This window comes from Passer montanus, unplaced genomic scaffold, assembly GCF_014805655.1.
Source record: "Passer montanus isolate IOZ18808 unplaced genomic scaffold, ASM1480565v1 scaffold6, whole genome shotgun sequence".
Taxonomy (NCBI): Eukaryota; Metazoa; Chordata; class Aves; order Passeriformes; family Passeridae; genus Passer; species Passer montanus.
Window position 1 is genome coordinate 6,229,192 of NW_024371037.1, and position 121,896 is coordinate 6,351,087.

Consider the following 121,896-nt stretch of genomic DNA (forward strand, 5'->3'; position numbering starts at 1 on the left):
ATTCATCACATCTGGAAGACTGCTCATATCATTTATTTGCTTGCTAAAGTAGCTAAACCCCAAGTTTTTACTTGAAGGGATTATCTACAGATGTTCCCTCTGATAAAAGATGTGTATATGTTTCCCAGGAGCCTTCTTATGACTTAAATAGGGCTGTATGGAAAGCTGTGCATTGAAATCTGAGTGCTCAGCCATAGGCTGTCATGTCATTCTGGCTGGAAGAAAATGCTACCACCTGTGCTGAATAACACTGCAACTGAATACCAAGTAGTAGAAGAAAACAGGAATTGGGTTTTCCTTCTTTTTTTGTTGTTTTGGGTTTGGTATTGGAATAGATTTTTTTCTAATAGAAGTCCAGCCAAAATAAATTTCTTACATTTTCCTGTATTAAAGAGCTTTCCTTGACACTAGAACAACAAATAACTGGACTGATTCCATAATGTAGTATTTTCCTTGTGTTCCAGGAAGATACTCTATTCTGTGAAATCATGGCACAGTTCATGCAGCACATCCATCTCTCTCCATACTTCTGTGACCTAGTGGGTGCAACTGAACTGAGCACCAGCTGGCATCCTCTGACAGGGTGGGAGCCAGCAGATTAAATCAGAAAGAGAAAATTAGGGATAGGATTCTTTTGAGTAGTTCAAGTCTTGACTTTGAATATGGCTTCGTGTTAGTCTGGATGGGGGGAAGCTAAGAAGCTGTTTTCCAATCCTCCTCATGTAACTACCCAAATTCTTGTCTAGTTAATGGAGAACAAAATTAGCCCATCTACCTTATTGACATGGTGCTTAGGGACATGATTTTGTGGTGGAGCTAAGATTATTAGGTTTATGGTTGGACTTCGTTATCTTAAAAATCATTTCCAACCTAAATGATTCCGTGATTCTGTGAAAAGGATCTCTCTTCTCCAATGAGTTACACAACAGAACAGAACAAGTCCTTTTCCTTAGATGTGCGAACTACCACTCTCACTAAGAGTACAAGTATTTCAAATGGAAATACTAAACCTTCATCTGCCCAGCATCCCATTTGAAGGGCTCTGCCTTACAAAGATAACTGGAAAATATCAAAGGGGATGATGGTAGCACTTGAAAAATGCATTACTTTTAAAGTCTCCCCAAGGAAAGAATACTTTTGGTCAGGCTGAGGAGAATTGTGTCCATGTGTCTCCAGATCCACATGACCTTCACCTCTGAGGCATGGGATACTCAAGGTGAGAGCAATCATTCTCTGTATCCCTCAGGAGGCACCACTAGACAGGGGGATCCCACGCCATGACAGCAAAATTCCAGACAGAGAGGGGAGTCAAACTCAATACAAGGGAAAGTGTATATGGTTACAAAAACCTTCATATGTTTTTTAGGGAAAAAAACCCAAAAAACAAAAAACTTTTTTTTTTTTTTAAAGTAAGAATAATCTTTATAAAGGAAGGAAAATGCTCCTTTCAACTTCCCCATCCTTTTCCAAGTGAGTCTTAAACCAGAATGTTTTAACTCTTAGCTGGCCTCCTTTGCCATGCTTTTCAGTATACGTTAAAGGATTAGAAAACTATATCAAGTGTAGGAGAAAGGAACTTCAGCCTGTAAAACCTGCCTGGCAGAAACACTTAGAGACAAACTTTAGGAAGACAGAAGAGTACCTGTGGTACATCTGGGCTAGAAGAAGAAGAAGAGAAGTTGTTAATGGTTTGCTTCACGCTAGCACTGATACCTCTGGCCAAACAGAACTGCAAGTGCCTCTTCTTTAGCAGTTTACCCATTCTTTCACTTGGAGTGTGCAGCTGCATGCATGTTTGGTTATAAATGGATGGTCATGTTTTGATTCCTTTGCATTTTTCATTCTAGACCTCTTGACTAGTTATTTGAAACAAATATGTTTATGGTTGTTATAACTCCTGGAAGCAAAATGTCCTGTGACAGCTGAAACCTTTTAGAACTCACAGAGCAGGAAATGGCAGCACTTCACACTTTCTGACTAAACTACAATGAATGAAAAAGTAGTAATCTTTTAAAAAAGTGCAAAAATCAAGTGTACACAGTAGAGAAGTGAAAACTCACTCTAATACGATTTTCAATTTCCTCTCTCCTTTAGTGAGCTGAAATGATCACCCACTTAGCTTTCATGTTCAGATAAATAAAAATCCTGGTGTTCACCACACACCTTTCAATGTCAAGGGAGACCTGCAGGCCAATGAAAACTGACAAAAAGACCTCTCTTTGTAGGACAAAAAAGGGAGAAAATAGTCTAAATGACCTTCAATAGAACTAAAAAGTATTTATGAGAGAAGAAGCTTTTGAGCTGCTTACATTCAGCATGACAAGACAATTGGGAACTGTAAGTTTCAGCTGCCCTTGGATTATAGCCCTTGGCTCTGCTCTCATGTAAAATGAGGTAGTCTTATGCCAGTAGGGTTAAAAATATCAGTTCAATCACTTGTGCCTTAATGATTTCTGATATATAATCTATAGGTCTGAAATGCTCCATACTGCACATTTTGTCCCCTATCCTTTGCTTTCTCCTCAGAGGATGGGTACTTGGGGGTGGAGGGGGAGAGGGTGGAATTATACAGACAGGCTGGCAGATGAAAAGAAGAAAATTTAAGGGGAATGAAAACAAATCACAGTGGTCTTATGGAGCAATGTCAATTTTTTTCCTATGGAAATCATGAATCCTACATAAAGTGAAGCCAATTAAAATTGCACAGAATACATTAAAATTTGGGTCTGAAGACACCAAAGGTACATGTGAATACACGTTGGTTTCAGGTTAAATGGAACAAAAATCAAGGGACAAGGATCTTTAAAGAACTTCTGGGTTTTAAATGCTCATCCAAACTTCCCCAAACTCTTCAGTCTTCACATTCAGCTCTTGGGTGTTGTGAAAAAAATGTCCCTTAGATGATGTGGGTTTTTTATTGAGAAGGTTGTGAGATCTGCTTTGCCTTTCTACTACAGGAGGTGGAAATGTTGGTCATTCCTCTCCTGGCAAACCAAATCCAGCAGAATGCCATCACCCTTTCTTGCTTCTTTTATATGATGATGAAGGATCCTCATAAAGGTTTCTTCTGCCATTTAGATTATAGCTTTACTACAATAACCCAAATCCAATGATTCTGTCAATCTAATATTGTGCTTCATTCTCTTATCTGCTAATCAGAAAATGCCTTAATAAAGCCCCAGTTCTTTTAATCATGCTATTTTATTAATATCATACAGTAAGTATTCCTATGAGATTTGGGTGACTTTTCTTCACTGAATAATATGAACAGATGAGATATTTGAGTTATCAAGCAGTTTGTATCTATTGTGTTCTAGAAGATGAGCTCTTCAGTTGCTTAAAGAGTTGAATTTCAGCTTATTCATTGGAAACAAGTATTCCAACCAGTAGCTAACTAAATCTATAGCTGAGCAAAAGCTGTTTGACAGTAGCTGAATTAAATACTTCTGCTTCCTCAGTAATGATAAATCCAGCTCTGTCTCTATTGGCAATGTGAGAAGTACTTGGAAACAAAACATTGAGGGGGAGAGCTGACTGAACAGAGTATTTCATCCAGCATGAATTAGTAGATTACTGAATTTTTTTAGGTTTTTTACAAGGAAAAAAATAATTTCTGCTTTGCATTCAATTAGAATTGAATTATTCACTTTCTCTTCTCCATTAAATGGAAAAAAAATCACATGGAATACATTATTTAATGAGATTATAGCTTTAAAAAAGAGAATCTTTTTTTAAAAATTACCAAGGGATAAAAAACATTGGTCAGGCATAAGTGAAGTCCAGTACAAGCACATCAGGGGGAAGAAACATAGTGTGTGAGGATTTGAAGAAGTGAGGATTTGAAGAAGTCATATGTAGCATAAGACTGAAGTGGGGTGTTATGGGATTCCATAAATTCCTGAGCATTTTGTAAATAGTCTGAGAAAAGACAGAAATGGCATGATATCTGAAACAGTTACCAAAAGTTTTACAGATGTAAGGAAAACCAAGACAAAGACATCAGTGTTTTCAATGGGTTGATGATCTTTTTGATGATATTACAGACCCTAATTTGTGTTTTGTTAGAATAACCTGGCCACCCATCTCAATATTTTCAATGTGTGTGAAGATATAACTTTGTTACAATTTAGGTATGACAAATAGCTACTTTCCTCACATTATATGTTGCTATCTGCTACTGCAACAAAAAAGACAGGTTCTTTAATTTTTTTAAAGGCATTCCATGTAACTAATTTGTTTTATTTTTTATCACAAACTGTAAGAACCTCTTCTGCAGTACCAGTGTTTAACTGGGTTCCCCAAAAGCCACACCTGCCTATTGACTGATAGTTCTCCCATGTGAAATTTTCAGAAGGAGCAATTCCCCTGCTGAGATACTGGCATGAGACAGATGATCACACCGATGACTGGAGTTAGAAAATAATTCTAAGTTAAACTTTACCCTGAATGCAATTTCTCTAAGTCACTTCTGATTTCCTTTCATTCCCCAGCTTTACCCGACACTCAAGCAGTATGATTATCTATATTGATATACTTTTAAAGCTCAGTGAAGTCATGAGACTCTCCTCTAGCTGAAGTGAGCATTGAATCAGGATTCACATGGGTCAGCATAACATCACCAGGGTATTTTTTTTCTTATATGAAGACTTCTACCTCATGATCTGCCAAGAGAAATGAAGAATAGCACTTATGGGGTAAAATTTTCCCTGCAAAGGAGATTAATACTTCTGTAGAAAATGGTGCTAATAACACCAAGGTTGTGCATTCAGTCCCTGTGTGAGCCATTTACTTAAGAGCTGGACTTGATGATTCTTGTGGGTCCCTTCCATCTCAAAATATTTTGTGAAACTGTGAATCTGCTGAGGCTTTTTTTTTAATGGAGACAGCACATCTAATCCAGCAAAATAAGTTGGAGCAAACGTACTTACAACACTCAGTTTACAGTTTACAGTCTTCAGTTAACAGTCTTGCCCCTCTGCTGCAAAGGTTTGCTGTATGCCCCTATAGCAAAGTGGAGATGGAAAATACCCAAAGTGCTAAATGGTACTGGGAAGGCTCTGGGACTGACTGGTGGGCTGCACACAGTATCTGTGCATAAAAGAGGACAAGCCTGACAGCTAGAGGAATGACATCCAATCAGCCACAAATGCTTCCCTTATTTCTTAATTTCAAATGGTTCCTTATTCTCAAGACAGCTGTATGCTCTTGCTACTGGGAGTGCATGATGCTCTCTGTGAATTCTAAAACTGGCCCAACCTGCTGCCCCAAAAGTATGGGCAGTGCAAACAGATAAAAGGGAGGTAAAGTGCCTGGCCAGAAATCACCAGAAGGCCGGTCACAGGATTCAGGTTGTCTCAATCCTACACCACTGCCCAATACATTGCACTGTTTTGCCTTTCAATATTTATGCTCCCAAATCTTCAACCTTTAAAAAAAATACTGTTTATCTAACAAATTACCAAAGTGTAGGCTGCACGATCCTTAGTCCCTTTACGTACACTTCCCCCTAGTGTTAGAAGGCAGTTCAACATGTCCCGGGAGCTATTAGCTTGTCTGATTGTCACACTTACTGTGAACATCAAATTCCTCTCTGCAGCAAAATAACATCAAAATAAATAGCACTTTAAGTATTACAGGAAAAAAAATCCTATCACTTTCTGTCCTTCAAGAGATACTGCAAGTCATGAGAAGAATCACAAAGTCAAGGTAAAAATTCAGAGCCATAACATATTCATTAAATTCTGTCAGGTATTTGTGCTCTACAGCTGTGTATTAATATTGGACCTGACTTTCAATCATTACCTAAGACAGTATTGCTGATATTAGGAGTATTACAAAGTAGAATATGTTTTTGTCTGGGTGTGTGAAAGGACATACTGACAAGTAATGCCTTTCAGCATAACTGTGTCAAGACAAATTCAGAGGGCATGCTCTGAAAGTCTCTTATTCTAGCCATGGTCAAGGAAGTCACAGAGTTTATTAAGCCATATGTTGGCTAAAAATTTGAAATACTGTAAGAGGATAGTTATGTTAAATTATAAACATGGAGGAAAAATAAATCCTTGCTAACAGACTGCACATTTAGAGAAATTTAAATATTGTGAATGGAGCCATTAAGCTAAAGGAGAATCCACTTGAAAGCAGAAAAATCTTCTAGTAGGTTAAAAAATTTCATCCAAGAATAACAAAGTTAAACAATATATATTTAAAAAATAAGTCTTCATGCCTGAACAAGTGGGTAATCATATTTCAATTAACTAACAAGGAAAAAGTATCACCTTAGCTACTCTAAACACTATCCTGATGCAGCTTGTCCTATCTTTTTATGTGTCAATAAAGAAAAAAGTTCTAGATAAACCCTTTAAAAACTGTCCACAGGTGCCTTTATAAGCAATATGAAGGCTCCTGGAGCTTGCCACAGTAACATTAGCATGAATTTTCCAGTGTTCTCTTGCTTCTTCCTAAACAATCTTTTCAGCTCCTCTTTGGATCCCCCATCACCTTTCATCCCTGCAGACGAAGGAGTTGATGCAAATGAGTGCAAATTGTTACTCTTCTGATTAGCTAGTGCTTGCTCCAATTACTTCAGAGAGGGTAAACATCCAAAGGAGAACAAAAGCACAAGAGATTTAGCTTCCCTATTCACAGGGCTGTGCTATGTTATATTCAGGAACCTGAACACAACAGGTGACTGACACAGACACAGAAAATGCCTTCTGGGATTCATTTAATGGATAAAGCTGTGACCCTGTAATTCTCCCTTCTTGGATGTGCTTGCTGCAGCTTTAACATTTTGGTAAGTCACATGCATAACATTTATTTGGTTCACAGTTCCATCTGGGCAATGAAACACACAGGACCAGGTCCCAAGTTCAAATTATTTAACTCTTGAAAAGCTGTAATAGGTAACAACTTAATACAGATGTTCTGAAGAAAGACTGACCAACCTTTCTTGGACTGCTAAGTTTTGCAAAAAAACTACTTCAGAGAAACCGAGTCTGCTAGGATGGAATGAAGCAAATAATTTTGTTTACAAAAATGAGGGAAGAGAGTTGAAATATTCCTTTTTAAGAATTCCTGGGTTAAACATCTTGACACCAACATGTTTCATAATTGGATCCCTTAAAAAAAAATAAATAAAGACAATAGCTGAAACCTTGTTATCTCCCTGTCACTTTTCCAGATTTTTCCTTTAATCTCAGAGCCAAAATGCAATCCATTGCTTTAACTGCACAACTCCTCCTGTTTCTTGCTTTCTTCCTTTCATGTCACCCTCTCGACTTCTTTTGGTACCTCCAAACAGGTATTCTGTAGTTTTGTTTGTGTCAATTAAACAATAAAGATTTCTCTTGAATACTGCAGTTGAAGAAGGCTGCATAGAGAAAGGTGGAAGAATTAGGAGACAGTCATAATTGGATTCCTTAAAAAAAAATAAAGACAATAGCTGAAACCTTGTTATCTCCCTGTCACTTTTCCAGATTTTTCCTGTAATCTCAGAGCCAAAATGCAATCCATTGCTTTAACTGCACAACTCCTCCTGTTTCTTGCTTTCTTCCTTTCATGTCACCCTCTCGACTTCTTTTGGTACCTCCAAACAGGTATTCTGTAGTTTTGTTTGTGTCAATTAAACAATAAAGATTTCTCTTGAATACTGCAGTTGAAGAAGGCTGCATAGAGAAAGGTGGAAGAATTAGGAGACATTTTTATTTTCATATGCATATTTATATATGAAAGTGGAAAGGAACTAGTTGACTAACAGACGTGCTCAAGGAACATGAAGATGTTCCCTTCTAAGCCAGTTTTATGAATGATGTCTAAAAATGCTGCTATCACGTAGCTTTCTCTCCTTATCCAAATTGTGTGGCATTTTACTTCTTGAGCAATTATCTTCAGAGAGGTATGACTTAGAATAAAACACTCAGCAATATGACCCAAAGCAAAACTTAGTGACCCACTGCACATACACATTGACAGTCTGCCAAGAAAACTCCCACAAGTAAATCTCCTGCAGAGCTGAAGTCTCTAATTTTAAGTTTAGTAATTAATAAAAAACTATTTGTGTGGGATTCATGCATACTATCCAAAGTCCTTTAACAGTTGCGTATTGAAGCCTTGCTCCCCACCCATTGCTCTGTGTAGTAAATAGAGTGAAAGAGCTTCGGGAGATGATTCCCGTGTCCCATCTTCCTTACTTTCTAGAGGTTAATATTTCTCTATACTGAATGAAAAAATAGTTAAGAGCAAAAAAATTCAGTTTCCAGTCTAATTGTTATATGGCTACTTTAGAGCCAGTGAACCCTTTTGTTAGCTCAGACATGACAGTGGCTGTGTGAGACAGGGCAGACACTACCCAGAAAGGCAGCATCTCTGCCCTGAGATGCAGCAGTGAGTTTGCACATTGTACAAGACATTGGTCAGTCTACCTGGGGAGTTAAGTCACAACACACCTTATAAATCCCAAATACACAAATAAATAATTAACTCATAAATTCAACTGGCAAGGTGTTCTTGATGGCTAGGGTAGCTATCTGGTTAACTTGCTCTTTTTTGCATGTGGGTTTTGGGATAAGGGATCAATTATTGGTTTTTAATAATCTATAAAGGAGTTTCAATAGGAAAAAATATAGAAAGAATCTTCACAATATTCTGCTTGTGATGTGAGTAAGAAAGTTTATAATACAATTTTCTTTTCTGCTGATCTGAACTGAAGAGCTGAGAGTGTTGCCCTGTTAATATAATTACTATTCAGATCTTCTTTTCCAGTTATACATGAAAGTTTTGGCCTTTACTGTAACTGCCTCACTTTTATGTGATGTACTCTGAATGTTTAATTTGTGAACTGCTGCACATAATTGAGGTCATCAAAACTCCAATACATTTGATGCGTCTCAGAAAAGTTGGTTTTTATCTTTTTTTTTAATTGCATTCAGAAGAGGTTCAGAGAAGCTAGCTGTCAGTCTGTTTTTATCAAACTTGTTCAGATGACGTCTACAGCTGTATTTTGCTCAAGACATTAGTATGCCAAAAGTAAGGGATGCATCTGTGTAACAGGGTATAAAAGTAGGTCAATATACAAAGGCATCCTCTCAGTGACAGTTTTATGTCTTAAAGCAGTAGAGCATCCCAGGCTACTTGTGTTTTGAATTCTAATATTGAATTTTCAAGTAAAAATATGAAATTAATGTATGGTCCTTTAGTATTTGTAGTTTTATTAATTGAAACCTGTCCATGGAGATTTCAGTTCTAGGTAATATTTTTCCTAAAAGGTCAAAGTCAGCAGAGTCACTGAATTGTCTTATTCCTTTGTTCCTCTTAAGCAAAGTTCTTGCACATTGGCATTGTACTGAGTCATGCTCTGCCTACAATATCCAAGAGGTGAAAAAGGCAAGTTTAAGTATCTCTGCAAAAACTGTCAGAAGTACAATTTTTGGGCAGTTAATGAGTAGCTTAATATTCACTAATGTAAACTCATATGGATGTTTAAAAAGGAAATATAAGGTTCCCAGTCAATTAATCTGTTCCTAAGGCCTGAAATAACTTCAGCAATACAAATACTTAAAACCTGGGGCCAATGGACAACCAAATGGTTAATTCTTACTAAAGATTGATGGGTTTGATTTAACTCTTTATTTTTTTCCCCCTTAAAATTTGCAATACAATCTCTTCTCAATACCTATGGCTTATTTGGAAGCATTACTAGGGGACTAGATTTTTTATTTGTTGACTGAAATTATTCATTTTAATTATGCATTATGCTAACCAAGCCTGTTGGTATTGTTCTTGTTTTCTGCCTGTGACCAATTTTTTTCATGTTGAATAATGAATAATGAATGACAGGCACAAGTCCAAGATTTTAATCACTAGCAGAAAAATAACACTGAAATATTTGAGGGATTCTCAGCCATTTGCACACAATAGAATCTATTCACAGTGATATTTATGCATAAAAGACCACATGGACCCAACAAAAAGCCACAAACTTAGGGCAGCACCACACATTACTGGAAAACTGCAGTCTCAGCTACTTCTTAGGAAAAATATGTTTTTTGACATATTTAGGGAGTGTTAGTCTTCTTGGCCACTGCTACTTGGCCACTTTTGGATCTTTTCAGACCAGTGAATAGTATGAATGAAAATAGCAGTAATAGAATATCATTCTTCTTCCTTCAAAGCTCTCATTTAAAAGTGGTTTTCTTCCACAGTAAGAGAAAACTAAAACCTCAAGAAGAAGTTATTGTCACTTTAATGGTTATTTGTTACATTGCACGTGGGTCATGCAACTAGCATGATCTGTTCTCATTCATTATCTGTAGTACAGTAAGTTCTCAAGGCTTGGAATAGAGCATGATGCCAGGGAGCAAGGCATAGCACAGAAACAGAAGACAATGGTTCCACTGTCGAGATTACAATATAGAAAGGAATGTAATTGTAAAAAAATCCTCTACAAAGTATGATACAGTCAGGATTGGCAAAATGAAATAACAAAAATTCTTAGCAGCTCAGGCAGCATAAAGTCATGCAGACATCAAGTTTTGAGTTCTGTGTTCTACTGTACACCAATAGCTTTTGATTTACTATATATTAAAAAAAAAACACCACAAAAAATAATAAAATAAAAAACTTCAGTAGTTAGATATTCCCCTAGTGAGAATTTAAAACTCTAGTGGATAGAAATTTTACTCAAAAAACCCAAACAAACAAAGAAAAAAACAAACTCAAGAAACATTAATAATAACATAAAAAACTTCAGTAGTTAGATATTCCCTAGTGAGAATTTAAAACTCTAGTGGATAGAAATTTTACTCAAAAAACCCAAACAAACAAAGAAAAAAACAAACTCAAGAAACATTAATAAACCATACTACAGGACATAATGTGGTCTTTTTCACAAAAAGAAATGGGGACACTCCATTACTGGCACAATGATGCCACAGAAAACTGAGAGTCCAGTTATGAGTAGTCTACATGAAAAAAAAAGTCTACAAAATATTTTAGGTAAGCTGATTTGTTTAAATTTACACTGATAATAATTTGTACTGTCAAGACACAAGAAACTCCTTTGTGAATTACACACAGGCCAACATACCATGCCTTATACAGTGACCTACTCGGACTGAGAGAGTACAATGAAATAAATGCATATAAGAGAAGACCAGGAAGGCAGGAAGGCAGCAAGATTTTCTTTCCAGAAGAGAAGGAATAGGCAAACATTATGTTATTAAATCCTTGTGGCTCAGCTTGCTGAGAAATGGATGAACAGGCTCTGGAATAACCTTCCCAAGAAATGCATTGAACTCTGATATTACAAGAGGTGAAAATGGAAAAAGATTAAAAAGCAGAGGCCAACAGTAAAAAGTTTTCTTGCCTGCTGTTCAGTGATGAGAACATACTCTGGTAAATTGAAAGTCTATGAATTCCAAATATATTTTTCCTGCAGAATCATGTATGTCTTATGCTGAATGTGACAGTAATAACTGATCAACAGAATAAATGCAGCAAAGTAATTAAGGTGTTTGTAAATTTGAGTTTCTTCTGAAAATGGAAGAAGGCAGTCAATACGAGCAGAGTCTCAGCAGCCTAGAATATGGGCAGTGCATCTGAGGTTGAAGGATTTCTTACTGAATATTTTGCTGACTATGCTCTTGGGTGAAAAATTACCAAAAAATCAACACTGGAAGGGACCTTGGGTGGTCATTTAATTTTCCCTGTGTCATGCTCAATGACAGCTTTCACAGTATCTTGTTCCTCATAGACATTGGTTTAATCTGTTCTTTAAAACCCTCAACAGTGATTTCACAACCTTCTTACACATACTATTGAGTTCTTAACTCTCCTGCCTGTTAGAAGATTTCACTGAGTGTCAGTCACAAATTTTCTTTGGTCCACTTCAAGTTTCTCAGATTTTATTCTATCTGCAATATGTATGAGGACAGTTTATTTGCTTCCCTTCTGCAAAAATAATTTTTAAAATTTGAGATTATAGCTATGTCTCCTGAGTCAGTCACTGCTCCATATTAAACAAATCTACCTCCTTTATTCTTTGCCCATAAGTTTTGTCTTCCTAATTTTTCTGATGTTTGACTCTAAAATTTGATCTGCCTTGTCCATGTTTGTCTTGACATGCAACACCCTACATGGACATGATATTTCCTTAGAGGTGCTATTTACTACTGGCTATAATGAGAGAAATGCCAAATAGGAGCGACCCTGCTTCTTATTTATGCATCTTGCTAAAAATCTCTTTTTCCTAAGAAGTCTCTGATTCTTTTCCTGTCTTGATTTTATGCCATTGATTATTCCTACACACAAATAATATTTTCCACTTCTTCCTGTTTAGCAGCCTCCCACTTTTCAAGAATATATTCTGAATTTATAGATATCATGTGGAATTCTAGAGCTCTACTCAGAAGTAGAGGACCTTCCCAGCCTGAATTCATCTGCAGATTTAATAGAAAACTCCAACTCCCACTTCCAGGACTTTAATTAAAATATTGAATAGGCTCGCGACAAAGCTTCATGGAACTCTACTCAGTGTAAAACTTGCCAGTCTGGCAAACATTTGTAGCTGCTCTCTGATGACCTAAATAATTTTATTTTAGACAAATTATCGGAGTCTGACATTATAAGAAGAATTATTAAACAAATGCATTGAGGAAGATACTAGCCCAAAATTTTGAAGATATGAGAAGAAAGTTTCAGCAGGGATCATGAGATTTTACTTACAATGTTCTGTAATTCTCATTTTACCCCCCTAAGGTGTATTATTTGCATTACAGTTAATACACAGCATTTTGAAATACAATGTCTGAAATGCCATTAAGTAACCTTAATTTTTATTCATTTGTGCATGGTATATATGATAACCAGATATTTTTGACTATTGGCCTTTTCTTTGGTGGGTGCAAATTTGCTGAGAACAATGGCCAGTGGCTCTCCCGTTGCTGTCCTCTCTGTCACACGTGTCCCCTGCACCCCAGACTGCAGCCCTGACTGGTCATTTGGAAGGCTGCAATAACTTTATGCAGTAGGAATGTCATGTTTTGTAGAGAGTGATTTCTTCATAGCCACAACCCTTACCCAGCTCTCTAACTCATATGGGAATCTCTCTGCCTTGTTACAGTCTGACAAACTGAAGGATGCAAAATGGTTGGACCCAAAAATGGTGGACATAAAAAAGGATGAGTGAAAGTCTTTCAGTGTCAGCTGAGAACATTCAGCCCAGAAGTTCTTTCCGTACTTTCCACAGGTTCCAAAGTGGAGTGCTCAGTACCCCTCTCCCCCTCAGTGCAACAGCCCACTCAGAGCATCAGAACTTGGAAACTCAAAACTTCATGATCAGAAAAGGCAACACAGGGAAATGCAACTCAGACAAATGTGGCTTTTTGAAAGTGTATTATACCCCTCCTAGGTATAATACCAAAAACCAATGTGGTGTTTGTTCTTCCTAGGAGAGGGCATGGCTGAACAAAATTGATCAGGATTCAGGTTAATCTATTAAAAGTCCTACCCAACTGCTCCTTCCTTTCCTTCACATGGCTTCCTTTGCTGCAGCATCCGACAACCAGAATTCCTTTTTTACGGATATCTGTCTGACACTACTCCTCCCAGACAAGTACTGTTGCTCCCACTGACAGATGGGAACTGAGATAACTATCTGGAAATGGGCTTAGGTGTTGTAATGATGAAAGTTCCAAGGCTCTTGCAAGGTGCCTGAATCTCAGACAGGAATTTGTTGCCCAGAAATGCCTGAGCATTGTGTGGGGAAGTCAATCTCCAAATAGGATTGACAATAGCTCATTACACTGAACAGTGTATCTTAGGAGCTACCTAATACAGCTATTAGGAAATGCTAAAATGAATGGTTTAGATAAACTTCAACTCCAACTTTCTTTCTCCAGGCTCATGGTAAGGACACAAAGTCCCTCCAAAATAAAGTATCTATGTCAGAAGAGCATTTTGCATCTGGAGTTTCAAGAGAATATAATATTGCAGATAAGACAAGGGAGACATGGACTTTACATCCTCCTCAACAAAGGGACCTCAGAGGTTTGGGATGAGTGCCTGATAGAGCAGGACTGGACTGCAGTAGCTTGGGAAACTTAGCAACTGAAATCTGAACTTCTGAGGGCTTACGTAAAAGTTTTGTGGCTCACACTCTTAGAGTAATATTGAGGATAAAAGAACCTTGTGCAAGTGTCAGCAGCTCTGATGTGACTTGGTGTTTCTGGATGTGTGTGAGAGGCCCAATGCTACACAGCACAACCAGAATGGACTGAAGTGAGTGTTGTAAGGCCAGGGAGAGTCCACCACCCTGACTGAGGTCTGTTATACCAGACAGCTTTCTCTGGGCAGATTGTAAGAGCAGTGACACACCCAGCACCTGCCACGTCAGCACTGGAACAGGCAGGGTCCTGGGCTGTGTGGCACCAGAGATGGAGACAATGAGGAATTTCACAAGTCTCACTTAATAAGATTGCTCTCTGTTAATGGAGTTGGTTTGCTTCCAGATGCTTTTGAATATAAGACTAATTAACTAAATAACAAAAGGTGCATATTGTGAAACATAAAGGTGAATAATATCAGCACAGTTCATGCAGAAAAAAACCTTGTGCTCTGACACTTGCACAAGGATGTGTGGATGGATGTGTGGGAGACGCCCAATGCTACACAGCACAACCAAAATGGACTGAAGTGAGTGTTGTAAGGCCAGGGAGAGTCCACCACCCTGACTGAGGTCTGTTATACCAGACAGCTTTCTCTGGGCAGATTGTAAGAGCAGTGACACACCCAGCACCTGCCACGTCAGCACTGGAACAGGCAGGGTCCTGGGCTGTGTGGCACCAGAGATGGAGACAATGAGGAATTTCACAAGTCTCACTTAATAAGATTGCTCTCTGTTAATGGAGTTGGTTTGCTTCCAGATGCTTTTGAATATAAGACTAATTAACTAAATAACAAAAGGTGCATATTGTGAAACATAAAGGTGAATAATATCAGCACAGTTCATGCAGCACCAATTAATGTGAACACTGCATCCACAACGCATGGCTTAACACTGGCTGAAGATAGGCACACCTCTGAGAACTCATGTTGGTGATCTGTCTCCAGGTAATTCCCCTCCTTAATTATCAATATAAAGTACAGTGAGATATATGAAAGTACTTCTCATGTCCAAATAGATTCTTGGTGGCTAGATGAAGGTTAAAACTCCTGTTGGCTAATTGCCTCAATTTAATACTGTTAGCAGATGCACTTATAGTTTTTAAACCCCTTTTATTATGTCTAAGTAATTGCACCAATTTGGCAACCATCTACTTAATTTTAAACAGCTTTAACAGAATGCCTACAGTTGAAAACAATTCTTGTCAATGCTTACATAAATTGGCTCATTTTAACTGCCTTTTTCTTTGTATAAGGGGGCAATTTGAACAATTACTCTGCATGGAAAACAGCTTTTGTCACTGCTAAATTGAGCCACTTGAACTGTTATTTACATGTGTTATAAAATTTTATTTACTGCCAAACGAATTTTCCTGCAATTGAATTTTCATTGTGATTCTCAGATTTTGTTTAGACTGAAATGGTTAATTTATTGACTTCCATTATGTGCTCATAGCTAGCAAAAAAGTGATCAAAACCTGACTTATTAAAGTACAATTCGTCTCTATCCAGCATTACTCAGGTTAAAAAACAAAACAAAACAAAACAAACTTTATTCACTTCCAATATTAAAAGGACTTTTATCGAAAGATGAGAGAGTCACTGATTGAGTTTTCATCATCTTCCATCTCACTGCCCAGCTTCTCTCAGAATTTTGTGGCTGTTTCTATTACACAGCATATCCCTATATGCCAAAGTAACAGCAGATGCAGCAACTAACCCCAGAAAAGATGCAAAATATCCACTGCTGAATAGCAACTAGCTGGTCCATAAGACAGCCCCAGCACTGTTGACATCAGTTATGTCAGTGATATGTCCCAGTTTCATGAATTCAAGCAGTTGTCAGAAGTGCCATCTTGGGTGAGTTTAGGCTTATTTGACCAGATAAAGATGTGACACAAGCTGTGTTTCCTGCTCTGCCCTTTCAGCCTGCTTTATGGGTCAGTGGAGAGCTCACCTGAGATCAATGGTTTGGCCTCTGACCATTTGCAAAGTCCTCTGACAGAAGGAATCAGCTTGTGTAACTCACAGAGGGGCTGTACACATGAGCTTTCCCGCATTAGGAGTGATGAGCATTTGTCTGATGAGCAGTTATTTTTGTCTGACCTCAGGGCTGCTGGTGAATTGATAATTCACAAAGTGAAAGGTCTTAATGAAGAGAGGGACTGCAGTGGCTGTTTGACATTTTAAAATACCAACTAGTCTCCACCACAGCAGAATGATCCTACTTGGCTGAGTGGAGTTGGGATTTCCTGGGCATTTCAGCAACCTCACCCCCACTGTAACAAGGACTTCACTGCTTTTTCTGGAGGATGATGGGGCAAAAGTTTGGTGTGCCTTGGGCTAGTGGGTGAATTTAGTGGGGCATCTCTAGTTCCCCTTCAACCTGATTTTCTCTGATGGTTCTTCAGATTATTCTATCTCCATCCTCTGTGTCACACCCTGTCTCTTTCAACTTTTCCTCAGTTCTAGGAGTGCATTACCCACTTTGCCCTGGGTGGGCTGTAAGCCCACCCAGCACACACATGCTCCACCTCCTCTGCTTCTGGTTGGCAGTTCCTCTGTTTCTCACAGACCTGCAGGCTGTTTCATTGGTTTTCTGATCACACACACAATGTTTTCACTCATATTATAGGTGCAGATTGTGGAGGGTATTGTCAAGGTCTTTTGTCCTCATCTTCTGGAGGCTGCTGTCTCAGGATTCCACTGCAAATTAACTACAGATCTCTGTTTGTTTTCTTCAGTGCTATGGTATGAATGATTCTCTTGTGCTAATGGCAGAACTGCTGCAGGCAGAAGAATCTGTTGTGTTTACTCAACAGCAGTGGTAGCAAATAGCTATTATTCTGGACAATTTTACATTCCTTTAATGCCATTACTTCTTTTGCTTCCAGAATCCCAAATGGTTTTTATTTTGGTTCCAAGAACTTCTTTGACCTTCTTTTGATTTTTTTTGTTGTTGATTTTGCAACTGTGGCATCAGTAAAGTCAGATGCCATCTCTTCCTTGCAGCATAAATGGATACACCTTTTTCCCCAGCGTATGCCTATGCACACTCACAAGTAGGTATTGAGAGACAGGTGGTTATATATACAGCAATCTAATGACTTGCTCAGCACATCTGGGCATTTTCAAATGAATCAGAATTATATAAGTGGGTTGCTTTTTGTTAAGTCTCTGTTTACTAACAGATCAGGCCTCTTTAGCTGTATTACCATTAATTTTAAAAATATTCTCTTTATAGTCATAGTCTTTATAGTCCACAGAGGCCACCCTCCACCAAAGAGGGAAGCTAGTTGGAATGGTGGACCAGTGCATTAATTCTGAGTCATTAAAATATTTTTCAGACTTCTTCCTATTTTGCTTATATTCTGATGTATATTTGGTGATTCTTCCTATACATCACAAATCCGCTGTCCATCTGCAGATAATGTGCAGACTCCCAGTGCAGCATACATACAGATCCTCTAAAAATAGAACATCATCCTGTAATTCAAAGACTGAGCCATGATATCCCTGAGCAAGCAGGGGCTATATGTGTACTCTTGACATTAGCCACTTTGGAGTGCTTAGTTTTGTAGCTTAACACTGTCAGAGTATTTTTTTTTGTCTTGTATGATTAGATCTAATGTAGATAAGACTCTTGAGGTGTCTTTATTATGAGATGCTGTGGTTATTTAAAATCTTTAAATCTTTTGTGGCTTATATATTTGTAGCAGGTGCACCCTTTTCAATCTTGGCATGTAGCCCTTGTCAGAGTCATGAGGCTGCATTTCAAAAACTGCAGATAGCTCAGAGATGGGAAATGAAGGACTTTGATTATTGAATGGTTTCTCTGTAAGCATTTCACTTTGGAGCATCTATATTTGAAAGCCACTTTGGTCAAACAGGTAATCTAAGAATATATTGGAAAATTCAGATAGGCACTGAAAAGCCGAAAGTACAGGGCAAAAATGTTACAGGAATAGAAGTCATCTCTATGTTCTCTTCATAGTAGCCTTAAATGGTAAATGTTTTTACATCTGCATGAATGGATTTTAATTAAATATATTCATAAATAGAATACTGAGATGACACATTTTGTTGCAAATACAATCTGTCAGCAAACAGCATCTGGAAGAGATGGTGCTCTGTCAGCTAAAGCAGATAAAGGAAGCTGAGTCCACCTCTGTTCTCTGAAAATGGTCATCATGGACCCTTATTTCTCAGAGTTACAATGCAGGATTGATCTCTGATCATAGAGCCAGCCTCACTATTTCCAGTAACAAATTTATGACACTCACCCCATGTCAAAAACTGCTCCAAGAGACCATCCATCTATAAGCATCCAACAGCAGAGGTAGGAAGCCTATCCGTCCTTCATTGCCACTTAGAAATATCTTCATGCATCTTCATAAAAGAAGAGGAAGATCTATGCCAACAAAAAAAAAAAAACAATGCAGGCATCTGTTGTGGGCCTACTTGCATTTTAACATCATGGGCACCTGTTAAAGCATAGGATAATTTTGAATAATAAATTTGAACAAAGGCAAGGGTGGCACAAAAGAAGGGCAGGCTGTGTGCCAGTACCATCACTGACTGCCATACTGTGCACACAAAGCCACCTGCCATGTATGATGGGGTTGATTTAAGCTGTGCCAAAAGCAACTTGTTCTTAATTTATTTTTTTTTAATATTCTTTCATGCAGTAATTTTCTTTTACTGACTGCTTTAAATTATCTCCAAAATGTAGAGCCAAGCACTGAGCATTAATTCTGAAGCACAAATACTTCAGTGAGATTTTTCCTCAGTTTACATATCTGAGACAAAGTCAGTCCATATATCAGTGGCTGTAGATACATACTCATCTTGGTGCCTGGTGTCATCAAAAGGGCACCTTATCAAAACAAGTCTTGCAAACTGAGGGCTCTGAACCCTACTGCCCTGCAATAAGAGCACAACACGTATGCATGAGCATGGGAGAAGCATAAACATGGATCCAGCTGGAATCTGGTAGGGTTTTGTCACAGACACTAAGAAACCACTAGTAACATAAGGGCTTTAGGGCTTATTTTGGTAATAAAATAACTGCAGCTTTTGGTAGATGTACTTAATTAGTGCAAGATGACACAAGCAATAGGTATATATTTTCCAGGAGACATCTAGGCACACCAACTGTTTCACGTTATGCTAAATCTGAGAGGAAGTTGTCTAGACTCAGTGTTGCACTCCTGCATTAAGAAAAACATGGCCCTTTTTGGAATCTGATTACTTGTCAGCAATGCCTTTCTTCCCAAGACAGTGAGTTTACTTATTATCAGTGCTCACCTCTTCTTAAAAACAGTTACTCTCTCCTAAACCTTTCAGATTTTATGCATCTTCCCAATTTTTTGGAATTTGTTTCTTAACAAAAAAAAGCAATAACAAAAGTTAATTTTTGTAAATTCAAATACACCATACATACAGACCTTGTTTTTGAAAACATAGACTAATAAAAGCCAAAGCCAAATACACAGAGAAGGAATGGGAGATCTCACTCTGTTGTCAGTGTCAGGAGAGATGAAACATAATCCCTAAGACTGTCATGTATTTTAATGAAGAGCAGTTCTTAACACTTACAATGCTTGACTCCTAGTCCTTCATTAGTCTTTTGTTATCCACCTGGAGTGCTAATTACTTGTAACATTATTTTGTTTCTTAAATAATTTCAGCTTCTTTTCTCAGAACATATTCTTAAACAAAAAGAAGCAGAAAAAAGCAAAACTGGGGACACTGAGAACACTAGGAGCACATGAGAGTGGTTATGTGTGGTTATGTTGTCTTCATCTTTGAAGTCTGGCACAGTGCAACTTAGTGCTAGAGTAAAATGCAAGATTATGTGCTGTAACTTTGATATGCATCACTGCTTAGGCCCTGCATTGCAGAGCTACTGACCACATGAAAATGCTGAACTCAGCTATAAATCCAGTCTTTATGAAAACTCAGCTGCAGAATCCATTCTTATTCCTAGATATCTAGGCATATCCTTGGGGAAATGGTATTTTTTAATATCCTTTGTTCATCTGGTGAGCTGCCAATTAAGCTTCTGGTTCCTATTAGCAATTGCTAAGTGGCATATGTGATGTTTCTCATGGAAAAGATTGCAGCAAATACAGCCTGAACAGAGTGGTTCCTTTCCACAAATTTTACATTCCATCAGAAGCCACAGATTTGCAATCATTCCTGTTGTCTTTCATTAAAGGCACAAAAAAGATGTAGTGGAACAAAACTTTCTTTGGGCATTAACAGGAGGGTGCAGCACAGACAAGCTGAGGGGTTTGAAGGGGTTCAGTCCAATGTTGGCATCAGCATAATCAGAGGCACATCAGTTTCTTAATGCTTACAGAACTACACAACTTCCATGCAGAGAGGTGTCATTTCCATTTCAGAGATGGAGAACACCCGCACAGTGAGCCTTAGCTGGATTCCACCCTACCCTGAGTGCATGTCCAAACTAAGCTCATCTCAAAATCAGGCAACTGTCCTTTTATACGTAGTGCAAGCTGTGCAGGAAACATGCCCAACTGCTTTACTGCACAACAGACAGGACAAGACAGCTCTGAACACCTCCAGAGAGCAATTTAGAGAGCCTAAATCAGGAGTTTGCATCTCTCAACTCCTCAGACTCAAAGGGCCACTTGTCCCTGCACAGCTGAGCAGGCAGCCAGCTTGAGCTGATCAATAGCCAGCACTTAGCACAGGCTCTCAGCCCTGCTCTTGCCATCTGAAACACAGCAGTGCTGCTGCCTGTCTTCCTGCACAGCAGTCTACTCCCCAGGGACCCCTGCCAAGCAAGAGCAAGCCCTGAATCTGGGCTGTCCACAGCCTGGAATTGTTGCTGCTCTCAAACTCCCTGGTCCGAGGAGGGTGGCCGTACACCAGAAGAGAAAGGATTCGTGTGGGAACACTCCTCCATTTCCCTGCTCAGTCCAGGCCACTATAAAAGCTGGGGAATATAAGATTTGTACTGGGAGAGTGGTAGCTTGAGAAAATCTGATTTTTACCTAGAGGATTATGCTCTTATTAGAAGATGGCAAAGTCATGCAATATCTTTGGGTTATTTCTACTTTTGTCATTCAGGCATCAGACGCATAAAAAATCCTATGGGTGGATAGGACTGACTGGCAAGCATATGCATCAAAAACCCTTTCACATCCACTTGTTTCTGCCTGATAGTTTGATAATATTCCTCAAGGTGCAACATGAATTCATTAGGTGCAACATGACTTCATTAGGTGTATATTTGCAGTGTCTGGGACTCTGTGTCTAAATATGTTCTTTCTTGGTCTCTGTTGTAGTACAGCAGGACCAGTAAGGGCAAACAAGTCTAAGGACAATAGAGAAACTTGGCTTTACAACTTCTCAACAGTAGATGAGGTAAAGGCCCTCTCTTGCAGGACTCTAAATTTACTAAATCTATTATAAAACTAGTGAGTGGAGACAGGATTTTGCTATTCTGAAAAATGCAGTTCTATTACTGATGCAATTATCCCAATAAATAGGCACACACCAGGAAACCAATACTCTGCTCCTTTTCCCCAGAATTCCACAGCATTGTGTTCTTCCCTTTACCATAGAGTAGAAAGCAATTCAGCTCTTTCAGAGGCTATATTGGCTTTGTTTTCTTTTAACACATTGCCACAGAAAAAATGTCAATTTTTAGCAGAAGATGCTCTCTGTTTAACTTGCAGCTATAATGTTTCCCTGGAAATATTTCCTGAATGCAATGGAGCATTTGACTTGGTTTTTTAGAAGCTCCACTGAAGATGGAATTGAAAAGATAGTCACTTTGATTAAGCCAACAGTTACTTTCTTATGATTACTGCTGTTAAAGAGAAAAAAAATCCAGCTATGATTATCACAGAGGTGCACAGATGGATAACCAACCACTGCTTAAAAAGCAAAGATACAAAATAAAATTTTATGGGCTAATCTTCAGCATCAGGTGAAAAGTAATCTGGTTTCTTTTCACAGGAACATCAGCGTATTTTAATTTGGGGGGATTACATCTATATATATTGATCAATCAATTGATAGATATTTAGAAGTCTACAGAATGGCAAAAACTTACCAGAGGACCTGACTGACTTATCTAATTATCTAAAAATGCATTTATAACTTTAATAACTACTTTAATATTATAATAAGATTGGAGAACTTCATTTATCCTTGTAGTTCTGTAATGGTATTTGTTTACATAATTAATGGAAAACCTGTGAACTTTGGTGTACGCATTTTTGAAATCAGCTTTCTCCCTTTTTATAACATTAACTTAGTGTTGCTGACTCCTCAAAGAAGGCAGAAAAGTTACTTACAGGACTTTAAAATAGAATATCATGTCTGTTGTTACTGGCATTGCCAGTTAATCTCAGCCAAAATTGATAGTGGTATATACACTGCTGTGTTTTGGAGCTCAAGTTTTTGGAAACCTGGAAGGCTCAAGTCCAATCTTCTAACCTTAATTGTTCTATGAAATATTAGATTATATAAATTAATTGTAAAGAGCAGCTTAGCTCTATGCCTACAGACTGATGTACAGATTAAAGAAAAAAGGGGCATGGTGATACTTCAATAAAAGTCAAAATTCCAGCAGTATTTTGGACAATGGAAGACTGGCTGATTTTATATCATAGTCTGAGTACTGGATATGCCCATCAGGAGAATAGTTTTTCCTTCCTAGTTAATTAGCTGTGAAAGACAGGAAACATATTTTTATATACATGGAAGACTAACTGAGGATGTTTCCCAGATGGAAGCTTCTCAAATTCCCTGATGTCTCTTAGTTACTGGCAACTTGTCCATTTTCCATTTTAGAACAATTTCATGTCTTCCCACTCACAGCAAAGAACTGATCTCATTTTGACACAGATTATTAAAGATGTAGTGGATGAAATCCTGGCTTTATTGAAGTCAGCAGACATTTTGCCAGTGATTTAAGCAGTCAGGATATTACCTGGCTGTCTATAATGCCTGGAGCTTTACAGTAAAACTAAAGTTGTTCATTTCTCCCACTACAGATAAATCTGCTCCCCCACTCAACAGTACGTGCCTTTGAACCATACAGCAGCTTTTGAGATAAAGCCTCCCATGACAGGAGAGAGGCATATAGGTTGTTAAGGGCCCTCACAAAACACACTATTGGTTTGTGGAACTTAACCTTATCAGGCATTTTGCCGAACTTAAGGAAATTACTGAAAAATTATCAAGTTAGTTAAAGCATAATAGTTTCAGTAAAATGTGAAAAGGTAGGAAGATTCTAAGTTTTCAGGTTGTGGATTACAAAGAATATTTTCAAGTGTTATTTGATCACAGTATAATACTATGATTATGATGTGGTTCCCATTTTTATTCCTAAAAATATATTTTTGACTCCTACCCTGATAAAAGTATAAGGAGATAGGAAACCTCTTGGCCTGTAGGGGAAATCATCAAGTAGAGGCAGCTGGAGAAAGGTTGACTGAAGCAACAAAAGAAATTACTCTAAAGACAGCTGGAATCTCATCACAGTCTACAACTTCTTCTTGAGGGGAAGAGAAGGAGCAGGCACTGATCTCTTCTCTGTGGTGATCAGTGGCAGGACCTGAGGGAATGACCTGAAGTTGTGTCAGGGAGGTTTAGGTTGGATGTTAGAAAAAGGTTCTTCACCCACAGAAGGGTGGTCGGGCCCTGGAACAGGCTCCCCAGGGCAGTGGTCACAGCACCAGCCTGACAGAGCTCAAGAAATGTTTGGGCAATGCTCTGACACTGGGTGTGACTACTTGGGATGGTGCTGTGCAGAGCAGGAGTTGGACTGGATGATCCTTGAGGGGCCCTTTCAACTCAACTATTCTGCTATTTTGTGATTCTTCGGTCTCTTAATGGAGACAATGTCTGCAGCAAGATCCTTAGGAAAAACCTTGCTGAGACACTGAGACCTGTCTCCCAGGACCAGGTAACTTTCAAGACTGAATACAAGTTAGTATTTCCCTCTGTCTTGTTGATACCTGTGAACCTGGCTCAGGGTGCCTATTATGCTCAACCTCATACAGGCAGATAACAGAGTGCTGATGTCATCTTTCAGTATAAGGACAAAAGCCTGCTTGGAATGGTCACAGGACACATTAATCAGTACTGGAATGGCTGTTCAGCCCAGCTTGCATCTTACATGTTCCATGGCCATAGCAACTGTGATGTATCTCAGAAGCTGCTGCTGCTGCACATGAACACATAAATCACCCCGTTCACTCCATCTGTGCAGGCAGACAGTTGTTGCTGTGCCATATGTTCAAAGACTCTGGCTGGATTTTACTGTGCATGTCATCTAACCAGCCTGTGCTGGTACATATAGTACCTCTCTGGGATGATGGAGACTTCTCCAGAAGTATTGCTGCCATGTCCTCCAAGATCCTGAATGTCGTCTATTCAGAATTTGCAGCTCTCTGGTGTAGAAAGCTGAATTTTAAAAAAGCAATGGAATTTACCAGAAAAAGGAATCTTGTCCAGCTTCTTATGCAGTTTTATCACTATACAATAAGAAGGAAGGTTGTAGCTTGAATACATCAGTGATTGTAGTCTTCAAAATCACAATAAAGAAGGTACCCAACATTTTATTTGCATTTACCCAACATGTGGTAGAGATATGCTAAATTACAGCTTTGTCCGAAATAGCATGAGCAGAGACAGTACTGATCCATCCCAGACTTCTGGGGTCTTTCATCCTGTTGCACCTGAAGTGCCAGCAATGTCTGCCTGTCTCTTACTCTGTGAAGTCTGTCTTACAATCAGTGACACACTACACCAAACTTGTGTGTCTCTGTCACAGTGCAAACAAAGCCACTCTACTGAAAGATGTTCCCTTTCTTTAGGTACTGCATGATCCTAATTTTTGTTGCAAAGCATAACTTCATTTTATAAAGGTATTAGCTAAAAGCACCATTCTAAGATTATGTATTTTTAAAAAAATCTTCTGTTTTCAAGAAACAGTGAAAAACTAAGTCCCTTCTTTCCCTGCATTTATCCAATTCAGTTAAGATAGGAATAGGCTTTCCATGCAGTAAACAACATTCAACTATTTCTCAGTAGCTCCCAAATGGAGTGATGGTTGCTGTTCTTTTCAGTGAATAGGCAGCATTTTAGCAAACTTACTGCTCTGACCAATAACAAACATGGCATTCACTCTAACACATGGCCAGCATGTTCCAGGAAAGCCTACAGGAAAGCAAAAAAGAAATAAAGAAAGCAGCCCCAAATTTTACCAGTGATTTATGTTGGTTTAAATAGATTTATCTTGTTGCAATCCCTTGAATTCTGCTCAGGGTCTGTCACACACACAAAGACAATGGAAAATATCACTATTACTCTCAGGGGAGAATGATGAAGGTACATCAGCTGGTGGCAAGCAGAACATGTGAATGATTCTGGATAACCAATATATCTTTCTGCCACTTAACCCTCCTAGCCTGCAAATATACAGCTGTAGTATCCATCCTGAATGCTTACTCCATACATCCTCAAAAGCAAGATGAAGTTTGCTTTGAGCAACTACTGTATTCTGACACCAATATATCTAGATCTCAAAATACCTTAGTTTATCTTTCCTCTCCTCAAAGGAGAATGGGGAGCACATTACATTGCTTGCTGGTTTTGGCATAGAGCATTTCTGAGGAGAATTTCTTCAAATTAAGTTTTACATTATAATTCTTAAATATTCAGCTTGTAAAAGAGATTAGAAAATAAAAACCAGCAATAAAACTAGCAGTGTGCTTCATTTCTCTGTAACTGCAAAAGAATATACACTGAGTTTTCTTTAATTCAGTGTCTCTACATGTAACCTCAGATAGAGTAAACTAGTGCTAAAAAATATTTTTGGTACATACATATCCCCCTGTCACCCCAAAGCTACCTATTTCAGCAATACCTAGGACACCAGTTTAATAAATATAGCAAGACACAAATGTCTCCAGGTGGCAAAGAAATTTCTCCCAGAGACAGAAAGGAGTTATTGGCTATATCAACTCTAAGTCATATGTATGTTAAAAGGATCATCACTTGTTGCAAAAGAGATTGAATCAAGATTAGCAACCTGTGCAGCTAATATAAAAACCAGTCCATCACTCTTAAACCCTTCCCAACCAAGAGCAATGCTCTAGGGAGTCAAGAAGCTGTTAGGTTTCCCAATGTCCTGTTTCAAAAGATGACAATGTAAGCAGGAAAGGGATGCCTTGACATCTGAAAGTGACTTCTAAAATAGCTTTATATCATAAGATGAAATCTTTAAAAATTGCTTTATTTCATAATATGATCTCATATCTCTTAATGTGAAAGAAAAAAAAAGCTTATTTGCTAAACACGAGGCAGAAGACACATTTGCAAAATGCAAAGCCACAAATGTGCAGAAATGAAAGTAAATGAGCATTTATCTGCAATAGGTTTCCCATACTTGAGTAAGGAACTTATCTAATGCTGATGGTTTTTTACCAAAGCAGCTCTTCACATTGTGCTATGAAAAGCTTCAACTTCAGACCAAAGCTCATTAACACATTATATCATATATTTCAATAAAAAATGCATCAGCTATTATTTTATATAGGCATGTGTACACGTGTGTGTGTGTATGTGTGTACTTACACATGGATCTTGTACATATATTCTGCTACTTTCTATTGAGAGCAGATACCACAGTGAACCAACTACTTTACAACAACCTTCAGGGTGAGCTGTTCCTGGCTTTGAGGGACAAGGAGGAAGCAAAGTGGTTTTCCTCCATTCTCCTCCCTTTCCCTTCCTTTCCCTTCATTCTGTTCATATACAGACCCTGCTCAATATCAATATCTTCAGAGAAATCCACCATGCATCTCGCTTCATCAAGAAGGTCGCCTCTTGCCAACTGCCTTTCTCTCAGGAGGTAGCTGATAGTTCCACTCCCAGAAGGAAGGGAAAAGACCTAGGATTAATTACTCTCTAGCTAAGTGCAGAAAACAGATTTTCCATTACACATCATATCAGAACATTCCAAAAAGTCTAACATCTTGCACCTTAAAAGGAAAGCCAGGGACTTTGTTCTAAAAAGCCAGAATTTAATTTCAGATGCACCAGAGCAGGGACAATAGGCGGACTGTAAGAAAGAAGATGGAAGTAGAGAAAGGTAATTGCATTATTTCTCAGCTGAGTTTAGGTGCAATATGGTAGGAAAGAAATGAGAGCTTTACTCATGTTTTGCTCAAGTGGATGTCCTAACTCTGTAAAAGTCTCAGCAGAACTGAGTCTTGTGGGTAATCTAAAGCCAGTGTACTGTTTTTATTGGAAGTAGCAGGAATCTTCCTGCTGATCTGCCGCCTCAGCAGCCCAGCTCTGCCTCACTGCTTCTGTCAGGTTGCAGCTGGCAGGCAGAGGTTAACCAAGGAGGCAGTAAACCAGCTCACTCCTAGCTCAGCAGCTCACAGACTGCTAACTAACACAACACCAGGACTGTGACCTGCTGCTGCAGCTGCAGTGCAGGGCTGCAGCCCACCCCAGCACCTGCGCTGTGAGGAGATAACTCTGGCAGAGAGTGGCATGAAGAGATGGGCTAAGGAGATTCCTCAGCTGCAACAGCTCCACTGCCATCAAAAGCACCTCAGTGGCTGAGAGGCCAGGAAGATGCAGCCCCTTGTACTCCAGCAGTAATAGAGGGGCATGGGAGGAAGGGGAGGCAGCAGTAAGTGAAGCAGACAAATGAGCATCATTAGGGAGCAACACAAAAAAAGGAAGCCAGATGAGAGGGATGTGGGAAACAGTCACATAAATCTTCACTCCCTTTGTGTATCATATTAATTTGCATGGTTGTTATTTTTGTGAGGAGATACTTTTTTTCCTGAGGAGCAATCTGTCAGTTTTCATTAGCCCCTGGACCAGCAAGGCTCAGCCAGCAATGATGACCTCCAACTCTCCTCCCCAAAAGATGCCATTCCCACTCCAGGTTTCACACAGCATGTTTTCCTTTTTGCAATGTTTGATAGTGCAGATTGGCTGCAATTGATGTAAAATAAGGGACTTAATCCTCAGTATATCTGTGACTCCGCTGACTTCACTGATTTATACCAGCTCAGTATCAGGCATTAAATTTTATTGCACTGAAAACTAATGTCAAAAATTTTACAGTGCCCATTAAAATCCTCTGTTTAAGACTTAAAGTACAGCAATTAAATGCCATTAAAAATATCCACAAAATTATTAATATCTTTTGTTCTGTGCATTGAAAATATCTCTGCTGTTCCCTCATCTTTCATCTCATTTTAAAGACATTGATTTATTAGTTTACAGCTCAAGTAAATTGAGAAATTCTGATACTCGGATTTCTTACATGTGACTTTGGAGTCTCATTTCTCAAATGTATTACACAGTTATTTTGACAGTTATGCCAGATTTAATTAGCAATCAGTTTCCCAACTGTTTGACTACTGCAGCATTATTTTGTTTGTGTTTTCCTCTCTTATGCTTAGTTCAACATAGACTGAACTACAACTTTGAACTTTGTTTTGGTAAGGCAGTGCGGCAGCTTGACTTGCTTTTCAATAAAAATCAATTAATACACGCCTGTCAGAAAATTAGTGAAAAACAAAGTTCTTGTGAATATTAATCACTCCCGTCAATAAAACCTGCCTTGTTTCTCAATTCTTTTAGTTTGTTGGTGTTTGTTTATAGAAGTCTATAAACCCACTCATAAGATATTGCCAGATGATCATATAAACATAAAGGAAAAAAGGGCTTCAGTGACCTTGCTATAACATGATTTCAAATAAATACTCCAAGCAATGAAATTACAAACTTGTATGGGATTAATTGCTAATCTCTTTAGCAATATCTTTAAAATATAAGTCATAAGTGTATTCCATTCTGTTTTTGCATTCCTACATTTCCAAAGAACAGCATTTTCAGAGAGAATGGTTGATGCTAGCATGATAGGTCTTTCTGAGTAGTCTTTATTAAATATTGCTTTCTTGAAGTGCTAAAGGTATCGTTCTACCCCCACTTACAGGCCATTCAGCTCTGATTTTTGTGTAATTGATGCAAATGAAGCATGTAATAGTGTTTTGTCAAATGCATGAAAAACAGCTTTAAGACTCCCTAGTTATCAGAGAAATGAGAATGAAGAGAATTCAAGAAGTTAAAGAAGGTTAAAAACACATTAGATGATTTCATTCTTCTGATCAAAATCCCTTCCAATTCCTTTTCTGCCTCCAAGCCTGAGTGTGTCCTTCAACTGGGAAAGAATAAACCCAGATTACCAGAACTGGCTGGAGAATAACCTGCTGGAAAGCAACTCTGCAGAGAGGGGTCAGGAGGTTCTGTTGGACAACAACTGTCAATGCCACAGCAATGTGTCCTTGTAGCCAAGGTGGCCAATGGAATCCCAGGGTGCATTAGGAAGAGCATTGACAGACACCAAGGGAGGTGATCCTGCTCCTTACTCAGCCCTGATGAGGCCACAGTGTTCAAGCCTGGGCTTCTCAGGACAAGAGAAATGGAGCCCCTGGCACAGGTCCAGCAGAGAGAAGCAAAGATAATTAAGAGACTGGAGCATGTCTGTTGAGAGGACAGGCTGAGGAAGGTGGGGCTGTTCAGCCTCTAGAACAGACAGCTGAGAGGTGGCCTCATCAAATGCCTACAAATAACTGAAGGGAGGGTGCCAAGAGAATGGAGCCAGCCTCTTCTCAGTAGTGCTGAGCAACAGGACAGAGGCAACAGGCAGAAACTGATGCATAGGAAGTTCCACTTGAATATGAGGAAGAACTTTACTGTGTAGGTGACCAAACAACAAGAAAAGGTTGCCCAGAGAGGCTGTGGAGTCTCCCTCACTGGAGATATTCAAGAAGTGTGCAAACACAATCTCATGCAATGTGCACTGGGATGACCCTGCTTGAGCAGGGAGGCTGAACCAGATGATCCACTGTGGTCCCTTCCAACCTGCCCCTTCTGTGTGACATGCTAACTTGCCTTTTCACAGATAAAACACCTTTGCTTTCTAGACTATGCAGCAAACAGACCAAGGAGATTAGCAGGAATATGAATAGTATGTAGAATAAGTCATGTGCATTTGCTGATGGTCATGGGCAAAACAGAAAACACTTCTGGATGTTAGGCACTTATTAAGTTGTCACTATATTAAGTAAAATAGTATCTTCAAACAGAGGTATTTTATGTCCTATCCATTTTTTGTCACTCAGTGCATTTACAAAAGAGATAGCTGCTAATCCAAAAGGTTGAAACTCACAAGTAATAACATTTAAGAAGTTCAATACAGGTTGGGTCATAAACAGTGAAAAAATCTCAGAGTGCAGAGAAGACAGTGCAAAGCCAAAGAAATAGGGTCTGAGGTGACAAAAAGGTTAAAAGGCTCACTGCCTGGAATATCTGGCTTCCTCACAAGCAAAACTAACAAAATCAAACTCTCAAGTCCTGGAAATAGACTACAGCCCTCCTGAGAATTTTATATGAAGAGCATATATTCTCTTCCATTTCATTTCATGGGAGACTTGCTTTACAGTGACAGTAATTCATCTTTCTCAAAGATGATGCAATTTTCCAAGGCAAATGAAACTTACTTTTGACCAGCCCATTTCTCCACTCCTCAGGAGGTCCTCAAGAAAACCAGTGGAGTTTTCTGTGTAGCACAAGGGAATAAATCATCTGATAAATAGGTGCATGATAAAAATTGTTTCCTTCACTCAGCATGGAAGCTGAGGTTCTAGAAACATGAAAGTTGTCTTAATGTGGCAGTCGTCAGATTAACAGTCAGACCCAGAGTGCTCAGGGCATTTTCCAGCTGCTGCATACCAAGAAAATGGGCAGAGTGATAGTTTGGGAGCTGAACTCTGGGGTGCTGAGGAATGATCCAAGATGGCATGTACTGAAGGCTGTCAGATGTGGAGTGGTATTACAGGCTCTTAATTCATCTGATCTGAAAGCTGGATTAAGTGGCACAATGTATGATAAATACCAAAATTAATGTGGACTATCTTGATAGATTCTTTCTGGAGCACTTAAAGACCTCCATGCACCATTAATACACCAAAAATGCTCTCAGATAATTCACATTAATTTCGACAGAAGAGAGGCTGCGTAGGGCTCTTTCTTTCTTGTGACTGATGACCTCTCCTTCCAAATATATGGTTAATTTTTACCTGAATCAAGTAAGCAGGAGCCAACTGGATGTACAGCTGCATGTACAACTACATGTAAAGTACATGGATGTACACTTTTATGTTCCATCAAAGTTGTTGCATGTGTGTTTGGGGTTGCGACTGGATCAAGACCTAGGGTGTGGATTTAGATTAAAGGTTTAAAAATAAAGCTAAAGCCTAAGCCTTCAAAATACAATTTACTGCTTTCTAAGGACTGGAAAGGAATAATGACTGTTTTCCTAAAAGTCTCATTTTAGCTTTTTTTTGAAGAATACACTTACATATTATCCAAGAGATGTCAAGAAATCCTCCTTGTCTATGTCTGATATACATTCAATCACTTCATGCACTAATACATGCATATATATATATATATATATTTATATGCATTTCTATGCTGTGTTATGAACTATAGAGGTATCAGATCACCTCCTTCTTAGTCAGACTGTTGCATTTCTGGATACAGAAGCAGCAGTTTACTCTGTGAGATCTACTCATCCCTAGAGTTTCTGTGTCCCTCTGTGAGCAGAAAAGGGAAGCTGACACACCATATGTCACCACTAGACTTCAGCACACCTGCCAAAAATAAAGAAAAAAATACAGCTATTTGGGTGTTTTAAAACACTCTATTCAAGTTCTACTGCTATAAACTTTGGGAAGAAAAAAAAAAAGATGCAGGAAGGTACAAGATGCTGCATAAACGGTCTTGACTACCTTAGGATCTACTCCAATCTCTTTTTCAAAAGACTAGAGGACAACATCTCCATAGCATATAAGGAGGATAATCTTGCTTACATAATGTTATCAACATTACAAGGAACAGGCTGTTCAAAAATATGGGATATCTTTTATTCTTGGATCTTTGCAACACAGTTCTTGGTCCAATGTGGCTGTACCATGTCCAAATCAAGTGACATGCTGCAAACTTGGATTTCTTGTCCTTTAATTGGTAAATAACTTTAAATACCAGGAGTGCACATGCCTGGTTTTACATTGAGGGATGGATTAGGGAAATATATTGACTTGCTTTCCACTAGAGTGAAAATACTTTCCTTGAGATCTATAGATAACAATGAGCAAAGAGTCAGGCAATGCTGCTTAACAAATCCACTTACTTCAAGTGCACTTATCTGTAAATAACTTATCCAGACAAAGTATACTGCCTACATAGATGCATCACAGTGCTTCAGTTTTTGAAACTCAAAGGTAGACAAGCTACCCTCCTTGGGGACCATTTTGCAAAATTATATGCACTAGGTGCAATCTGGTCCAACTCAGAGAAGAAACAAAAGCATTTTCTAAATTACTACCTTTGAGTCCCAGGAACAAATTGCCTCTATTAGCAAGGATTTGGTGTTCAAAGATTACAGAGATTTCTTCAACTCAGTGGAGCTTTTACTCCATCACAGGATGTGCTGGAAACATGAAAAGCCCATGAAAAGTAGACTCATCCAGCACAGCAGCTTTCAAAGCAAAATATTAAAAGGCTGCACACCTTGTCCACATTATCATGGCCCTGGAGAAATATTGGGAAAATCTATACAGAGAAGGCTAACCCTTCTCAGTATTTTATTTCAGTGCAAATCCTAATGCTGGCTGGCTGACAGTCACCTCCAGAGGGACCAAGGCCACCAGCGCATTCCAGCAGCAGCTGGAAAAAGTCTGTTCCATGGGAGGTCACAGGACTGCCTGTCCACTCCATTAAAAGCTGTACTCCTTCAAAATTTCTTAGACACAATAAATGATCCCATCCTTCATCAGAATGAGTGCACTCCCAGGTGCCTGCAAGGAGGATTGCCTAATCATGTCACAAAGAGTCTGGCACCTGACTGATCACAGAGAAACTGTACAGCAGGGCAGTAGTCTTCCTGATACTGCTCTCTCCTTTCCAAGTGGAGAGCAGATACTCACAGATGGCTGCCTTGAGCTGCATATCTCCTGTCCTTTTTCATTTCCAAGCCATCAGGCCTGCAAGGCTCAGCAAGCACTGAGCCTTGAGGCGGGTGCTGGCCACAGGACTATGGCAGCATCAAGCATCAGCTTTCTGCCCTTCCCCTGCTCAGCAGCCACACTTGAAAGGCGAGAGAGGCAGTATTGCAAAGGCCAGAAAAATACAACCACACAGGTAGAGAAAAGGTTGGGATAAGTGAGGGGCTTGGACACTGCGTGCAGCACTCAAGGGCTGCCACTGTCTGCTGCTTGGCTCTGCCACAGCAGAACTGGGGCCTGGTGAAGGGACTATCCCTGATGGTGGCACACCACAAACTCATGTTTTCTCACACTGCCCATACAACTTGGACTGCATTTCCTCTTCAGTTTTTCTTGTTAACCCAGTTTCAGATTCCCTTTTCTTCTTGGGGTCCTGTATGTAATGCTGCAATGAAGAGAGTGTCCTCAAGAAATGGGACATGATGCATTCTTTCAAGGTGATTCTAGCACTGAGAAGACTCTGGATTACACCCATTTTGTCAGGAAGTGTAGAGAGAATGGAAATAAACAGCAGCTTCTGAAAAGGGTTAAAGCCAGGATGGACAACTCTCAGGTCACTTGTCTGAGTTGGAGAAAATGCCTGTCATGGCAGGAGCCAACTGAGAAAGGCAGAGCTCACTGCTTGTAAGGGTATCACCACTGCCAGTATGCTACAAGTAATCTGGAAAGGCTTCTGCTTAAAGCTGAAAACTCAACAGAAACCAGTCTGCAGTCTATCATGGAGTCCTTGTATCTGCTAAGGGAACAGAGTATGACTCCTCACAGATGTCCCATTTCTTCTGCAGTGGAGGAAAACGAAAGTAGTTTACCCTGTCCCATGCCCTGAGGCTTTTGGATGACCATATCTTCTGAGAGCCTGGAATACTGTGTTCTTTTAGTTTACTAGTGATGGGTAGTCTATAATGACATGAATCATTTGATTTGCATAGTGTAACACCATCTCTTGCCAGGGATAAAATTTGATCATATCACATTTGACGTCACATGATGTTTGTTCTTATTCATTGCCCCCCATATCTTAAAACCATCCTTCTCCAGAAGTAAGGAAGATGTAAGGACACCTCACACTTGCTTGATTTCAATATCTTGTCCTCCACCAACCACTCTGTGCTGTTGACCTCTAGCTCTAGACTGGATTCACAAGCACTCCCCATAAAAGAGCGTGTCTGATTCTTAGGTCCCAAGCACAAACATATAATGAAGATATACTAAGGCTCTGGTCAGTGTACCCTGGGATCTTTGAAGGGAAATGTACAAATGTGTCCTGTGCTTTGAAGGCATTTAAGTAAGACAGATCCAGAGGAACAAATGCTGCACAGTGGAACGGTATAGATGGATACTTACTGACTCCAAGACGTGAACTGGCCTGGAAACCACAATGCAGAAAACAGCCAGAAGTCAGCCCTTCTCCCAGACTCCACTCCCTTACAGGCTTCCAAGTGATGATATTGTAGTCTGAGTTAGGCAGAGTTTGCTGTGCTGGCCCTTGCAGGATCACAGGGTGTGTGACACTGACCAGGCTGGGGCACAGCCAGAGGCAGAAGAGGCATGCTGGAGACATGAGCCAAAAGTACAGTCTGTTCTGTTCTACAAACTTTAAAATTTTGAGGTTACCATACACAATTCTTGTAAATGTTCCATCACCTGCTCAAAAATCTTGTGACAGCTGCTACATACACCCTGTCCTAAAGCATAAACCAGAGGCATTCAATTTAACATGCTGCTCAGGTGATTAAAAAACACCACCTCACAAAACAGCTTATTCAGGAACAAATTATGTATGTGTCACTGCTCTCTGCAATAAATGCAGAAGTTTTATAGTGCATTTTTTTAAAAACTTGACTTTGAGGGTTTTTTGTAATATCATTTAACCAAAATTTTATGTTCATGATTGCTTCCTACAATACACAATGTAAATGGAGAAGAAATATGGGGGGAGTTACATCGCTAGCAGGAAAAAAAAAATTATAAATAAAATGTGCTGGAAGTAAAACAGATGGTTGGCACCTGGTGGTCCTTTATAATCCTGGGTGACAGAACTGATCCTACACTTGGAGAAGGAAAAAAAGGAAGTGAAACTTGTCTGTATCACTGTTACACTTGGGCTGCTTTAGGGTTCTTGACATTAAGTAAAACAGATGGTTGGCACCTGGTGGTCCAACAGGGTGACAGAACTGATCCTACACTTGGAGAAGGAAAAAAAGGAAGTGAAACTTGTCTGTATCACTGTTACACTTGGGCTGCTTTAGGGTTCTTGACATTATAGGGAGTGGGATTTCTAGCTATGCCTAAACTGAAGGTCACTCCTAGCTCCTCAGCTGTCCACATCCCCCAGTGCTGCTCTTTTCCCAGAGCCTGGAGGACGTTGTGCATGTAGATCAGACTATCAGCACTACCCATCCTGGGTGGGCACAGTAAGGTACTCACCACCTCCCAAGCAGAGCCAGAGCACAACAGCAGCCTCTGCTGCTCTGTCTTGCACCTTCTCAGAGTGCTGAAAAGCAGAAAGCTGTGTGGTCACTCCTTGTCTCTGCATGGCCTCCCTGCTTCTGAAACAGTGAGTGTGGATCCACGCAAGGCACTGCATCATAAATTGCTGCCTGAGCAAGTGGACACTCCCTGCACACAGGCTCCCTGGCTGGCATGTTTGTGACTCTCCAAACAATTTTGGTGCAATGATGTCTTGATCTGGTCTTGATCTCTGTAACTCTTCCTAGCAATATAGTCTCAGAACTAAGATGCCATAGCTGTCAGTCATCGACAATTCATCTTTCCCACAAAGCTATTGGATGTGACAGTAAACGCTCACCTTCAGCTAAGCCCATTCTGAAAAATTACTTGAAGGCAAATTGTTGAAAAACAGGCAGGCGGTTGCAAACTGGAACAGTGAGACCAGTGCCTGTGCTGATTTGCCTACGGTATGGATACAAGGTCACATAGTAGGAGAAATGAGGAAAAAATCAGCATATCATGCATAATGGGATAATTTTAATAACAAAATTGCTGATTTTCACCTCTTATTCCCAAAGATCCATTTGGCCAACCTGGAACCTGAGCTCCTCCTCCACAGGCTGTTCTTAGGTTGTGCTGGTACTTTTTGATACCACACACAGGAAGGTCACTTCATTGGTCACCTCCCAAGGAAATACTACACTGAGCAAAGCAAGGGAAGGATAGAAGCCAGCACTGCTTTTTTACCAACTGCAATAAACTTGCAAAGAATTTGTGTCCACTCCCACAAACCTTCTGCAGCAAGGGGTGAGAGAAGGGGTTCAGATTAAGGAGTGATTCAGTGAAGGGGAGCTCTTATGCCAGAAGCATGACTTTCCATGCCAGAATGATAGTTCTGAAGGACGAGGCACTACTGCCATAAAAAGCACAAGAGGGAGGATACTGAGACCACTGGTGCAGAAGTAGCTCTTCTCGTGTGTTGTACGCATAGTGAGTACAATTCCAGCGTATTCTACAATGTCTCTACTCCTACAAAAGTCCAGGAGCAACAAGAGCATTTTAAATTTGCCACATTTGCAACCGAGTGCTGTTTTTTCATCATACAAATTGTCACTAGATGGATTACATGTCAGGTTTTGGAAGGTCATACGCACCATCCCCTTTCAGAAGCACCTACCACTTATTTATGTACTGAGCACTCAGCCAAATTGTTTTCATGTTACCCCAGAATAATGAGCCCCTGTAGCCATCTACCATTTATTTATGTACTGAGCACTCAGCACTTAGCCAAATTGTTTTCATGTTACCCCAGAATAATGAGCCCCTGTAGCCACACTTCTGCAGGTGAGCACACAAATATTATCAGCAAGTGCTATAACATTTACCATGTCTGCAATAGCATTCATATAACACACAAGAAACATGTTATAAAGTCTGTGCCGGATGCTCTTAGCAGCTTATCAGAGCCACTACCCTAAAAGCATTCTCAAATAGAAGTGAAAAAAAGTTGCTATTTCTATAGTTCATGTACTTAAGTGCAAGAACTGCATACATGACTTATAGCCCTTTGAATACTATAGCAATCGATGGATTTATACCATCTTTAGAACACCATGCCTGAACTTCTCCCTCACAGATCTGCAAGTGTCCTTGAAACGCGTGGCCACTGAGTGTATCTACTGTTTCTTGACATGAACTTTCCATACGTAATAGAATTTCCATACTCACAGAAAAGTTCCCACCAGAGTGCTTTCTAAGTGAAGTACTTGGAAGAAGGTATCTGTAAGATGTCAGCGAAGCATCAAAATTTAAAAGTGAATTGCTTCTTTAATCAGTTTCCAAAGGACTAATCCTACTTCAGATACCAGCTATTTTATGTTGTATACTTGAAAATTCTAAAGGTTCAGGAATGGACAGAGTAGTCCATAAACACCATTTCATTTATAGTAACAATGCTTACGAAATCCATGAATTTTGGGAATTAATAACATCAGAGAAGATGCACATGATCTCAACTGCTCTCTGTTTCACTCTCTGTTCAAGAAGTACTCTGAATATCATCATTTTGTTCAAATATAAGAAGCTCTTAATTACAGTTTTAATTGATTAATTTATTTAATTGATTGAATGTACTTAACTACATGTGTTCAGAGGGAAAACATTCTGTGTGAATAATTATATGCTACATTAAAAAAAAAACAGTCATTTGTTTCCACTGCACAATTTATTCAGTTTCAAATTAGAAAAAAAAAGTACTATGTATTGGACAATTTGCATGCATAAACTCAAAACATTTAATCTCAAAAAATTATTGATTTCTTCCAGTCTTGTATTAAGGCGTTCAGGAATTTCACCTAGGCAGACAAATATCTGGATTCAAAAAAAAACAAAACAAACCAATCAAAACAGACAAGTTACAAGTCAGATTTACTTCTGTTAACAAATATGACCACAGTGAGTCCTGGTAGTAGACAGTTGCATTCCTTATCTTTTCATTGTGTATAGCTGATAGGAGTCAAAGTGATTGGGGAAGAGTTATCTTCAACAAAGTTTCTTCAACAGTTTCTTGATTTGGAGTGCTGAATAAGCCATTGTAATGTTATGTCTGTGGGGACAGATGAAACAAAATGAAAAACTCAACAGTCTCTTTGCAGAGCACAGAAGCACAACAAAACACCAGCAGGTTAATACACATACAAAAACCCCAACCAAACAAAACCCACAGGTTGTCATTCACACATAACTGAAGTTCACAATGTCAACCTCCAGGTGGCCTTTTATTTTTGTATGGTTTTAAATCATGTGCATTTTGTATTTTTTCAAATACAACATGAAGTTCTCGAAGCCATAGATAGATAAGGAACTGTTGAAAAAGCAAACATTTAAGATGACCATAAAACAAACTGTAAAATCCAGACTAGAATGAAATGCTGAGTGAGAACAAAGGCAAATACACAAACAGAAGGAAGGAGAAGGGCAAACATCTAACAATATATTAAGAAGCCATTTAGGTAGGTTGTAGGAGTCCAAGGTCTCTGAAAGACATGCAACATTGGACTAAAATTTGATAGCTGAAATTGGCACCCCTCCTGATGCAATCCAATGCACTGAGCTGAAAACTGCAGCAGTTCACAAACTGATTCATGAGCAGATTAGATTTTTTTGCCTCAAGGCAGTAACATCTGTCAGGAAGGCAGGAAGGATGTCAGGGGGCAGCAGCAGCTTTAGTCCTCAAATTGAAATTTGTTGCCATATTTGTCTTAAGTTCAAGACAGCACTCCATGAATATCCTTGCAGACCAGCTTAGGCTCTGAGACTGCAGAAAAGATCAACCCACTATTTATCAAAACTAATAACTACAATTATCTTCCACAGTCTCTCAGGACACAGTAACTGGCAGCCTTACACCTACACCTCCTGATGAGAACAGTTAGCTAGGCTGCAGTTCACACTGAAATACCAGTGTCATCTCATTCAACTTCACTGACATCAGTCAAAAATGCAGAGGAAGAAGTCAGCTGCCAGTCTTCTCCTTAACAGACTAATAGTTTCATCACTTTAATAAGAAAGCATAACAGTCTTTCTTTGTATATGGTACTTTCCAGCCATTTGGTCTCCCTCGCTTCTCACCCAACCTCTTTCCTCAAGGTCTTCTCAAATAACAAGCACATGGTGCTCCAACAGTCTGAAATGGTATACACAGTGGGCTCCCATTTTTTATTTTGTTTTTGGCAAATATTCAAGAACCTGACTAGTCTTTCTAGGCACAACATTACACTGGAAGATACCTGACCAAGTCTCAGTTAGGATTTGAGCCTTTTTTGTCACTACTCCCAGAACTTTCACAAGTAAGGGATCTATAATGTTCTGCATTAATGATCATTCTTTCATGCAAATTTTATCATGCTTTTTGCTGCATGCTTTTCTCCTCCAGGCATCCAAATAAATGGACTGGGATCAAAATCTATTTTCTCCATGAGTCTTTCAGAAATTAATCTGGTTTTACTAGTTTCCAGTCACAATCCCACTTTTAAGAATCTCCACTGCAGCCCTGCCAATTTGATGAGGATCAAGAACAGCATTTCAAAAACCTCAATTACATTCACTGCCCTTCAACTACTGAGATTATCCTGTGTTGTCTTCTACAGTTCTTATCTCCTGAAGTCTAATCTTCCCCAGTGCAGCAGCACCTTCTGTGCATCTCCCTCACTCAGAGGTAACAACTGCACCCCAAGCTACAGCAAACATGGGTCTGGTCTCCTTCTAACATACCCAAGTCATCTACACCACTTGCAGGAGAAGCCCTCACTGCCTAACACATCTCTGCACACAGATGAACTGTCCCCCAGCTCACTGAAGTCCAGGTGCCATGGTACAGTCTCCTCACCATCTCCACTACCTGGTTCTGTCTGTGTAGGTTGGAAATTTCCCCAGATGCTGAGAGAAAGTGGCTATCTTCCTATTCCTACTCTCACAGTCCCTACAGAGCTGCCCAGCTCTTCTATCAAGTCTGGTTTCCTCACAGAGCAGCTAGAAATATCTAGCCAAGCTAGATCCCATCCCATCCAGCACCACTTGTTTCAGCAGCATGCAGAGAAGGGTGGCACAGAGGTAGCATACCCCCAGACAATTGCTGCTGCTGCTAGCTTCATCCCTTCTCTTCCTCCTGCCCTGTGGAGGGAAGGGAGTGGGAGAAAATGACAGAGGAAAAGGACAGGAAAGTGGAAGGTAGCAGAGAGAGAAAAGGCAAAAAGCAAAGGCAAATGGAAGACAAGTTCATGGGGATAGATCTTCACTGACTACAGGATACACTCATTGCATTTCCACTTGGAAAAAACACTCATCCCTTAGTTTGAGGAACAGCCACATGCTCAGAAAACCATGTATTAAATAAATCATCAACATTTTTTAGGATCACCTAATAACTGGAAGGCCATCATCACACAGCTACTGTTTTTTCAAAAGTAACACAGGTTTCTTGTAAAGGATTCAATTACTCCAGGCTTTAAATACACTTTTCCAAGATCCCTGTCAAATTAACTTCTCATGGAAGTTAAATAAATAACTAAATATTTCTACAAGTTTTTTTCTTAATTAAACATATTTCTATGTTGAAACAAATACAGTGGCATACAATATTTGCAAAGTACCATTCAATGTAAATTTGCAAAGTATCGTTCAATGTAAATTGAGATCTATTGAGATCTTCAATAATATAGTGGAGGTAGATGTTCAAACCTGATCTGATCCAAAGTACAAACTGATGACACTAGAAGCTGCTTACCTATGTTATCCCTCTCTTTACAGGAAATAGAATAGCAACAGATTTCTCTGTCTTGAATAGCTGCAAGATTTCTAGAGAAACAAAAACAGTAAGTACTGTTATAACCCCATAAACACTCAAAACAGAAATTTCCATTAAATTATGTTTTCTGCTTTTTACTCAGTGGGTTCAATTCTATTCTCAGATGTTAAATTCTTAAAATATGCCACTGCACACAGAAAACCACACATTTCTTAAACTATAAGAATTAAAAGGTTATAAAGTCATTTCACAAAAAATTTGCATTTCTCATTAGGTCAGAGTACTAGTGAGGAAAAAAACACAGAAATCCATAAGCTAAAAATAACGTTCTGTGGTTGCAACCAAGTATTACCCATGTCTTATGATTCATCTTCTACTCTTTTCACTTAGAATTCTGAGTTTTTTTATCCAGTAAATCATAATAAAATATCAGTGCTCAAATGATCACACCATTTATCTTCAGGATGTTTACTATATCGTACTTAATATATCACATCTGACTCCTACTGAAAGGATGCCTCTATATTTAGGAAGAAACTGATTCTCAATCAACTTCTTTCTGGGAATTCTCCAACCCCCCTCAGAGCTCCTGAACACTTTGTTATTTTTCCATTTACTTATCCCCACACAACTGACACAGACATGCATAAAAAAATTTCCTGAAGCACGTGGGAAGTGAAGGCACTGAGAAGTCTGAAGCCCATACAAGAGCAGTAAAGAAAAGAACTAAACAGGGACGACCCTGGAAAAGTCCCATGTAGTTAGGTCCTGTAGCAAAGAAGGGCTAAAGAAAGCCAGTTAATATTCAAAATTCATCTCCAAATCTAAGAATAACCTATCCTAACTAGCCTGGAAAAAAAGCCAAAAGACATTAAGTAGATGAACAATAAGCTCTTGGCAAAACCCAGTAATTAAAAGGAAGCATACAGAAGGTTGAAGCAGAGACAGGTAACCTGGGAGGAATACAGAAACATTGTCCAAGAATGCAGAGACACTGGCAGGTCAGCCAAGGCCCAGCTGAAGCTGGATCTCATGAGAGATGTCAAAGAAAATGAGAAAGTGACAAATGGAAGACAGAAGAAAATGTGCACCCACTGCTCCATGAGACAGGGGACCTGGTTACCCAGGACATGAAAATGCTGCCTTAGCTAGCAAGATTAGCCTTCAGAAACCCCAGGCCCCAGAGATCATGACTAAGAGCAAAGAAGTGGTACCCTTCCTTCATGTAAGAGGATCTAATCAGGTAATAAATAAGCAGACTTGATATGGAGAAGTCCATCAGCCATGGTGGGAAGCACCTACAAGTGATAATGGAACTGGCTGATGTCATTGTGAGGCCCCTTTGAACAACCAAGTCAACTGGGAAAGGTGCCTATGAGCACAGGAAGGCAAATATCACTCTTCAGAAAAAGGAGGACCTGGGAAAGTACATGACAGTCAGCCTCACCTTGACTCCTGGGAAGGTGATGATGCAACTAATCCTAGAAACTATTCCCAGGCATGTGACAGACAAGAAGGTGACCAGGAGTAGTCAGCATGGATTCACAGAAGGGAAATAATGTTTGACTAACTCAATAACCTTCTACAAAGAAATCTACAGTTTGGTAGATGACGGGTGAGCAACAGATATTGTGCACCTTCAGTTGATTAAGGCTTTGACAGTGCCTTCCATAATATCCCCATAGACAAGGTGAGGAAGTATGGGTTGAACACACAGGTGGCAAGGTGGACTGAAGACTCGCTGAACACTGGGTGATCAGTGGCATGAAGGCAAGCTGGAACCCAGTGACTACCAGTGTACACCAGAACCAATACTGGTCCACTCCTGTTCTACATCTTCATTTGTTGCGAATGAGGAGGCAAAGCACAAATTTGCTGATGACAGAAAACTAGGAGGAGTGGTTGGTACACCAGAGGGTCTTGCTGCCATCCAGAGAGACCTCCACAAGCTGGAGAAAAGAGATGGCAGTGGACTTCATGCAGTTCAACAAAGGAAAAGGCAAAGTCCTGCACCTGGGGAGAAACAACCCCAGGCACCAGGACATGTCAGATGCCAACTGTCTGGAAAAGCAGCTTTGCAGGAAAAGGACCTGGGAGTCTTGGCAGGTCACCAGGTTGAACACAATCAAGCAGTGTGGTAAAAATGCTAATGGTATTCTGGGGTGCATTAGGAGTGCTGCCAGCAGGCTGAAGGTGATCTTTCCCTTTTACTCAGCACCAGTAAAGCTGTACCTGACCAGCTGTGGACCATCAGTACAAGAGGGATATGAATCTATGGAACAGGGTCCAATAAAGGACAACTAAAATAATGAGTAACTCACAGACTAAGAAAGGCTGAAGAGCTGGGACTGTTTAGCCTAGAGAAGAAAAGGCTTAGGGAACTTCTTATTAATGTATACAAAACTCTGAAGGGAGCCTGTAAAGAAGATGGAGCCCAGTGATAGGACAAGAGGCAATGGCCATGAACTGAAACACAGGAAACACACAGAAACACTTTTTACTTCTGCGAGTTACCAAGCACTAGCAAAGGCTGCCTAGAAAGGCTGCAAAGTCTCTATTCTCAGAGACATTCAAAAGCTGTCTGGACATGGTCCAGAGCAATCAGCTCCAAGGGGCAAAAGTGTCTGCAAAAGCAGGTAGATGACTTCAAGGTTCCTTCCAACCTCAGCCATTCTGTGAGCCCTATTTAGTAGCCCTGTCTTTGGACCACCCTTACTATAGCAGAACTTCACTTTCTACTAATTAAAATTATGTGACTTGTGAATCCTATTTTACAAAATTAGTGTTATACTGGTAATTTTTACAAAATTGTGTATTTTCTTCACACTTACATTTACTATGCATCCATCTCTTAGTTTCAGTAATCCCTAAGTTATGCTTTGGCATAAATATGGCAAAAATACCTGACTTGCATGAATTTACCAACACTAGATTGATATGGTCCTGTTCTAATGCCATTCAAGCATTAAATTGCACTGCATTGTACTGCAAGAAGTCAAAATGACCCTTTCACTACCCCTAGCAGCTCTTTCCTCAGTGATGGGAAAAGAGGATTATCTGAAATAACTCTGCACAACCAAACAACAATAAAGAGAGATTCAAATCTACAGTTATCAGCCTAGATCACTACATCAGGCGCCAGCAGAGCTTGAAGTGGAATATCTGAAAATGCAAAATAGCATCTTTTATAGTTATTGTCATAGACTACCAATAATTTGACTTACATATCAAACTTCACAGTGTCTCAGCATTTTACAAAAGCCAGCTACTTACAATTTCTCAATTAACTGCTTCTCATCCAGTGCACCTGGGAGGTCTCGTTTATTTCCAAGAACTAACACCTGAAAGAAATAATTCATATACCTATTAAATCCAGGAGAAATGAAATTTTGTCTGTAACTTTTTGATGGCATTATTCTGAATCTTGCAGCTATTTAGACTGTAACAGAGGACATATTCAAAATGACCAATGACTGTGGGAACATCACGGAAATCCTGCTCCTAGTCAGGACCAGATGCTAGATGCATATCCTCTGAAAACTGGATCAAATTATTTCTGAGTGTGTTAGTATCAAAAATCTCCTCTGGAAGTGAATCCCTCCATTCTGGGTGGCATTACAGGATGGTGTCAGATTAAATGCAAAGAAATGTGGAAGACAGCACACATCAGGTGCATTCAAGCCACCAAAGGATATTCGGTTCAGAGGACCAGACTGATGTTAATCAAAAGTAGGGCTCCAGCAGCAGAGGCTGGTCCTAAAGACCCAGACAAAATTCTCTCTATGATTTTTTGCTCCCTTGTTTCTTAACACTGATGCACTGAACAGCTCAGCCTCTGAACCAAGTACCACTTAGGCACCAGCCACCTCTCTGTCCAGTTTGAGCATCCATGGTAAAAATCTGAAAGCCAACTATTAGGAATTAAGTCCCAGAAATGCAGAAAATTTACCAAATAGATGCTGGAACTTCGGAATTCTATTTAAGGCTTCAAGTATAAATGAAGGTCAGATAAACGGGTTGAGCACACTCTAAGATGAAGTAAGCAATGGAAGGTTTTTCTAGTTATGATTGCATTATTGTTTTCCAGATGTGCTACAATTCTAAGACTGTCCCATTATATCCCATGAATCTGGAACATATTACACTCATTACTTGCAGTAATTTAGATTAATAAAGTTGCTCTAAAATCTATAGTGCCAAATCCTGAGCACAATAAATTGAAGGAAGTTCAATACTAATTACTACATATGAAATAAAAGTAAGTAAAAAATACATCACTGCACCTTGGAAATTACTGTGTGGGTCAGCCTGGGCATTATGGAGTGTGATATTATAACATATGAGAGGCAAGGAACTTAATTAAATACTAGTGAAGATATGAGAGACCAATCATTTCAGCAAGGAAAAGTGAGAAGCAAAAGAGCACGCAAAGAGAGTGCAAAGGACAGGCAATGTCACTCCCCATGAACAGCGTAACTGTTGAGTTCCGTAGGATTTGTTCAATAGATAATTAACATATAAAATCACAACAAAAATAGCAAACCTTACAAAAATGGTGAATCACTTGAAAAACTCTCCTTTGAGAATAGTGGAAGGAAAGTAGGGAGAGAAAAAGGGAGACTGACTTCATGCTGGAGGTACCATTTTTATACAGACCAAGTCCCAGGTATCCAAGGGGTGTAGATGCCATTCCCATAACTGATGGCATGTGTACAAACACTTCTTTTCCCACAGTTTGCCGTGGTGGCAACATTCAGATAGGCAGCATGTTCAGATGCTAACTAAACATTCAGCTCCATTAGGCTGGAATTAGCTTCTGCCTGCTGTGGCATCTGTGCTTATCTCAAGTTCCTGCTGTGGTGACATATCTTATGGGAAGTTTCTTCTGTGGCTTTGACAGTGTTTTGACACACTTCAAGTGCATTCTTTAAGCCCTTACACTGTCCACTCACCCTCAGGTAACTTTGATTACTTGTAGTGGCCAAGTGTCCAAATTACTGCCTACAAAAAACGGAGCCAAGGAAGAGCCATCAAGTTGTAACTTCTTCCTCATTTTTATGGATACAGGACTGTTTTCTTTCTTATAATCAAGGTATGAACTCTTGTTTGGTGACATCAACATAAAGACCAGTGACAACCTGATGGATTTTTAAATTGGCAGATTACATTTAAACAAACAACATTAGTCTCTATCTTCGCATTCCTCATTAGAATTTCAGCTGAATACACTATTCTTTGACACTTCCAACTGGAGAACAGATGCATATTTGCATTTTTTCCACACAATTTAGTTTGAAATACTAAGTCAAGAAAAAGTCAGGACAAATAAAGAAAGCTCCTACACAATGTCTGGAGGCAGAGGACACTACTTGATGTTACTGTCTGCCAACCTGCAGAAACACTCATCTCCCATAAGATAACTGGCAGAAACATACCTGGGTCATTGGCTGAAACCCAGCCAACAAGGGACTGACTGGAAGTAATTACTGTCTGATAATGCCACATGTGAAAACACAATTTTTCGAAATATTTTCTGACCTTTAGACAAGAAAATGTACAAACACAAAGCAGTGCTCCTAAGTTGCTGAGTACTATAAAAAAAAATCACAGTAATTTTTCTAAGAGTGCTCAATGTATCAAGGCTGCATCATATATAACCTAGTACTTTTAAGAGACCAGAGAAACCAACTCAGGAGGATTTAGGCCACATTGTCAACATTCAGGCAAGAACAATAATGAAAATACTTACTGGAATTCCATGCAATTGTGGCTTATCTATCAAACTATGAAGCTCATTCTTTGAAGCTTCTACTTTTTCTAAGTCTGCTGCATCCACCATGTAACTGCAACAAAGAATAGTTATTTATGGTATTGACCATTACCTGCTGAAATTTGCATTTAAAACATCTGAAATGTGACAAAATGTTGATATTGGCAAGAGCATTAGAAAATGCAAAGTTTTATAAGCCCTGCATTTATTGATATAGGAAGATACTGATGTAAGAAGATAAGAGATTTAGGCTGTTAAATACAGCCTGTGGGGAAAAAATGGTCTGGAGTATGCAATTACTTACGTGTCTGGGCTGCTGCACGTGCAAAACACACTACTTTTATTGTATTGGGTCTTCTTATGTGATGGAGGCGGGCAGAAAAAAAAAGTCTATTTTCTTCATGTATAATGTAATGCAATACCTAATTACATAATAATATATATTACAAAGTACATTTTCTATAGACATGCAAAAGAAAACTTACACAACTGCATTGACTCCTCTGCAATAACGCTCCCACATGCTTCGGAACCTTGGCTGTCCTCCAATGTCCCACACCTGAAAAGGTAAGAACACTCCAGCCTCAAAATATTTTTTAACTACATAGCCCTAACCCAACAGAATAAATTAACTCTTATATGCAGCATGCAGGCTGCATTGCAAATTCCAAAATTTTATTAAAAGATCTTCTTGGCCCCTTCTAGCTAATGGAGGAGAATATGTCAGGCCAGTGACACTAAAAGCACTAAATGCTCTTTTGCAGAATGTTACCCTTTCCCACTCACTGAAAGAAAAGTCTTACTCAGATACTGAAGTGAATTATTGCAAATGCACAGTCTCAAAACAAAAAAAAAGTATCATCATTGTACAAAACAGTTATGCAAGTTAATATTTAATGTGGCTAGGGAGACCTGAGGTAAGAAGGTTATCAGACTTTCAACAGGATAAAGACAGATAGTAAATAAACAAAGAGCGGATCAGAGACCAGACTGAATCCACATAAGGGATGATACTCCCCACTCCAAGGAGCTCCAATACCTCCACAGTTCTCCCAGTGGTTCAACAAATGTGCTTTAAAAGACACATGGATTAATTAATCAGAACCAGAAAGGAAACAGTAGTATAGGTAGGCGTGAAGTGATTAAGTAATGTTTCTTGAAGAAAGAAAGCTCAAATTCTGCTTATTGTATTACAAAAGCTCAAATCCTATAAATACTTACACATGCTATTAATGCCCAGCAACCCCATGGAATTCCTAAATTTGTTAAAACATTAACATGCTATTTTTCTGTACAGGAGTTAGATATTCTGCTTTACTTGCAAAAAAATTGGTATTTTTGGTGGATGACAGTATCTTGTTTCAAAACTGTTTCTCAGATCAAAGTACCAGGTAACATACATACATCATGCAGGTCAAGGTTACATGATAATGTATCTGTTACAGCTACATCCAAAGACAGTTGTGTTACAAGTGACACACAGATTAAGACAGTGATGAACACTGAAAAATAAAAGCAATGGATTTGTTCCTCTGCCAAGGACAAAGAGAAGTTATTATTTCTTATTTTAAGCAGATTTAGCTATCAAAACAATATATACTGTATACCAGATCTAGGAGGCATATATATTACAGAAGGAACTAAATTTGGAAGTAATATATACACAGCAACAAATTATTTTAAAAGTCGTCCTCACATTTACACTATAAATCCAAATTAAGCCATCTGTGGCAACAAAGCTTTTCACAAAAGAGCAAGACTTCACAGACCCATGGGATAAGGCCTTTTTCAATTAATGTCCACTATTTTTTAATTTCACAGCCTGCAAATCATTTTTATGTATCAATTTCTATATAATTTTCAATATCTTATATTTGTATTTTAGAAATAACTATTTCCCAATTCACCATTAAAAATCATTCCCTAATTGATATCTTAACACTCCTTCCAATATAAAATTATTGTATCACCTAAATGGAGAGTGCTTTCTGATCCCCTGAATAAGATCAAAAAATTTTACACATGAAAGAGCTTCTGACCATGAAATGGGTATCAATTAATATCTGTACTGACATTTGAAGCACTGTATCAAAGGTCTGAGTAAAATAAACCTTTATACTTTAAAAGCTTGAACGTAATGAGTATTCAGCATTATGGTTAGGTGACAAAACTTACACCAACACTAATTACTCCAATAACTCATCAAGACCTTGAAACTATCCAAAGCCATCTGGTGCACATCTGTGTGTCTTGAAAAAGAATCTGTATTATCTTCTTGGTAAACCAGAGGAAGAAAAAAAAAAAAAAAGGGAAAGATTATAGGGCAGGCTAGTAGTCAGATTAGATTTTTGGAATGCTGATAGCCATGAAAATCTACAAGATGCTGTAGCATGGACTAATCACAAAATAAATAATACAAGATAAAAAATCCTGGGTTTGTCCTTGCCTGATGATATACTACATCTTGCAGTATTAAATTGCACTGCAGAACAAGATTACTCTCATTAGGAGAAAAAGTCACCTTGAAACAATGGAAAGATAAGTCATTTCCAGTCAGTTTCCCTAATCAGGCTCACAGCTATTCATTAAAGTACAACAAGAAGGACACCATATAGACTAGGTGTTTTTAAAAGAGCTTTAGAACCAATTTTACATTGAACCATTTTACAATTTTACAATATAGTAATAATTATGTGAAATATTAAAAAAATGCATTCAATTTTAAAAAATCCTTACCTCTTTCCCTTTAAAGTCAAAATGGTTTTAACAGTAATTTTCTAATACTCTTTATTATATTGAATAGCCAATGAAAGAGTGAACTACTTAATTCAAAACACAAATTGCTGCACCAAACCATTTTCACAGTACACAACTGAACAGACAGAATTGTGAGAATACAAGAGGTACCCAGGAAGGAAAGGGGAGAGGTCTAAGTGTTAAAGAAGTTCTCTTGCATGAGCCTTGCATGTTTGGTATATCAACTATTTTTGCATCCCAGTATTTAATACACACGTAAAAAGTATATTCTAGGTATGAATGGGGTAGGCAGGAGACTAAACCTTAACAGCTGAACATACAGCTAGCTATAAAAAGAAGTTTACTTGGTCTGGTTGTTTTTAAAAAGAGGCTGGTCTTCAAATTTCTCCCATGGCTTTTACTTACCCCTCAGGAATAAAAGTTTCTTAATATTTAAAAGGTAATTTTACCCCAATTGATAAAATAGTGATTTTAAGAATCAGGAAAAGATTACAGAATGACTATACTGAGAGAAAGTTTCTTTGATACCCGGTACCATTGCCTCACAGGAGATAAAAATCTCAAGGATTTGTTGCTCGGGCTCAATCTCAAAGGCACATATCTTATTGGTACTGCATTTTAATCTGTTTTATTCATTTCTATCTAATTCTATAGTGTAGTAATTCTTATTGCTTGCAGGTCTACACTGTCATTAATTGGTGCAATATTTTAATCTGTAAACTAGATCACCAGGATGTAAACACTGTTTACCACGTACTTACCTGAGATATATCAAATTTTTCTAAAAGAGGAAATTTTGGATTTATCTCTTTCCAATTTTTTCAGGAGGATCTAAGGTTCCATCTTAAGACCATAGCTATTAGCCATGTTTAAGGAGCAGATCCTTTTATTTTGCACAGAGCTCTATCATGACAGTTGAGCAAAAATGCACATGAATAGGTTCAAAGATTTTTTAAAGCTTTCAGTTACAGGAAGGTTCATTAACACTCTAGCTGTGCTTCTTCAAATTAGCTCATATTGTGGGAAGGCTTGATAGTTCATGAGAAAGTTGCAGGAAAAGTGTTTCCTAGATGTCATGTTACATGGCTTTTTTCAGACATGCTGTGTAGGAGATTTCTGGACAGAGATCACAATGACAAATTTCTATCTTGCTGTCAGTGTGTGGGTTCAGTACCTACAATCTCACAGTAGTCAGCAAAGTCTAGACAGCCTTTCAGTTGATCAGATATAACATCTTGTTTAGGATGACAGAATTATGCTGTAGGCTTGACAGCACTGACTACAGGCTCCTCTGACTATTATTAAAAGAGCTTAAGCCTCACTGCATTCATATAGCTGTTTACATGCAGACATCTTAACCTGCAAGATGAATCCAACACTACAAATACTGGAACTCAGAAATGTATCTTTCCTCTTGGAAGCAGAAAGTATTATCCATAAAACCTAACCTAAACAAACAGTTGAGGAATTTGTTAAGCAGAGAGGAGTATTTGGACAGAATAAGGCAGCACCAGTAACATCCACCACTACAGTGTACACAGGGAAGCCTAAGATGCAACCAATGAGGTCACACACACACAGCAGTCATCACATTCACAGACAACTCAGTGTGTAATACAGAGCAACTGGAAAGCATGGGACAACTTCAATCACCTCAAATTTAGGCCTTTAATCCAGGTGACCAAAATTTCTCATTGGCTACTAAAGTGCCCAGAGGGCACCAACAGCAGGAAATTGTTCTGTTTCTTTCACCTACCTTGCCTACCTGGAGAAGCATTCTTGCAAAGCACCCACTGCTCCCCAGCAAGTTCAGACAACTGGCTCAGACTGGGTTACTCACCACATGGCTAAGCTCATGAGGGACAAATCCTAAACAATCACCTATTCTAGACTGGAATCTTCAACCAAAAATATCCATCTTTTTCGCCTAATAAACAGAAGAATAAAAAACCTAATAAACTTTTTAATAAATTGTCCTATGTATACAAATCTACACAGCCGGACCTGTAGTACCTACCAGTCTTGTAACTTACTGCTTTAGAATACTTACTACTTATTATCTTATATATTGGAAATGCCTTCATAGTTGCTCTCAGAGTCAAAAAAGAAGTGCAAGATGGTTACATTTTCTGAAGGCAATATTTCTCAGAACAGTTATGTTCTTTGAAATCAGTCTTGGCCCTTTAAAGAACTCTGTTCTCCCTCCTCACTGGTGATGAAGTCCAACTTTTAAAATAGCATTTAGGCATTTTAATCACATATGCACATTTCAATGTTCATAATTTAATCATAATATTCTCACTAAAGAACTGGAAATAGACTTGCAACACAAATGTTCACAAATTATCTTCAACTCTTGACAACAAGCACAGAAGCATTTTAATGGGAGGGAGTACTTCCAAGTGATCAGGGGCTATTTGCCATTTTATCAGAGACACAAAATACAATGCTAGAAGGATCAACAGGTGGATTTTAAACACAAAAGCAAAGTCCTTGTACTTCTTTAACTTCCAAAGGGTCCTACCAGTCCATTTCTCTAGCCTGTCAAGGTCTTTCTGGATGGCAGCAGAACCCTCTGCTGTACCAGCCACTCTCTCTAGTTTTGTACTACCAGCAAACTTGTTGAAGGTGTACCCTGTCCCACCACCCAGGTCACTAATGAACACACTAAACAATCCCTGGGATTTAGCACTAGTAACAGGGCTTCCTGCTGTGGATCACAGCCCTTCTGAACCACCAGTAGAGCTATTCCTTAGAGACAACTACCATTAAACACTGGGACATCCAGAAAAAAAAAATTTTACAGACAGCTCCTCCTTAGAGACAACTATCATTAAACACTGGGACATCCAGAAAAATATTTTTTTACAGAAATAACCACTTTGACTTGAAATCAGGTGCCAGACAGCACAGCTTCTTCAGAGTGATCCAAGTCATACAGAATAGCCAGTATGTGCTGAAACACTGCTGGAACTACACTCTGAGCACACACACAGGCTTGTATTACTGCATGACATTTGAAATAGCAATATGATAGGTAAGATAACCTGAATAGTAGGAGGAAGCACTACAAAGCAGGAGGATTCTGCTTCTATGAGGATGCACAAGAGACATAAAAACACTACTGTCCAGAGCAGGAGTGCTGCAACAAAGGAAGCTGGCAGAGGAATGCACAGAGCTGGCATCCCTCCTTCTCCTGCCTCTCTGCCACACCAGAGCAAAGTGCAAGCAGCAAGAAGCTCAGCCTTGCTCTCCCGCAGCCAGGCTGTGCAGGGTGTGGTGGAGGGACACCGGCATCTAGCGGTGACAGCCGGGGTGACCACAGCCCACCCCGCCAGCTCCAGTCCCCTGAGCACGCGCTCTCCACTCCTCCGGACAGCTATGGCAGAATCCGCCTGGCCATGCTGTTTTAAGAAAAACAAATACAAGAGCAAGGAAAATGAATCTGTGGCACTATCTGTGTGTACACGTCTGTGCTGCTCTATTTCCTTTAAACTGAGACTGTTCTAAGACCATCACTGCAAGAACCAAAGTTTGCTTAGCTGGAGGTTCTCAATCACTTTAAATAGCAGTTCACGATTCAAGTCTTCTGAGGTTCTTGAAACTTGGCTTGTTAAAGTAAATTTTATTAATTGCTGTCTAGCTTGTTGAACAGTAAATCTCACCTAAAGGAGTCCTAATACTAAGCAGATCCAAAAAATGGAAAAACCGCCAAAATCAAATCACTCACCAAACAGAAAAACTTGTTGGAATTAAAATCTCAAAGCAATTCAGTCAGATATTTTTGTCAGGGAAAAAAAAAAGATAGCCATCAGTTTTGTAATGAACTTCAATAGAATAGTTCTAGCAGAACACTGTGATACATATAATACTTTGATGCTAGAAATCATCCTGTACTTCAATACCTCAACCACAACCTCAAAATATAAAGCTCCTAGCTTAGATTTCAAACACTGTGTGGTAAAATCCTTCCTTTATTGCCTTCTCTTCTTGGAAATAACAGGTGACAGGTTACTGAACATATTGATAAGTCAAAATTTGACAATTCATGGTTGAAGCGGACAGCCTTACATTTCTAAACAGGTTTAGCTTCAATTCAAGAACATCTGAAACCAGCATCTTCCTACGAAATGTTTTGGCTTGAGTAAATAATCAGTGTTTTTCTTTCGGTGTGGTTCAGATAAATACACATACACACACGCATGCCAGTGACCACACATTTACACATTAAGATTACAGAATAAAAATGAAAATAAATCTACCAGCTTTTGGAAATGACTGCCAAAATCAGAAGAAAGGAAAGAAGACCATGGGTTTCAGCTCCTTCTGCCTTCTGGAATTGTATGAAATCTGCAGATGGAACTGAAGTAAAGAAACTGCACTAGAATAGTACTTCCTTCTTAGTGGCCTATCTCAAAATAGAGCAAACAACTAGAGATAAAGAATTAGTATCTTTACCTAAAGAATTAGTATCACCTAATTGCTGGGTTTGCAACTTACGTTTCCAAAAGTGATCAATCTTAATACTTCTACAATGCAAATTTTTCACTTGATGACTTTTTGACCCAGATGACTTCTCAGCCTCAACTTTATAGTAAGTTTAATTAATTCTGTTTTGCAGTGTCCCCTGAAACCTTCAAAAAACATCAGACACATGTCAGGTTTTTGCTTAGCATAAACATCATTCCTGTCATGTTTAAAGAACTTCACGGGTTTAGTAAAATAACACTTTATCTACTAATTTTAATAGTTGACTATCATAATATTTCTATGAGAATGGTTACCTGTTTTGTAGAGTTCATAAAAGGTTTCTAGCAAGAGGCACCGGCTCATCATTCTTGAGTCATCAACTTATTAAAAGATTATGTCATTTTTCTCAAAGTAAAATAATTTTGGAAAACTTATCTAGCAATAACCTAGATACAGAAATAATGGCATACAAGTAGTTTATCCTGACAAACTCTTAATAAGCGTCTATGCCTAAGAGTCATATTACCCCTTCCTTGCACTGAATGCTGTTATAGCAGAGAGACTGTGAGAATGAGTTATCATCCTATGCAGACTGGCTTCCAAATTAAGTATGGGTTTTGAAACTAATACACATAATTAATTATGTTAGCATTATCTCCTTACTCTTAAAAATTCTATTATAGCAACTATCTGTAAAATTACTTTTGAGCTTGAAGAGTAAAACAAGGCACAGTTCCACACTAACTTACCCACACCCTCTCTGCACAACTTAATCTTGCAACATCATTTGCCCAGACAACCCTGGTATAAACTATTAGTCAGTTCCTTCTTGAACTATCCTGGCTCAAATAAATACTTTATCTTGACGACTGCTTACTAGTAAAAGATTTTTGCCTAGTTTAATGAACCATCAACAACTTTTCTGTTTTCTTCTACATCTGACAATTCTGCAACAGCATTGGTACACCCCTTCAACTATGCCTGTGTATTCTCTCTATCAAGCATGGCCTCATTGCTTCTGTGCAAAAGAAAAAAAAAAAAAAAGGAAATTCCTATTCCTGTGGATTATTTGTCAACTATGGTTGAATGCAGTAACTTTTTTGTTGTGGCACCTCTGGAATTTCATCAGTGGTTCAGGAATCATACCAAACCAGAGGAAGAGAAACTATAGAACTGAGGGAGAAAATAAATTATATATTATGGAAAAGGAGGGAAAAGTCAAGGTAAAAACAAAAATCTAGATTCCCTTGATTTAGCTAGAAGTTGTGAATTTCATCAAGACTAATCAACCAAGCTCCCTTCATAATCAAACAACACAGTGCCTTAATGCTACCGGAGTGATTTATCTCTATTTTGATGCTTATGTGTCTCTACAGCTGATTCTGTGATAACTGAATTAAACTAGATGTTCTATTCCAGCAAAGCTAATGTGTAAGCTAAACCACACTCCCCACTGAGACTCCCAAGTCAGGAGTCAAGTCGCTCCAGATTTCACTTACAGCTGGGAGGAAGGGGGAAGGAGAAGAGAGAAGATAGATACACCCCCAGGAGTCAACTCAGCTACCTCAGAATCTCCACATTTTATGACCTTCCTAAATCAAAAAAGTGCAACAAAGCTTCTGCCTGGCATGGAATACAATGAAGTCAAACAGATTAATATAACAGAGAAATATATTACTATTGCTTTAAAAAAAAAAAGTTAGCATGGAGATAGAAAAACAGATAAAGGACCCTATAATCTTAAAAGAAATTTCCTGTCTTTCATATTTCCAGTTGAAATTACTCTATTATTTATTCATTCTGTATCAATTCAAACATGCACACCTACCTTTATGGTAACATTGCCTTTTGTTATTTTTCTCATATTGAAGCCTACTGTAGGAATCATATCTTCTGTGAACTGCCCCGACTAGAATACAAAACCAAAATTATATTTATTATAAAACAGTTGATACGTACAAGAAAGGTTCTCATTTGCAATCTAAAAAGTGTTACTTTTACAATACTGTAAATTATCACATTCATTTTCAGCAAGAGCACTGGCCAGCACTTCAATTACTGCATTGTCACATCACGGAAGACTGTTCATTTCAGTCCCTTTAAATGATCTTTTATTCTCTTCAGCAACAAAGATCACCCCAGAAACCACGAGACTTCAGACAATTCTTTATCTGATCCTTTGGCAGCAAAGCTAAAATATAGAATTGTAGATGATTTGAGTTGAAAGAAACCTTCAAAGGTCACCCAGTCCTACCCTCAATATGATAAAGTATTATAGAACTGGCTACACCATGATTTTTCCTGTAGTTTCGCTCTACTGTTACCAGTAGTTTAACTCCAAATATAAAAACAGTGAAGGACTTCCCATGCAGAGAGAACTATGTGCGGACTTGCTCCTTCTGTGCAGGTGACAGCAGAGGAATCCTGCCACAGAGTTAAGAGAATGCCATTAAGACAGGAATGTACAAGGTGCTAACTCAAGTGTACCATAAACACCAAACACAAAGCCCGAGCACAAAAGTGCTGCCTCCTCCCCCAGTTCAGAGAAATATTTTCACAATAGAGACACTTCTCATCAAAGCAATGGGAATCTTACTTCTACACACTACAGAAGACACCTTTTGAGGATAAAGACAGAACTCAGATCTGAGTAGGAAACTCATCACTCATTCTTCCCTTTGAAAATGAATCATTAACGAGCTATTGTGTCTCCTGGACACGACAGAGTAACATAGGCACTTCATTACTTACGTCCATACAGAGGCCCAGGTGCTCTCTGAAACAGACACAGCAATCCTGGTTTTCCAATCATCCAGCAAAGAAAGCAGCACCTTCCAGGCCTGCCACTGCCCTTCTGCATCTATCTGCCTATATTTACCTACCAATCCGTGTGCCCTGGGTTGTTTGGTGTTTTTTTGGAAGAAAATATGGGTATATGGACAAGGCAGGATGCAGTCATGTTCCATCAGTTCCCTCTCATCTGAGAAATCAGAGCTTGAGGGTGCACTGGAACAGCAAGGTCTCTCCATCTATCCCTCCACAGCTACTCCCGGGATCTGTACAGTTTTTGAAACTTTTCTCTTTCCTGTTTGTGGTGAAGTGAGAACACACTCTGCCTCCAGTTTGCATTTACAATTAAAGGCTAACAGTTTTTAATCGGGGGCTTCAAAAGCTGTATAACTTTTGAGTTACATGATTGTCTGACAAGATTTTGGAATTAGATCCATCAGGAAAGAAACAAGTTGAACAAGAAATCCATCAGTTGTTTGTTCAACCTTACTTATGGGAATCTTCTTGCTAAATTCTGTACTATACATATTCACCATCTTTTGTCTTTTTTTTGTCTTCCCTGCTTCAGTAACTTTTCAACAGCAATAGGGAAAAAAAGTGAAAACAAAAGGCTCTGCAGTTTCATACAGATACACATACCCAGCACTGACAGAAGTTTTTAGCTGGATGTAGTAAGACAAACCCAACCAGCAAAGACCAGTATCAGTACTGGTCTGCCCAGGAAAATGGTGGTCACCATCCCTGGAAGCATTTAAGAATGGACTGGATGTGGCACTTTGTGCTATGGCTTTGTTGACAGGATGGTGTTTGGTCAAATGTTGGACTTGATGATGTTTGAATTCTTTTCCAACCTTAATGACCCTATAATTATAGGATTTTTTATAAAATATGTAGTATCTATATTTCTGGAGGACTGTATAAACACGTGCATAAACACACATGAACATATAAACACTGAAAATGTAACATCATTACTCGAGGACAGGAATGCCTGGAAAACCAGACAGTTGACTCAAGAGGCTGTAGAAAGTCAGAACTCTACTTTTGTCAGCAAATTAGACATCACATGTAAATATGCTAAACTGGAAGACAAAAAAATAAATAAAAAAATCAAACCACCATAACTCCTCTAGTACTGCAGATAGAATGTAAAGAATTATCATCCTCTTCATTGGTCTTCAGTCTTTTCCTCTAAAAATTCCCCATTCTGGTTGAATGGAATCAGATACAAAGAAAGTATTATGTCTACAGTTTTTATTTTCCCACACAGTGAAGAAAATAACGGAATCCTGGTTGAATGGAATCAGATACAAAGAAGGTATTATGTCTACAGTTTTTTTTTTTTCCCACACAGTGAAGAAAATAACGGAATAGTTTCAATTGTTTGCTCATGTTAGTCTCAGAGCTGTTAACTGTGTTGCAATGACCTGACCACCATAAAGTAAAAAGTCTGCAGTACTGTGCTTGCTAAGGAAGTTTTACATGACCTAAAATTGCCTTTTTTTGTGAATATTTAAGAAGTGCACCAAATTTCTTGGTCATATTTCAATAAAAAACAAATTACCTCCTGATACAAATGAAAAAGAACTGATGCTAAGAGTTTGTAATGTCCTCTAAAAGTTTCTGAATATTGAACTGATAACGAACACTGTAACTACCACCTACCATATCAACAACCATGGGCCAAATTCTACTGTATTATATCAATGCACATCCGTACAAGGCAGTGACTTTATCCAAGGTTTCCATTGGTAACTAAGGATTAAATATCACTCGAACTCTGAAGAGCAGAGACTGTCTCAAAGGGTGTATATTCAGTCTTAGCACGACAGGATCTTTGAGTGCTCTTGCAAAGTGAAAAAAAATTGTAATTTCCAATGTTTTTTTCTCAATCCACTGCAGCTTGCATTTTAAGTAGCCACTATTTTGCAACAGCTATTTTCATCATCACACTCTAGCCACATATTCACAGAGTTCCCAATCCGTTTGCCCTTCACATATCAATGGTATTCAAGAGAAAACTACTATTAATATGAATATGTTTATTATAGTTACTAAATATATAGTTATTATGTATAACATTAGTTAGCCTTATCCTAATTTTTTTTCAAAATTCTCCAACCACTTTTCTTTGGTGATTATCATGGCACATCATCTCCAGACTGGAGGATCCAAAATCTACAAAACCTGCAATGTGTGACCCTCCCTAAGTCACAAAACATTAATTCCTTGTAGAATACTCTTAAGAAATAACATTTGCAGGGAAAATCAGACCTGCAGTAACAGGAGTGCTCTGGTGTTGAAGATAACATCCCAGAGACAAACACCTACAGTGCCATTCCATTGGTGGAACAGTACAAGGGAGTGGACAGTTACACACAAAGTCTGGCACCACACACTACTGAGGTCTCTGAAATCCTGTGTTTTCTTTGCTCTGTTCATGAAAACAATCCAAGAAGCAATGTAATTTGTCATGCCTTTTTCCCACTCCTCAGCAAGGCCCTCCCCTGGGACATGAACACTTCCAATGGGCGTAAAATGCACCAAGGCCTATCTTAAGAAGATTACCTGAGTGCCTGACAAACCAACCAAAATATCAGCTACAGGTGTGTTCCACTGATTGCTGATGTCACCCAAAACATACTTTCACTGGGCATTCGCCATTCTTTTTTCTCCTGCTCTCTCTCCACTTCTTCATTCACAATAATGCATAATCTCTTATTTTTCCCTTAATCCATAATCATATACAAAAGCAAGTAACAAATATCATATACTCAGGTTTTCATTGCCTCAATCTCTCTGACTTTAACCCATACACCTCCCAGTCTGGTTTTTAGCTTTCCATGATAAGGATTGAAGAACATCTAGAAATTTTCATCTCATAGCACCTGAAGCTGTGATACACCTCACAAGAGATACCACCTTGCAGAAATGCTTCACTAAGCTTCACGATCAGTAGTAAGCAAATATAACATATATACATATTTATTTCCACCCTCTGACAGAAAGCAAATCTTTGGGATGGACCCAAATGCAATTTGGAGGGCACAGCAAAGAAAGAGGAGAAATGTATTTCGGCATGGTGACAAGAGACAAAATGTCGTGGTAGGTGTCAGCGTTAGAGAGGCTGCAAGGCCATCACCAGAGGGGGAAGAGAATGCTGGAATCAGACTTGAATGCTGGGGAAGAACTATGGAGGATTTGTGGAAGGCATCAGTATTGCTGCAACTGCTGGGAGGAGAGCATTCAGTAACGGGCAACTCGAGTCCTTCAGGGATGCACAGAGCATTATTCTGGGAAACACCGAACGTGGAAAGCCAGCCTGAACCACGGCAACAGCCCATGCCCACGAATCTGCTCCAAGACGGGCACACTTCGCAGCCAGACCCAGCGTCCTCCTCCCTCTGAAAACACTCACACACACCTTAGCTTCCTGCTGTGAAATTCTCGAGGCTGCAAACGATGCAAAAGCCGCCTCATGCTCTCTCCCGCTCTCCCTCCCTCCCTCCCTCCGCATCCCTCCGCATCGCCGCGGGACCTCACGGCGGGCGGCGGCATCACCGCAGCAGCAAAGCCCGCACTTGTTGCGGGGAAAGGCGGCCCCGGGCGGGCGGGCGGCCCCTGCAGCCCCGCCGGGCGGCCGCGCCCGCCCCGCAGCCCCGCGGCCCTGCCCCGCGCTGGGCTCCGCTCCGCACCGCCCTGCCCCGGGCCGGGCCGCGTACCGCCAGCACGGTGAGCAGCGTGGTCTTGCCCGAGTACTGCAGCCCCACCAGGGTCAGCTCCATCTCCTCCTTCCAGAACAGCGAGCGCAGCCACTCCAGCAGCCGCGCCACCAGCGACAGCATCCCGCCCAGCGCCCCCGACCTGCGGCAGGCGCCCAGCCCCAGCGGCACCGCTTCGCTGCTGGGCATGGGAGCGCCGGAGGAGCCGAGGCAAGCTGAGGCGAGGCGAGGCGAGGCGAGGCGGCGGCGGGGCTCGGGCCGGGCTGGCGGCGGCGGGGCTGCGCGGGGAGCGAGCGCCAGGCAGGGCCTCACGTGACGGCGCCGCCGCCCTTCTCCCGCCGCCACCCGCTGCAGACAGGGAGGGGGCTGGGATGGGCCGGGATGGGCCGGGCCGAGCTGGGATGGGCCGGGCCGGGATGGGAGCGGCCGCAGGACCCCGCGAGCGGCCGGCGCTGTGCGGGGCCGGGCGGCCCTGAGTGCCCAGCGAGGGGATGCAGCCGCGGGAGGGGCAGGGCGGCTCCCGCACCGCCGGGATGCTGTGCGGGCACAGCTGGTCCCTGGGTGTGGAAGGATGGCACGGCCCGGCGCGGTCCTGCTGCCGTGGGCGGGCTTTGCAGCTTCCCCACCCAGCGAAGGGGGCCCAGGGCGCGCTGGCAGCGCTGCCTTGCCAGAGTCGGTGGGCTGGGGCTGCGTGACAGCATTGTATGTTCATCACATCTGGTGGTGGCAGTTCTCACACCCCTAGACTAGGACCTCTACTGTTCCCAGGAAACTCTTCTCGAATTCTTCATTGTGTAGTGACAGGCTTCCAGATCCAGGACATAGCATGGTTTTATTTGGTTTCTCCTGTGATAATTTTTGGAAAATCACCCGTAGTATGACTCCTTGCCTCAAGAGGTGCTTGTGATGGTGGTTTTGTGTTGTGGTCAATGATGAGACATGCTACTTCACCAAGAATGTTCTGCCTGCACCAAATAAACGACATTCAGCATAGTCTTGCCATAGAGCATTAGAGAAAGGCTTGTTTTACCCGTACACGTGGGGTAAAACGTCTGGATCCATCTGCCAGTCTCGGAATTTGCAACTGAAATGTGATGCTCTGGAAAGGTTGTAATGCTGGTGGTATTGGTTGAAAAGGACATTCATACAGGTGACAGGGCTAACACGTCTGGATCCATCTGCCAGTCTCGGAATTTGCAACTGAAATGTGATGCTCTGGAAAGGTTGTAATGCTGGTGGTATTGGTTGAAAAGGACATTCATACAGGTGTAAAGCACATGCACCTTTACTGTGGATACCTTTTGTATTGAAACATGACACCATCACTAAAGCATTTTGAAATTTGGTTTTCGTGGTATTTTTAGAGACATAATTCAGCAATCTAGAGGATGCAGTTTGTGACAAAACTTCACTGGTTGTGTCAATTGGACCATAAAATCTTGAAGCTCCCAAGAGCAGTTGGTTGTTGGCTAGCTGTCAAGGCGCAAAACTTCATAGTTTTTCATGCCCTGGTTTTAGATATAGTCAAAATTAGTAGTGTAATTCTTAAAGTACTGAGCTATTACTCTTTAAAATTTAGTTGCACATTTCCAGAATTAAATTGGGCACTGGAGCTGGCCCTGCCACCCAGTGGTAGTGTTGGGGAATAATTTTTCATTGCTTCTCTTAAATCTGATTGCTTTAGTACAGATTTTCTATTCAGCGGCAAGTCTCAGTCAAAAGAGGGCGCTTCTTTTTTATTATTATTTGTTTATTTTTTTCTTCCCCAGTAGCTTGAGGTTTTGTTCTGGCTACAGGTAGTCCATTTCTCCTAATGCTGTTCCCTAGCATTGGTGTTTTGGGTGGAGTCAGAATTTTGAATGCCACTCTTAAAACTGTGACACTGATCGTGTCTTTGTCAGTTTCAAAGCATGATATAGCTCTTGAAGTTGCTTGAGAATTGGTGGCAGAGTGAAAGGAACCAGGTTAGATCCTGCACAGAAGGAGAGCACAGCAGAACTCTGCAGGTTTACTTGTCTCTGAGCAGCAGCCAGATGGCTGCTCCATACATAGGTTCATCCTCACCAGCAGTCACAAATGTTTCAGCCAGTTTTCCATTTACACTACAACTGAATGGGGAAATGAGTGGAAAAGTTGGTGAAGTGATTTGTTCTGGTTGTATGTGTAAAAGGACTGGGAAATAACTCACAGGTAAATCACTAAACTTTCATTTTTCTTCTGTGTTCTTGCAATTTTTAAAAACTTGTTTTGGCCAAAGCAGTTACTGAATTTTGGGTGAATAGGTGAAATGTTTCTGGCTGCCTTAAAACTGAAAAATATAAGAATTCCCCCCATATCCCCTCATCTGGTGATGTGTAAAATAGTCAGTCCAGACTCAGATTTGTAGTTCAAAGCATTACCAAAGAGATTCAACCACATTATCTATATTTTAAGCATACATTTTAGTGACAGCTGAAGATCTTAGCATGATTATGATTGGAAAAGACATCCAAGATCATCGAGTCCAGCCATTGAGTGATCACCACCTTGTAAAATAGACCATAGCACTAAGTGCCACATTTAGTTGTTTCTTGAAAGCTTCCAGGGATGCTGATTCAGCCACCTCCTGGGCAGATCTTAATGAGAAGAAGCTTTCAGCTGAATGAAGTCTCCGGAGAAGAGAGCATGAGAAGAAGTAATGTTTCACTGGTATATTCAGGTTTATCCTGACATACCAGATGTTTGGGGGAAAAACCTGTAGAATCAGTTATTTCTGCTGGTGAGGCACTACATTAGGGAATGACTAGTCATCTGTTCTGTTTGTAGGCCAGAGTCAAGCAGCTTCATTGCTGAAGGGAACAGAAAACCGTGTTGAACTTCTTAGTGAGATACCCACCAGTGTCTGCATGTGTCATCTGTGCCCTCTGCTGGCTGCAGCTCCAGAGGCTCTAGTATGTGCCCTGAATTCTTGTCATGCTCTGGTGAGGGAAAAGGTGAAGAAGGATTTCTGTAAGGACTGTTAAAGTGGCAGATTAAGGTTTTTAACTCAGAAATGCTGTGATTTCGATGCCTAAACTTGGTATACGCAGTTCATGCTGAAATAGTACATAGGATTTACAGGCAGCCTAAATCTGTCGTTAGTCCAGCGCCCTTAATTACTGGCTGCTCCAGAAATAAGGTACTTTGTGATCTATTGTGACATTAACCATATTATTGTTGTGGGACTGCAGGGTGCCCTTAGCCTCTCTTTAAACAGGCGGTTGTTTTGCCCCTGCCTCAGGAAATCATCACTTGACACAGGCAAGCTGTCTCTTGTCTCAACCTGCTAGCAGCCTGAGGGAGCAGTGTGGTCCATGAGACTGCTAACATATGGTGTATTTCTTCTGCAGGATCCTGAAGAGTTCTGTTGAATAAATATATTTCCTGATATGAAAACAAAGACAGGTGATTGCATATTGTCTAGAGCCCACATATATATGGTGCTTAACACCACCCTCTGGAATTGTGTGCACAGAGCCAAATTGAATATATAAAGTAACAATCCACATTAAATTTCATGCTGTCTGTTTGTGTCTGATTTCTAATCAGTAAAATATCTTATCAGTTATAAACTAAGCCTTATACAAGTATATACTGAAAACTGTTGTTTAATTACTACTGACCAAGGAGAACTACAATCAATATATCAAGATGGTGGTAACACATTAGTGAACATAATTAAATCCAAATTTATTCCCTTAAGGATGTTAATATTGATAGGTGCCCTTTACATTCTTGCCCTTTACTTTCTTATATATAACAAGGGGACAGCAAATGTGGGAAGCTTTTGCAGTCCTGAGTGTCAGTGACTGTGAAGAGAGTAGCTGCAAGAGTATTGGAACAGCTTCATGAAATAACTATTCTGTAAAGACCCTGGTACTTGACTGGTATACACAAAAGCTTAGAATTTATCTTGAATACAGCATGTTTACCTCATCATCATCATCATAATGAAAAATATTCTGAAGGAGGATTAATATTCAATTAAGTACTTCCAGAAAAACAGACAGGAAGGTCTGGGATAGCCACATTTTGGGAATCATTTAGAAGTGGTAAGGGATAAAGTTAGACCAGTAGGCTTTTTGAATCTGTTTCCAGCCATCTATACAATGGCTTTCAGTAGCACAGAAGAAAAAATTACAAGAACAACAAAAAAAGTCTTTTTTTATCTAGGAAAGATGAAATCATTAAACAAAGCAGTATTTTTTAAGACACACAGTAAACGGGGGGGTTTTTGTATCAATGTTTTTTTTTAAATGAAACTCATTACTTCAACTTGAAATCTCAGGCCCTAATTTTGCTGGCTATCTGCCAGTGCAAAAGAGCTGGCACAAGCACAGTGTGAAAAAATCTTTCAAGTAAGTTTTAGGTGCATATGTTTAAATGACGGAATTTAGTTGTCATCTTAAAAAGGTCATCACTGCTAAAAACTGAATGTGTTTTAAAATTATGTAACTGTCTCTGCTGTCTTGTTGTTTGTACTGAAAAGTGATGGATAGGTACATGTAGAAATCTAATCTGTCTGGAAATTGTCTAGAACATATTGCACAGGTCTGAAATCTTCTGTACAATTCTTTGCTAGTATATATATTTACAACAGGATATTCCAGTGTGATGCAGGGAATAAAGCAAATTTTGCTGAACTCTTCAAAATTCCAGTCTCATCCTAGGCAGTCTACAAAGTGATCTTGCTGGCCTCTCAAAAGATCTCTCCATGTTGTCATTTTTACCAAAAAAACCACAAAAATACCTGTAGGGTGATGATTAGACTATCTTTTTATTCTGTTCAGATTCTTTAAGTGCCAATTGCCATCTCCCTTTGAAGTACAAATATCTTTGTATGTCCCAGAATAAGCAACACAAGAAACTAGATCTAGATTATTCAGATGGAGAAGCAGAATTTCAATTAAAAATCTAGCATAATGTCAAAACATCGAAGGAGGGTATTTAACAGCTTTCACTTAAACAAACCCTTTCATCAAACCCGCTTTGCATTTCCCTGTCCCTAAGTATTGCCAGCCTGAGATTTCTCTAGAAAGGAGAAATACAAAATAATGAATGGCAATCAAAGTGAACTGTTTCTCTAGTGTTTAATCTTTTCAAAATTACAAGAATGCAAGAAATTAAAACTATAAGGCTAATTTATGATTACAGGCAATACAGTGAATAGAAGAAAATCTCTTTGGAAAAGGGTCTACTTTAGGAGAAAATAAATTTGGCTTTGAACACATGACAGCCACCAGCAATGCAAGGCATAGTACTCCTTTCCTTCTTTTTTCCTTTTACTCTGTGGAGACTAACTCAGGGTGACTCTTTATCATAGAATATAGGTAAGACAAGTATAAGAGAAAAAGAGAAAAATAATATATTTGGAAAATACTGTAATTTAACGCATACCAGACCTAAATCCTGAAGTCTGTAGGATTTAAAGCATGAATTGCAGATACACATAGGTAACATAAATAATCCTGAATGAATGTTTGAAAGGTGGTTGGCAAAGCATTGTGGATCAGAGCACAAGGTAGGTAGCTACTTACACATGTGGCTTAGGAAGGCACAGTTCATTGCAGTAGACTGCTTTCCTCTCATCTTCCTTTTACTTTCCTGGTCCTGGCTGTTCTCAAGGAAAAAAAGGTATGGGTTTGGATGAATAGGTCTAACATGTCAGTTAGTGTGTTCTTTTATCTTTACAGTGAGCCTTGGGGGAAAGTTGTCAATATTAAGTAACAGGTAGATAAAAATGCTGAATGGGTAGAGATCTGTCCACATTCCCTGCTGCTTCACTCTTTCATTTCTGCTGTTCACTTCCACTGCATCCATTGGGAGGTCCTGGCTACACTGTTTCAACTCTTCTGTGATTTTATCCTCTCATTCCTCCTTTTTTTGGTGGTTTCCTGCTTGAATTATCACAAATGTTCTGCTTGCTATTAGGTGGCTGCTAGTCAAAAGTATTCATGGCAAGACTTGCAGACTTTTTGAACCTGCAAGCTGTCTTACCACAAAGTGCTACAGATCCAGTATCTTTCAGTTTAGCCATATCAAAGTGTTGTGAAAAAAATAGAATTTCATATAAGTCATACAAGTTTTGCTATGTGATGTTTCCAGTTTTTAGAAACCATTTGATAGTTACCACAAATACAGCGTGAAGGGAGTTCAAGTACTGGAGTTATGATACCATGCTTTTCTTTGCCCAAGATGAAATAACCAATATCAAAGCTGCACTGGAAAAAAGCATGTTTTTGCACAGGTGATCAAAACCAGATTGATTCTTTTGTGCTGAACAGTCTGCTGCATATATCTTTTTTTAATCATGATTCCACTTGGAACATTAATGGCAGAAACAGCTTTGACTCGTGGACTTATCACTGTAACTGGGATGAGAAAATTGTTAGTTCCTCTTGATAACTTGCTGTTCAAAAGCCATAAAACATTATTTCTCCATGTTAAGTCTAAAGGCTTCATCTATTTTTCTGTATCTCTGTTATGACCAGCAACCTGAAAATTCAAAAAGAAAATGGATATGATAATACGTGTTTTCTGCTAGATTAAGGAATGAACTTTTTATAAGTAAATGGCCACTATATTGAAGTGCTGGTTATTTTCATTAGTGAGACAGACTACATCTGTGAGAGGTGGTGAATTATTTATGCAGATCATGCCTGGCTCTAGGGAGATTTTTAATGTATCCATGCCAGCAGCTACTCTTCACCCATCAGAAGGCCAACTGTCTGTTAAGCATCTGACATAGTAATTTGAAAAGGTAATTTTATCAAATAAACTGCAGCTAATTGCTTCTAAATGCTTAAACTGACTATATGTTAATCATAGCTGGACTCCTGATATACTGGGAGTAGTTTGCTTCTGAGGTATCTCTGCTACTTTCACACTGCTTTTGGCAATGGAATAGTATTAAGCAAATACTTTCAGTTCTGTCAGCAAACTGAATCAGAAAGGTGGTCCTGAGATTGTCTCAGGTTCCCAGTGGCACTTATCTTTCTGCCTCCACTGCTGGGTTTTCCTAAGGAGCAAAATGGTTTTCACCAAAGAGCCTCTTCACGAATAACAAGGCATACAGTCCCATGCACAGACTTTTGTCCAAATGGCACATACAGCCCTATCCAGTTCCTAGGGATGACTGGATGGAGAAACCAGCACTGGTGACCTGTGCTGGCAGGGAATGCACAGGCAGAGCAGATGAGTTGTGAATATTGGCAAGACAAAACGGGAAACCAAGAAAGGAATATCTGAAATAAGGGGAGGGTTTATGAGAAGAAAGGATAAACTGCTACAGCTCAAATTTTAAATAATGAAGCTGTAATATTCAAAGTCAACATTGACGAAATTAGAACCTTTTGAAGAATTACAAATATATTTAATTAAAAGAAAACTACAGAATCCCTAAAGGTTTTGTGAAAAGTGGAGTAACATTACATTAATCAGATAAATTTTATGCTGCAGAGCTCCACAGATCTGAAGTTAAGCCAAATATTTTAAGAGATAATTCCATTCATATGGAATGAAATTAATTATTGCATAGAGCATCAAACCTGATGACTTATTCTATATATTATAAATTTAATGGTCTTAACTTGAAGTACACAAAAGAGCATTGTCAACCATTACTTTTTTCCAAATATAATGGTTAAAAATATAAACCCTAAAAATATTTCTTATTCTGGATTATCCTTTCATGAAGCACAGTGTGTATAGACCAATATCTCTTTGGCACAGATAGTAGTTTATAGAACTAAACTGAGGAGATACATTCAAGCTGAAGTGGTACCTATGGATTAGAAAAGGTTACCTGATGCAGATAAGACCATAAGCCTTTCAGGAATTATTTTGTTTGTTTGTTTTGTAAAAAAAAAAACCTTTAGAATTTCAAACATAGTCAAGGACAAGGATATTCGCACTTTCATGGATTATTTATATTAATGTTCTCAAAAGGAGAATTAAGTGAAACAGACTAAACATCCTTATCTTACAGGATGAAGAACAACTGAAAGTACGAGTATCGTTCTCTTCTAAATCATAACTACTGGCAGCTGTAACAGTGTTATATTCTGCAGTTGTTATATTAAGTATATTATTATTTCCAAAGGTAGATTGGAAATCTTCTACTTCAGAATGTGTAGATAATGTCGCCTTACTCTCAGAGGTAAATGAAAATGCAGTTCTGTTAGACAGGATCTTTTCTTCAGAGGCTTCTATGTTAGAAAGTGAATTTGAGGATATCTGAATGCAAATATCTTCTGAAATGCAAGCATGGAGGTAATGGATGTCATTTATATCAGCTCTAGGTTCACAGCTGTGCCCTGCATAACAATGGCAATCAAATTTTTCTATGAATGTTTGCAGATCCTGATATGATGGCTGCCCTTGTAAAGTGTATTTTCCATCCTTTGTCATTTGAATTGCAATATTCTCAGGGTTCAAGTGAAGATAGTCACTGGAATTCCATTTTTTCCGTGCACAAGCACCAGAGTCTTGGCATAGCACTTGGCTACATATTCTGGCTGCCATTGTGACGTTGATGAGGTATGGGGTCAAAGTCCTCCTAAGGTAGTTGTCCAGAGTTCTACAGGTGTTCTGTGAAAAGAGCATTATACCTCCACAGTTAAGTATGGAAACCATTACAATGCTGTCATTCTAATAACAGTACCACAGTACATATCTATAAAAGTTTCCTCTGAGGATTTGATAACAACTATAAGTTGTTGTTAGAAGCAAGTTTATCTGAGAAGCTGTTATAAAATTTGAGGATCTTAGCAAATTTGTGTTGTGTAGTTGCTGGAGATGTTACAAAAAGCAGTTAGATCAGAAATCAATTGTCTTTAAGCTTTCATTTCATCTCGATATTTCATGTAGCTTTTTGAATCAGATGTATTTAAAGAAGTTTCATGAAGACTTGAAGTTCCTTTTTAAGTCTTAAATAGTTTGAATGCATCTGGGAAAAAAACTCATGCTTCTTCAGTCTAAACAAATGCTCTTCTTATCAAGTAGTCTCTGAGACTTTTCAGCTTTCCCCTGACCTGAACAGCTTGGCTACAGGGTAGGGACCTTTCATGGCATTTTTAAATGAAAAGAATTGTGGTTGGATGGTCAAATTGAAGGTATGCTAAGACAATTGATCATTCTAACTGATCATGAAATGTTACATGGCATATGTTCTTTGCATTCTTGGCACAGTTTAATAACCAGAAGGTATGGGAACTCTCTCTTTGTTTCTGACATTATGGGCATTTGCCCAATACCACGTGTAACTACACCTAATATTTGTACCTATGGAGATCACTTTGGTGAATCTAAGATGTATGTAGGTTTTTTTTTGTTTTCTTTTAGGTATATATAAAAATTATATATACTTAATATATACAATTTCTATATTATATATAGAAATTTTGGTTGATGGAGAAATGAGGCTTACAGTAATATTTAATTGCTGAAATGCTAGTGACTGAAAGCTGTAAAAAATCAGGTGCAATTAGTGCACAAATACATAGTCTGACTGGGCTGGTGAGTTCTTTTTTTCTCACAGGAATCTCAAAATTAAGACAATAAAAGTTGCTGCTCATCTATGTTCTGATATTGAGATAATAGGCAGAAAAGTTCCAGGTGCAACTGATATCCTTTCTCAAAGGCAGGCACATACAAAAAAGTCAAGGTGGGATGCTTTGGGGAATAACAACCTTACAGAGCTGTGGAGCTGTATTTGGCCATGCTTTCTGTGACAGGAGATCTGGCAGAGATGACGCATTTGGTTCATTGCACTCAGAAGACTTCACAAGAGTCTTCCATAATAGCTTAAATCTAACTTGCCTGGTTATGAATTAACTACCTGGAAAGAATGTTGAGAACATCCTTGTAACAGTTCTCAAAGTATGTATTGCCCCTTCCTAAAACAAACTAGAGTTTTTTTCTTCTGACTCAGCTGTTTCATACAATGAAATTAATCATAGTATTTGCAATACACAGAACAGGCTAGGGCTGAACTTTTACAGGCTGACTTCTCCCATTGCTGCCAAGTTCACCACTCCAAAAAGCAGAAGGGTCTTCTAAAAATTGTTCCAAGCAAGCCCACGTAAGTTTTTCTTTACCTCATGACTAAAATGAAATGAAGATATAGGAATTCTTTTGTATACTAATTGAACAAGTGCTAACCTGACTGTGGTTGTCATAGTAACTTGTCCAGTTACCCAGAGTCACAGAACTGAGACATTGAAGGATTGAACTCTTGTTCTGTGTAGCCAGTGATGACCTTAATAAGCCTCAGATATGCTTGGGTTTTGACTACAAGAAGGTCCTGGCAATATGGAGTCATCGTTTTAAAAGTAGAAGATGTAAGTGATCATAATGTTTTACATCCTTTTCACTTTATTTCTCCTTTAAAATTTCATATAATAATTGATCAAGCATACCTTACTTTGTGTTAAATTCATATCACCCCAGATCACAATTCCAGAAGCACCCAGCGCAGCAGATTCTCCGATGGTATTTACCAGGTCATCCTGAAGGAAAATAGGCAAAGAATCATGCAAATGTAAGTAACCAATAAGGGAAAATGGAAAAATGCATCTAGTAAATGATGTATCCAAAATAATTACTTTGAAGACAGGAAGCAATGATACACCATGCAAATGTCCTGCTCTCAACTGCACAATTTTATCCTGGAATTGGATTGCACAGGTGATACCAAAAAATGTTGCCAACAATATCCAATTTATATATGTAATCTGGTCTTTAAAAAAAGGCTGTAAAACTGAGATAGCACTTAGACATATGACATATACTCCTCCAGCCATGTTATGGTTTATTTTGCTGCATTGCCTCCTGGCTGCTCAGAGTTGGTAGAAACTGGTTTCAGTAATGCTCTGGGATAAAGATACTGGAAAGCACAACTTTTATTTTTTTTAAAACTTAATTTCTTTCACCAGAAAGTGCTAAAACAGAAAAGTAGCAAGAGAAAGAGCTTTCAACAGTAGGAATCTCCCTTTTCCAGGGAATGTCTTGGTCTTTTACAGAGTTTGATTCGGGAAATTTGTTTCTGTTCAGTTCTCCTTTTAGAGTCAGTTGTTAGCCCAATCCTAGCAAAATGTTAAGGCCTATATAGGATGGGAGAGGACTGTGATAGTGAAAAAATAATAAAAAAGCAAGTTACTGTAGGGCACAACAACATACACACACACACGCACAAGAGTTAATGTAATGATTATAGGATTTCAGTTATTAATTAGGATCCCAGCAGGGCCCCTGACAGCACCCCTTGCTCCCTGAAAGTATCCACAGGGCTGGGAGAACACTTGCTAATGCTCTGTCCCGAATGTGGGAGGACACCAGATAGAATGCCATGACCAGGAGTCTGACTTTCCTTCCTCATGGGCTGGAACAACACCAAGAGATTCCCCAGAGTGGTGCTATCTCTGATAGGGTGGGTGTCTATAAAAATGGTAAGGTAAAAGTATAGCCAGAACTGCAATAAGATGACTGGATTTTAATCAGAGCCTAACCTTAACTAATCCATGGCATGCTGAAATACCATTTTAAAGGCTACTTGAGTACAACTAAGGACAGATTTTTTTCACTAGCTTCAAACACTTTTTAAGGAAATAAAGACTTCATTTACTGTATTTTTTTTCTTATAACTTAAAAAGCAGACAGTAGATGAGCCCAGTATTACTAATTCTCTTTTCAAGATTTTACTCATATTTCTTTCCTCTGACCAAGTGTGCTAAATATGTTTTCTAGTTTTGTGATATTTTGTTACATGTGAGGACAACTCAGAGAATAAAACACTATTTGACAAATATAATGAGAAAGATTTTAAAATAGACCTGTTAGTGTTTCGCTCGGTCAAATTTCTATGATGGATTAATTTAATTTTTTAGACAAAATTGCACACTTCTTTCTGATGCAAGTTAGTATATTTGCTAAATAAGTGTCACCTGGTGATTTCTTGCCATATAAATTTGAAGTATTTAAGGTCTAACTTCACTCACCTCAGAGAGATATTCCTCATAGACATCTGTGAACACTGGACGTGTGTATACAAAAACTGGAAGGGGATGACTAGAGTTAGAGACATAGGAAGTTCTAATGGCTTCTTGAACTCTGTTGCGAACAAAGAGTTGAGCATTTCTGGAAGACTTTAAGGCTGTCTCTAGATAGATAGATGGGTAAAGTGCTGTGCTTTTCTCCCACAACCAGTTAAGCTCATTATTTCTTTCTATTTCAATATCTAAACAGGCTCCTGTATAATTGTGTGGATTTTGTTTGTAATCATAGTTATAACAGTCTGGGTAAAGGTAATATCCCCACAGACGATTTGGTTTCATTTCTATGCCCAGCTTCAAAGTTTCCAACATAAATGATTTTGCTGCAAATTCAAATTCCATTTTAGCTATAGTTCTGGCTTCGGCTTCGGATAGACTGAGGTCTCTTTGCTGAACTAGCTCAATGGATTCCTGTCTATAAATATCTTTTGATCCCCAGTTCCTTATCCACACAGGTCTCCAGTTTTCCCAGTCAATGACAGCCAATCCAAGCTGTTCATCTGAAGGAATGTAGAACTGGATGTCCTCTTTGGCTTTTTTTAAATGATTCTCCAGCAGTGAGAGTTGAGGGAGTCCTCCATTGAATGCCTCTCCTGTGACTTCATTTTTGTAAGGGTAGTAGCCAAGCCTGTCTGGATAGAAGAGAGTGATGTTTTGCCCAATGGATGTCTTTAGTGTGCTTCCAATTAGAGGAAAAAAATTCATGTCCAGCTGCACTCCAGTCCTTTCAGTACAAAGTTCTGTAGGAGCATTCCAGATAGAAAGGAAAGGTGAATTAGAAACAAGTGGACGAGCTCTTATGTTCAGAGATGAGCAGCAAGAAACTAGAAGAGTGGCAAACACCACACCAGATGCTACAGGATATGTACAGGTAACACAGATGCCAAAACTTTGCATTTGTCTTAGAGTTTCCATTGTAGCATGTGCAGTTACATTAGGTGCTTCTGATCAGACAAAAATTACATGCTCTCTGGGTGTTCAGAAGGTTGGTAGTCTGTCAAAAACTTTATTGTAAAATATATTTCTTCAGATTAATACCTATTAAGCAATATTTCTTGCGTGTAAAATAGGGGTGTCTTTTTTACAAGGCTCTGTGTCATTTCAGGCTGCAGGAAACTTTTCAACAACTTCTCAGACCTAATGCAGAAAAAGAAGCAAATGTGAAGTAAGAAATTATAAATATTTAATTTATAACCTTGAAACAAGTACCATTTCTGATTTTGAATATATTGTAATGCTTGAATACATTTGCCCTTTGAAGGAAAAGACGTTTTACTACCATAGAGAAATAAACTGTACTATTCCACTGTCAGTTTTATGCCTAAAACTTAGATTTAAAAAACCTAGATTTAAAACAGGCAGTGGAACAGTATTCAGTGGCTCATAGATCAGAGTGTGCTCAGTAGTACAGACTGTGTCAGTTACTGATATCTGTAAAAATGAGCAGTTTCACAGTGACTTCTCTTAATCAACAGCAATGTATATATAATATTTCTCACCTACATAAAAATAAAATTCTGATTCTTTGTTAATTTTACAGAGTGCTTACAGGAAGATACAGGATAATATAAAACAAACATGGGCTGTTTTACACTTGTAAAAAAGCAATCAATGGATGCTCATTTAACTCAGTGCAGTATCTGAAATATTGTAGGCCCTCTATCTTCTGTCCAAGCCTCTTTTAAACAGGTTCAAACACCTTTGTATCTCTTTGGTATATGGCTGGCTATATGTTATTTCAGGCCATTTGAGATGTACAGATTAGGTGGCTCCAAATCAAAGTCTGCCCAGGGGTGCAGTTCATTAGGAAAGCTGAGGCTGTCCATACGCCCACGGTGAGCAGTCACATTTCGTGGTGATGCCTCAGTACAGGCATCAGCACTTACACAGAATCCCACTAGCTAAAGCATTCTCTGTGAAGTAACTCCTAAATATACATTCCTTCTGATTTTGAAATGGTTCAAGTCTGAATCTGTCACTTTCTGTAGAAGCCTTGTGATGAGGCAATAGAGTATGTAAGGATTATATAAGAGTGTACACAAAAGTACAGGGGGTCACCATGAAGTGGGCCATGGAGTGGCTGGCAATGTAAAATCTCTAAGGACAGATTCAAGAAAATAAAAAGGGAAATAATATTTGCATTTGTATTTATTTAATTCATCCAGGGGTGAAATCTACAAATTTTTGTATAAAATCAGCAGATGGACTGAAATTGAAACATTCGTGCAGATATTTCATCATTCCACAGCTGCTGATGTGACAACTAGAGAAACCCTGCCAAGAATCAGTTTTATAAACTAGAATTAGATCATAGATCAAATTACCAGGAAAGAAGGTGTGGCTCTGTTCATTTAAATTGCTTCAAGAGCAGTACCTCATTTGCATGACATCTGCTTGATGAAACTTGTAGAAAAGCTGTCTGCATGCATTTCCCACAGCTGCCCAGAGGTGACAGCAGGAAACAGCCATCTCACCTCTGAGCTAAACAATTTTGGCTCTCTCCTGTGTCCTCGTATGACAAATGCTATAATCCCTTATTCATCTTAATAGCAATTTCCTAGATTTGCTCCAGTATGCCCATTGCTTTATTGTACTGGGAAGCTCAGAGGTGGACACAACACTCCAGATGTGGCATCATCAGTGCTAAATAGAAGGAATAAACACATTGCTTGACCTGTTGGTGGTGTATACTTTTGTTAATGCCACCCAAAAGGCTGCTGGTCTCCATTGCTGCAAAGATTCATTACTCAATCCAGTCAACTGTGTAGAGCCTACCCTACAACAGCATTCTAGCCATTCAGCTCACAAGCCTGTACTGGTGCATGGGGTTATTCCTTTCCAGGTGTAGGGCTCGCTGTTTTCATGTTGAACTTCATGAGGTTCCTGTCAGCCTCTTTCTCCAGTCTGTGGAGGTACCTCTAAATGGCAGCATGATCCTGTGGCATATCAGCCACTCCCAAATTGGGATTATCTGTAAACTTGCCACAGGAACGCTCTTCCCCATTGCTCAGATAATTAATCAGGATGTTATATAATATTGGATCTAGTATGAAGCCTTAGAGTACATTACTAGAAACAGCCTTCCAGCTGGACTTTGATGGGCCTCCATCTGCACATCCCAGACTGATCTCAACCCTTTGAGCTTGACAGTTTGCCATTTTCAGTTTCACTGTCCAGTTATCTATCTTGTACTTAATCCGTGAGAACATTATAGGAGACTCTGTTGAAAGCCTTGCTAAAATCAAGACCAACAGTATCCAATGTCTCCCCTTGTCCACCAAGCCAGTCATCTCTTTAGAGAAGGCTGCCAGGTTGGGCAGGCATAATTTTCTCTTTATTAATCCATCACATTCTTGTTCCTAATGTAAATGTTTTCCAGGATTATTTGTTCTCTCAGCCTCCCAGGGTTTGGGATGAGGCTGGTCAGAGCAGCTTATAGTTCTTTGGATCTTCTTTTTTTAACCTTTTTAAGAAAGGAGTTATTTTTGCTTTCTTCTAGTCCTTGGAACCTCCCCTGATCACTGTGACTATTCAAAGATTATCAAGAGTGACATCAGCAGCTTCTTCAGCTCATACCACTCCTTGCAGGCACATGCCATTATGTGCCATAAACTTGTGTGTGCCCAGTCTGCATAAATGTTCCTGACCCTGCTTGTCCTTTGCTACTGGATCTCCTGCCAGCCCTACTCAGCACTAGGCCCACAGTTTTTCTTGTCTTCTGCTGCTGCTATACCTCTGGAAGCCCTTCCACATCTTGCCAGATTCAACTCCAGGTAGGCTCTGGCTTTCTTAACCACAGCCCAAATAGTGTTTCTTGTTCTTGTGTGCTTCCTTTTTATGTCTGAGCTTTGCCAGGAGCTCATCCTGCCTTTTCTTAAGTTCCTGTATGTGGAGATTGTTGAGCTTGGAAAAGGTGATTCTTAAAAATCAGTCAGCTCCTGGACCCTTCTCTCCAGGGCTGTCTCCCAAGGAATTATTTCAAGCTGATGCCTCTATTTGCCAAAATGTGCTTTCCTGAAGGCGGTGGTTATGATCTTGCCATTTCCTTTGTTGCCTCTTTTCAAGATCCTGAACGCCACCATCTCATAATCACTACAGCCATGGCCCAGCCTTCACGTTTCCTGTTTGTAACTATGAGGTACACCAGAGCATCTCTCTTCCTGGCTCCTGCATTAGGCTAAGTGACACTTCCTGAGAGAACACAGATGGAGACTTGCAGGACAAACTTAAAGAATTTCTGTACTGAAAGTCTGCAGAAATACTTTTTCCATTTATGCAAATACAGCCTATTCAAATGAAATAAATTTTCACACATAACCAGCTGATACACACCAGCATTTGCCAGAATGGTGATCTTTTATGTGATTGGTTTGGTCATAGGAAAGTAGGAAGGCCTCAGAAAGAAGCTGTAGGAGTAGTTTGGCTTTTACTGTTCCTCTGGTTTTGGTTATAAGAGATTTATTTCCCCCATTGAAGTCAGTAAACTACGGAACACAAATTTTATTACTTGCTTCTGTAAGGTTTTTTGGGGTTTTTTTATGAATGGATTTGATATAAAGGGCTTGATATAAAGGGAAAGAGGAAAACATTGTTCGGAATATTACATTTACTGGTTTAGCTAGAATTCATTTATTACTGGTTAATCTTGCAAAGTTAAATTCAACTCTTTGTTGGGAAATTGTTTTCCTCCAAATCTTGCTGTGATGTACTCTACTGGGTATGAATTAACAGATTATTTTATGTGATAGTTTCCAGTTAAAAGGATTGCCTTCATCCCAGTCTAAAAATGACAGCTCTGATAAATGTTACTGTCTTCAGTCTCCTTGATGGTAGTCTAAGTGAGCTGAGTCAGAAAGCTGCCCTTCACCTTGTCAAAAATTCAAGTTAATATATTTATTAACACTAATTGTTCATGGGATACCTGCCTGGAAGTACATATTGATGGAGCTAAGTGCCTTTTGTCTAGGGAAAAAGCTTGGACTTTAGATTTTCCCAAATCTGACATTTGTAAAGGTTAAGCATTACAGGAAATCATAGTAATTTTATTGGCTTAATTATTGCATCATTTTTCACAGCATATACTGGACTGCAGAAACACACGTGGTTGAAAGTGCAAGTGTACTCTTGTGTTTTGGTAACTACACAGTCATAGATTTGGGCCATGCCATATGTCCCTGAAAAGGTGTACTCTGAAAAGGTTCCACTAGACCAAAGAGAGTCTGAAAACAAAAAGGGAAAGAAGTATTATATATACCCTTGAACTTCACACTTCACACAAATCAATGTTTGTTGCCCCACAAGTGGATGGTGAATTGCATCAAAAAGCATTGGTCATACTGTTTGGCTTATGTTCAAAGCTTGCCACTAAACATTAGAGGAATTCAGCTTTGAGGCTTTTTATGGAAATTAGACAGGAGAGTGCACATTCAGCCTTGATATAATTAGACATTGCTTAGTCAAGTCAGATCTGCTAACGTTAAACTTAAGCCAGTAAACAAAAAGAGTATCTGATATTCTTATGTTCATAGTGTTAATTACACTTAATGAATTTCAAGTAGGAGTCTGTAAAATCTTGCACTAGTTTGAACACACAAAAGCAGGCTTGCTCTTCATGACTTCTAAGGCAGGGGGTGAGTGTCACTGAACTGTGCTCTTGTTGAACAACAGCATGTAAGAGCACTTGCAGTGCCAAGATCATCAGTGTAGTTATTTTAGATTACAGATTACATACTTCTCGTGTGTTTATTAACTGTTTCTTTCATCATCAACTGTATGATATTGCCTATTAACAAATGGCATAATAACAAAAAAAATACAGATGTGAAAATTGACCGGTCTTTTCCCTGTGCCAAATAAAATACATATATAGAAGTTGGCATGTAGAACTGCAGTTTTTTATGGGACAGAAGAATCTAGCTCTTTAAATCTTTGCATGTAAGGCTTTAAATACCTGAGGTATATGGTCAAGTATGCAGATAGGACCAGAATATTTAAGGATTTATTCTTCATTCTTTTGTTTTCACATAAACACTAGCTACTGCAGTATAGAAATAACTCTTGATGTTACAGACAAAATAAGGTATTAGTCAGCGTGACTTAAGCTCTCAGGAAAAGTTTCTTTGTATTTTCCTTTATCTGAAGGTTTTAAAAATGTAAAGTTGTACAGATGTCTGAGGACCCAATTCTAGCTTCTGTGAAGATGTCAGCACTGATTAAGTCCTAAGGAGAGATAGAATAGACTTCCAAGGAGCAGACTAAGTATATATTAAATGTTAAGGTATTTAAACTTGGAAGAAACCTGAAGGAGAATCCAAAGCATTTTTTAAAGTTACCAACAATACTGATACAGCCATACACAGTCTCTCACTGTGTATTCATACAGTCCACACTTCTGGGAAAGGGCTTTCTGAGGTCAACACATGTGGTTTTTATAGATCAGTGGAAAACAGTCAATGTGTCTGGTATCTGTCCTGCTGTCCTTGGGTGTCCCAATGGTGCTACTGTGGGAAATGGCCCTGCTCCCTTCCATTCTGTTCTGGAGGGGTCTTTTTTCTGGATAAGGGGACAGTATCACTGTTACAACTTCAAATTAAAACCTCATGCTCTTTTTAGAGATGCATGTTCTGGCTAGAGGCTGTTTCTTCATTACAAACAGGTGTCAGACTCATGCAACAGCCACAGAAGAAAGGAAAGAATAATGTAGTTGTATTGCATTCCCCATTTGTATCATTTTGGCATTTCTTAAAGAAGAGACAGTGGCATCAGTTAACACAAACACACATGGGTGTTGTGATGATAACATGAACATTTGTGAGGAATAGAAAGCTCCACAGAAAGAAGGTCCACCTCTGGAAGTATGAGCCACCTGTGCTGCACAGCTGAGGGCAGGTTAAACCTGTGAAGGGTGATATTTGCATAGAGGATGTGGCCTCATTGTAGCAAGCACATTAAGCTTGACATCTCCATAAAGTCAGAATTTGGTAAGCACTGATCTCAACACAGTGGTTTTAAAACTCCACCCTCATTTCAGTAGATTCTTCTCAGCTGAGCTAAGGCAACTGTTAATGAGGCCATGTAATTGTTGAGGTTGAAAATGCCTCAGCTGATATAGAGGAGAGGAAGGGCTTTTTAAAATTAGGTACATGAACCAGCAAAACTGTCTAGTCTAGTCAGCATGTCTGATTTAATAGATGCTTGTCAAACTACACCCCAGTGCTGTGGCTGTCCTTATCATCAAGAACTGCCAAGTCATCTCTTTCATCATTGGTTACTCCCATTCCTGAGTACAGGGCAATGAGTACATGAGGACCTGAAAAAAACCTCCTGAAAATTTCTGCCAGCATTCCTGACTGTTGCCTGTGGGGAAAAAAAAATCAAAATATTCCCATGATGTAAAGGTCAGGAACTGAGCATCCATATTGTAGACAACCCTACAAATAAACCCTACCATAAAAATACCTATGCAAAAGCAGTCAAACAACTTTTTAATTATTTAAATGAGCTAAGTATATGGTTTTAACTAATTTTATTTAAATTGTTTAAAATATAAATTTTTACTAAACTTATCCAATTATTTTCATACTCTTATGATGACTGCTGCAGTGTTCCAGTATTACTTTCCTGTATTTAGTAAAATCTCTATACTTTTCATTCTCTTTTTTTTCTCTTGTGGGTTCTAATTCTTAATTTTATAAAAATTCTTAATACCATAACAGCCTGTTAATTGATGTTCTGATTTGTTTTTTAGCAAGTTAGCCAAATAAACTATCTGAACACATTTCTAAAAGTACTTGGAAAAGTTTCCTTTGCTGTATTCTGTATAAATACATTTGGCAGAATTCAGATTTTGTAATGACGGTTTCCATTGCAGAGGAATCAGGGACAAAATAAAGAGTCAGTCATGTTTGACTGTAAAGTATTCTATCTCACTAAGACTACCCTGCAAAATGTTCACTGTCTGCTGATTCTCTAGTATTTTGTGGCAAAACAAGCCCAAACATATTCTCCATAGCAAGAAAAATACATTAGCAGTCAATACAGAATTTAAAAATATAATTGTATGTTTACCATTAATATAGGTTATTAATATATAGCTAATTAAAGGCAAGAACAACTTGGAAGCATATTTGGATCACTGTACTACACCACTGCTATCCTAGCTTAGAATACTGGGCAAATCACAGCCCAGTTTTTAAAAACATCTAGTGGTTTTCTTTAGGTTTTTTTTTAGTCAAATATATTTTCACTATATTATGCTGAAACCTCTCAAATAATTTTAATTAGAAACCTTCAAAAAATAATCACAAACAAAAGGCCCAAATGGAATTTTCTTTGGGCTTGTATATTCAGTCTATTCTTTGTCCTGACTGCTTCTCAAAGCAGGAGGTCAAATTTTCATAGTCACAGAATGGTTTGAGTTAACAGGGACCTTAAAGGTCACCTGGTCCAACACCCACTAGGTATATATATTACTTAAGAAGCCCAGTGTCATATTTTCTTCAGCATCATGTGTTCCAGCATAATTTTAAATGCTTTTGGACAGCAATATCTGCAAAGGGCTCTAGTGTAGATCAGTGTGCATGCTGCAGTACAAGAACAGGCTTCCTAAGCACTTCCCTGGATCTTCTCAGGGAGCTCTTCCAAACAAGACAATGTTATACCTACAAGTGTATAGACAGTATCAAAGATGGCCCATAATATGGAGAATTATAATCCACTATTAGTAAGCACTTAATGATCATCATCTCCCTTATGAGTACTATTTTGAAAATCAGAAGGCTGAAGCAAACATAAAAATATATATTCTTGCCTTCTAAGCCAACATGCAGCAGAGAAATAACTGCAGTATATTTCTATACAAAACAGGTATCATTTCACATCTGTGTTAAAAGTATATTTCCCCTTCAAGAAACTATTGCCCTAATCTAGGATTTATGAAAGGAAAAAAAAAAATCTACACTTTACAAAAGTAACTGTGCCTTTGGAAAAGGTGAGATTGCTCTGGAGAAGAGACCAGATCATACTTCTGCATACTCCTGGGAAGTATTGCAGTATTTAAATTAACACAGCAGTCAATTCTGTATCTGAAACTGTTTGAATCACAAAATTGTGCCATCCTTTTTAGAAAAAATAGAATCTTCAATAAAGATGATAATGGTGTTCCCTTTCAAACATAAGGGAGCAGAAATGCCCCTGGGATAAATGAAACCTGCATGGATGAAATTGTTCCTGGATATTCAGTAGCCGCACTCTGTAGAGTGTGTTGCTAGAGCAACAGGAGGTGGTGGTAGCAGGGGGAGGGGTCCTCAAAGCAAATTATTTGTGGAAATAAATATGTATTATTAACCTCATACCAGTTTGTGCGTTAACATATGCCTTCACAGTATGACATTTCAGGTTCTCTTCTGCAATACCTGAATGCTCTCTCTTTTTAATCGTCCTCTCCTGGGACTGTATTTCATTCCATATTCCTTTCTCCTGCGATTGTATATAAATAAATACAATCTGACAAAAATATGAAACTGCAGTAAAGAAATAAACCTTGCCTCAAGAGTAATTTCTCTTTCACCTGCTGTTCCTTCACAGCCCTCACATAGCCTTTTGTTATTTTGATAAACCTACTAATACCAAGAAGCCTGTCTAATTGCCACCCATCCCTGGAGATAAGTGGGAGAGATGGGTAAACAGATGTCAAAGTCTCAAAACAAAAGTGAGTACAAAGCTATGCAGAAAACCGGTGATTTATTAAGGAGGCATTAGCATTTATCAAGCATTGTTTTGGGAAACGGGTATGCAGAGAATTAACAGTTCAACTGAAAAGAAGAAAGGAGCTCAGTTGGGCCTGCCTGAGCAAGAACATTAGCATAACCCTTGGAGAAAGCCTAAGGAAAAGGATTTACAGCACAGGAACTGAAAGCAAGGCCTTGTGGCTCTGAGCTGAGGAAATGAGTTCTTTTTGTTCAGGCCTGGCACTGGTTAGGGTGGCCGAGTTGGTGCTGTCTCTACCAACATACAGCTGGGACACCCCACCCCACCATCTCTTCATCTTCTAACGGAGACAACCTGCAAACCCTCACAAACTCTGACTAAACAACAAAGCTGAGAAACACAATGTTGTCTGCTGGTTTTAAGAGACCTTAACATGTTGAGAGTGTGAGTTTGGACAACTTGCCATAGGAACTGGGACTTGGACAGTGTGTGGCAGTCAGGCATGGCTCTCACTGCCCACATCCCCACTCCCTTTCAGGTTTTCCCTCCTGGGAGGCTTTAGTGGATACCCATGCCAGCCCTCACCTGTGTGAGATTATCCAGCACGTGCTCCATTGCTTACATGCAGCTCTGACTCAAACCTCTTGCCTCAGATATTTTGTGGATTGTCTTGCCTGCCTGTGGCTTCACGTAAAAAATAACTATTACACAGCACCATATCATTTACCTGAGCTGAAAGGCTGAAAACATGCAGGTGTCTTTTCTTTCACGCCTGATTAGAAGCATTCACTAGGTAAAAGTAACTTAATATTGAATTTTCACAGGTGTAAGTTTATACCGATAAACTTTAGATTCCTAAAGAAACAGAAATCCCTATTAGCACACTCACACCTGTAAAGGAAGCTTATTGCCACTGCCTAAGAAAAATTGCCTACACTAAGGACTTAGCCTAAAAAACTTGAAACAAGACTTCTTTAAAATAAGGTTGTTTTAGCAAGTTTGTTTGTCTGGAGACATAGATTTTACTCAATACTTCTGACAGCTATATATGTGCAGTTAATAATTAATTTTTTGTGTAATAGTTCAATGAATCACTGGCACTGAGAATAGGAAGTTAAATTACAATGAGAAAAAAACAGCTGATAGTGATAGATACACATACACACGTGTGTGTAACACAGGTAAGTGGTTGTTCCATCTCACAACTCCTGAAAATCTTTTTAGAAAGTCCTATAAAGTTTTACCTTCCTTCTGTGAGATTTGAATTTTAAAATAGTAAAAATTTAAACAGCATAAAAATAATCAGTAAATACTCACCTCAATGAGTCCACAGGTCAGGACTTGCTGAAATGAATGAACAGGTGAGTGGACAAAATTATTACCCTTGTCTAGAAAGGCAGGGCTCTGGCCCAGCCAATTGGAATTTGTCATTGGTGAAAGCCTTAGCATAATTATAGGGTGGTTGATCAAAGGTGTCTCCTGACATGGCTGATTGCAGTTGAGTAGTACAAAAACATGTTACTTGTCAGAGGTCTTGCACCATGTTCTGTAGTTTACTGAACAAATTCTTTGAAATAGTTCCTATTTTTCCCAAATAAAGAAATACAATTTGACTTAATTTTGTTCTCAGTGTAGCAGGGATTTTTCCAATGGAGGTTAAAAAAATAATGGGGTAGGGAGAGCAAAACCATGTTCTGCTTTGTCAGAATCTAGAGTACCCCCAGGTGATGCATTCACACAGAGTGTGAAACAAGGTCAAGAAGAGATCCTGTGCTGGAGAGCAGATACCAAGATTGCCACGCTTGGAGATCACTGAGCAGAGTGCCACATTGGACCTTCTGATTGCTCTCACAGGGATTCAGGCAGAAGCCTTCCTTGGAGCTGTATAATTAAACAACAGACCTCTCTCTGTCATTAAACTCCCAGCTCTGATTATGCTCACACAGCACTTTGGGTTGGTTGAGGGCTTCCAATGGGATGGCAGTCACTGCCATATGTGAGAGTCATTTTGAGTTGTGGACTCACTGCTATACTTTCAATATTGCAGTTTACTTTCAGTATTGCAATTTAAAAACTATTTTTCATCTTCCCTGCTTAAAAACAATTTTGTCTTTGGAATCAATTTCAGTTTCAGGACATTCATTTCTATATTGAAAGGTTTTTGTCATTTTAGATGTCATACATTGTTTTCTTTGTGTAATATTTTTTATTATTTGTGTATATAATGATAAATCATCCAAATCAGAAAATAATCAAAATATTCAGCTATCTACCTTTTTTTAAAGGTCAACTGTAGAACAACAATTTTAAATAATTATTTTGTAAATTTTTTAAATTAATTTATAAAACTATTCTAAAATTATGAGAAAATATATTCTAAAGCAGTTTGCTGTGATGAAGAAAGAAGGTAGAATGGAACTTATCAAATTATACATTTTCACTTTATCATTCTTCAGTAACATGCTAATAGATCCCTTACTCTTATTTTGCATAAGAACTTTAAATAATTTTTTGTTAAAGTCAAGAAAAGAAATGAAAATAAATTTTGGAATTTTCAATTTCAGTGCTAAAATATGTTTTAGTCTGTGTTGAATTCTTCCACCTGCTATTTTTTCATGCAAAATAGGCAGCCATCTTTATGTGTCGTGTCAGAAAAACAAGGAAAATAAGATAAACAGTAATTAAACTATGTAGGTCAAATTACTGCAGAGACAGTCACGGTAGCAGTTGCTGTTTCAGCCCAAGCCGTGGACCTCAAGGCTTTACCACTTCACAAGTAGCAGTGGTTTTGTCTCCTGTAACGTTGCATCTTTGTGATGCAGGATCCACTCCACAGTATTCTTACAGTCAGCAATCCCATCCTGCATCTTTACCACTCGTCTGCTGGTCTAGCATTCACTTCCCTAGTCAAATAGGAATTTCCTCACAGAATAAGCTATCTCTTTTGGGAGCAGTATTAAATAATAAGAGGAAATAATTATCAACTTTTGAATTACTGTACTTGGTGGAAGTGATGGTGCAGAATAGAATAAAGCCAAAGAGCTTGAGGAGTTACAAAAATGGGTCTGCAGAGATATGGGATACCAAACGAAAAGAGGTCAGAGAACAATAATCAAACCACTCTTCACACCTCATTAAAATCTACCAATTTGTCTCCAATGTCCAGCAACATCCTCCTGGCTTCTATCATCAAAATATTCAATATTTTTATTTCAAAACAAGATTTAGAGTTGCTAGTAGAGAAGGTTCCCTTCCCCACAGCAAGCCTCACACAGGGGTGGCCTGCAAATTGTTCACTCCAGTGCTCTTGGGCTTTTCTTTGTGGATACTGCTCGGTGTAAGAACAACCTCACTGCCCACTCAATGTGCCCCTGCTGAGGCTGCCAGCAACAGTGTTAGTTTTTGTTTGGGATTTTATGAGGTGGACATCTGTCCATTAACAACTGGAGAAGAGCCACCAGTGTCATGCCCCACAGCTGCCAGCCTGTCAGCAGGCATTAACAATTTCATATAACATTCAGTTGCTGCTGAGTGAGCTGGATTCAACCCAATAACCTGGTGCTAAACATTTCTGTGCTCCTTCAAATCATAAGAGTATGGCTTTGGGTGGCTCCTGGTTTCACTTTGATATAACACAAATTAAGTGTTCCTGCTGGCTGTGAGGCAGCAGGAAAGATGAAATAATAGAACAGCCACAGCTGGCAGCTAAGAGAAGCTGGTAAAGATCTTCAAATACCACAATACACTATAAATAAAAAGCAGAATGCATAATGTGTGAAGGCAGAGCTGGTGGAAAGCTTCCAAGCAGTGTAAGCAAAGGTTGAACTCAGCTGATCCAAGAATGATGCATAATGTGTGAAGGTGGAAAGCTTCCAAGCAGTGTAAGCAAAGGTTGAACTCAGCTGATCCAAGAATGAAACATGGAAGAACCAATCCCATTATTAATGAGTGGCAAAAAATCAACATTGTGATTTTGGCAGAATGGATTGCAAGGCTGAAGGTACATGGAGTGGAGGGATGGGAGGCAGGGGACTTATCTGAGGATGTGGGATCTCACTTTCCTTCTCCCCACACATCACCTCCTCTTCTGCCAGTCTGATTCCACTGAGATGAATCCCACCTCCTTGGCATCAGCCACTTCATCTCCAGCAGAGAGATAGGCACCTGTAACCTGTTTCTCAGCAGCTGTCCCCTGAGCCTCAGTCACATGTCAGATCCTACCCTGCACACACCATATCTATCCCCTTATCCTAAGCCCACCCTTCCTCTTCTCTTCCTTGATTCCAGCACATCCCCACCTCCAGCCCTCATTTCTCCAAAGTACCACCCTAACCTCCACAAACCCCAGGCAGAAGGGCTTTCTCTGTACAATGCTCACCCACCATGGCCATGGGACAGAATCCATCCTCCAATTTACACCGGTCTGGGCACTCTTTTCCTTCAGCCCTTCAGAGGATGGGGCTGATTTCCCCAATTTGCTCCCAGGATTCTTGCCACTGGTGAGCATTGCCCTCCCACGCAGTCAGACCCAGGCAGTGTTGTGTCTCTTGCAGGTAAATTATGGGAGCTCAGGTTGCACTGGTAGTTCTGCTTAGCACCACATGCATTTGGCATGCCCTGTGCACATCCAAGATTTGCTTTCCTCATTTACAAATTACTTTGTCAGTTGCCTTTGTCTTGATTTACCACTTATTTCTCTTTAGTCAAGATTTGCTAAATATTTTCCACAGTTCTTTGCCAGCTCCAGCCTAAAGAGTTCAAACTGCTTTTGGATAACTATGAGTAAACTCCATCCAGTCCCCCCTATCTGGGGTTCAGCTACCTATAGAGGTGGCACATTATAAGCAACTATTACTTGTGTCTTCGTTTGTTTGAGAGAGTCACTTTAGGTGCTAGTGAGGTCGTAAATCTTTTTCTAGGACTGGAGTCTGCAAGAGATCTAACCAACAAGCACATACTGTGGACATCCTCAAATCTTATTGTCTGAGCATCTGTGTCAGGGGACTGACCTGAATACACGTGCTCTCATTCTGGCCTTTGTCACCAGGTTTCTGTACTATGGAAACCAGGGCACTGGGGAAGAGACATGGAAGTCAGTGAGCTCCTCCTCAGGATGTACATTAACCATACAAGGAAACCAGGGAGCTTGGGAGGATTCTGTTGTTTAACCTGAGAGTATTTTCCTTCCTATGTGTGCATAAACTTTCCAGGTGGAAGTATGTCCTGAATGCACCAAAGTCCTCTTCTGTATTACAGCAATTCAAGCCACTGACAGCTCCTGCTGTCCACTGGGGCATCTGATGCTCTGTGGGCGAGTCTGTATTGTGCAGTGGAGACCAAATAAGTGTTTAACTTTTTTTCCAAATAAAGCAGTTTACCTGCAGGGTACAATGAAATATCCTGAGAGAGCAGCCTGGAATTTTTAAATGGTAAAGCATGAAAAATTGCAGTGTATTTGTTCAGTTTTGAACATTTTTAGTTTTCCTGGCCTATTTTTGGGACCTGAGATGGTCTCAGTGTGGAATAGTTCTGTGCTGCACCTTCTAAGCCCTAAAGCTGCCACTGACCAAACTGGCAGGTCTCAGTCCCACACCTCATTTGCAGAGCAGCTCTGCTGTTGCTGTCTCTGCACACCCTTTAGTTTGGACACAGCATTACATTCCTGCAGTTACAGTTTTTTTTCCTCTTCTGGCATCTTTGCATATGCAAGGCTACCTCTGACTTGTGCTTCTCTTTGCAGCTAAGAAAATACTAAAAGGAGCAGCAGAATTCTCCCCTGGGAGCCTCCTACAATGTGGCTTGCACTCAGTGCTTTCCAGGGCACAGATCTAGGCTTTTAAAGGCAACACAGAAGGCTCTTTTTCCCTTTTTTTTCTCTACAATTTTGAATAACTAACTTGTTTTCCTTTTGAGAATGAGAGATCTAATTTATATTTAAATCTTTCTAATCCCTTGCCAAGCTACCATGACAATAGGCATTGAAAAAAGTCAGTAAATAACAATTCTCCTAATTACCTGATTGCCCTGATTGCCATTCATGTTTCGTTGTCTTTTATGTCATTCTATGCCAATGCACTTGAAAGTTATATCTTCCAAAGTGAAAGCTAAAATCAATCTGGGTGAAATAGGTTTATGTCAAGAAAGATATATTCCTGTTTATCAAATGTACCTAATGAAAACAGCAGCTTCAACAAATGAGCAGAGAGAGAGAGACACCCTTCCTCACAGAGCCCAAGTGAAAAAAGGTTTGGGAACATAAACTCCAGTTTAAACCAAAAGCAATAGCACAGGATGCTTTTGAAGCTTATCTCATGCCGAAGTGTCACTGGTGAAAACCCAAACAATACAGGTAATTAACTGCTGCATGTCTGCAGATTTATTCCAATGAACCCACATTCCTTTACAGTGGGTATTTGGAATCATGCCTTTAGCAAGAGTAAGTAAACTGGCCTATTCCTGTGCACTGGTGTGGTCATCTGGGAAAGGATCCTTTCCACATGGACAGGTTCAAAGCACACTTGGGAAGAGAGAGAAGCACACATCCTCACCACAACAGCAGAGAACAGGAGCTTAACCAACTTTGCCACTGAAATACTGGAGAGTACAAGAGGCACTTACCAGCATTCCCTGGACTCCTTAATTCTTGTCATTCAGGATACCACTGGATCTCAGAAAATCTGGCTTCTGGTTCTCAGATGACAGACTTTGCTTTTACTTACCAGCATGTGTCTGGTGGGCCAGAATATTTATTTTCTGTTAAGGAAATGTAATCCACCTGGGTGTTACTCATGTAGTAGACATGCAAAATCCATGTTAATATTCTCCACCCACTTTTTTTTCTAAAATACTGATGTTTTTATTGGCCATTACAGGGAATAATTACAGGGTAGAGAGTATGACAGATGATACTGACTAGCAAAAACTCTCTTAGGTTCGGAATCTTGGCCTTTACCCCAAACATATGAAAACATATCACTGCCCCAAGCAAAGATACACACAAGGCTCAGGGGGGAGGAGGCTTTGTTTCCTGGTTATTCATTCACAACATGTCATGTAAAAGGAAGCAGAAGGGAACGAGGAAGGAGGAAGAAGAATACCTGGGAATAAGCTCTGCCATCTGTGTCTGGGTTGACTGGGGGAGTTACAGTTCCCTTACATCTCTCACCTGGAAGATCTCTACATGTGCAGCAAGACAGGTAGCACAAATGTGGGCAGCCAAAATCACCTTCAGCTGTCTTTTACTGGAGCACAGCAAGCGGGAGCAGGGAGATCAGTTCCTCTTCTATTTCCAACTCTGAGAAATTGTATTTGACTCATCAGTGTGGACTAGATTAATTTCTTTAAAACTGCTATATTCCCTACTAGTTTCTGATAGGTATTTTTATTTTTTAGAACGGATTGATGTTTTCTCTTAAAAAATAGTTTGATCAAATAGTTTCTATCCAGTAGTCCTCCACAGTGCAGCTGATTGACAGGGTCTTTGACATCCTCATCTTTGCATGTACCAACTTGTTTCAGATTGATTTCAAGGATTTTCTTCCAAGACTTTCTTGGTGTTCTATCTCATGAGCATTAAAACTTGTCTGGTGAGTCTGCTTTCCCCCCACAACCTGCTTGTAAAGCCAAGGAGAGTTAAAACTCCTTAAAGCTTTGCTATAACTATTAGTAAACTGAAAGAAAATTTTGGAATGTAGACTAAAAGGTTATGACCAATATTTGCCCTGTATTGTAAAAAACTCAAGGGTTCCAGAAGCCTTTTTTATTTTCTTTCCCTTTTACTGGCTTACATATCACTTCTGAAGAAATCAGGACTTTCAAGGGTTCCAGAAGCCTTTTTTGTTTATTTTCTTTCCCTTTTACTGGCTTACATATCACTTCTGAAGAAATCAGGACTAGATCAGTACCCATTTCTGATTAGATCTATCTAGAAGTGGTTTGTTCCTCATGCAAAAACTACTAGAAGATTCTTCTTACTTTTTTCTACTGCATTGAGCATCATACCCAGATTTGCTTATGATTTCCATATTGAGAACAATAATGCAAGTCATTTTAAGTCCAGTCTGACAAAGCCTTTATGCACTTTATGAATTATTTAAAAAAATAAGAATCTCAGTTTAAAGGAACGCTTGAAGCAACAGACCCTGTTGTCTGTTAGCTTTAAAAACTAAGTATCCCATTTACTAAGCCTGCTGAGAAAAGTGCCCATTAAAGTAGGCCATAAATGTTCTGTGTGAAATTGTCTACCTGAATTTGAATTAAAAATAAAAAACCCAAGACTTTTCAGCGGGACTGGGGTAGGAGGTTGCTTACCTGCTAGCTCCCATACCAGTAAGTTTCGACATCTAACACAGCTGGAATGCAGCCTTAAAGAAAATCTGCATTATAAACTGCCTTGGAACTGCTTCACCTGCTTGGGGAACTAATTTAAATGACTTCTGAAAGCTACAGAAGGAGCAGTTCATTTGGATTGCAAAGCAGTGTAGAAAAGGTAAGTGTTTTCCCAGGCTAGCAATCTACATGTTAAAGACATGAAAAGAACTACTTGGAGTCATAAAGGCTAGTGCCAAAATACATTCAGGAAGACCCATGGTAAGTGAAATGGTGATTCTAGGCAGCAGTGACAGCATTCATGGGTTATTTATCTTGCATGGTTTTAAAATGTTGTTGTATGCTATGGAAACTGCACTACACTTCAAGACAGCAGTATCCAATATTTTTAGACCCTAAAGGAATAGCTTTAGGAAATGGCAATTTCCATGAGAATTTCATGTCTAGACTACATTTGATTTCAAATAGCTTAATTCTTTGCAATATAGAAGCAGAATTTCTGGAGGGTATTTTTTATACTCTTCAACTAGTCATTTGAGAGTCATTAGAGTTTCTTCTAAGCTTGACTTTACTTGCACACTGTCTATATAAAGATGATATACCATCTGCTGGAATGCCTCTACAAAACAGAGTGAATTACTTATTTCCATTTTCACTTTTCAAACCATACAGATATTTGAACTTGGTAACAAAAACACCTATAATCAGATCATTATGAAACAAGCAGAACATGAGTGTGAGACAGAGATTAAAAAATTCAAAAGCTTTATGTAGGATTGTTTTAGGTAGTGGGGTTTTGCTATTTCTTGTTTCTGTGTTGACCAAACCATCTAGGACAGGTGTTTCTCTGAACATAAAGGAAATTATCACTTTACTGAGGAAAAGGAAAAGATCTTGCAACTGGTGAAATATGCAAATGTAGGAACCCCATTTTAAATATCATCAGCAAAGAAGAAATGTCAAGAAACACCTTTTTCTCTGCTGTTATATTGCTTCTGGATCCACATGCTCCCAGATAAAAGAAGAATTTAATAATGGATTAGACAATAGTTAGAGTTTCCTATTTCATAAAGAGGAATTTTTTGCATTCTAATTTTTTAAGAAAAGCTTATGGAAGTAATAATTAACTTTCAAATAAGTAAATCACTTCCAATTACCACAGGATACACAACCATTTTGCAACCATATTTAGTAGAACATCTTTTATTGCCTACAGGTCTGCCAGGGCTCTGGCCTAGGATGTAAAAAAAAATTAATTCTCACATGTAAGGAATGACCAAGAAAGTTGGATTCTACTGATTAGAGACATATGCAAAAATTTATATTGCGGTTGAAGTAATCAGCTAAGCAGCACAACATGGAAATCAGTGGAAGCCTAGGAGAAACAAGGGAGGAAACAAGGAAGGAAGGAAGGAAGGAAGGAAGGAAGGAAGGAAGGAAGGAAGGATACTTTAAAGGAGATTATTAGGAAAATATGGTAATAATTTTTATTGTTATGAAATGGAAAAAATATTAAAAGGGATGAAGGAACACTTACATTCTCCCTGTCCACTAGGGTTTAGACAAGGACTAAGAAAGCAAGGGATAATCAGATGATTTGCAGACTCTTTCAGATGATCAAGACTTGAGGACATTAAAATCTTCCTTAAACTGTCATCTTTATCCCACAGTTAAACAATACTGGTCCTTTTCCCATCTCTTCTCTTAATGTGTTCAAAGTATCTACCATTAGATTTTTTTTTGCTTTATCATGGCATCACAATTAAGTTGAAATTCCAGTTCCAATCTATCCAGTTAGTATCTAATCTACCTGTTTCATCACATAAAATTTGTACAGTGACTGTTCAGTGCTCTGGCATCAAATCTGTGGTACAGCTGGAAGTGATTGAGTTAATGGCAATGAAGACTGAGCTATTTTCCCACTCTTCAGACAAATTGGAGCCTAATAACTTCAAATGACACTCACATAACATTACAGTGAAGTTTTCATCCTGCTGCCTATTTTATTCTTCTGGGCAAAAAGATGACAGTTGAGCTGCCAAATTGATACTTTCCTTTATCGTTTAGGATTGGATTTCTCTCACCCATCTAAAAGTTATGTCCCTGCTCTGAGGCAGTTATTCCAGACACTCTATCACTGATACAAAAAGACAGAAACCCCTAAAGTGGGACCCATCCCATCTTTGTACAACACCCATCTAGTAGATTGAGCCTTGCCAGGAGATACTTTCTCCTTCTAATAATGACTGAGTAAATCATGGACACATAACTGGGTCCACAGACATAAGTGGTTGAAGTTGTATGAGCTGGGTGCCACAGAGCCCTTTCCAGGTAATTTCAGGCATTCAGCTGAGATGCTTGTCTTAGGAATGCAGTTGTCAAGGACTATCTCTGCAGGAACCTCTCAAGTCCTTCTGAAATCCTCAGCAGTGTGTGAGGGGAGCAGTCTCCCTGCAGAAGTGCCTGTCTCTCTAAGTTGCCTGCAGGTGGTACCTAACGAGAGCAGGCCTCTAATTAGCACACGAAAGGTAAGGTAGGTGAATTCAAGACCTAAATAGTCAGTTATTCGCACATAAAATGAAAAGTAATTTCTCTCCCTAGGAGATGGAAGTGCTTTCTGCACTGTATTGCACTACTCAAGATGTGATAAAGAACAGTGTGAATACCATCACACAAAATTGCTCAATTTGAGAGTCAGTGCACAGTCTGGAGATGTGCTGGGGACCCACTGGGGCAGCAGCTCTCTGGTGTAGTGGCTCATCTATTTCTTCTCCAAGATACTGCATAACTGAATACTTGATGTTCAGCCTAACAGTCAATAAAGTTATATAAATTCTAATAATCATCTACTTAAAAGGAAAAAAAAGGACAAAAAGCAAAATGAAAACATGTATATTGGTAACTTTTCCAAAGAGCATTCTGTGTTAGACAGTTAAGTCAAAGCATTGCCTGTACCAGCTTAGCTCCAAAAAAATGCCCATTATATAAGCAATTGGTTTAATCCAAAATTATTCAGGCAATGAAAATGTACATACTAATTATTTAATTTTTTAAGTACAGGAACAAGGTGTCAGATTAACTTCTTTTATTGAAAAGTATTGATGGCATTGAAGTTAATGACATTTCATTTCCTGGATATATTTGGCAGATTCTTCCAAGTGTGATAAATTTTAATTGGTCACTTGGTCCCTTCATTGAAAATGTATGTATAACCCCAAAATTCACATATTCTTTTCAAATACTTCCCACAGAGTAAAATAATCTTACAACTTTTATTCTACTCTAATATTCACCAGACCATTCATAACTTTTGACATCATACAAGATAAATCCTCCCTTTTCTGGTACCTACAGCAATTTTTATTATAGCCTATGATTTTGTCCTTTTACCAAGAATCATTGTATAATTATATATTCACAAACATACACACACACACACACATACATACATACATACAAACATATATAAATATAATATATATAGTGGTCTCTTTCATTCTTGTTCATATTCTTTTCCCCTAAATTGCTTACAATGTTTAACATGTTTTTGAGGTAGGGTTCTATTCAGATCAGTGTGCAATATTGCAAGAGCAGGGACACTGCCTTATTACGTCCCACTGCTACACCAAATTCAATTGTTTGGGGTTTTTACAGTTAGATGAAGCTACTTGTTTGTTAGCCACTGATATTTGTTATGGTCTTTCAGCATTTCTTTTCCTAGTAACAACTCTTTCACTGAGCAAATGTTTTTTATTATTTTTCTCTATCTCCCTTTCCTTGAGGGAGAAAAATCTTCCATTCTCTGATTACTACCACTAAGTTTCCCCCATGCCCAGTGGCCTGTGAAACTTGAACAATTTACTACAAGTAATTCCCTGAGAACTGCCACTAACTCAGAAAATGTACTCTGATTGCCAGTGAATACAATTTACTTTTTCACTGGCTCTTCTTGTCTCTGAGGGAAAATCAAGCAAACACAGATCTTTTCTTGCTTTTACTTGTGAATAAATCTGAGTTTGTTCATGCAAGGTAAAACTAAAATACTGCAAAATGGAAATACAGGTTGAAAATATTCAGGACCCTCTTATAACACATTTTTTTGATAACTGGGAGGAAGAAGAACTTGGCCTTGCATAGGAGTGCTAAGGAGCAATTCAGAAATAGGACAGGAGGATAAAAAAGGTAACCAGATTCAAAAATATTGCAGGTTGCTAATACAAAGGAACAAAGAAAAGAGAATAAATGTATATTGTCGGGTGGGGGGGGGGGGGGGCACGAGTAAATATATTTATTTATTGCCTTCATCACCAGTTTTTAAAAATTGCTTATAAAATGCCTTGCCTTAGGATCTGACCCTGTGCCATCAGAATCAAAGTACTTTTGTTTTTGTTGATTGTGCTATGAGTAGTACCAGCCTCTAGAGATACCCAAAGATTTAGAATGTGAAAAAATCAGTGGAATGTTCCAAAGAGCTGAAGGAGAGGATTATTTTGTAAACGGAACACAGGCACACTGCTCTGCTGTAGTGGATTTTTATGTTGAAACTTGGACTGAAAATATTTCCAGGAGCCACAGGAAGGCAGTGTGTAGCAACTTCGTTGTAGTTTTGAAGGCTACATGCCCAATATCAGAGGAAAGTATGATAAATAGCAATTTTGCTACCTGAACTCAGCTTAGTTGAATATTTTTCAATGGCACATTAGTTTCAGGCAGAAAATGTTGACTCTTGACCTTTTGCTTAATTCTGACCTTATCGTTTAGATTGCTATAATGTAAATGACTGAATGTAAATTTGCATGTAAATAACCACAAGGTTGTTTGGCATTTACAACATTTCCATCTTCAAAGTGCAGTTGGCCTTCTGTGAATGACCTGAAGTGATTGCAAAAAAGTGAGTTTAGGGCAGTAAAAGATGAGATGTGTCAGGCAGAAAAATGCCTAAAGCCACAAACACTCAAGCATCTCTCCCAGCCCTGCTGGCCGAGGCTGGGCAGACAGGATGCTTTCCTTACCACAATGAAGAGGCTACCCAGGACTCAAAAATCCCAATTTCAGAGACAACTAATGTAAGCAGAAGGCAAAGAGCCCCTCTTTTGGAGGGACAGGTTTTAATGAAGTTCCCTTACCACAATGAAGAGGCTACCAGGACTCAAAAATCCCAATTTCAGGGACAACTAATGTAAGCAGAAGGGAAAGAGCCCCTCTTTTGGAGGGACAGGTTTTAAAGACACAGATGCTTAGGTCAGATAACCAGGATAGGTAGTGTGACCCAGCCTGTAATTTCACTCCTTCACAGCCCTCCAGAGGAACTGGCAGGTGGAGGAGGTAAGCCCTCACCTCTTCTCATGTTCACATACAAAATGGCTGAAGAGAAAAATCTGTGTTTTCATGCTCTTCCAGGTCCAAAAAGTAAGATATTTTGAAGGGAATCATCCCAAACTGCTCGAACTCCTCCTTTCTGGTTCCTTGCAGACAATTACAAGAATCATAGCAACTATTCATCCAGAGGTATGGGTTAATAATCCAGCATGTGATTTACATGTATGGGGGGCAGGGATGGGGCACTGGTGTATAAAATCCCCTGAATATTGGTACTGAGTGGCTGGTGTGTGTCCTGTGGAAGGGATTCATCCTGTTGGCCTGTCCCCAGTGCTCACTCTCTGCTGTCCCCATCTTTGGAAATCTGGCTGTACCAGCCTGGGAGCTTGAGTAAACTGAATTCCCTGCAGAGCTGATAACGAAGTCTCTGAGGTGTCTGTATGGAAAATAACGGTTTAAACATTTCTGGCAAATAATTCACAATCCTATTGGATCCTATGTAAAATTTTCTAATTTGACCTACATTTTTCTTTTAGATCACCACATTTTCTAACACAGTAATTTTTTCCCCACCCCTAGCCTGATACTCAGTCTTTTTGGCAATAAAGCAATCATATGAACTTTCTACATATTTTACTATTTTTCAAAGGGAAGAATATATTTTCTTTCAAAAGTCATTTTTCCAAGTTAATTAGTTTGCATTAATACAGATTTTTCATTATGCAAATCACCTTACAAGCCCATTAGCTATTGTGGCTGTCACTGGTATTCTTGACTGGTTTAATTCTGCAGAACAGTGTGCAGCAGCCCCACACAAAGGGTTCACTACAGGAACCAAAACCTTATTATCTCACTCACCTCACAGGGATATATTTCAGCCAAGAAGAATTTCAGAGCAGCTTTGTTTCCCGATGGGTGAATGTCTGTCACTGAACTTGGCTTTTGATAGGGGATATAGAGAGTTCTTGCAGAAAGGAAGCAGAAGATTGAGAGGGAAGAATGGTTTTGCAGGAGCAATAGAAAGTGTAATAATAGTGGGGGAAAGTGATATGCTGGTGAGTTCTGCAGTTTATATGGGGTAAAAAGGAACAGCTGGCTTGTGACCCTTAGAGAAGTTTTTTGAGGTATTTGCTCTTTGCAGTGTGGAAAACTGACAACATTCAAGCCCCAAAGGGAAGAACCTTCAATTCTGCCCAAAGCCAGTAAATTCAGTGTCTTGTTTTGTGACCTTTTTACATGCTAAACTTTCTGTTTTGCCTAAAGTACTGGTTAAAGTATAAAAGTCTGATTTTATATGCAGAAGTATAAACATTCAAACCGAAGTTTTCATCAATATGAGGAAATTCAGAGACCTGAATATTCAGAAGGTTTATTCACCTTGCAAAAAGCTTTCCAGCTGTAACTGAAACTCATCTATGTTTCCTGAACCAGACAAATTTCCTAGGTGAGGTTTTTTAACGCAATTTCCAGTAATTTCTCTGTTCTTAATTTTGGTAAGACCATCAGAATAGGATACATGTGGCATTTTTTGTGCCATTTGTAATTTTAATTTTAAAAAATTTTTGCAAGAAGCATAGACTGTGGCAGGCTGAAAGAAAACTGTCCACTTTTTTCCCTGGGAGTTCAAAATTAGTTTGCTTTGGGCAAGGATTGCTGAAAGATGCAGGTGACTGTTACTGAACCTTCTTCTCTAGCCTCAGTTTTTACTCAAATTTGAGTGGTACTTCTTGTTCCTATTTTCAGTGTTGTAATCCCTGAATTACCATTATCACTATACAGTAGACCAGAGGGAGTAAGGTTTAGGCCCACAGAGCCACTTAACTATTTAAAGCTCTTCAAAGCCTGAATTCTGTTTAAATCAGTTGGAGCTGACTGGTAAAATACATTATTGGGCACACGTTAGAAAGAATATATCCCTAACACCTGTTTATTTACATTCTAAATATCTCAGTCTTTAAAATGCTGAACACTTTCCGCAGGGGTACAGAAGCAAATGTTTCAAAGAGTATTTTGACTTTAGTATTTAAAGCACAGGAGGTAAAGCCGATAGAAAAGCTGTTTCACCTTAAAGTGGGGAGCTTTTTCCTTAAACTTATTTCTGGTATAAATGAAATTGTTTCTTTTTTCTCTAACGTAAAACCTCAGTGAAAAGGGGAGAGAAAGTTGCAACAATATCAAAATGTTCTGGGAAGAAAAGTTTGTCTGTTAGTTGAAATTACTTTTCATTTTCATTTTGTATTTAAAAGTTAAAAAGCTGAAGGCAAAACCATTTGTTGAAACGAAACAGTTATAAAAGGATTTTGTCATTTCCTGACTGAAAAAAAGAAAAGAGTCTTTAAAGCGATGGCCAGAGAAGCATCTGGATTGCATTATCTGTATCCCTTGGAAATAAGAGGACATAAGTGCTGGAAAATGCAGTTGAAAATAAAGACCTCTGACAGTTGTTCCAAGTTGTTGTTTCTTTGGGTTTTTTTCCCCCAAGCCTTGCCTTTTGCCTGCAGGTTTCTTTCCACAGCCCTGGCACTGCCCTGGCTCTGCAGGTCAAAGCTGGCCCAGGGCACCGACACTCCCCTTCAGGAGCAACAGGATCATCTCCTCCTCCAGGAGCTCCTGTGCAGCTGGGAGTGCCCTGGGCTGGGTCCTTCCCTGTAGGACATTAATCCAGGGAAAAAGCAGCAAAGTTCCTCAGCCATTGCCCTCATTTATGTCCTAGCTCTTTCACTTTTGGCTTTTTGCTGCTCTTTAGGAGAAGGAAAAGAAAGAGCTATATTTTGACAGGTGACACTTCAATAAAAGGAAATCCTTTGCATGCTCACTTCTAAAATCTTCCTGTGTTGATTTGGCTTACAGGCTGTTTTATGCTCCTTAGTAGGTGAACTAATGGTAAAAATAAATTTATCACAATGTATGACCCCTCACAGGAATACAGCAGGCCCTGTCTAGGCTGTAGGATGTTCTCTTACATAAAAAATGGGTGGTGGAATAACAGTCCAAAAATTGTTCTATTTAGTATACTGCTCATCTGCCTAAAAGCTAATTATAGTACCTTGATAGAAATAATTCCAAGTGACAGGTCTTTCTTTATTGCCATTACCATGTGCAAACACAATGAGCTGGCAAAGATTAACAAGCTCTACCATTTTGTACTGATGGAGTTTGTCCACCTGCCAGCATCACTTTTTTCCCCTAAATGGGTCTGTCTAAGAGAAGGTGATTTTTGAAATCTCACTATCATTACTATTGACATCAAACTAGTAGGAAGACATCTTGAGTATGTGTCAATTCTCAGTTATTTTTGATATTGTAGCCCCAGGTTCTGCCTGTTAGGAGATATTTTACTTTTTACAGTGCCAGACTGGTAGGAATTAATGTACACACTGAAAATCAAATGCACAGTCTCGTTGTCAACACTAACTCTGTTAAGAGCAGCAACCAATGCTGTAATGTTTATAACAGGTCTGTCTGTGTATGTGCAAATAAATTTGACAGATTGTGCAATATATTAATGAAATGATGCCCAGGATCCTGGAAAAACAGCTTTTAGTAGATACTACTCACAGAGTTCAGCTATTTTTTTTTCCAGAGGAAGCAATGCATATTTTAAGTCATTTGCTATTCTGTGTGTAAAGCTCTTTTTTTTTTTCTGGCTCTTTAGGGTATTAGAAGCTTTGTGTTCAATATGAGGGGACTGTGCACTTAAGATGTTAAGTGATTTGGAGGGGTTTTCAAACTTGTAATCAGAGAATCTGTGTGGTGGAGCTTTTTTTTTTGTTACTCTTAGCTTGTTACTAAATGAGGTTCTCTAATGTCTGTCTTAGTTTTCCTTCTATTTCTTGTTCCCTACATTACTGACCTGTCTCTATTCAATTCTGAAGTTAAATGAAACAGACATTGCTTTAAAACATATGTAAATTCCAGTCAGGAAAAAAAAAATTGTATTAGGAGTAATTAGTGCTGGGTATTTCCACATCAGATCCCATTAAAATGATGAATTAAGAAGCTTTTTGAAGGTGAAAAAGAATCACAGACCTTCATAGGGTCACCAAGAGTGTTAAGGACAGAAGGCAGAGCAGTTCTGACAGGTCTTGACTCAGCACTTTGCCCACAGCCTTCAGGGTTCTCACCTGACAGGGAGGGATCTGGTTCTAAATGTTTTACTTGTAGGCTTCAGAAGACTCTTTTGCCCTACCTTTCTCAGGACAAACACCCAGGCAGGGCACCTGCTGATGGCTTACGGAACTTGAGCCTTCTTCCTGCCCACCTAGGAGTCAGGAGAGGTACCTATGTCACAGCATCCAGAGTTTCTCATAGATGTGTTCCTCTCATGCCTGGAGGTCACATCTTCAATGTGCTCTTGGTGACTGACAAAAGAAGATCAAACACTTCCCTGCTGTGGCCCTGAGGGCATTGGTGGCCTTTGTGTCCCTCCCTCCAGCCCACATTCCAGGAGCCCCAGTTGGATCCAGCCTGGGGCTGTGGGTCCCCACCCCAGAGATGTTGCAGACATGCCAGCCTCCACCCTGTCTCTGTGTGGATGCCTTGGACCCAAGCTATCAGCTGAACAAACACACATGTCCCAGAGTAGCACCCTTATCCCCCTCAGCCTGGCTTCAGGGAGTCAGGCTGCAGCACAGGAGAGCAACATTCAGTAAAAATTCTACTATATAACAGTCTGGCTGCCTCCAGGAAATCAAAGGTGTAACAAAACTCAAGTCATTCCTACTATTCTGCATATTATTCCAGTCAGGGTCCTGAATTCAGACCAAATACCTTCCCAACTGTATTAGAGCCTTTACTGGTTTCCAAGCCTGAAACTACAGTACTAGGCTGCTGAATAAAATGGAATAGAGTTGGAGTTTATCAGCATCATCTGGTTCCCCCTCAGAGGTTCAGAAGTGTGTTGTAAGGACACTTAGCAAATCGCTCACTGCTGGTCACATAGTTGAGAATCCCAGAGAATGGCACCAAATCATTAATGTGAAATAGGTCTCCAGGCAGCCAGATGGCCAGAGGGTGAAGTGGTGATGAGACATTGCTAGGAAAACTGGCTGTGTTGAAGGAATGTAACAGTCTAGAGTGCTAGGAAGTACCTGAGCCGAAGATTTTAGGGCTTTGGTAACATCTACAGACTAGGTGTAAGAATCTTGGTTCATTGTGGTTGCTACCATTCTGCCTTTATTAGCAATCACAGCAAAACAAACCATCTTTGTGAATGTTCTCATATGTTAGGACAGAGACATTTCTTTCATAAACATGAATTTATGCAGACAAAACCCCAGTGCAAGCGGTTTTAAAAAGACTTGGTGATGATCTACTTGTCTATATACAATATATTATAAGTATTGTGTTCTGTGCCAGGTATCTCCCTAGGGTTGGCAGATGTGACACAGGGTGCACAGGAGTTTCATATCCATCTGGGACAGCAGCTGAAGGCCAGGTGAAGTATACCTGAATCCCACCCTTCACTTAGGAATGACCCAGCTCAGACAGTAGCAGGCTTAAACCAAAATAAGGAAATTCATACAGAGGTTTTTTACCTGGTTCTGATGAGGTCGGCTGCTTTCAGGGCTTTGCAGGAGAGAGCTACCAGAACTGTCTGTTCCCAGGCTACCTTACCTTTATACTGGCTGGCAGACATTCAGTTCTTCCAGTCCTTCCCTAAGTGGCACGGAGTGAAGTTTGTGGCACACCACTTATGCCCACATTCACTTGTTACAGCATGTACTCTTTGGCACAGTAAACAAAGCAACCCCAACCTCCTCCCAGCATTTGAGATCAGGAGGGGTGAGGGCCCTTGGAATGCAGACGGAAGCATTTGGTGCTTTGTAAAAACTGAAGTCCCTGATCATAGATATGAAGAGAATGAAAACCAGCCATTGGAAAACCTGCAAGCTCCTGAAACGGCACAAGTCAGAAATGTGACAGACAGGTGGAGGCTTGAAGCGAGCATGTTTGTGCTTTTGACTGACTCCTCCTGACCTGGTGCTCCTCAGTGGAGCTGGCCATAACCCACTGACAGGCAGTGCTGCACAGCAGGGGCTGTGGCGGCTCGGGCAGCCCCAGCACATTTATGAAACCTCTGCCCATAAGACAGACCCAGGAAGTCTGAAGGGCAGAGCTGCCAAGGAGCTGTACAAATTCTGTTTCTCATGAGGAGGAACAAAACAAGGGGGTGCCCACCTCTGCCAGGGCACACAGGCTGCATTTCTGATTCCCTCTCCCTGTGTGGCCCAGCTAATCACACAGGGGAGTTGGGTTTGTTGGCCCTGTTGCTGTGCTGCTTCCCCAGCTGTGTGGGCTCCTGTCTAGAGCACCATGGCACAGGAAGGGACGCGGAACTGTTCAGAAAGCAGAGCCTTGGAAGCCAGCGAGGGACACAGAGTTACCAAGGCAAACTGAGTTGCAAAACATCTGCGGTTTTTTGAGTTGTTCTGGAAGAAGATTTGGACTGCACTGTGCAAAAATACTCAATAAAGAAGGTTGGAATAAGAAAAGGCGATGTCACTCTTATATTTCAATCAGCAGACAAATTCACCTTATTTTGGAAGCAGTCCATTCCCAGGAAATTTGAGATAATATGGATAAGTCATATTTGTCCATTTCAACACCATCAAATCTTCCACCGAGGAATGAGAAGATTAAAAAAGTCATCATGTTTTTCCCAACAATGAGTTGATCAGTGCTCAAAGTCTGTTTGAGAAACCAGGTAATCACATTCCTCTAGGTAGATTTCAGTAGATGTGAGACTTTAGTCATAACACTTTTCTGTATTTTTCCAATTAATATTTTAATGAGCAAGTTTTATTCAGCAAGCCTCTTGAGGAAACATCAAATTTTATTTGAAAGGAGAAAAAATTTCTAAAAAAATACATGTTACATCTTTCTCCATTAACATTTGCCTAGAATACTGATTGAAAGAATTTGGTTGATCTGGTCAGAAAGATTGAGTGCCTCAGAAAGCACAATAAATTTTTGGGTAAGTAACTTATGCCTAAAAATGACAGAACATTAAAAAATTAAAGACTTTAATGTAAAATTCAGGTACTGCATTCTGTTCAATAAATAGGTAAACCATGTAAGTAATGGTAGTCTGCTACAACTAAATCAAATTTTTATTTCATGGGTTTTATGACAACATAAAGAAATACCTTTTCATGCACTGTAGTTCCATTACGCTGAATTATGTGTCTGCAATAAGGTTTTAAACAAGGAGACAAGACAGTTCTCACAGTGCTTGTCTGTCTATAGGTCGGGGATTACACGGTGACCTAAACAGCCCTAACCAGGCACCACCAGCCAGGGGGGTTCCTGTCTCTCCTGCAGCGCTGCGCTCCCGAAGGTGTGTGCCCAGGGAGGCTTTGCTGCTGCTCCAGGGACAGCCTGTGACAGTGCCACAGGGTACCGGAGCTGATCACAGATATCTCAGAGACGCTTTTCAGTTGATTTGAGTTCCTCCCTGCTTTCTAGGTCTTGAGCCTGAGGGCAATTTTTTGAGGCTTGCGTCAGCAGTCTCAGGAGTTAGTACTTTAGGACTTTTTTATTCAGCAGCTGAAACTGGGAGCAGGCTGATGGGAGAGCTGGGAATGGTGCTGTGAACTAGACAAACTAGGTGTGAGTTTGAGTGGGACTGAGTATTTTAAAACCCTTTTGTGGCATTTTCATTCAAAAGCAAAGGGCCTTTGCTTGAGTTGCTTTAAGTCATTGTAAGAGTATATGGAGGAAGGGTGTGTCAAACCTACTTTTAACAGCTAGGAAGCATTCAAGAAAGGATATGATGTAGTTTAGTAAAGCAGTTAAGACAGATAAACTGCTTATAGCATCACTTGGCAAACTGTGGAAACCCCTGCTAATTGCAATTCATGGTTTTAGTTCTTTTTATGCAAGTCTGTGATTCCTTTATTTTGAATGAATGAATGAAGGCGCACAGTAGAAATGAACCATATGTCATTTCTGGTACCACTGCTCCCATTTAGCTTCTTTTGCTGAGAACAAATGGGATCAGGAGTGCAACGGTGCCATAACTGCTCTTACAAAGTCTCTGCTAGTGTACAGGCACTGAAACAAGTGGGAAGGACCCCAGGGGAAACATTGCAGACATCTGAGGTGAAGAGCATACTTGCCTATTTCAGAGATTGATTGTGTTTCTATTTTATTTTACTTTATTTAATTTTTAAATAAAGCAGTATACTTTTATTAATTTTGGAAGCTAATACTGAAAGGTGAAATTCATCTAAGCTTTCTCAAAGAGAAGACCCAGTGACTCTAGCTTCTTCCAGCAGCAGCTGAAGTCTTTCTGAATAAAGAAAATGAGAGAAAAATGAATGCCTTGTGTTACTGACCATGCCCAGAGGAATTTCATATCCTCATGAAGGACCGTGTTTCCTTTGGACCCTCCCTGTACTCTTCTTGGTGGTGGTTGTCTGCTTTTGCAGAATGTATGGTTGCAGTGGTTTGTGGTAAGGTGAGACCCTGCTCATCCTTTGGATTTGGGGATAGCCTGTTCATCTGGGGTCTGAGGGGTCTCGCCCTGTTCATGGCTCAGCCATCAGCAAAACTGTCTCTTTGGACTACTTTGACCTTATGTAAAATGGATGTTTAGGGATTTGTAAAGCATTTCAAGATTCATGGCTGGACATGCTATAAAAGAGCAGGTATTTACTGGGAACGTTATGTGAGTGACTTAAATCCACCAACTATTACAAACAGTAGGCATTAAAGTATTTTTGATGTTTGGCTTTATGAGTTTTCAGTCCTTTCTTTATACCACATAGGTCACACAGTATGCCTTGATCAGTGGTCCAGCACCTTTGGGAAGTGTTGGAATCTGGGGCAGAAGTTTTAGAGCTGATCTACAGAGAAAATCTACTGTGTCTGAGACACTGGATCTGCAGCATGATGAGAATAGTCATGCCATTTTTTGAAAATTTCATATTCAGTGCTCAGATATCACTTATCTGATCTCATCTGTAGCCATGAACATCAAAAGAAATGCCAGACTAAACTTTCAGTCAGAAAAAAATGGGCATGCTTGGAGAAATCCATCTACAAGCTAATCCCAGCCAAATGTGTTCCTTCATAAATGAAAATTGTTATTTCTTCTGTACTCTATTTTTAGCCAGACAGCACTGGAAGAAATCCTCCAGGTATTGAAAAGCAATAGTAAGTGTGTAGGAGTTAGCAAAGCTGGTTGCCAATTCAGCAGGCAAGGAGCTTACTGATGGCAACCACAAGTAGCCCAGCAAGTCACATTCCAGTGGTTCTGCAGAGCAGCAGGTCACATCCCCCAGAGGTCACATCTCCCACTCCCTTCCCCACTGCTGCAGGCTCTGCTCGGCGCTCTGCCTGGACGCGGCTCAGGCTCATTACACGGCCAAGCCTTCCCCTGCCCACAGCTCCCTGGCAGGGAAGGGGCAGGCTGGGAGCTACCAGCACACCCTGCCTGCAGTGCTGCACCCAGGGCTGGCTGCACAGAGACCCCACTGCCCTCGCTGCTCTGCCTTCACTTCCACCACCGAGTACAGTCCTGGCACTACAAAGCTGCCAAGTGAAATTATTTCTCTCCAGCTCTGTTTGCCAAGATTGCACAGGACCAGCCATGCTGATTGTTCATTATAAAGCCCTAATATATGTTTAATGACACCAATTTATTTTTTGCAATGCCAGCTGGTATTTTAATAGCCTTAATAATAGCACGTATTAGTAGCAGCATTACTTGTTTGTGTAACGCTCCACCTTCACTGTGCTATGCCAGCAGTAACTAATGAATGTGTTCTAGGAAATTGATCCACCTGAAGCAGATTTCTCTGAATAGAGCTTTAACTTCAGGGAAATAGGTTGTGAGCTTGGTGCGGGAGTGGATACGAGAGAGATTTAAAGCTCTTTTTGGATTTATAGAATAGCTTCCAATTCCTGCTGATGCAGAAATCAGTTAAAAATAGATAATTCCACCTGGGCCATTTGTGTGCCTGCTGCTCCAGACACAGCCAAGAGTGGCAGAGCTTCTGTGTAAGCCAAGCTGCCGAGAGGTAGGAATCCAAGATGGGAGGATGCCAGTGTGGCATCTCTCAAACAGTCTCTTCCATCCATCCTCCATATGACTAAAAAAATAATTAGTAAGTCTAGATGAAATAGACCATATTACTGGACTACAAAATCCGGGGTGTCTGATAAAAGCAGCTTGATCAGCAGCCTCAGACATGCAGACACTGAAAAAAAGAAAACCAAGCCTAAGATTATTTTAGGTCTTCTGCTTGGCCTTGAATATTCTGCTTTACTCAAAATACCTTGCAGCCCTCGATTAATGTATGAAGTTGGCAAGATAAAATACTAGGCATATAGACAGCAGAAGCAAGAAGGAAGCTAAATTTTACAGCTTGCTGCTGAGATTTGGCCCAGCCCTGGGCCATGCTATAGCTGTAAATGATGGCAATGCTATAAATGTATTGAAGCTGTTACCCAAAAGATGGTAGTCAGCACCTCCAGAAGGAGTCAGAACTTGGGTCGTTCAGTGGGAGCCTCAGGGGGAGCAGATGTCGGCCTGACTGGTGCTGAGCTCTTGTTCAGGTTGGGTATTTGACTTTTGCTATTTGTTGTATACTTGGTTCACACCAATGCCTTGACATCCTACATGGATCATCTTTTACTGGCACTGCCCTTCTCCCTGTTTAGGAATCTGGTTAGCATCAGAGAGCTGGTGCTAATTTTAGGCACAGTTATGCTAAACAGGTCCTCTTTGGACTCACAGCAGCTCCCAGGATGATTTGTGTGGATCTCATTTTGACACCATCACCCGGGCTCTTCCTTTGGATCCACTTTGCTAGCCAACCCTCTGCCTTTTCTTACCCATCTGATAAATATCCCAGCACACAAGTCCCATATGGCTGTATTCCCCTTTCTTACCCTTTCACCTGTTTCCTGGCTCCTTCCTCTGCTGCCCTAAAATCACAAGAGGCCATAGCAGCTACTTTGAGGAGAACCTGTAATTGCTGCCTGGGCAGCCACTGAAAAGATTGAGGCAAATTTCTTTGTCGAAATTCCACCAGAAATCCAAGAACTAAACTGGCAGTTCAACACTATTTTTCATATACCAACTGAAAGGTTTTCTATTTGATTAGCAATTAGCCAGTTCTGAAAGATTCAGGATCAGACTCACAACTGGTATAAGTCAGAGAAATCCCACTGAAGTCTCTGATTCTTTTTTGAAATAGTAAAAAATTCAGCAGGAGCTTTAAACTCCATCCAACAGCTGGCTAAATTTCAGAAAGATAGCACATTTTCTGTAATGCTCTTTGACATTAAGTATTCCTTATGGGCCAGATATAATCAATACAAGAGATAAAGTGAAAATTCAGGGTTTAAAAAAAAAAGGCAGAAACAAAGAAAGCATGGATCTGATAAATGTAAGTTTTAGGAATAAAAGTCAAAATGCAGAATCAAATTTTACATTTTTACAGATGTGTGTTTGTTATCATAATGAACCACAACTAAGTTTTAACAGTTCTTCTGTCTCTTGGATGGAAGTTGGCACTCCTGTCAAAGTGACTGGAAGGATTTTGCTAGCTCTTGGTGGGGGTGAGCTGCATCCCTTGTGAAGCCCAATTCCCTAACAGGTGTGGATATTGCCTGTGTGCACAGCACAGATGTTGCATTTTGTTTCCTTTCTCTTTTCAGTTCTGCTTCTCAAAACATTCAACTCTCGCTGTTCCAGACAAATGTTCTAATGAAACTGAAGGCCCAGGAGCTGAACAGCCTTGGGAGAATTATAGTGGCAGAGGAAGATGGTGAAAGCTCCAGAATCCAGCCTTTTCTCCTGTAACAGACGAAGACTTTGTCTTAGGAGATAAACAAACATTGCCTGAACTTGCTTCATATTTTCTGGGAAGTCTAATAGCAGATCTGTCTCTAACATCCATATATATTAGAAAACTTTTGTAAACTTGGTAAAGCTAGGGGCACTTCTTCCTATATTTTCTTCAGCTGCCTCACAAAACAGAACTGGTTTGGGGCTGCTGCTCTTCAGTTACGCATCTTATTTCTGGACATTAGTTAGGCCATGCTGTTTTCTCTGTCTGCTTCACATTGTTGGGCAAGCATGTCACTGCTAGTGAAGCCTATAGCATATCAAGATAAGACAATTATATATGTGATAGTGAGTGGTGATATTTCATTTTACAGGCCAGAAACTCTAATAATCATTTAGATAAACGCAAGACCAGAATGTAAATTACATATTTTCTTTAATCCTCTATTTATTTAAATTATAACCAAAACCATTTCTGACTTTAATAGACTCAGATACTTTTTAATATTTACTACACAGTAAAACACAATGCAGAATATAAAGCAATATAAGAAAAAGAGCCTTATTAAAATAAAAACACTATACTCAAGATGTGGAGAAAAGAATTTTACCACCAATGGGAACACCCCCTTCTTCCTTCTTAGGAGTTACTTGTAAACCTTTTGTGCTTACGTTGCCATAAGTGAATGATATTAAAATCTATGCTGTGTTCTAATAAAGAGTGATTTTATTGGTAGCAGAGGCATATATTAGTCTTTATTTCATAAATGCAGTCATTTAAACTAAAGACTTTTTCCCTAAATGCTCAGCTGCCATCCTTCCTCCCACTTTCTGGGAGAAAATCGCCATTGTCCTATTTATTTAACATAGTTTGTGTAACTCTGACAGATACAGTGAAAAGCTAGGAAAGCCTTTGCCTTCAGTACTGAGGCCATTTCAATGACCTGTGCCTGAAGATTTGGAAAAACGTGGGCTTAATTTAGCAAATTCCATGTGCAGCAGGAAACTGCAGAGCTGCTCCAGCTCTAAACAAATCTACAGGGAATAAATGCTCAAGCCTTCACCAGCCACATCCAGTGAGGGTTAAAAAAAGAGCCACAGTTTTCACACTTCTAAATACTGAGAAAGTCCCATTTAGTTGAGACTTCATTTTTCTGTGGGGAGTTTGTAATTTTGCAGGGAGACTGTGAAAACTGATCTGAGTAAGCAGCCTCATTGGATAAGTTAGAAAATCCTGCATTAAATTTGGAGCCTAGTAGAAAATTCAGGCACCAATTCAGCAGGTTAGGATTCAAGATATATTAAAATTTAGATGTAATTCTGTAATTTTCAGAATGTGGAATTCCTCAGTCTTCCACCAGTAGAGCACAAGGTGGAAGTATGTGTAAAAAGATATGAGACATAATTTGTTCCACTATTCTCAGTACAATGACACTGGTGTTTAAATTACTCAATGTAAGCATAAAATAATCTGTCATGGTTTATGGTATGAGGACTCAGATTGGTAGTTACTTTTTAATCTACTCTACATAAAAATGGGAATAATAGAAACACGCTCCTCACTATTAATCTGACTCATTAGGTGTACTAAGGAGCCCTATTCCCATCAATTTCAATGTAGAACCCAATTAAAAATGAATGTGAGATGCAATCTGTACAGAGTTTAAAGTGCTGTATTTATTAGTGTTATTGCTGAGTTTAAGCATCATTTCAGAGAGTTAAGCACCTGAATTATGCCAAGGCAAATCTACTTTGCACTTGACTGTCAAACTGATTTGCAGCAAAGCCCCAGCCTGGGATTAAGATCAACATCCAGACATCTGGAACTGGTTGAGTGATAAAGAAAAATCCTGACTGTAATATCAAGCAGCACAAATGGGCAAGAAGGTGCAGCATTACCCTCCAGCTGCCTTGAGGCTAAGGGGAGAAAAATAATTTAATACTGAATAAGGCAGGATGGTTGGGGTGAGGGCTGCCTACACTGGATCAGAATTGCTGATTTAATTTGTAACACTGACTGAACCTTGCTGTCACATGGATCTGTGCCTCCTAAGTGGCTGAACATACAGACATGGGGTTTGCCTGATTAGATCTACATGAAGAAACAAGGCCATGAATTTTACAGCGACTTCATGGCATAACAGCAACCAGGTGCCAGTGTCAAATATCTGTCCTTTTCTGGGATGAGAGGAAACAGAAAAGAAACAAGAAGATGTCTTTGTTATCAAAAGCTGATGGGATATGTGGTACACAGTGCCAGAGAATTACTAAAAGTGAATGTTCAAAATAACCTGAAATTCAGGTTATTAGTATCAGATTTCCTGAATTAATATCAGATTTCCCATTTCAAAGTGGCTCATAGAAAAGCATGGGAGGGTGATCAGCAGGTAATTATGTCAGAGAAGCTTTTCTTCTGTCCTGTTCTTATTCCCATCCACAAAACCATTTCAATAGCCTTGTTTGCCTCTGCTAAAAGATTCAATGTGCTGAGAACTGTACATGGTTTCAATTATTAGTGAGATACTAGCAGATTTGTACCTGCTTGTTAATTTTTTGTTAGGCCAAAAAACATTTATGGTTATTCTCATACCTTATACCAAAAAGTATTGTTAAAATTCAAATCACATAGGATATTTATTTGTTATCTAAATGCTCAGTAGCTTATCAAAATCTTTACCAACTTGGGTAACAAGCACTTTTAGATATTTCTGTGTTTAGGTGTCTATACATACTTCTTTAAAGCATGTTTTCCTTGCAATGCACACCTTCTGATTTATTTTAGGCATGTTCTAACATGGAAGAGACACCTATCAAGATCACAAGACCCTGGTGGTGTAACTCCCTGGGAGGCACCCCAGCCTGCTGAAACCAAGGGAGCTTACCCCTGGCTTCCCATGGCTTTGGGTCAGACCATCAAAAGCAGTGAGAGGGCCCTGTGCTTATCATCTGCCCCCTGGCTTGTATTTTCATGCATTATTTCCACTTGATATTGCTAAGAAATGTTAAGTCTCACAAACATGAAAGAAAGAATCACAGTTTATATTGTAATAGGAGAAAGTATGTTTATTATATTTAAAAGCATCCATTCTCGTGGATATACAGAGATTACTTAATTTTATCACTACCACTCAGTAGGTATAATAACTTCCATCAACTGCAGGAAAAAAAGTGTACAGCTAGAATAGTTTTTTTCCACTGTCAATTTTATTACAACCCATTGCATTATGTTCCACATCCCACATTGCAACAGTTTTAACCATGCAGCTGCTGAGAGCTCAGATGCAGATTTTCAGGCCTGCCTGAAAATCTACCCAAGGTGTCTACCTCTTACTATAAAATAATGTAAGTCACTGTAATGGTAGTTTTTGGTATGTCTAAATCTTAAGGCTATAGGCACTGAGAGAAACTCATGGTGTGAAGTTTAAGGCACCTGATTCTTCACAGGGTGCTCTATGATGGTTTGATCCCAGGAGAGAAATGTGCAAATGCCAGCACATCAGTTAAAGATAGAAAAATGTAGCCAACAGGAAACACAAAGAGAAGAAAACAGAAGTCCAAAATGTTATAAAATTAGAAATCAGAAGTGCTCTTCACAGAAGAACAGGAGAGAGAGGATTTGATCTCAGAAGTGCAGCTGATACAAATGTATGCAAACATATCTCCCATAGCCACATCCAGCCTCAAAGAGAGAGGGATGCTAGCAGAGGAGTCAGAAGGAGCACCTGGGTCACCTTTCCCCATGAGAACAGACCATGTCCCTGGGGTTTGGGAAGCATCTCTTCACTGTGACACCCTGCTCATCTTCTCACACTGCAGATCCCAGCTTCCTGACCCTCACAAAATCATCTGCCCTGCCAAGACTGTTGAGATATAAACCAGCTAAAGCCCGCTGGAGGTGCCCTCCCAGCTGAAAGGTGCACTTCCAGTTTAGCTGCCCCATTCCAGTGGATATATTCAGATACTGGGAAAAATCTGGGCCTGCATACCTGGATACCTGGATAGACATTTATACAGGATGCACTAAGGTATTAGAGACAGTTGCAAATTTACCATACTTACAGAAGATTTTATAAAATACTGTTTCACTCCCCTATTGTTCAGTATCTGTGAGTGGGACTATCTTTCTGTAAGATGTGACCTTAATGGAGACAGCAAGAAAGTCAAACTAACGTCTAATTCAATGCCACTCAGAAAATGTTGAAATATTTTTTTTCCTACTAACATGTACTTCAGCCCTGCAGCACAAGCAAAATGTCAAATGAGTCATTTTTACACCATTACTTTGAAAAATCCACCACAATCATATTCTGATTTTTAAATAATGTATTTCTGTGAGAAAGCCATTCCACAAATTTTTTTTTAAATTCTCTAGTTTTCTTCACTATAAAGATATTCTTCAGAAAATTTTTGGTAGATATCCTTCATTTACTTTTTGAAAATAAATAGCCTGAATTAAGTTTATTTTTTTTTCTTTTAAAGAAGTATCATTGTAAAGTTGATTAATTTCTTATTGATTGGCTGTGGTTTAATCACAGTCTCTCCTAACCTAAGTGGAATCTTAAATATTTCTTTCTACAATGGAATCCTGTTAAAAAAATAATGAAAGTTCTTCTCACTTGCCTTCAAGAGCTCTATTAACATAATGTTTGTTCAATGCACAATTGCTTTTCTAGCATAGTTATTACAGCAATAACTCACAGAGGATATATGAGGGTAATAACCTATGTTTAAAGAAGGAGAAGCTGCTAGGAGGTGCAAATTCACAAAGGCCAAAGCCTGTTGGGATCTTTAAGTTTCTGAAACAAAAAGAAATAATAGGAGCAGGTGGGAGTTGGATTTTATGTTGCAAATGTTTGCCTGGATCAAAGAAGAAAAAGCAGGGAGCTCAGCGCAGGTCTTACTGATCCCTGTTTTTCCTGTATCTGTTTGTGTATTTTTTATCCAGCTACACATATGCTAATATAAAGTTGTATATAATACTCCTGCTTCTAGCACTACTTATTAATTTTATTTTAAATAGTCATAGCTTTAAAAAAACCACAGTGAGACAATTTGTTTTGGACTAGAATATATGCATTCTTCTCTCACTATATGTACTAATATACTAATACTTTTTCTTTCTCAGCTCCTGACTGTTTCATTCCTTTTCATCTTGTGGAGGGCTCAAAGCAAGAACACCTTTATCACACTGAAAAAGGAAAACATGAACTTGAATTGACTCAAATGGGAAAGAAACTAGGAATCTCCCTTCATCATTCATTTTCTGGGAGGATGGTCTATGCAGTATGACCTCCAGTATGGCATGGGTAAACTCTTCCTTTCTTTACCAAGGAGAAAAGTGACCTCGTGCTGTTTTATTCAGAAGCAGCAGTTTTCTGCTGTCCTGGTGGTAGCTGTCAGCTGAGCAGAGCCAGGCCTCAAGACTGCTGAACAGCCCAATCTCAGACCATGGGGGCGAGGACCACACAAGCTCCTGAGGTCTGTGCATCTGTGACTCAGCCTCCCAGGGGCTCCACTCTCTCCCTGTGCTTTAGGGGCATTAAACCCAGGGCACAGCTGCAGGGTTTGGATTTTCTCTGGGACAATGGCACGTTCAGCCCCCAGCTGCAGAGCATGTGGAACGATTCCTTGGGTCCACTCTACCTTTCCTCTTGACTGACTGAAGCCAGCCCTTCGACTGAGCAGTACTTAGAGAAGGTAACTGCAAATCTGGGGAAGGCAGAGTCTACAGAGCTCCCTGGATGGTCCTCAACAACTTCAACTTCAGCACAGTCAGCTCCTTCATAGCCCTGACACAGCAGCAGACAATGTCTCTGCCATTATTTCCAGATCTTCATTTGATCTTTCTCCTCTCACAATAAATCCTGGGTTCTCCAAGGCCCAGGAGAATATTTAAAAAATATTAGGCCCAAAAATTTAAATGTAGATATGTTGAGGCTCTTAAAATTCCAAGATCTGGAAGGTCTTAAAATTTAAGTGTAGATATGCTGAGGCTGTCCAGGTTCTTTGCACATATGATATATTGTCCTGACAAAGATGCCTCCTTCACACCTCAGCTGCTGCTGTGACATTGATAACATAGGGCTCAAATTCAGAATCAACACATTTTTCACTTCTCTGCAGTTGTTCTGCTAATGGTACAAATTTTGGCTAATATGAGACTACCCACTTTATTTTTTCCTTTTGCATTCTAAAAAATATGCAATATTTAAGGAGCCTACATTAATTAATTCATCCGGGATAACATAAATTTCACTAATTTAAAGGATTGTTATGAATTTTTATACTGAAAATACAATCCTGTTGAGGAGCAAATAACTTCAGCAACTTGCATTCCCCAGGAAACAGCAGTGTGTAGATCTTTGAAGAAGCCATGATATATGCTAGAAAAGCAGGTGATGTCAGCGTGGCTGTGTGGCAAGACTGTGGGTGTCTGGAGCTGATGGAGAAGCTCCAGAAGCTTGCCTTTGTCGCTTGACTGGGGTAGAAGGAAATTCACCCTCCTATTCATATTGATTCTGACAGAGACCACATCCAAATGTTTAAAAAATTTGCTGAAGTAATTGAATTTTCTGGGGACAACTGAACACTTATTTTCAGCCATTCATTCTCATGCTGGCTGCATTTTCTATACTATCTGCCAGGAGAAAAAAAGCCCAGAACACCCATTTCACACAACTTTAAGGTAAAAGTCTTTTTTTTTTTTTTGTGGCAAAGTTTGATGTGTAGCTTCCTGAAAACTCTGGGACATGGCAAAGTCTCAAAAATCAATGTTTGATTTTAACGTGGCTAGGTCTGCTTTGTATTGCAAAAGCTCTCCATCTGATCTTAACAGCCTGCTTTCTTTTTCTTGCCCACACACAAGGACAATTCTTATAACCTGACAAATTGCTGAGCACCACCACTAGACCTTGTCTGGTGTGCTAATCATGCTCTAGATAATTTCCTAGTGTTTTACCCAGCTGGAAGGGAATTTGACCAGGATGATAACTACTGAGGGACAGTCTTCCAAACTGCCTGGTATTAGCCATTGGCTTCCTACTGCTGGCTGCCTCACAAGAGGCTTGTTTGGCCAGGAAGAACTGACCACATTCCATGTTGTCCTGGCTGGAGGACAGCAAAGACTGGTTAAGCACTCAGCTCTGCTCTGATGGTGCCAAGTACTCAGGACTGGTGCAGTCAGATACTCTTTATTAACAGGGTAAAATGGGGATCTTACACAATGCATTTGAGCCAGGCTAAGGTTTACCTCTAAAGAAGTTAAACTCATATCTCACCAAATAACAACACCTGCAGTTCCCAGGGTATTCTCTCCAATAGTGTTAAAAGGATCTTGCTACAGTGAAAAGAGTAAAGATATCACTGTCAGGTTAATTCAGCATCTCACAGCCTTTCTAAAGTAATCCAGCAGTATGTTATGAGGCTGTCTCCCAGACTAGGGCTTCATTCTGGTCCCTATGAACTATATTTTATTATGGCTAAAGGTTTGCTGTCTAGATTACAGCGAGTATTAAACTGAAGTTGCAAACTTAGGTACGTCTGAGATGTTGGTAATAAGGAAGTGAATAAATTACTTAGGGAGGAAAAAAATACATTTAATCCACTTTGATGCAAAAAATTAATCACAGTTATTTGATAACTCATAAATTACTAGAAGCAATCTAAATCCTTTCATTAAAGTGGGATTTTTCACACAAGAATTTCCCAAAACATTTCCTCAGTTTTCTTTTTGTTGATAAGGGGAAGGAGAGAGCCATTTTGCTGTGTCAATCAGTTGTTTTCCAGTCCCTCTCCAGTTTGAAAGCTGTGATTCCAAAGGCATGCATTGTTCTTGCTCCCTAGGAGCTCACTCAGATTCTTATAAAAACCTAGAAAAAGCAACTGTAAATAGGCCCACACTATAGAAGGGAAATACCAGCATTGTGCAACCTTAAATGAAAAACAAAGTGCAACAATTGGCAAAAAAATTTTAAGAATTTCAGTTACTATATTCTTTCAAATTTACATCCTGTCTCATTTTGTTCCAAGGAGATGTCTTTCATTGTCCTGCTCATAGAGCAGGCTGTAAAGAGAATGGACTTATCTCAAAATTACTGTCACGTGTGTGTTTGTATGTGCTCAGCTGATGTGAGCAGTACTCCTCTGTTCTGGGGCCTGGTCCAACATAGGTATTACGGGACTAAATTATACGTTTTTTAGGTGGAGGCATGCAGAAAGACTGTTGGTTCCAAATTTCCATTCTTATGTCAGAACAAGTTGCTAACATTTCTGCCTCAGTTTCCCTTCTAAAAAAAGGGGAGGTGTCTGGGGATTAGTGATTGCATACCTGAATAGAAGAAAGTACATGAGGGAGGAATAGTGTATTAACAGCCTCCTATGTACTACAGCAAATTTCTGAACTCCTTTTAATCTATTCAAATGCTTGCTTGAGTACAGCCTAGTTAGGAATTAAAGCAAACAAAAGAGGAAAAAAAGTATATTCAAGGCTGTGTTTTTTCTTCAGAACATTGCGCTCTTTAAAGCATGTGGATAATTAGCATGAACCAGCAGAGCTGGCCCAAGTAGGAGGTTTTCCATCCTGATGCACCATCTGCAAGAATGGTTAAAGGATAAATGCAGCCTACATTGTTCCAGCAAAATCTTCCAGTAGAGAGAAATAATAAAGACTCCTCTCTATGGCCTAGTCAGATATACATAAATACAGAACAAGCATAATATTGGGATGCCATGGAGGAAATCCCTATGGATTCATTCAACCTAAACTGAGAAAAGTACAAAATGTTTTTGGCTGTTTCCAAGGGGTTTCTAAATGTCAATGGAAAGATACAGAGCTGAAAAGCTATCTCAGAGACAGGAAAATTCATTGTTCCTCAAAACTTCACTCTTTGGGCAGGAGCCAGTGTAGTTCTGATCATGGAAACTGTAATTTTGACAGTCAGGGTATTAAGTAGCATTCCCACAGGCCCTTTGGTTTGCTTTCCATTCCTAAAGCAATTGTTTCCTTCATAAAAGTTGTTGCACTTTCTTCAAAGGAAATTGATAACATTCAACATCATTTGTTGAAATATCCCTTTTCAGTTATGAATTTCCTGGACTTTCCTCTCTGGACATCCTTTACACCACACTCATTTGCAGGCCCACTGAGGTCTCCAGTGTGTGCAATCTGTGACAGCTACCACAGTGAACACCTCAGCTGGGATCTAATAGTTAATGCCATGTCTTTTTTCTCTGGATGGGTTTGAACACTGAAGTTTTAGGGTATGGCACCATTAACATGGATTACCTGTGATGTGCCTGCCCTCTTGCCTTAGCTAGGGGCCTTCAAATCATATAGAATATTTTCGGGTTCAGTGCATCGTCCCTCAGGACACCCAGTTCTGTCAGGCATTCCAGGAGCCTTGAAAGGCTTTCTCTCCCTAACTAGTGGTCAGGCTGATTTCAAAGTGAGAGAAGTCCAGATGAGTGTTTTGTGCAGCCATGCCAGGGGCTGAAAGGCGAACAGTGGAACTGTGTTCCATTTCCAGGAAATACTTTTGCAACTTAAGGGATGACATTGGGCAGATCTCCCAGTCTGTCTGTAAAATATAACAGAAGTGCTATTAGTATTTATTCCATATATAGATATATGAATTGATATTGGTCAATTCTAAGGCATCTATTGTGCTCACACTGAAGAAACAAGGTGAGCACAATCTAACCCAAACAAAGGGGGAAATTCCCAGCCAAAGTAAATTGGTGTAAGTCTGTAAGCCAGCATACCACAGTTACTTTTCTCATCAATTCACCGAGGGTGTTGCCATCACTTCAGTGGGCCCCAGGATATCTTAGTGGCTGTGGCTGTAGCAATGTCAAGTCTCATGAAGACATGGTTTCCTTATCATTCAAGCTTTCTCAATAACAACCAGAGTGACTCTGAAATCAAACCTTGGCTTTTATCACCATCTTCACAATTTCATGAGCATCCCTGGCCTGTCTATGCAATGCCAGCCAGAGATACTCCAAATAGCTCTAAACAAGCACATATATTTCATTGTCACTGTGCAGTACCATAAAGGGATCCAAGTTCAAACCCTTGATAGCAATAAAGCAGATACATGAACACTTGTCCTGAGCTATTTATTAGCCTGCCTCCACTATAATGTGCAGCTAGTATCTTTCAGACAATGTCTGATATCTCTGCACAGCACTGCAGTGTGCAATGTGGACTTTGTAGCTAAGGCCTGTGCCACTACCATGGGCAGCATCATTAATCACAAGGTCCCTACAGCAAAACCTATATATGTATGTGGAAGAGAGAGAGAGTTGTATAATTTTCCAGCTCCAAGATCTCCCCTGCATTCAAAACCCTGGGAAAATCCCACACACCTATACAATCAACCATCACGGATTTGTATTTGAGCTCTATTGTTGTACTTCTTTCTCAGTCCTAGCTTACTTTTTTATCTCTCCTGGGATTGTGACCTACTAGAGATGAGGATCACGGGTGGGATATGGGCAGCCAGGCTGTTACATATGTACTGCTGGCAATAGTGTAGCTATGCTACCCTTTCTGTCTCTCAAAACAGAAATATTGAGGAATATCTATGCACCTGAGGCGCATTTATGGGCCTCCCCAGTCCCCCGTTTTTCTGCTATTTTAGGGTAAGCCTAGCATAACTTAATTTCATCGAAACCATCAACATCCAAGGTAACCAACCTAGGTATTTTTAATAAGCCTTTGATGCCCTCAGGGTATAATCTTCTGACAGTCTGAGGCACAGATTTTTTTACAGCATACGAGGTGTGCCTGTTCCTCTGGCTGACCAGGCAGCCCTGGAGCAGGAGCAGTGCAGGATGGGGCAGACGCTGCAGAAGTCAACGTTTTGTCAGAGACTCTCACCCCATGAGATTCACAGCACATAGCAAACCTGGGTTTTCAAACTCAAAAAAATTCAGCCCACATAGTCACAGCAGCATTACTGAGCCTTTTAGAAAATGCTGTTAAAGAAAGTTAGCCTGATTATCTCTCAGAAAGCATATACTAGAACTCAAACTTGGCAAAGACACTCAGGGCTTGTCAGCATTAGAGGGAGGCCAAACTGAATTTCTCACCAAAAGACTGCACAGCCAAAACTGGAAGATTATCAGTTTGCTCTTTTGAGGAGACAATCAACCAAAGCACTACCTTCAAAGAGTCAGGCTGCCCCATAGCTGCAGAGAGATGGAGAAGAGGGACAGGGACCTCCTGCCAGCCCAGCAGCCCTGCTCCTTGCACCATGCCTGGGATCAACATGTACTTCTGGCTTTCCAGGAGGGTTCCATGGAGGCTGCAGCACTGCTGGTCAGCAGCTTTGGCAAAAAAACAGATGGAAAATGCAGACCTTGCTGTGCTGGGCACTATTGCTGAGCATTGCACTTGTAGTTCACACAAAAACTGAGCTGTAAAAAAATCCTGCCAGAGGGCAGCAAATCCCTACAATTGCTTGTTTTTCACATTGTGATTCTAAACTGCAGCGAGTTTCCCTGTGCTACCACCCTGTGCTTCCTCGTTTGTAGCAGACTGGCCCAGGGAGGTGTCTCCACCTGTGCTGGGCACATCCTCAGGTGAGTTCCATGATTCCAGGGAGCACTTCCCACGCAGGACCTCTGTCACTTGGTGTGACACAGTGGTGTGCTCTGGCAGGCAGCCATGCCCTAGGCCACCAAAACCCAGTGGGCTCACCAGAGGCTGCCCTTCCTGGGATCTGCCTACCAGTGGGAAGCAGGGAGGCTCAGCTCTCCCACTCTGTGGGTTCACACATCTCCCCTCAGGCAGGACTGGGGTGCAATTCTCCCTAGGCTTTACTTCATGCTGAATATACTGATTTGCTGCTCCGAAGCCCTCTGAGCTGGCATATGGCAAAGTATCAGCAAGCTGAAGAAAATAATAACAATAAAAATAGCAGCAGCAACAACAATATAACAACCACAATATCATTATGGGTTACTGAAGACTGCAAAGTGGCAGACCACCTTGACCCCTGAGAGAAACCTTTCTGGGTAACTCAGCACAGAAGGATATTTGCAGGAGCTCTATTGTTAAGGAGGAAATGGCTGCACTTTTTTACTCAGTGTCATGGCAAATCATTGACTTCTGACTTCTAATTTTATTCCATTTGATAAATTTAGCCACAACACACACACATGCTCCATCTGAGAACAGTCTCTTGTTTGCAACATGCAGAAAGGATGTGCCCAAGCTCTGCTCAATATCTTTCCCTTTCCCCAGACTTTTCAAAGTTGTTTCCAGTTGTGCAGGATTGCTAAAAATTATCCTCTTCTTTTTGCTTGGTATTTCTTTCACTTGTATCTATCATGAACATACCCTTTCTGCTAACTAGATTTTCCTTTGGCAAGGGGAGGCAGCCCATCTTGGCATCCAGCTGACAGAGAAAATGAAGAACGAACAGCAATTTCCAATGCAGAGAAAGTAGAAACTGTGTTACTTTACTAGGCAGCAAACAGCTCTAGCTAAGACTAAGCAAAGTCAGCTTTAAAAAGGCAGTTCTGAAGTGAAGACACATAGAGAGAAATACTTGAACCAAAACAAAAGATACTGCTGAAAAAAATAGCTAACAAAATGATAAGAAAATGACTAAGCATTCATCAGTTTATATAAACCCTGTATCTCTCTCCCCAGATTAATCTAGAACACAGGAATTAATATTCAACCTTTGTCATCTGTCTTGTAACAGAAAACCTACTCCAGTGATGTTACACTATTCATATCAAGAGATTACAAAAATTAATAATAAAGACAATGATATTTTCTCCTTTCTACAACAATATGGCATTGAAAAAGCACAGCCTTGATGGGCTTCAACGAGGCTGTCTCAACAGGCAAGCCAGTTGCCAAATACTCTTATCAAAGACAGGAATGTTTTTTAAAAGAAGAATTTTCACACCCACAGAGATCCAATAAAATCCCTGGATTTTTACAAAATAATCCTTTTGTTGACTTTTTATCAGCAAAGCTAAGGTTGATACACTCAGAAGTCTGATGATGGAATGAGCTTTTTTCCAGTGGAAGTCATGCTGTCGGCAGTGAATTTTGCTGTCTGTGCTGGACCCAGATTTGGTGGCAATGTGCTTGGGGGGTGTTGGCAAAGGAAATGAGCCACAGGGCCTGCAGCAGCCTCAGGCAGGGGAGCATGGCAGGATGCATTCCTGCTGCCTCTGCCTTTCCTCACATGGGTGGGGGCTTACTGCATCAAGGCAACCTTGAGATATTTGCCTCACTGATATTCTGCAGAGTATCTCTCTCATTTTAGTAAATGAAGGGGATGGAATATGCAACAAAATGGATAATAAAAATGGAGAACACAATAATAATCATAAAAATGAATAAATTATAATAAAATAGATCTCATTGCACAATTATCAGCCTGACACTGATGGCTGATTATAGCCATGAGTCATTCTCTTTTAGTACAGTCCTTCACTGATCCCAATGAAGGTGCCAGAAAACTTGAGCAGCATTAACTGAGGGACATTTCAAAACTAGGGCAGGGCCTCCTCAAAATGCTACAAAGTAAAGTATGAATCAGATACAATAGAGCTATTTCCCTAGCACTGTAAGGAATGAGTTGAAAAATTAAAAGTTGAAATGCTGAATTACTGGAAGGTAATTTTGTAGAGAGATCACGTTTAGCAGACAAATTACAACTGTGTGTTGGGCTCATCGGGACAATCATTTGGCCTCTATCATCTCAGCTCCTTTTGTTACTGTAGCAAATTTTTCTTATTTACATGAGAATACGTGAATTCTGGTGGCCTACTAGATAGCTGGACTTCTGAACCCAAAAATGTCCCCCACTTCCTGCTGCATAAATGTCTCTTGTCTGCAGACAATTAGACCTGACAGCAGTCCAGCCTGGGAGATTAGACTCATGCTTAGTCCTAGCAAAAGGCAGGTGGTTTGATGGATTGATTTAATGGCTCACAGAAACACCCATAGCAGCAGTCCTTGTGCTTAGCTTGTGCTTTCCTCCTGCTCTTGGCACCAGTGACTGCATGCACTGAAATAATCACAAAGCCTCTTTGGCCCATGTCCAGCCTTACAAGATTCTCAGTGGTCAATAG

At 39.6% G+C, this 121,896-nt stretch overlaps 2 protein-coding genes and 1 pseudogene across 10 annotated transcripts; all 3 read right to left on the minus strand.

The window, feature by feature from the left end:
- Window positions 1-37,968: 37,968 nt before the first annotated feature.
- Window positions 37,969-60,889, minus strand: LOC120510778 (ADP-ribosylation factor-like protein 8B). 2 transcript variants are annotated; one of them, XM_039726964.1, is made up of 7 exons: window positions 60,574-60,882; window positions 55,890-55,970; window positions 47,320-47,393; window positions 46,814-46,907; window positions 44,338-44,405; window positions 41,044-41,114; window positions 37,969-38,364 (listed from the first exon to the last, which is right to left on the minus strand). In XM_039726964.1, exons 1-7 carry the CDS (start codon window positions 60,760-60,762, stop codon window positions 38,315-38,317), a joined length of 627 nt encoding a protein of 208 aa, XP_039582898.1. In that variant the 5' UTR covers window positions 60,763-60,882; the 3' UTR covers window positions 37,969-38,314. The 2 variants fall into 2 exon arrangements, with proteins under 2 accessions (XP_039582898.1, XP_039582899.1); XM_039726965.1 differs by lacking the exon at window positions 41,044-41,114 and having other exon boundaries at window positions 60,574-60,889.
- A 4,923-nt stretch (window positions 60,890-65,812) lies between these two features.
- SPAM1 (sperm adhesion molecule 1) lies at window positions 65,813-101,669 on the minus strand. Of its 8 annotated transcripts, XM_039726934.1 has the most exons (7): window positions 101,534-101,572; window positions 89,515-89,643; window positions 88,968-89,102; window positions 72,588-73,778; window positions 71,010-71,099; window positions 68,742-69,180; window positions 65,813-67,086 (listed from the first exon to the last, which is right to left on the minus strand). In XM_039726934.1, the coding sequence occupies exons 4-7, from the start codon at window positions 73,554-73,556 to the stop codon at window positions 67,073-67,075; spliced, it is 1,512 nt and encodes a 503-aa protein (XP_039582868.1). In that variant the 5' UTR covers window positions 73,557-73,778; window positions 88,968-89,102; window positions 89,515-89,643; window positions 101,534-101,572; the 3' UTR covers window positions 65,813-67,072. The 8 variants fall into 8 exon arrangements, with proteins under 8 accessions (XP_039582868.1, XP_039582863.1, XP_039582869.1 ...); XM_039726929.1 differs by lacking the exon at window positions 101,534-101,572 and adding an exon at window positions 101,613-101,669 and having other exon boundaries at window positions 65,813-69,180; XM_039726935.1 differs by having other exon boundaries at window positions 65,813-69,180; window positions 72,588-73,381.
- An 11,645-nt stretch (window positions 101,670-113,314) lies between these two features.
- Window positions 113,315-117,738, minus strand: LOC120510663 (annotated as a pseudogene).
- Window positions 117,739-121,896: the final 4,158 nt, after the last annotated feature.

Excerpts from the sequence above, each read along its gene's own strand:
- SPAM1 (XM_039726929.1), bottom strand. The coding sequence starts at position 73,556 with ATGGAAACTCTAAGACAAATGCAAAGTTTTGGCATCTGTGTTACCTGT. Across the intron at positions 71,100-72,587 it reads ATGAGGAATATCTCTCTGAG|GATGACCTGGTAAATACCAT; the intron begins GTGAGTGAAGTT and ends ATTTTCCTTCAG. Across the intron at positions 69,181-71,009 it reads TGAATTTAACACAAAGTAAG|AACACCTGTAGAACTCTGGA; the intron begins GTATGCTTGATC and ends CTCTTTTCACAG.
- LOC120510778 (XM_039726964.1), bottom strand. The coding sequence starts at position 60,762 with ATGCCCAGCAGCGAAGCGGTGCCGCTGGGGCTGGGCGCCTGCCGCAGG. Across the intron at positions 55,971-60,573 it reads CGCTGCTCACCGTGCTGGCG|TCGGGGCAGTTCACAGAAGA; the intron begins GTACGCGGCCCG and ends TTTGTATTCTAG. Across the intron at positions 41,115-44,337 it reads AAGCAGTTAATTGAGAAATT|AAATCTTGCAGCTATTCAAG; the intron begins GTAAGTAGCTGG and ends TTGTTTCTCTAG.